Source organism: Lampetra fluviatilis, chromosome 9 (genome assembly GCF_964198595.1).
Source record: "Lampetra fluviatilis chromosome 9, kcLamFluv1.1, whole genome shotgun sequence".
NCBI classification, from domain to species: Eukaryota; Metazoa; Chordata; class Hyperoartia; order Petromyzontiformes; family Petromyzontidae; genus Lampetra; species Lampetra fluviatilis.
In genome coordinates, this window is record NC_136283.1 from 12,273,623 (window position 1) to 12,390,234 (window position 116,612).

Genomic DNA, 116,612 nt, shown 5'->3' on the forward strand with positions numbered 1-116,612 from the left:
AAGTTTGCCTTTGCAAATAATTTAACCGGACCAATGACTCTTAGGTTTTTTTTCGGTAAAGTCACGTAGGTAAAAATTTTAAATAATAATAGAAATATTATATAAAGTCACGTAGGTAAAAAATAAAAATAATATTTCTATTATTATTTAAAATTTTTACCTACGTGACTTTACCGAAAAAAACCTAAGAGTATGAATCTTTGCAGTCACGAAAGCTTCAAATCTACGGACCAATGACTTCTTGCTTGCAGCAGCCAGCAGCAGCAGCAGCAGCCCCCCGACTCGGTCAATGAAACACACAATGACTGCGTGTGAATATGAAAACCAGTTCGTACGGTGTTGTACAGCAACCAGTACAACAACTTCCTCCTAGTACCCGTGACTTTGCCGAGTCGAGCTCCACGACCGAGTGTCCCACACTCAAGATGCGCGCAGACGCTGGCGACGTGCGGCACGAGGTAAACAAACGCACGTGGGGGCGGGTCGCGCGCGTGTGGGCGTGTCCAAAAATGCTAATGAGGACGAGGGGCGTGCGCTCAGGATGCTAATTAGACGGGTGGGCGTATCCACCACGCCCACCCACAAGAACACGCTCGGGGCGCGTCCTAATACATTTAAATGATATGTTAATTTACGCGGGCGGGGCAGCGGCCGCAGCGAATAGGGTGTGGGCGTGGCGCTGCATGCTAATGAGGCCGGTGGGTGTGGCCGAGGGAGGGTAGCCGGTCAAGTGCCCCGCGAAGTGACCGCTCGCGAACGAGAAGAAGAAGACTCGGTGTGCGGTGCTGCCGCCACAGGCTGGCAGGCAATGCGTGAGCCGTAGGGGCTTGCAGCGCTGTCGGCGAAGCGTTGCGACCGGACGGGGGGTCATGTCCCCTGTGCAATACCAGCTGACGATGGCCGCTCAGCAAAGTCAGCAGCAGCAGCCGGAGCTTGACAGTTCTTCACCCCCTCCGCTTGCCATGCCGGTCCGTCCGGAGCAGCAGCAGCAACAGCAGCAGCAGCAGCAACTTCTGCAGCAGCAACTTCAACAGCAGCAGCTTCAGCAACTCCAGCAGTTCCAGCAGCAGCAGCATAACCACGTGTACGGCGAGCGATGTTGCGATTCCCCTGCGAGCCCCCCCGAGAGCGAGGCGGCCGAGGGCGCTTGCAGCCCCGAGCCCGACTCAGACCCGGCCATCCTCGACCCCGACGCGGCCGAGGAACGATTTCGCGTGGATCGAAAGAAACTGGAGGCCATGCTGCAAGGTGGGCAAGGGTTTGCAAGGGTTTGAATGGTTGTAGTCCGGCGGGTTGTGATGGGTATGGTGGGTTTGTATGGTGGACAGGCAGTGTGTGGTTAGGGTTAGCGGGCACAAAGTGGCAGAGGTTGGCACCGTGGGTTTGATTGACACCATTGTGTGTCAATCAACATCGGAGCGTTTGATGGACATTGTGGGCATCCTTGGAAAGGTGAGAAATATTGGCTTAAAGTTGGGCAAAGTTGGCTAGGTGGATTTGATTCACAAGGTTGGTAAGAATTGGCTGATTTGGACAGAGTGAGCTCGATGCACAATGATGACTGCATGTGTAATTCGGCACATGGTCTAGTGTGTGCGTCTTGTTTTAAGTTGCCAAGCAAGCTCTATGATACGCACTGCAATGTGTGTGTGTGTTTGCCGGTGTGTAGGTGCCGCTGTTAGTGTTTGTTGATGAGTGCGTCACTGTTGTGTGTCTGGAGGTGCCAACCTTTAAGCGTGAGTGTGCGTGCGGTTGCGCAATCGGGAACAGCTGATCGTAAGTTCAAACTCATGGTATGGCAAAGACGAACTTCACGGACGTAAGTCGTGGGCTTCAGTTGACCTGCAAGTACGCGTGCCTTACACGAATGCACGGGGAGATCTCGCGGTTGTCATTGGTTGTTGCAGACGATCCAGAGGGAGCCGGTCCTTTCTCCCGGCGAAGTAGTTGAAACAAATTAGAAAGTGTATTAAATACCCCCCCCCTCCCGCCGCCGCCGGCTTCTGTATCCACATAGGGGGCCATCCATCGAGGAGGAACGCAACAATCTGTCAAAACTTGACCTCTTCCCTGTAGACACGCTGACTTTTTACCCGCACCCCCGAATCCTATAGAACGCAGAAACAATCAAGGATTACTAATATTAACGTGTCTAAGCAAACAGATAGTCCACCGCCGGACTATCTAACTCATTTGAAGGCCAATGTAGACAAATTATTATCGAGGCTTCACCCCCCTCCCCGTTTCCTATGCGCACATTGTCAATAGACCCCCCCCATACACAAGCGAACACATTTGGGTTAACCCCCCCTCCCCCTTCCATGCGTACGCACTAAATGTATGGCCCCTAGCAGTACAAATGGGTACATCACAGTTAATCGATCAGTAGGTATGGATGAAGTGTTGGGGTTACTCCCACCTCGTTTCAAGACGTCTTGGAAAGGAGGTGGGAGTAATTTTCAATTGGAGGGCCTTTGTAGAACTGCCTCCAGTGGGACGCCTTTCCACCAGCAAGTTGCGTAAAAAGCAAGCTATTTCAGGGGCTGCACCTTTACCTGGCCATTTAACACACCGTCAGCAGCGTGTGTGACTGCGTGTGTGCGTCAACGTATTTGAATAGCAACAATAGTCAACGCCACACAGGGTCTGGTTGTCCTGTGTTGGTTACTTCACAAACTGGAAGAGATCGTAGAGATGTAAGATATACGGATGGCGTTAGAACTTGCAGATTATAATCAAAGCTGGTTTCTAACGCGTTGGCATGCGTATTAAGGTTAGGGAATTGGAATTTTAAAAATATACAATTGACGATGTTTTACCAATTCACGATCACCGCCGGTTTGTTTATGTAATGCGGTATATATTTAAGAGCTTAGCACTGATTCATTGTACTGTACCTCGACGACACCCAACTTACTTAGGGCGTATGTGTATTCCGCATTCTTTAAATGCTACAGCAGAGATAATTCACCGAAACGTGTCATTACATACAGTGGTGCTATTATTGTTAGAGAGTGGATGGAGCGGTGGCGCAGTGATTAGCGCGCGCGCCGAACTCTAAAATCGACCACCTGAGTTTGGATCATGATTCACGGCTAGCATCAGTGGCGAGTAATATCCGAACCGGTTCTAGAATTCTTGACTTCACCAACCCCGCACTGACCAGCGTGGAGAAGTTTGCTCAAACAACTCCCACGAGCAACTCGGCGTTGGGGAAACTTTTATCCAGCAGTGGATTGACAAATGTCTTGAGTATTATTAGTGCCGTATAGATATACTCTACATCAACGTTATGTTGTTGTAGCCTAACTTTCTTGAGTTATTAGCATGTGTATGAGTAATTTTGTCACTCGAGTTTTTGTTCATAAACACTTGCAAAAAAGTTTACTTTAACTTCATGTGCAGACTTTTGTCAATCTAATGTTGGATAAAGGCCTCCTGTAATCTTTATCGATCCAATTGTATTATTTAATGGATACACTCTATAAAACTGACACATGTAATTTCATTTTATGTCCAATTTGTGTATTCTTCACGTATATGTAGTTTTTAATAGTGTAATAACTGGTCCATTTAAATAATCGCAAACAACAGTTATTTAAGTAAAATGGGGTCAAGCGCTCGCCGAAATTAGATCTCATTATATATCGTCTCACTTTAGACACCTACACGAATACACACTCATACAAAGACAAAGATCCCTTGTATAGCCATCACAGACTGTTGGAGCAAATGATGGTAACGAGCACCTATGAAGGCCAGCACGGTACGCATGGGGGTGGGTGGCGAGCACCACTCCCGACCGCCTTTGTCTCCCCAGTGGCCATGTTTACACACCGTAGCGGGTACTTATTTGAGACTGAGTCGACCTAGGGGAGGTCCAAGACCAGTTAAGATATTTGTCACCGATGTTGACCGTGAGCGGGAATCAAACTCGGGTCGCCGGGTTTCTTAGCGCAGCGCGCTAACTGCGACACTACCAATCCTCACACACTCATACACACCAGTACATACATGCACACCAATTCACACACTCATACACACCAATTAACACCAATAAATATTTCTATAAGTACCGAATACACACTCCCACTTGTACGCACCAAAAATACACTTGCACACTCATCCACATTTTTAATAAATGGTGTCTGTTTCTTCGTAAAATACGTTAAATTACTAAACACTACGATGACTACATAATACCATATACACTCGAATATAAAAGCTACATGAACATGATCCGACTATTTCATTTAATTCATATAAAAATTGCTGAAAAATTACATGAAATTTTTTAGTTTTCTCATAATAAGTTTGTGACTATAATCACAAACCAACATGATATGGGGAAGCAGGGATTGGTATTGACAAAGGGCTTAAACAGACACTTTACAGATAGCAATATTGTTTTGGCTCCGTAGCTTCTTTTGTAAAGCATTAATAAAATGCTGAGCTTCACACCCCCTTTTTCAATCTCGTGGAACAAAGCTTCCCAGGGATAAGAGTGCCAATCACTCCTAACTTGACACATGAAGCCTCCACTCCAGAAGCAGCCAACCACTGCACTCCGCTGGCATGCATTACTGGTGGTCAGTCGGTCGGTGAGTCAGTGAGTGTAAGGTTTTGTGTTTTGAAGTTTAGAAGGCAATTCAGCCCATTGGTTAAGGTGAAGATAAAAATGCGGTCAGCAGGGTATTGTTGCAATGTACCATTGAATGGTAAAAGCGTTCATTCGTTTAATGCATTTGCCTCAGTTTTTTTTTTAATATAGCCAACTGTCATTCTTGTCAAAAGTCTCCCACTAATTCACTTAAGGGAATTGAAAAATAACATACTTCTAGAAAAGTGAATGTAGTATATTATTATTACTTTACAGGGTTAACATGAAACAAGCTCGAGACGCAGTCTCTTGATGATTGGATTGGTTTCGACCCCACAAAAGCAACATGTTCGCGCAAACACGAGACGTGCATAAAAATGGACGCAAACATTAAGCCGAAACCCACGCAGACACACGAACAAAGACATACGCTCGTTGTGCTGATGCTCAGAATGTGGTTAATAATAATTTTAAATATACATTTTTGTCAGTATCTTATTGCCAAAGTTGCTCTAAAACTAAACAGTTCTAGACAAAGGTAAGCTGTGGGGTAAATTTGGTAGTGATTGGTCTAGGTTTTTGGATGTTGTAGTTTTCATTAGAACGTGGGACGTGTCCTGGGTCGGTGTGTGGACAGACGTATGGACAGACACATTTTCTGGACATAGTAATAGGGAACATTTTGGTTTACTTAAAAATTCGGGGATTGCAATGGCAGTATCAAAGAAGGGCCATTGCACAAATATAATTTCACATTTCTTCATTGTTTATTTATATTCATTGGAGGCGAGCTATGAACCTATAGTCTGAGTACAGAATTACTTACAAAATTTTAGAAATTGTGCAAGCTAAGACTTGTGCGAATTCCAAGTCCCTTAGGGACTTACGTGAAAGATGTCACGTAAGTTCCGAGAGAACTTAGTTGTGATCCAGACCACCCTTAAGTCCACCATGACTCATGTCCACACGTGTGCTCTCACTAACAAAGACAAAGATCACCCGTATAGACTTTAACACACTGTAGGAGTAAGTGCTGTTCGTGAGCACCAATGAAAGCCGGCACGGTACACGAAATGAGTGGCCAAGATCTCGCCCGGCCGCCTTTGTCTCCAGAGTGACGTTATACACTGTGCCAGGTACTCATTTAAGGCTGAGGCGACCTAGGGGAGGCCTAGGTCCAGTTCAGATAATCGTCACTGGTGTTGGCCGTGAGCGGGAATCGAACTTGGGTCGGTGGGGAAGTAGTGCAGCGTACCACTACGCTACTGTTCCCAAAAACAAGACACACAAGCACACAGCCACATAATCTCACAAACACACACACATCCAAACATAGAAACAAATGTGCACAATCACGTACAATTTCTCTCCCTATACAGACATGCACCGTCATAAATAGACAAAGATCCTTCACATAGCTTTTGAACAGACTGTTAGTAAGCACTTAATAAGGCCGTCATCGCACATGGTAGATACATAGATACACACAGACATAATAGTAGACACAATTTATAACGCATGCATATTTCACAAATCAGACACACTGTTCGATTGATAACTCAGAGGCACTGAGCCAGAGCTCAAAGTCCCTCATATGCCAGCCTGGACAGGTGAGAGTGTGAACAGGTTAGAGCCTGGACAGGTAAGAGACTTGAGCTGCTGCTTGAAAGTGGATGGTACTTTGATGCTACGCATGTGCAGTGGGAGTAAGTTCCAGATGGCTGGTGCAGCTACGGCGAAACGCTGGTCCATGAAACAGTTCCTCGCAACCACTGCGGATTTTACACGCATTTTCTGTGCTGTGACCCCTGGGTGATCTGAGAATCCCAGCCATGACTAGCATCAGCAGCAAGTGATATCTGAAACAGTCCTGCCTGCCACCATACACTAAACCAGCATGATTAATCCTCTTGACCCGACACAGAGTGGGGAGGCCTTGATCCCACAGTTGATTGACAAATGGCAGTAGATAATCAATTAATTTTATTTGCCTTTGGAACAAGTGACATAGACACATCTTGCATGATCTATGATCGTCATGAAATACTCTACAGTACAATAAAAATAGTTGCACAGCAAAATTGAGTTTTGCAAATACAACAGGGTGTAGTACAACGATTTAAGATAAAACTCAATTCATACGATATGATATGAAACAAGTGTCTCTCCGAAACGTCAATGGACACACTTTTTCTTTCCACTGAGAAGGAAGCTTCAAGTTTAGACGTCAAGCTTCTAAAATAATCATCGTCTAAGACACACAGCCAGGCGTTCTGTTTCAGTGCCCCAGAAATTGTGTGTAAGAATGAGCATGGTTATAGATGGCCTAAAACAATCACTCAGCACTCTGAAACCATCTATAGAAACCTGAATTTTGCTTTGTTGGATTAAGGCAGGTCATGTAATGTGCAAATGAACCGATGTCACACTTGTAAAAAAAAACAACTGCAGTGTTTTGTGTCACTATCACATTTTTTTTTATGTCAGGTCGGTGTTTGAGATCCTTTTCTCAAAAAAATGAATAATTAAAATGTATGACACTTTTTTGTCTGCCACAAAATATTGCAAAATGTATTTTAGTTTTTTGTAAATGTATCCTCATGGCATAGTGGAGCGGTGGCCTGGTGGATTCGTGAACCGTACTATGAATCCATTTGCCTGAGTTTGATTCCTGGCCATGACTAACATCAGTGGCGAGTGATAGTTGAACTGGTCATGGGCCACCCCACATTCACCATCTCGCACTAACTAGCTCAGTAAAGTATCTTCAAAACAATCCCCTGAGACTCGCCTAACATGGACAGGCCTTTATCCAGCAGTTGATTGATAAAGGGGCTGGGAAGTATCCTAACGTGAGCGAAACATTTGAAATATTTTTTTCAGTTTGAGGAGCACGAGACTTTCCAGTCATCTGTAATGAACCAGCTCTCAGCAGGGGGCCAACCTTGAGGCTCTCAAGTGGAAAGTGAAAAACAAATTTTCACTGTATTCGTGTGGCCCTTTCGAGTGTGTAAGGGAGAAAGCAAACACTTGGTTCACTACCCGCTCAGATGCATGCACACAAACACATAGGCACGTACAAAAAAAACGAAGACAAAGATCCCCTAGTATAGCCATAGCAGACTGTTGGGGCAAGTGTTGTTAGCGAGGACCAAAGAAGGCCGGCATGATACACGAGGGGGTGGGTGGCCAGCACCGCGCCCGGCCGCGTTTGTCTCCCTCGTGGCGATGTTTACACACAGGTCCTCATTTGAGGCTGAGTTAACCGAGGGGAGGCCCAGGACCCGTTCAGATAATCGTCACCGGTGTGGGCCATGAGCGGGAATCGAACCCTGGTCGCCAGGTTCACAGCACAGCACGCTAATCGCTCCACTACCACTCCCCACATACATTCACATGACACGAAGCATCCACCACCAACACCTAAAAGGGAGTACAAGTATGTGTACATGACGGCACATGCGGGTGTACTGGGTTTGTAATTGTGCATTGGTGTGAATGTGTGTACACGTGCATGTGAACATGCTGCTGAATCGCGTACAGTAGGCATAGGCGTTGGGGTTGTTCTCAATTTTTGTATGAATTAAAAAAAAATCTGACAATCGGGCCTAGATACGAAATTTTGGATGATCTGAATATTTGTTTTGTTTTGGATTGATCTGTAAATGTGATGTCACATTTACAGATCAATCACCTTTGTGCTTTTCCCTTTAAAAGTGCTGTCACGTGACCTTACTTTCGCCTAAATTCTTAAAATATGAAAAAAATTAGATGAAAATTAGTGTTATGCTGATGTTCCTAAATAAACTAACTCAACTGATTACAGTTTCAAATTATGTAACAAATTCAATGTAGTGCAGAAATTAGGAAATACAAAATAAAGTATGAAATTGGGTATAAACATTTGAAAATCTGATATCTGCAAAAAAAAAGAAATCTGAATAGCATCCCTAACAGGAGTGAGTGTACGTGTGGACATACACCCACAAGCACGGGTGTTCCTTTGTGTTGACGGCAGCAGTCACGACCGACGATGACCTTTCAGTCGCTCCTGCCCATTAGGTGTGATCACGTGGTGCACATGTCACCATGGCAGCCAGCAGATATTTATCATCATTTCTCCGAGACGAGAGGACAATTGCACCGCTGCATCTAAGTTAAATGTACAGCGTCGTATTCAGTTACAGAGAATTGACAACATTAGGCGCAGCCAATTAGAAACTATGGGAAATTGATCAAATTTACCACTTTACATATTACGTGAAGATATATATTCAACGTATCTCTGCAAAATATGAATGACTTTCGAAATTTGCTGATATATTTATGTCCGTGATTTCCATTACAGACATGCACCAGTGACCCTTAGCTCAGCAGCTGTCAGAAATGGGGGGTCAATTAAAGTTGCACAAAATGGCATGTATGTGGTAAAAAAAAAACTGTGACCTTTGGATCTTCTTCTTCTTTTCTATCACCAAATCCATTGATTCACTTCGGCTCCACAGTTTTTCAAATTCCCATTCGAAAAGAGCAATGTCACATCTTATTAAATTCAAGTTAATGTCTCAGTTTTTTTTCTTGGCAAAAAGGTTTCAGAAATAAAGCCATCCATTTTAATTAGCGTAATTTAGGTTATTATAATAATTTCACTTTTTAATATATAAAAATACATACTAAAACAATGTATTTCTAAATTACACTAAAAAAAAACAACTGTATTAAGCACACAAATATGCAGATCAAGGTCTCCATACACCGCGTCTGCCAAGGAGGTTGTTTGACCATACGATGCTGATCAGTGCAGGCTGGTGAAGGGCAGAGGCCTCAGGAGCGGTTCAGGTATCACTTGCCACTGATGGTAGCCATGGCTGGGAATTTTACTCAAGTGGAACTCCTATAAAGGAGATTAAAAACACGAGTCAGTTCTCTTCACTTTAGGGAGTTATCAGGCCTCGTAAGCGGCAATCGGGCACCAGGGGGCCACCATGAACACCTGTGTCAAAACCACACGGCTCCATCCACGATGTTACCCAGCAAGTTTTTACCACAACACTGAGCCGTGCGATGTCTCAACCAGTGGAGTAGCTATCAAGTTTGCAAGTGGTGCAATTGCACCAAGGCCCATGGGCTGGAAGGGCCCAGGTGTTGAGATAGAAATATAACTTAGACAGGGGCTGATTTAAATCATTGCACCAGGGCCCATGCTAACCACGCTCCACCAATAGTCTTTATCCTAGCACGATTATACCTCTTGATTTGAAGCTTTCGTGAATGCAGGAATCCATACTCTTTGGTTCTTTCGGGAAAGTCACGTAGGTAGAAAAAAAATAAAACAAAAAAATATATATGACGACGTTTCGATCGCAACACAAGCGGTCGTCCCCAGGCGGAAAAAAATTATCCAGCAGTTCCACGGCTGGATTATTTTTTCCGCCTGCCATCGAAACGTCGCGATATATGATTTTTTTTTTTCTTTTCTTTTTCTACCTACATGACTTTACCGAAAGAACCAAAGAGTACGATTATACCTGTTCCTGCCGCCAGCTTCTGCCCTAAGCATTTCCCCCCACCTCTACATTAGCAATTTCCATGAGTAATCACGATTTAAGCTCATGATTTGATTTAAGATTCAGTCCTTTTTTGGCTTGTTGGGACTGTCTTGTGGGTATCGCCTTTCCCTTACCAGCATAACAGTGCATTAACATATACAGTATTGCAATATAATTTGTGTACATTTGTAAATTATTGATTCTTATGTGGACGGTTTTATGTGCATATCTTAAGCGGGAAAATCATTTTAAAGGAACAAATCATGTTAAGCATGCATACATGCCACAGTCTTATCTCAGATCTATCTGATATCTCTTGATTTTTGCTTACATGTTCATTTTTAAGTAGAAGTAAAGTAGCAAAGATGAATGACAAAGCGCTATTGTCTGTCGGCTGAAATTGACAAGATGGTTTCGCGAAGTGTGCGGTTGTGTTTCCAACAGTAACTTAAACCCCGAAGTTGTGACATAACCTGTATAACATGACCTGAGAGGACATCCATCTTCATAGACTGTCTCTGACTTTCCTTCAAGGGTTCAAAATCATGGGACACTAAGTAAAGGCCGATTGTGCACCATCAATAGACAAGAGGGCTCAGGTTTTAAAAACCGCAGAACATGGTCAACTTACGATTGTTGCTATGAAGATCAAACTTTTGTTTACCAAATAAATGTAACTTTTTTTTTGTTCACACCGTACTGGAAAAAAACAAACACTTTATTGGCTATCGGCGGACACGTCCGCATTTACATTTTCATTGGAAAAGCATCCGTGAAGGAATAGTGAAATAAAATATAACAGTTGTGGGATATAAAGAAGCCAACAACAACAAAAATAACGTATTCAGTAACCCATTAACCCAAAAAGGCGCCTCTTGCCTGGCTATGAGGACAGTTGCCATGGCACTCTCTGAGCCCCCACACAGCATGGAATTTCTGCACGACCCCCCTACTCCGCTCCACAATGTGCAGAGCACAACACGCAAACCGCCCGGCGCTACCAAAATTAGCAAGCTGAAGAACACGGCTCGCCACCGCTGTTCTCACGAGCGGGCGACCCTGCCAAAGCGTCGCCCGCGTGTCGGCTGGGCCACCCACCCCCTCGTGCGCCGGGCCGGGTCTCTTCATAGGGTGCTCGATAACAGCAAAAGTCTGTTAAGGCTGGAACGGGGGATCCTTGTTTTTGTCATCCTCAGCGGGGCAAGGTTGGCTTTCCTGAGGCTCCTGTCAAAGAGCCAGTCCTGGCAGTCACGTTAATAATTGTCACTAATTTCATGGCAGCTTGGCATGTTTATATGTCTTCCGCCACCCATATATTTAATAGGATTTCAGCAGATATTGCTTTTATGTGTTTGGAGTTGCTGTGTCAGGCGGATGAAAGGCGTCTGGCCGAGACAGCATCACCAAACAATGTTTAATTCTGTTCGTGTTAAATATTTGAAAGGTCAGTAATATAATAAGAACGACAGCTATAGCGGCTCTGTGACTTTTGTCACGCTTGCTCTGCACACGTTATAACTATTCCGTACACTTATATGAATACATGGAAAAGTCCCACGGTCAGTGGTAGCACATTTCCTATAATAAAAAAATGGGGCCCTGGTTGTAAGAATTTACTGCTATTATTGTTTATTTTCAAGCGATCAAGAATATGATCCAGCTCATGAACACTGCTCACAAATCTGACCTCTGTTTAGGCCTCGCCAACCTGTTGCCTTCCAACCGTAAAAAAACAAAACACAGGGCACTTCATACAGGGCTCGCTTTCTTACTTTTTTTTCTGAGGTAAGAATTTTTACGTGACCACTGAGGCAGGACCCAGACTGAGTCACAGGCAATAGAAACACGTCGTGTGTGACGGTGACCTTGGAATGAAAACAGCGCGACCGCTGCCTACTTTCTTAATTATCTCCAGCGAACGTTACATCATCAAAGTGTCATTTCAGTCGACCGTTGCATCAATTCGCTCTTTGGTGCGACCGATGAAATGTTTTTTGCTCGTAAGCTTTTTGTTGGTACTTATCGTCTATGCTGTATGCTAATGAAGAGACTCTTAGCCAAGTGAAATGAGTCACCACCAGTCATCATTACACCCAGGGAAGCTACTGAAGGAAGACCAGGCAGGGTCAATGGTATGAAACAAAAGAATCAGACAAGAACAGGTTGGGGTGCGTTTTGGGAAACTTAACGTAATAATCAAAAGCAACATACCAATGTGTCTGAAGAAAAGAGTAATATATGTAATTTTGCACTCTAAAGGAGCGGTGGTTCAATGGTTAGCACAATATGCTATAAACCCAGAAATCTGCGTTTAGTTCCTTGGTTAATAACCTTTGCAAGTGATATCTAAACATGTCTTTCCCACCACTCGTGGTCACTTTCACCAACCCACACTGGCCGGCATGGTAAAGCATGGTATAAAAAAACAACCCTATGGTATTAGAAGGCCTTCATTCAGCGGTGTATTGATAATTGCTTGTGAATTTTACGTCATTTTTATATACAATTCAAAAACTCCATCTCTGTGAATCGCTAAACATGCACTTGAAGCGAGTTAAGGCAAAAAATCATAACCACTTTCCTGTACTGTAGCAAGCAGCCTGTGTTTGTGTTCACAAGATAAGGTAACATTTCGACTCTTAGTCATCCTTATCATCATAAGCCATGGTCTATTCATTGCCGGATCGAGTCCTCCCCCAAGGCGTCGCCATCATCATGGTCTTGCAATGCAATTATTCATCTGGCTCAAAGCACACGGGCTGATTTCATCACTCCGTCTCCACGGTGTATGTAATCTCAAGGCTCGTTTCCGACCTTTGGCTGTAACTCCATCATTCATCTCGACCACCGGCCAGTGACATGTCCTATCCGCACCCACATACTTTTTATTTTATAATTAAAAAATTACGTTTATTAATTGCACATGTACCCTAATCCATGTGTTTCTCTGTTTGTCTCTCGATGTAATTCCAAGCAAGCACCCTCCCCGTACTTATTTGCGTACTTTTCAACATTTGTTCCACAATTAGCATCCCCAGAAAACGTGAATTAAGCAATGGCCCGCTCAAGGTAGTTTTGCAGTAGAGCATTCTTCACAATCTACTACAGCATGTTTTACAATCCAATAAAGCAAAACCGAATGTAAATTTTGTTGAAAACCACAATGCCATTGAGGCCATAAACAATTCTCATAACCTGAATCGTGTGCCCTGGACTTTACGCGAAGGCAGAGTGAAACCAAGCTGATGAGTTTGTCAAGGAGCATAAACCATCACGCGAACTCCGCTCATCCTCGCAGCGGCTTTTGGATAGCCATCGAACAAAAACGGTCACTGTATTGTGCGCTTTCAGATGCGCTTCTGCAGCCCTCTGGAACACTCTTACTTCCGACATTAGTAAGCCGCTGTAGTTACGCATTTTAAAATCTAGACTGAAAACTATTTTCCTGAGAACTGTTTTTTGTCTTTCATTTGTTGTCCTTCCCCCGCACCTCTGATTAGCACACGGTTGGCTACGTACGATGCGAAAGAAGTTCAACATACATACATACGTACATACATGAGAATACAGCGATTCGCCAGCCTTCTTGAGGGATACACCGCTGCGATATCTTCACACAAAGGATGATGATCCCGCAATAGGGTGTGGGTGTGTAACGTGAGGCTATTGTTGCATGAAACAATCCTCATGACTTCTTCATAGCTTCGTGGACACGTTGGAAAACCGCTGAAGAGGGCGGACGCGGTGTAGTAGTTGTCGTGTGAGTTTTAAGACCGAGTCGCATGGCACCGATGCACTCGGACAAAACCCTAGGAGTGGAACCAGCATAGTGTGGTGGAAATTGGCATTAAGTATGTACGTATGTTGAACTTCTTTTGCACCGTATGTAGCCAACCGTGCTCATCGGAGGTGCGGAAATAGGTGTCTGTAGGCATGGAAAGTAACTCCGGGCAGTGCTGTTGTAACTCCCGGGTCTGCCCGTAGCATCGAGGGGTGGCACGGTGCTGGTAAGCGTTCAAATTGCACAGAATTCCTCTCAGGTTTTTATATCTTGTCAAACCTTGGGGTAAGGAATTCACAACTTTGTAATGCTTTGGCATAACAGCTGAAAAAGTAGGTTTTTATAGGTGGTTTTGTCGGCTTACAGGATATTGTGAATTTAACACGGAGTTTCTGTGTGTTTATACTTAGTGTGTATTACTTATAAGGAGTGGAGCGGCGATGCAGTGGTCCACGCACTGCACTTTGACCTCGGTGACTTGAGTTTGATTCCTAGCCAAGGCTAACACGGTGATGAAAGATATCCGAACCGGTCCTGGGCACCCACCTTACTAACCCGCACTGACTAGTGTGGTGAAGTATGATCAAACAACCCAATTACTGATACAGCATGGGGGAGCCTAAATCCAGTGTTGGATTGAAAAAGGGTTGAACATTATCACTCAGAACTGCATCACTCTGTTGTGGATTTGCATCGTAATTGCTTCAACAGCATTCATTTTTAACATCCTCTTGTGTCAATTTTTTTCTTATTGCACACTCTAGGCTGTGGTCCCATCTGATCATTCCGATTGTTGCCACGTAAACAACCTCTGAAGCACCGACAACAGCAGTAACCTTGGTGGCAAGGAGGCTCACAGTTTGGTGACGAGGCCTGTGATCAGAAAGTGAGAAAAACCCGGCGTGTTTCGGTAGTCACAGTTACAGCCCTTAAGCTCGCCAGGGTTCATGGAAAGAGTCTGGATGAAGGAGAAGAAAGAGGAGCAGTGGCCGGTGTGTTTTTATTCCACACAAAATGCTATCACAACACCAGGCTTGCCCTGTGTAAACTAGCCCCCCTGCCGCCCGTCAATTTATCTCAAAAGATAACTTGCGAGGGGATTTTCTCGTCGTCCCGCTGGCATATTTATTTTGCACACGTCTTGTGTAAAACGAAGAAAGATAAATATCACGCCGAAACTAATACCTTCTAAAACTAAACACGTTGGACGAATGGGACGGAGCTTACTGTTTCTAATTTAAAGATTTAAAGGTGCAAAGTCACGTTAAACGAAGCAATAATGCCAACATCTTGCGTGACCTGCCCTCCCCTTTATTTGTTTTCGGCAATAACAACACAACGTACACAGGAAAAAACAGAACCAAGGCGACCGCGATAAACACGTGAATCTATAGGTGCTCCTAGCCATACGCTATACGAGGATGAGAATAGAAAAACAGGAGGAAAGAAAAAGTAGGAAGAGGACGAGAGAGGGAAGAGAATAGAAAAGAAAAGTGACTGGCTGTAAATACACACGGGGTGAATGGATCAAATCCGCAACAATTTAACAAAAGGAGACCAACTCTTCATCTCGACCAATAGCGAACCCTGTGACAACCTGACCCCGTGATGCAGGACAAAACAGCATGCGCTGTACGGCGAACTGGACACAGGTTCTCCTGACGCTGTCTAAATCCCTATGTCCACGGGTTTATTTATTTAGCAGTTGCAAACATATGATCGGGCGATGCGGGCCCGGCATTCCCCTGCCTTTGGAAAGATCACAAACTGTGGCTCTTTGGACTTGAACCCCGATGCTTTGCCCTCTTGGTGACCAGCATTAGCTCATTTAGGCTCGTGTCACAACAGAAGATAAACGCTTTCAGTATGAAAATGTTATACGTTTTTAATATTAAAGGTGCAGCCACCATCCTGTCTCTCCCACCATCATTGTAACCGGCAAACAGGCCATGTTTGAAAGCATTCGGGGCTTATTGATATTAAGTTGTGTTGTGTTCTGCTCCCCCTTTGGTATGACACGGCTGGTTGAGATGACTGGGCAACTTCACTAAGCGGGGACACGAGTGGGTCATGTGACGCACACTTTATTCAGAAGTTCTCTTCTGGGAAGCATTTGCATCCCTGAAACAGCATTTGTGTCTCTGCAAAGAAAATTGCAGACAACATTGGCAGCAGAAGAGGTGTGTCTTAGTACAGAGTGAAGGTTGACGTTGGGGAAAGGTAGGCTTGATAGATGGCCTTGGTTCCATGAGCATAGTGTGAAATGAAAGCAGGTAGGTGGGAGCGAATTGATGGGGCGGTGGGGGGGGGGTCTCGAAGATGGTGAACAATTTAAAATCTTAGGGAAAAATGAGATGAACAATGCCCTATTTCCCCAGATGATCGTTAGTGTCCACTTGACAATATTGCAGGGCAGCATTGGTTTCTGCACAATTCGACCGGGTCCTCTGGGTATATCACAGCCAATAACTCACACTGTCCTGTTTCTATTTAATACAGTGTACGTGGTACGTACACTGTATTTTGTCACTTAAGGTCACAGTAAATCATGAGAAGTGCATAGAAAGCTCATGCACCTACTCCAGTGAGGGTGTTATTGGGTATTCATCATCACAAGCCATGATTAATCCACTGCTGGATGAAGATCTCCCGAAGCTGCCATCACGTCCCACGATCCTGCAATGTAGCAATCCATCTATTCTCTGCACATGAGCTGATTTCATCTCTCCATCCCTGCCATGGATGTTTCTTCTCTGTGGGTGGTTGCATCTTTTTCTCTGGCTGCCACTTTGATGTTAGTCTCGATGACCGACCATAAACCCTTCAAGGGACGTGTTCTTGCCGATTACATTAGGTGAAATGTTTTAGAAATATAATAAAAGGTGATGGAAGAAATAAATGTCAGTCTTTCATTGCGCTGCGGCTTCAGATGTGACGTGTCATGCATCAGCAGTTGACTCACAAGTGAAGTGTACTATGCTGCAGTGTATATCTTAGGGTGCCACGGTAACGAGATGTTAACTATCTCGCCTAGTGTACAGGAGGTCGGGGGTTCGATCTCGACCCTGCCGCCTGTATATTTGGAGTTTGCATGTCTCTCTCCCCGTGGTCACGTGGATTTTTCTCCTGGTCTTCCGGTTTTTCCCTCCACATTTAGAAACATGTGTTCAGAGTATTTGGCTGCTATAAATTTCCACATAAGCCACTTGGTTGAGCTATCATTTGTGGCCAGGTTGCTTTTTAAAAAGAGCTATACAGCTCAGTGGGCCTTATCTGGTAAAATAAAAAAAATTGTTTAGTTTATAGTTTTGGGATGCCGTGACGGTGTAATGGTTAGCACACTGGATGTTGCCAGTTAAAATTCGATCTCCCAGCGTGGCAGTTGAAACAATGGGAAAGTTTGTAGTAAACAATGGGTGGGGTAAAGTGTTGGTACATCCACCTCTTCCAAGATATCTAGCCAGCATGGAAGGGTAGATAAAATAGTGTCTAGAGGGGCTCTTCTTAGTAGTGGCCCTTCCACCAATTACAGGGCCGTACCTTTACCTTATTTTCACAACACATATAAACATTCGAATGGTTTTTATTTTAAAAAATGCGTTTTATGATTGGGACTGTTTCTTTTTGTAGAATGATGCACAACCGTGGCATTTTTTGCCTAATCTAAGAATGCTTAAGGGGCGCTGCCATGTTCCTTATTTTAAAAATATGTTAAATGAGGATCACCCTAAATGCACAGTATATCTCTGATTTGCTCACCCTAGGCCACAGCAGCTCTGGAACATCGGCTGCGTGCGCTGTCGCCGTGGTTCCCCGGAGCAAAACCTCCCGTGACTTTTGCTCCTTTTATGCCGTGTTTGCTCTTTTTTCCCCATCAAGGTGTCCTTAATATTAACGCTTTATTGTGGCACTGCTCATAGGTGTCTCTTTGCCAGTCCTGAGCAAACCGCAGTAGTAGTAGTAGTAATAATAATGGAACAAGGGTGACCTAAACAATGGCTCAATGGGATAGGTAAATATTCGTGTGGTACGTTTCACGGGAGGTGCCGATGCCTCATTGTGTTAACTATTTTTTTTTGGGAGGATGGGGGGGAGACAGTCGTGGCGTAGTTAGGCCCACATGATGATCTCTGATGAACAAACACACACGCAGACCACCACGTCCCTAAGAGCCCCCTCTGCAGCTTATTGCCAGGCAACCGAAAACATAAAAGCTTAACACATTTTGATCGCAGAAAGCACAAAAGGGGCACAGAAGGACATCTTCCCCGCGAGCGCTATTTATCAAAAGTAAACCTGTTTTTACACCTTGGAAAAACACCAAGCACTTATGGAGCAATGTTCTGCCTTGGCAGCTAATCAGGAGGCAAAGTGCTGTACAAATAATCCACGGTAATACACTATTTCCGCACGCTCAAACGCATGTTGTTTTGTTTGCATGAATGTGATGCGTCTACATCGGAAATGGGAGAAAAAAACGAGTTGGTGAGCACATCCATTCACAAGAGGCGTGCCTTAGTCTTAACTCTGGGATACAGTAATACCCCGATTTACGTCGGGGGATGCGTTCCTGAAAGGCGCGACGACGAATATCGAAACGACGTCAATCAAAGCGATTTTTCCATGAGAGCTAAACAAAGACAACGAAGGGTACGTTGACGCTGTGTGCTAATGCGCGCATCTTCATCCGAGACGTACCCACAACGTTACTTTAAATTTCTAAAAAAAAAGTACTCAGCACTATTGTACAGAAGTAAACTTCAACACAAATTATATAGGGTACAATAAGATACGGTACACTATAAAACAAACCACCAAAATACTGCACGTAAATAATATATTGTAGAGTACAGTACATTTCTTTATGCGCGACGCAAAGTAGTTCGTGTGCGGGTTAGGTGGAGGTGGAGGCGGATACGAGAAAGGATGGATCATGCTGCCAGCGACTTAAGTGTGGGTTGAAGCGACGCAAATCAGGGAGTGGTGTTAATAAAGTTGATGACATATTTGCCAAACGACGTTAAAGGGGGAGACGTATATCGGGGTATTACTGCGTGTTTGTTGAACTTTTTTCGCACCGTACGTAGCCAACCGTGCTAACCAGAGTCGCGGAGGAAGGACAACAAACTAAACACAAAAAGCCAAATATTTCTAATGATGATTAAATTTGAATCTACAGCGCATGGTCAGACTGACTTTCATGGTTTCCATCGTTCATGGTTATTTTAGTTTTTCTACCAAGGAGACCCAAAGGGAGAAATGTTAGAAGGAAAGGTGAAAGCCATTGCCCAGCAGTGGGACGTGACAAGCTGAGAACAGCAGCAGCAGGAACCGGTAGTCCACTTCTGGATGAAGGCTTCTACACAACTTGTTGCTCATGGAGGTTGACCATACTTAACCATGCTGGCCAGTACCGGTTCAGATATTCACCACTGATGTTAGTTGTTGCCAGGATTCCAGCTTGGCTCGGAGGGGTTCATCGTGTGGTGTCACAACCCACTGCATCTCCGCTCCCCCGCTTCTAATACAAGTGAAGCCAATCCAGTGGTGAGATTATTGTGAAAAAACGGATCTCGGATTATTCTTTTTAATTCGGGAAATGGAATGAGGCCACTTGCCATGTATCTGATCACCTCTAGCTGTGTTCCGTGCGTGATTGCTCCATAAAAGCGGAAGAGGGGACAATAAAAGGAGGCAATCACCCTGTGCTTGCACTCCGCCGTGCGGTAAATCGGCTTATCAGCCAGCGCATGCGTCTAGCGACTTACTAAACACAACCATGTGCATAAACATGCGCATCTAATCAAAGAGCAAGTGCTGTTCGCGAGCATCTAATATGTTGCGACAGCACATTGGCAAGGGCACTGCACAACGAACTCGGCGACCCTGAGTTTGATTCTCAACGATGGTTAACATCAGGTGGGGAGTAATATCACAAGTTGTGCGTCTCCCCTCGGTCCACTTAGACTTAAATGAGTACCTGGTTTGGTAAACGTCAGTATTGGGGATAAAAAAGTGTGGTGCTGGCCACACTATGCCCTCTTGTGCCATTCTGGTCTTGATCGGCACTCACTAATAAACCACACGCACACAAAGATCCCCCAAATATCGATGCAGGCTGTTGAGGCAAGTGCTGTTAGTGTGCACCTATGAAGGACAGCATGGCGCAAGTTTACTGTTAATCAGGCAATCGAAACATGGTGCAAAGACCTTGGCACTCCTATCTGCATTTTACTGGCGTTTCGGCACCAAATTGTTATTGAATTTGGGAAACTGTGGATGAGCATCTGCTAAGTGTGATGTAGATGAGACAATGGTTGCCAGGGCGTAAAATTTTAGGTTTAAAACAGCATTTGGTTGAACGAGATGACAGTGTCAAGCACTGGCAGGGAAAGCGAAAAGCATCTGATATTCATGCCTTTCCAACAAAAAACACAATAAAAAATGTGGAAACATTAGTGAGCAATGCACAGACCAATCTCAAAATAAAACAAGCCGGCAAACCTGTCCAATAAGTGAGCCACTCCACAGTTGTGGCATGCAAACAAATGTGCAATTGGAAACACGCAAACGCGTGTGCACACACTTTAGGTACACGTGCTTACACCCGTGTTGTGCTGTCCAGCATATCAATCAATTTTTTTATGTGTTTTTTATTGGGAATATAATCCCCCCCCCCCCCCAAAAAAAATACTGCTTTTGGCAACTGTATAGGTTCTTAAGAATCCACACTCGTTTGAATGCAGGCCCAGGAATCACCATTGAAATGAATGGGGAGTATTTTGGGAAAATTAGCAAGCTCTGAAAAATGCCGATTACGGCTTCTCCATTCAAACCAATCTGATTCTAGCTGGATGAATATTTCCACGCCAGAATCTCTGATAGAATATCATTCAATGAATGGAAAAGTTTACCTTGGGAATGACTCGCAAAACAATTTTGATTTCAGCAAGATACTGTTTTGCTGTGGAATCAGTGCAGAATCACCCAGTACTCATAGCAATATGAAGACTCCCTTAAAAAATAACTTCCTTAATAATTACAGCATCACTATTTCTAGAGCAGGACAATACGAATACATTATAACGTCGCACTCATTACACACAAAGTGCTTTCCACAAATAAGCCACAATACCTTGCTGATCTCGTCAAGAAGCATAAACCATCACGCGAACTCCGGTCATCCTCGCAGCGGCTTTTGGCTAACCATTGAACAATATTACGAAGCCACTGGAGCTGTGAACTTTTCTATCTAGATAGAAAACTCATTTAAATTACTACTTTTTGTATATAGTTTGTTGTCCTCCTGCACCTCCGATTCGCACGGTTGGCTACGTACGGTGCGAAAGAAGTTCAGCATACAGACATATTAGCAGGGCTGTTGCGTGGTGGTGGAGACTAACAAAGGAATGGCAGCCAAAGAAAAGAACACAACTAAGAGGACATCTATCGCGGTGATGGAGGAGATGAACTTTGCTAGCATGCAGGAGCTCAGATGCAGAGATGTAAATGGCTTTGGCGAAGCATTCCTCCAGCAGTTGCTGCTGCTGCTGATGATGATAATGGCTCTTCTGCACTACACGTGCCATGCTTCTAAAGATCTTCCGAAACCCACGGATGTAAAAAAACACATTTTTGGTTTGGAATAACGTCAGCTGTTTCTTCCAGTTACAATATAGCAGAGGTCTGCCCTGACCTTGCCGCCCTGAGAGCGCAAGACTAATAATAATTCCAAGGTATTTCTGCACATTTCTGTTTAAATATTTGAACTGCCTGCTACTGTGATAAATCTCGGGCGAGTTTACACAGAGAACTCATTATTAATGTTTTACGTGCCTGGGGGAGGGGGTGAGGATCTGATTAGAATAGAAAATGTAAAAAGGACCAAAGAGAGAGAACACCTGCCTTGTATCACGGAGGAAATCCCTTTGTAAAGAAAAAATGATTGAGCACGCCACTAACAACTGAACAAGCCCTCCGCTCTCGGTGAAAAGCCGTGGCAGCGAACGTCACACAGTGTGCCCGCGTTTTACGTTGGGTCACTTGCTCAATGCTGACAATCGTGGCTATCTCTACCCTTAGGTCGACTCAGCCTTAAATGAGTGCCTGCTACAGTGTGTAAACATGAGCACTCACTCGGGAGGAAAAAGCGGGAGGGTTTGGTGTTGGTTATGCCAACGCCTCAAGTATTAGCGTTAATAGATGCTCACTAACAGAACTGGCCCAAACAGCCTATTTACAAGGCAAAATAAATATCTTTGTCTTTGTGTGTGTGTGAAGAATGGCAGTGTAGTGGGTTCGTTCGCACAGTCCGCTATACACCCAGCAACCTGGGTTCAATTCCCAGCGTGGACAATATGAGTTGGCAAGCGGTAACTGAACTTGACATGAACCTCCCAAAGGTCAGCTGAACTATATATGTGTGTGTTTGTTACAATGTGTAAACAGCACTGGGGGAGACAAATGTGGTCAGGCGTGATGCTGGCCACACGGCCTTCTTCTGTTCCATGTGAGCATTAATAGATTCTCACTAACAGTGAAAGGCTATATGGGCAATATGCCTTTATCTTTGACTTTGGCTGTGTTCGTCTGTGCGTTTGTTTGTGCTTGTAGCCAAATGTATTCAGGTGCACGTGTGTATGTTTATTGTTCGTCTGTGTATGCATGCGATTGTGTGTGTTCGCAATTGTACCTAGATTCGCTGAGGTGCATGCGTGTTTGTGCTTTAGCTCGGTATATTCAGGCGCATGTGTGTGTCTTTTTTTTAAGTCTATGTATGTGTGTATGTGTTCGGTCGTGTAGTGCTTAGTGCACTACGCTGAAAATTCGGCAACCTGAGTTGGATTTCCACTCACAGCCAACATTGGTGAAGAATATCTGACTTGGTCCTGCTGGGCCTCCCCTAGGTCGACTCAACCTTAAATGAGTACCTCATGTGGTGTGTACACATCAACAGTGGGGAGAGCCACACGGCCAGTCGTGATGCACCAACCCCGACTTGACCCGCATTATTAGGTGCTCGCTAACAGCACTTGCCCCAGAAGTCTGTTAAAGATTGTATGCGGGACCTTTGTCTTTATATGTATGTGCATATGTGTCTATGTGCATGGCAGCTTGCGTGTGAGTATTTTTTCTCCCATCTGCTTGCCACCTGAAAGGGCTCATTAGCAAGAAGCTTAGTTCTCAAAGTGGATGTGGATTTAACAGATTATTGGTTAGATTTAAATGCGGTTTCCCACCCCTTATATTATTTATCAACATACAACCCCAGGCATTAAGTAAACGCTTAATTAACACTTCACCAGAGTGAGGTCGCATTAATACACTAATACTCCCACGTTCTTTGATTATGCATTTAATTTCTGAGAAAACTTAACTTTTTAAGACCTGTTGGAGGACATGACTTGTTACATGGGGCCTTAAAGTTACCCTTTTAAAAAAAAAATGCCAGCAAGAGTGATGTCATTTTAGAAATATCGGTGTAATCATTATTGCTTAAATCATTTATAAACTTGCTCGGTATTTCAAAAATGTATCGGATTTGGGTGCTGGGTTATAAAGAGTTAAATTATGCAACGACTGGGACTCTTAGATCTCCTCAGAGACCGCCCGAGCGCCAAACCCGTAGTGCCGTGTGGTGTCTGCAAGTTGTGGCCATGGGTCATGCGGTGTGTGTGGTTTGAGCACGTAAGCAGTGTCAGATCCTGGGCTCTTGCACTTGTGACAATAACAAAAAACAAGAGATCATATCCAGGTAAATTAAGTACAACTCGATCATCGAGTTAAAGTTCGTCGATTAAAACAAAACTATTTTAATGCGTCCAGGATGGAGTGGTGGTGTGATGGGTAGTCCATTGCGCTTGGAACCCACCCAGGCTGAGTTTGATTCCTAGCTATGGTTATACATCAGTGGGGAGTCATATCTTAAACGTTCCTAGGCTCAACTTATCACCAACTCACAATGACCACCGTGGTGAAGCATGGTCAAACGTGTCAATCGTGGATTGTGGATTGACACGTCATCGAATTGTCGGTGGGGGTGAATAGTTATACCTCGAGTGTTCATGCACATTGGTGTAGCATTGCTGCAATGGGCAGTGGTGTAAGGAATGAAATGGAGCCACCTGTCCAATTCCATTTTATACATAACCCGGCCAGTCGGCCCCAGTGCAGTTGCACGGCCTGCAAACTCGATAGCTGCACGACCGCAAATGCACACACGTGCATGGGAAGCATCGTGCGTGCTGGGGCAATGAGGCTGTGTTTATTATGCAGCAGGAACCAACCGAGAGCCCACGCGGGTACCTGCCAACGGGCAACATAGCACTGGCCTGAGAAGGCATACGGATCAAGAGGCTAAGAATTCGCCAATCAATATCAAGGTTGAATATTAACACCGGCTCACCACTCAGTGAAGCATGTCAAGGTTGCATATTAACTTGGCAAGCACCCTGCTGAGTGGGCCACTTGGGCCTTTCACTTGTTAAACTTCACGGCGCTGAAACGCCTGGTGCGCTTCTCATCTCATCTTCTCATCCATCATCTCAGGCACCCGGGTTGCACTTCAGTGTGTGCTAAAACATACAGAGCTCTGAGTCGGCCAAATACTCGGCTCAGACAGACCGGGGTGACTTGGCAATGTAGTGAGCAGTGGAAATTAGTGTGGTTCTTCTGCTCGTTTGTATGGACATTGAGTAGTAGTGATGATTTTACATCCAAATTTTTAATCCAGTAGGCCGCTCGCATATCCTGGAAATTCTTATACAGGGCAGGAGTTCACGTAGTGTTTGATTGCTTGGTGTGGCGTTCCGCCGTGAAAATTTTAATTATCTATTTGTGGAAAAATATATTTTATTTTCCATTCCTGAAATAGATGTTCAACCTCCTGTGGCCAGTTAAATTATGATTTACTCAGGAGTTTTTGTGCGGGAAAGGAAGGAAAATCAAAGTTAGGAACAGTGGCGGTTTCCCAGATATATTTAAAGGGTGTGGCGAGGAAGCATTTTAAATGAACCGCATTTGTACCATATCTCCACATGAAAATGAAATATATATTTTTGGTTGATATGCCTATTGGTTTTTTAGAATTATGTCGACGAACATCAGTTGGTTAACATCAGCTGGTCAACATTGAAGCCTTTCAGATCAGTTTTGACCTTCTCTGTCTCATCATCAGAATCTGAAGGCCAACAGCCTGAAAAAAATACGTTTTATCTTCATGTGAAATGCGAAATGGAGGTTGATTTATTGCTTTCATTTATTACACATCCATACCGATTAATGCCACAGTGATGATGCTCACGTTGATTATTAACCCATCATGATTTTTCAGACACAGCTGGAGGTTATAGGGTTATTCATTGCTAACTTTTCTGGTCGGTGAAAGGCAATGCTGTGTCTGGCCGTGGCTTGTAGCCGCGAGTCCAGGTTCACTTTGACCATCTGTGGAAGACGACACTCCTGTTAATTTTACTGTAACACTTTTAAGTTGCCTGTTTGTGCCCTGTGGTTATGCTGGCCCATTGGGGGGGCTCTAAACCCCGTCCAATTTCAAATAATTTTAAAATCTCAGAACACAGTTTAATTCTGCGCAGTGTTTCAAGACTGAGCTTGTGTAGAAGCTGGATGACACAGATGTGCAGTGACAGAGGGGTTAAGGGGTTAATGTTGTACCACACCCTGTGTTTCCCCACCCCTCCCCACCTCAAACGCTGTGGAGTCAATTAATGAGTGATTTAGTGGATCGTTTGTCCCAGCGTGTGTTAAATGAGGAGGTGTGGGAGAAATAACAAGGCCAACTCCGTGGGTGAGCCACATTTATTTGGAGGCTTGACACCACTCTAATAGGGCCTAATAGTGTGTGAACAGTGTTCTCAAATTTCACAGCCAAAAGCATCAAGCAATATATTTCAAGCCCTTGTGTGCCGAGTAACGCACCTCCTTTGCCGCCCATGCCCGGATGAAGTTACTTGAAAGTCTCAACAATGTGTAATTGAGTCAAGTTCTTTAAAAAAAAATCCATGTTTGTCATTAAAGCAGATGCCTTCCAGCTTGTAAAACACATTATCGAATTCCTTCGGCTGGGGGTTAATGAAAGGTGCGCTGCAGAGCGCGTTCCGCACGTGGAAATCAACGCCGCGGCTCGCTGGAACGCATGCGCCTGTGCCAAAGTCGATCTTAACCTGAAAGATATCTGCTCGGGCTGGAATGCAGGGACGGGGTACCTGGACCATGAAGTCCTGTTTCATTGTTCCCAGCGTTGGAAAAGGCAAAACAATAACTTTGTTCAGAGTTTTTTTTAAAAAATAATAACGATAAAGCTTGCGCACTGATTAAAAACGTTTGTCTATAAGTGCATTGGTATGTTGCCGTGTTATATGAACGTATCAAAAACGTGAACATTGTTTAAGGAAATGGAGCAAAGCGTTGATAAATGCATGCAGAAACATTAAGAGGTGCATGCTTGGAATTTCACCGGAAGATAGGAACACATCGTTTCGAGAACAAAACTCGAGTTCGAGACATCATGTTGGCTGTTAAAACATTCAACATGACGTGCTGTTAGAAGGAATGACGGCGAGTGGTCAAGGCTAATGATGGAGTGACAAACAAAGGCAGCAACATGCCTGAGAGGATGTCCACCGTGGACAGACGAGGCGATTTAATCAGCTGGCGTGCAGTAGCCATATGAAAGTTTGCATCGTAAGATTGAGAGGTGGCAACGGCTGGGAGAAGCCTTCATCCGGCAGTGGATAGTTCACGATGACGACGATGACACCTTGCACATAGCTGATCAAACAGCACCAAAGCAGAGTCGTCATTTGTGCGATGCGAGTGAAAATGTACGAAGTGACTCAACATCCTCGTCTACACAGCACCTCCATAAGCCCTCTTTTCATTTTGGGAAAATGGGCTGCCCTGGATTATTTTTAAACAATATATTTTTTTACCTGCTGTTAAAAGCACAAGTATAGTGCATAAGAAGTCTCATAATCTGATTCCCAGTGGCCCTCAATGAACATTCAGACCACACCGTCCGGCTCAAGAAGGGGGCGCATCAGCTCACCGCATGTGCCGCAGTGGGCCTCCCATGACCTTGCTTTTTTTCGTAAACCAAAACAGCGCCTTTTTAGCAGCTTAAATATCTGCGTCAAATACATGTGCACTGTGCGCATTAAAAGGGTTTTTTTCCCTCTTCCTCCTACTGCTGCTGCTCACAACTTGATCTAATGGATTTCAAGTGCCGACAGTGAGAGCCCAGGATATTAGCGTTCACGAAGAAGCCTGTTTATTTTTAAGGATTATGGCTCTTTTGGCGGAAGTGTTAAAGCGTTAAACATAGGCGCAGCGCTGCGCGGAATTGAAGAACCAAATGCGAAGTCTTGGAGTGAGCGTCGCGCGGTTGTTGTGTCGTGCAGGTGAGCGCGCACTTTCTGCTATAATTTTCTGAAAATGCGGTCACTCATTTGTCTTTGCGTCTACCCCCCCACCAACCCCCACCCCTGCCCCCAAAATTTGTCTCTTCAGCTGCTGTGGAAGGGAAAGGAGAAAGCGGAGAGGAATTCTTCCAAAAGGTACATTATGGACATGTAATGTAATATGTAGTCTTATAAAAGAGTAAATCTTGCTCTAAATGGCAGAGTGAGGTCAGACATTGTCTATGGATTACTTTAAAGTTTCTGGCAGCCTCTCCTGCTCTCTCATAATCCTCATTGTGATAAATAACTTGGAATTGCTTAAAAATCTTAATAATTTCAAATTGTAATGCACTGCTTTAAAATACAGTTTTCAATCTATATTCAAAAGTGCATAGCTCCAGTGGCTTCCTAATATCAGAAGGAAGAGCGCTCCAGACGGCCGCAGAAGCGCATCTGAAAGCGCGTGATGCGGTGACCTGGCACCAAATTCCCTCCCGAGCTCTGCGATCTTCTATATATTAAGGTGGTATCACCCAATTCATGAGTGTGGGAGGAAACCGGAGCACCCGGAGAAATCCCACGCGTGCCAAACAGGTGGGATCCACATTTGCTGTACCGCTGTCTCCTGGTAAGCCAGGGTATGGGACCTCGATGCCCATAGGAAGGCAGTTTCCCAACCTTTGTGTGATCCACCAACCCTCGCCGCCAGAGTGCTGGATTACAGGCATGCGTCACCACCGCCCGGCTAAAATGTGTAATAGTAGGTATGGATTGTTTCATGTATATGTGTCACATGTATACGCGCGCTAATTTTGAAGGTATTTTTTTACAAGAATATACATATGTATGCGAATATAATGTGTATTCCAATAAATACATTTTATTTAATCATGTAAGAGCATTAAGAGATTAATTTTTCTTTTGTAAGAAAGACTAGGATTATTGTAGTTACACAGGAACAATTTGATGTTGCTTTCTCACAATTTAGTTATGGGCGAACGTAAATGTGTGTAATTGAGATATTGGCAGTGCGACACAGTTTCTCGTTCTAATAAGCAAATTAAGTGCAGCTACTATAAATTTTACAGCTGTCGTCACACTTTAGTAAAAAACGCTCTGCTAACCGTGCAATCCGGCTGAGTGTCAGGAGTGATTGCAGCTGAGCCACCCAGCTGTTTTAATATACCAGCCTCAAAGACTCTGCTGTCCAGCCACTGTGATTCATATTCGTTGTGGATTTGTTCATAATAAGTAGGAGTGGAAAGATTCCCCCCACCCTGCTGCTATGAATTGTCACGATTCAGGGCTGAGATTGCATTAACAGAATAGATGCTTTATTTAAAACTAGCTAATATACCCGGCGTTGCCCAGGCCAAAAAAATATTTCAAAAGTATTCTTAAAATTCTAACAGCAGTGCGTACTAAGTGTGGTGGTACCTGCTATGATTACAGCAGTGCATACCGACTGTGGTGGTACCTGCTATCACTACAGTAGTACATGCTGACTCTATAGCAGTATTTATCGACTCAACAGCACAAAGTACTCACCTGACAGAGTGGCGTGGTGAGGCCTAGTCCCGTGCAGAGCGTCCGGCCTCGCCTAGATTATCCAGCCAGCCGAGGTGGTACCTTGGCAGGCTGGGACTGGGCTGCTATCCCTGACCCCCCCCCCCAGCCACGATCTCCCCGGCAGCTCGGCAGTAATATCTACGGCCTATAGTGGTAGCATCTAGCGACTGTATATAGTAGTAACTGCACGCATCGGGGTGGGGGGGACATGACACAATGAAGAATTTACCTGAGCGTTTAGTGTATTTTTATAGCATTTTTAACGTGAAAGAAAATGTCCCCATCACTCCCACCAAAGGCGTGTGACTTGGCAAAGGCCGTCCCCCCCACCAAAGGCGCGTGAGTTGGTATGGTCGCGCACGTGTCATAAATAAATAAATAAAAATCGAGCGCACAATAAATCGCACTAAATCGATAATTAAACAAATTTTAAGTTGAGGGATGTGAAAAAGCGCTTGCTCACGGCGGGGCTTACGGCGTAGTACCTGGCTATTTTTATTTTACGTAAACACCGTTGGAGAGCCAAATCCTTCGCAAGCGCGCGAACACACAAACAAACCCACAAACCCCGCCACAAACCCACAGACAAATTTTTTCTTTTATATATAGATAGAAGATAGATTGCGGTGAATGGTAGCGCCTCAAGTGGCTGGCACTCTGACGTGAACCCATTAGATACAACAAATACTCATTCTGAAAACAAGTCGAATCTCACGCACGCGATATCATTATATGAATACATCAATCCCTTATTTCACCCCAAATATAAAGTAATATTAAGTTTTACGTTGTTGATGCTCATTGTGATCTTACACAATAACAGGTAAAGTAAGTACGAAACGTAATTTGTATCCGTTGCTTAGAGGTAAAGGGTTTGCATTAACTGTCAATGTGTAAGGGATATGCGAGCCACCCTCACACACCACGCAAACATGAAATCTCCGTACTCAGTATAACACGCACCAATCACACGCACGGGAATACACTAGACGGGGGTCAAGGGTTAAAGGGCACTGATGTCACCCGGACCAGGCGTGCAGGACGAGGATGTGTATTGGGAACGAGGGCGGAGATGGAGGGTTTAAAAGGGGCTGCTAGACGCGTGTTTGGGGTTGGTTTTGGAACGAGTGTGGCTGTGGGTTGAAGAATAAACCAGTGCGTAAACCAGTCTCCGACTCCTCTTCAAATGTATTAACATCAACAACAAAAACCCCACTTATCATCAGCTTTATCTATAATATATCCACTGCTGGATGAACGCCTCTCCCATGCCATTGCCATCTGTTATGACCTCGCGATCGTGCACCTCCTTCGCCGTTAACGATGCGAAGCATCCGAGAGGACGTCCACCGAGCAGTTGGAGCGATGAAATTGGCCCGTGCGTGGGTTGCCAGGTAGATTCTAGCAACGCAGGACCGTAAGAGATGGCTACGACTTGGGGAGACCGTAATCCTGCATCGGATTGCCCATGGCTGATGTTGACAATGATGGCAGGTCAACAAGTGAAGCGACGTAATTAAAAAAAGTTCAGGGAACCGTTTTTCACTTGGGAAAATGCAATGGCTCAAAATGCCATGACTGCTGGCAAATGCAAACACCGGAAAGTGCCCCAACACCGACACCGCCGCCGGTGGTGGTGGTGAAGTTCGCCGTGGCCCTCGTTGACGTGGCTGTTTGAGAAGATATTGAAAATTGCTGCCCCAAGGTTAGGTACACTTTTAAACATTCCTGTGATAGCAGTGGCTCTCCCTGTGCCAACATACACACAGCAAAAAAAATCCCACTCTGCGTGCCCCACATAACAAAGGGATGCTTCAGGTCTCCGCAGCAGCTGCGTATTTTTTGCACGGCACGGAGTGAACGCGTTCTATCCTCTCGCTACACAAAGCGCGGCGGCTTGCCATGATTATAACTCGTTTACTAACTAAGGTTAATGCACTGTGATCATACCATCATTGTCAATATTGATCAACCATGGTCATTCCACTAATGGATACAGGCCTGCCCATGCCGTTGCCACCTCTAACAATCAGGCGATGTAATAATCCACTGAGCACCCGCACATAATGAAGATTTCATCAATCCGTCTCCTCGGATTAGCGGACGTCTTGTCGGATGCATCCCGCTTGTTGGCTGCCTTGGATGCCATTATTCCTGATCATCATCCATCAATCCCTTCTAGTGATGTGTCCGATCATACGTAATGCAGTTTAACACGTAGGCTTTCGTGACCAATATCATCCATAACAGATGTTTTTTGGGTTAGATCGCGTAAATATATAAATGTGTCGTTAAAACCCGCCATCACCCGACACAGCCAACTAGTAAGGGTTGTCACGTAAACAGAACGTGGCCAATTCATCACTAGTACAGCACACCGGTGTGTTGGAGAGCCAAGCCACAACATTTACAATCTGAGTACGACGTTTCGCCAGTAATTACAACTAAATCTTGACTTAAAGCTTTCGTGACTGCAGGAATTCATATTCTTTGGGTTTTTCGGTAAAGTCACGTAGATAGGTTCAAGGAAAATAACAAAAAACTACGACGTTTCGATCGCAACACAAGTGGTAGTCATCAGGAAAAGGGGGCTGATCATTGTTTTAATGCGGTGGGCTCATACGAAATTGATTTCTCAAAGACGAAGGCACTTTGCAAACCCACTGGCTATCAACAAAGATTTGTTCATGAAGCCATCCATATTTATAGACACAGACACAATTTCAACCGAGAAGATGGGTACAAACTGAGCAATCATTGGAAGGACGTTATTACCCAGTTTAAGTCATAACTGGCTGTGATGTTACCAGCCTTACCACCTTCCGATGTTAGTTGTTATTTTCGACTCTCTGATTTTTTACATTAACAGATTAAATTTCTCACTAACACAGCGACCTCGCGCGCCATCCTCAAGGCTGCTGCTTCACGATCTTCCATTAACATGCTAATATCTTACATTAACATGCTCATCTCTCACATTAACATGCTAATCTCTTACATTAACATGCTCATCTCTCACATTAACATGCTCATCTCTCACATTAACATCGCCACCTCGGCATGCTCGCCGTGGAGGATGCTCGGCGATCTTGCATTGACATGCTAATTTTTGCCTGGCAGCCCTTTGATTGGTGGAAAGCCCACCACCGCCGCGGTCGCGGCCCACCACTTGCATTGGCATTGGCTGCTGACATTTGGGCTACGCCCATTTCAAACGTTTATAAGCAGTTATCTTTAGAAGCTAACCCCCTCTTCCTGATGATTGCTTGTGTTGCGATCAAAACCTCGTAGTTTTTTGTTATTTTGTTATTTTCTTTGAACCTATCTACGTGACTTTAACGAAAGACCGAAAGCACACAATTACAACTAGCTTCATCAGGCGACAGCCAGATTTGTGGAGAAGTCTTACTGTTTCGTTCCTTATACAGAGGCATAGATGTGTTGACCACGCAGCTGTGCTCTTGCACAATGTGGGGGGGGGGGGGGATTGAGGCAATGTACATTATGCATGTGCATTATGCGAGCCATTTGAACTTGTCCTTCCTGTATATTGTTTATTAAAATAGCCCTACCAACGGTAATCCCTATTGAAGTACGCTGCCCTTTGTAGGCATGCATTTAAATAATGTATTATTCGATGATTCGCTTCCACGCAGCATTATCCGAACAGTTAAAGTTATTTTGATTTCTTTCAATTTAGATAGATTATCTAATTAGTCTTGGCTAGTAGTAGCTAGTTTTGCACAAAACTTCAACATTATCAAAATCAATTAAGTGTCCTTGTTGGCACGCGTGTTTTGCTACTGCTGACAGTTGTATTTTGGATAATTTAATATTTCTCTGATGTTCTATTAGTCTCGTGCTGATCATTTGTCCTATTTGCCCAACATAACATTTACCACACGTGCAGTTAATCTTGTACACACCTTCTGTTGATAGCTTCGGTAATACATCTTTTGTACCAGATATTAATTTCTGTATTTTATGTACCGTGCCAAATCTGACTCGGATGTTTGGTTTTTCCAAACATCTGGCTTGTTTATCAGTTACTCCCGCAATGTACGATATTTTGATCGTTTTAATTACTTGGGCAGTTTCAATGCTCTTGTTATTTGATTTGTTTTTGGTATTCAATGCCCTGTTGATTTGTGCATCATTGTAACCCTTCATTTGCAGCACTTCTTTAACATGTTGAATTTCACTTCTCAGACTGTCACCATCTGACACTTTCTTAGCTCGATGAATGAGCATCTTGATAAGAGCAGATTTCTGTGCGGGTTGATGGTGTGACTCTGCATTCAGATAGGCGTCAGTATGCGTTTTCTTTCGGTAAACACGGTGTAATTTTACCATTTATACGTCGTCCGAGCAGAATATCCAGAAATGGTAACCTTATGTCAGCTTCCACTTCCATGGTGAACTGGATGGATGGGTTTTTGCGAGTTGAGATGATTTAGAAATGCGTTCAGTGTATCTTTGCCGTGTGGCCAGACCACCAATGTGTCATCAACATATCTAAACCAAGCAGATGGTTTTAGTGTGCTTGAAGCTATTGCTTTTATTTCAAAATCTTCCACGTACAAATTAGCGATCACAGGAGACAAAGGAGAGCCCATTGCTGCTCCTTCCTTTTGTTGATCGAAGTTACCTTGCCACGAGAAGTAGGTGTTCTTTAGACAGTGTTCAGCTCGTCTTGGGATATATTTGGCTAAGCCTTGGTTCGTTGCCAGAGTGTCGAGTAATTTAATTGACTCGTTGACCAGAACCCTCGTGAACAGAGAGGTGACATAAAAACTTACGAGAATATCATTAGGGTTAAGCTTAATATCTTTAATTATATTTACGAGATGTTCAGAGTTTTTGATGAACGAAGGGGTCCTACCGATGTAGGGCTGTATTTGTTTCGTTACGTATTGTGCTAATTTGTACGTGGCAGAGCCTATTGTACTAACTATGGGTCTTAATGGGACATCAGGTTTGTGAGTTTTTGGTAGCCCATAAAGTCTTGGTGGTTTTGATGCCCTTGGTTTGATCAGGTATTGCTCTCCCTTGGGAATTGATGACTTGGCAATGATTGCTGTTGTTTTACGTTCCAAGGTGCTGGTTGGGTCTCGTTTAATTTTAAGGTAGGGACCTTCATCGAGTAAATCTCTGATTTTATTATCATCGTCCTCACGGAACATCACAACAGTTGATCGGCCCTTATCAGCAGCAAGAATTTTGATATCTTTATTTGCTCTCAATTCTCTTAAGGCTTTTGCTTCACTGAAGTTAATATTTGTTTTTGGCAATTTGCTGTTCTCAATAATTTTGGCAACCTCGTGCCTAGTCATCTCAGCTTGAATATGGGGGAGATGTCTAACTGCTGATTCCACTTCAGGAATGTACGTGGGACAACAGCAAAGTTAAGACCTTTAGACAGGACTGAAACCATATCGCTGGATAATTCAATGTTAGTCATGTTGATAACCGTTTTGTTTATAAAATGTTAATTTTTAGTTGAGAGTTGTTTGTTAGTTGTCAATACATCTACGCCTGTATATAAGGAACGAAACAGGTGGACTTCTCGACAAATCTGGCTGTCGCCTAATGAAGCTAGTTGTAATTACTGGCGAAACGTCGTACTCAGTTGTTAAATTGTTGTGGCTTGGCTCTCCAACACAGCGGTGTGCTGTACTAGTGATGAATTGGCATGTTCTGTTTACGTGACAACCCTTACTAGTTGGCTGTGTTGGGTGGTGGCGGGTTTTAACGATACATTTATATATTTACGGGATCTAACCCAAAAACCTCTATTATGGATGATACATTATGCACTTGAAATATTTAATTGGGAAATCTGTTTGTGCAAAGGGAATCAAACATCGCAGGAGTAAAAAACGGTAAATCAATCACTTTTTGTTTACATTGGCATTGCACCCGTAGAGCCCTGTGTGATGATATGGTTCACATTGTTGCAGAATGAATTATTTTACTATATAAACTGTGGAGATGACACTCACATGCTGGTTAAGCTGGCACCATACCGAGGCAGGAGTGCCCAACGGGAATGTTGGGAGGATTCGTGTCGGGGGTGTACATGCTTTCTAAAAAAAAAAGCCTGGCAAAATTATTTTTCGAGAATTTAATCTGTGTAAAAATACATGTACGTTATTCATTCACCTTTCAGTGTGATTAATGCCAATGCTGGGTGGAGCGGTGGTGCAGCGACCTGAATTCGAATCCGGGGCACGGCTAGCATGAGCAGTGAGTGATTTCTTGAATCCCCCTTCACCAACCAGCACTGTCTCACGGGAATTGGAAGGCAGTGAATCGACAGAGGGATGTAAATCATCATTATTGTTGTTGGTGTCTGCTCGTCTGAATGGCAATATTTACTCGAGCCTGCTAAGTAAATTTACTCTCGTGCGTCAAATAGTATAACATACGATTGGACTGCATGGCTCAAACAACAAGGCCTACAAGAGTACACAAGTGGGTCGCTTCTGTAACGATATTCCCCGCTTTAATATTTACGGGCCCGCAGTAAACTTCCAGTCCCTGGGGATGCGGCAAGCACGCTCGCCCGCCGCTGGTTCGTATGGGGCCGTAACCGTGCGTGCGGCTCAACGGAGCTTTTGTTTCCCGTGAATGAACCTGTTGTGAGCGCATCCCGCAGGTGTAACGCGAGCGGTCGTGCCCTCCGCAGAATGGGAGACCGGGCGAGGTGGGGGGAGAGCAGCAGAAGAAGGGTTTGTCAGCTTCACGATGTGAGATCGCAATCATACGGTCCATTTGAGGTCCATTTGATTCCCCCCCCTCTCCTCGCCAAAAAAAAATCACTGCCCAACGGATTGATTGAGAGGACGCCGTTAGCCGCAGACATTTCCAAGTGGTGTTTAACCTTCGGGAAACCTAAGCGCACGTGCGCTTTAACGGTAATAAAACTGAGGTTTAAAGGGGATTGTTTTCTCTTCCTTCACTCCCGTTGGTCTACCTGTGAAGTGTAACCGCGTTTTAAATGGCAGGTTAAACAAAAAGGCCATATATACTGTTATGTAGTTAATGACAAATAAGTGGTCAAAACAGCTGGGGATAGATAAATGTTTATACAGAGGACGTGTGTGCCATGTATGATGCATGTCATGTACGTATGTCACACAGAAGGTGTGTATGGGTAATATGATTACGAGATAAGACAACATTGGTCATCTGAAGGATAGACTGTGGTCATCCGATGGAAAGACTGGTCCTCACCATTAGATTAGGATTATCCACCGATGGCTCAGGGCTGAAAATGGAGAGGAACAATGTCCAATTCTTAAAAAGCCATCAAAAGTCAATCTCACGTGAAGAAAAAATATTATTTAACTCAATATATTAATTGTTGTTATGTTACACTTGATCATCCACAATGGTGCATAAAAGTTTTTAAGTTTGTTGTTTTGTGTTGGTCAGGCTCTATAACTCGATAGCATATAGCAACACAGGAACATTTGTTTAACAAATGAGACTCAGAAAGTCGAAACTAATGAATTTCCATAGGGTAATGGTCAAAATGTAGTATTGTTACGTGGGTAGTCTGAATTTTGGTCCTCATTATGACAGTACAGTGGTACCCCGGAAATCGAACTTAATTCGTTCCAGAAGGCCGTTCGAACACCGAATTAATTTTCCCCATAAGAATTAATGTAAATGACATAAATTGGTTCCAGACACAAGAAATATCTCATTATAAAGCATTTTTACATGAAGTTTACAGTGATTACATGAATAAAATCATACAAAAAAAGAAAAAAACACAATAAATAAATGGAATAAATGAATAAATATATGGAATAAATGAACATTGAACTTCACTTTACCTGTAGTAAGGAGAGTTGATGGTTTGAGTGGAAGGTGGTGAGGAGGAGGTGGTGGTGGTGGTGTTATTGTTTGGAAGGGAAGTCCCCTTCCATAATAATGTCGGGTAACCGCCCTTCTGGGGTTCTTTCTCTTTTGTGCCTCTTTTCTGCCATTAACTGTGCGTCACTTGAGCTCTTTCTGACTAAAAACGTATCTAAAGAGGTTTGTTTCTGCCTCTCACACGGTAAAACCTTTGTCTGGGCAAGCGTCATGCACGCTGGCCATACGCGTCTCAGCCGTACAGGTTCTTTCAAGTCGCGATTGCCCCGTTCGACTTCCGAATTTCGTTCGGTTTCCGGGGCAAAAAATGTTCGGAAATATCGTTCGAACACCAATTTGTTCGAGTTCTGGTGCGTTCGATCTCCGAGGTTCTACTGTATAAGAATAATATTTAGTTTTATATACCATCGCCGTTCATGCAAATTACACCTCACAATCACTGAGGAACCACAGACAAGCTGCAAGGTAGCCAGGTGTTAGGATGGCACCAACAATTTACAAAGCTCTGCTGTTCCCTGTAGATTAAAATATTTCTGCCAATTATGATACATAATGATTAGAATCATAATTATTCCAATGAATGAGTGTTTATACATGTTACACATTCGAACACTTCGACACATTCGACCATTATTGAGCCGTGACATCGCCAACACGTTGGCGTGTAGCATCGTATCGACAAGGCTCGTTATTGCAACTCATTTCTCTATGGGTCGTCTGGCAAAAACATTACCAAGCTGCAGTATGTACAAAATTATTTGGCACGTGTCGTAACGGGTACTGCAAGATCTGACCAAGTCCATCCAGTGCTCGCCGAGCTACGTTGGCTCCCAGTTGTCAAAATAATATATAAGGTCACACTCATTACACAAAAGTGTTTGCCACAAATGAACCACAATACCGTCAAGAGGTATAAACCACCACGCAAACTACGGTCATCCTCGTAGCGGCTTTTGACTAGCCATTTAACAAAAACGGTCACTGCATTGTGCACTTTCAGATGCCCCTCTGCAGACGTCTGGAACACTCTTCCAATATTAGGAAGCCACTGGAGCTTTGCGATTTTAAATCTAGATTGAAAACTCATTTCTTCAGAACTGCTTTCTGTGTTTAGTTTGTTGTCCTTCCCCCACACATCCAAAACGTGGTTGGCTACGTACGGTGTGAAAGAAGTTCAACATATATATGAGAGGAAACCAGAGTTCTCGGGGAAAACTGAAGCCTGCATGGGGGCGACACTCTATCTCATACAGAAGGGACAGATGATATTCGTCTGCACTTTTCCGTACCGCATTCTTCTGGCACTCCGACGCTCATGGGGAGGAAGTTTCACAACGTTTGCGCGATCCACCAACCCTCACCTCCACATTGCTGGATTTTCGGCATGTGCCACAACCTCATGCCTGCTGGAAGGCAGTGCAGCAAAATCGAGAATTATTGTACTTCCCTCACCTCCGACCAGCACCAACCCACACAGACCAACGTGATGAAGGACTGTTTGGACAAATGACCCTCACTGCCTGCAGTGCATGGGAAGGCCCTCACCCAGCAGTGGATTGACACATGGGCTGTACAAGCACGTGGCATGTGCTTGCCCGTAAAGAAAATCAATTTTCTGTTTCAGTTAATTAGTGCATTATCAGTGGGTGTGTCATAATGCACGCGATCTCAAGGTGAACTCTGATTGGGATTCCGTTGTCTCCCGTGAGGTCGTGTCGAACCAGCATTGGTCCAGCGAGGATGTGAGTGGTGGAGCAGATAGCCTCTGGCTCGCTGTGACTTGATCAGACAGGATGAGGATGGCAGGATGTGCATACTGACAACTGGCATAGGGATCACTGTGATGCGAAATTAATTTTTTTCCGTTGAGAGGCGGTGAACTGTAAACTATAAATTATATAACAACTTGTCCATCCTGAGTCAAGGCTTTAATTATCCAAAATGTCCGAGCCGTGTGATGGTGGCTCAAGGCTTAAACATTTACAAACTGGTTTTCCAAGAACAAGCGTTGACGAAATGGGTGTGCACAGTGGACGTCTATGGTGATATTTTCCGCGTCACACAAATGGCACACAAGCCATCTATGTTTGTGTTTGTCACATGCGTGCTGGGTTGTCCCCTCTCCTGTTTGTACTACGTTGTTGTGCTGGTGATTTTAACAGTCCACTCACTTGAGCCGTACACTTGTATAAGTCCAACGTCGCATATACATTTTTCTCTCCAACCGCAATTCCTTTTCAATGCATTTTGGATTTAGCATTTTTATTTGCACATTTTTTTGCACACCGATAAATGCCTTTGGGGTGGCTAATGTGCGTCACGCCGTCTTCTCTCTGCATTTCCACAATAGCGCTCCCCGTCTGTGCGGTGACGCAGGAACCCCGCGCAATCTCACATGAAAAGGAGGCATTTCGGTAACTTTCCAAAGAATGATCCGATTCACAAAATGGGAATAGATTTTTTTTGCAAACCTCTTCATAAGTCAAGATGTGCACCTTAAACAGCTGTCATAATTGAAGCAACCCATCCACTCCTTTGTTGCTAATTTTAATCCCAAAACGTAACCCTCCGCCGTTGAAGATGCCTTGTTGCATAAGTCTCGCATTGCTTCGCTTGAGCCAAACATTTAACACAAGCATTTGAAACGCTTCTCTGAAACAACGCAGATGCTCAGACCAATGAGCAGCCGTACTCTTGGGTATTTTTCCGGTCATCAATAAGCCCAGCTGACATGTCGAGACAAAAAACAAAGTGGGTGAGGCATAGACTCCCCGTTCTAATATTTATTGCAGTGTTGAAAGTAACACGAGTGGCATGAGTTACACTCTGTGTAACAACTTACACAAGAATATACGCTTTGCTGACAGTGTATATATCTATACATGGTGGGGTGGATGGTTGGTGTGGGATGCAGGCAATGGTTAGTGCACTGTATGACGGTCAAAGCTAAAATCAGTGGCGAGTGATATCTAATCCTATCCTTGGGTTCCCTTCTTCCCCAGTCTGCAATGACCAGCAAGTGTGGTCAAACAACCACCACGTAAGGTATGGGGAAGTCTTCATCTTGGAGTATAGGTACAGCATATAACGTATCATACATGAGTGATGTCCATTTTATATATGTATGTATGCGTAACTTCTTTCGCACCATATGTAACCAACCATGCTAATCGGAGGTGCGTGGGAAGGACAACAAACTAAACACAAAAAACTGTTCTAAAGTTACGAGTTTTCAATCTAGATTTAAAAGTGCATAGCTCCAGTGGCTTCCTAATATCAGAAGGAAGAACATTCCAGACGGCCGCTGAAGTGCACAGTCACTATTAGAAGCCCACTTCCTTTGGACGTGACCATCCATCCGTCCGTCCATCCCTCCTTCCCTCCTACCTCTCCCTTCAGCCAGCTAGCCAGAGATCAACACTTGTTTTTCTAATATAGTATGATAGCACTGCCCACGTATTTGAGTGGGATCAATGGCTGAGTTGGAGGATGGGTAGGGGTAAAGGTCTGACGTGAGCACGACGCACTAACCCAGCTCAATGATGTGGGATGCAGGCGACGCAGACGTGCGTGGTGATTCCACCACCACGCATGCAAACTTGCCTACATGCTAGGAATCCAGCCAGGCAGGCAGGCATCTAGCCAGGCAGATATTTAATCCAGCCGGCAAAACTTTTTTCGATGTATGGTACAATAGTGCAGATTTAACCCTCATTGGACTGTATCATGAACTCAGTGAAAATAATTAAATTCATGTTCTCTGTCCGTACGTATAGGATTTTGTCGTGAATTGTGAATTATTAATAAAACTCTTAATGGTTATGATGGTAATGAGTAAATAATATCTGAGAGTTTGCATTAAAATTATTAAGCTTATGTCTGACATTCACACTTACGTGTGAAGTGTATGGATATATTACACTCAGAATTTATGCACAGTTTTTTTATTTTCATGGGTGTTTTTCCAAGAAATAATATATAAGAAGACATGGCTATTTTTAGAAATTGGTTAAAATCCAACTGGGATGTCCCTGTTGGGCCAATGAGTGTGTTGCACATTGAGAAGCGGGTTACACTAGGCTACCTTGCTAGGGAAAGTATGCAAAACCAGTTTTGCCAAATTCGCAGCAGCATTTTTGCATTGATGCGCAAACGCTTAAAGGCTGAGATGGATAACCGAAGGTGCGTATGGGTTTTTTTCCTTCTGCTCCAGGAAGTCGTTTGGGTTTTTTTCTTGTCAAACACACAGGACACAGCTATAGCCATGCACAGTTGCTTTCCTTTGTTAAGTGCAAATGATGCTTCCCACCACTGTGCTTGCAACCAAAAGGCAAAGGCAACAAGCGCCACGTGATAGGGATATTTTTTTATTCTTTATATATTTTTATGACACCAGAGCCCAATACAGAACGCGCACATCAGGGAGGAACATAACCAGGCCACTTACGAGCAACAAACTGGGGATAGGGCCGGCAAAATGTGACTGGGCTCGCTGCCCTACTCTCGTATGGGGCTGACGATTGGGAACATGGTGTTTTTAAGGGAGGGGTAGATGAGGAGAGGACGGGTGAAGAATGTAGTGATAGTGATATTTTATCACTGCCCCTCTTCAGTGGGCGCCAGCGGTGGTCTTGTGGCTCCAAGTTGAGGAAAAGTTAAGTCCCGCCATGGGTGTTCGAATCTCAGGTGATAACGCGTGCGGGTGGATTCACTGAGAAGCTGGAATGCGTTGTCATTGGCTTCATCATCAACAATGCTCTCTCACATAGAGATCCACAGACTCGTACAGAGACCCATAGACTCACATATAGACCCATTGAGAAACTGGAATGCTCTGGCAGTGGCTTTCGGGGCTTTATCATTACGGCTGTCTCCCACAGATTGGGCACACACAGCCCACGCAGCTTCCCAGGTGAACTGGTCTGGTGGGAGCCCAGCACTGATGCAGCAGCAGCATCATCATCATGTTGCCTTAGTGTTCCTATTATTAATTAGACCACCTGCACACATTGTCACCTGAGACTGGAAATTCCAAAGCAGACTTGTTGCCCCCTCAACAAGGATCCACCACTATGACTAGGGAGTGCATCTCATGGATCATGCATTGTCGACCACTGCTCTAGTGCTTGCTCGGTCGGCAGCATTTTAACCTGGGTCGAACACACATTTTTTGGCATTGCATTTCCTTTGAAAAGAGACGTGAAGGGAATGTGTATTGTTGACATACGATAGCTCATTATGACAATCTGTAGCCAATGACATAGTTTCACTATACTTTTAGAGTCCAATTTTCTACCAGTGTAGCATTGGTGTGGGAGTGTAGTAATGCCGCCGTGACTTTTTGCATTATACAAAACCATCACCAGTTCCTGAATAAGTGCATTGAGGTAATCTTGTCTTCGGTCACCATCAACCACAATGCAGGACCCACAATGCACCGCTTCAGGAACAGCCGATGGTGTTTGTACAAGGCACAAAGGCTGAGTGCATTTTGCACAGTTTTGCAATATTGTTTAAAACTTGTGGTTTTCCGGCATGCATTGTTTTTCATGAGAGTTAGAGTACTTACGTGACTTGCAGAATTCCCAATCATGATGTACATTCGTCTTCATAATGAGATACACACACACTGGTTGCATAATACAAACGTGAGTTATGCACAATTAATGTGCATGCAGTGAAAATATAAATACTGGAGTTACGTTTAACAAAATTCACAGTATCACTATGCATATCATTCACATCACTGTGCCTTACACCAATCGTGAGTGCCAGATGTTTGTGTCAAGGCCGATTTTAACTGTTTTTCACCAATATGGTCATTGTTAAGCAACTCTGGTGAGTGTTAACTCTATAAACGGTCAGCTATTAAACAGTAATAGTTACTCGGTATCCAACTCTGTAACCGTTGTAACTGTTGCTCTGTATCATGTAACACATGATCACATACTTGCACAAATAGACGAAAGAGCCCTGTGGTTAGAGTTCAAATATCCCTTAAAAAGCATTGGTTCACGGTTGCTTAGGTACACAAACACTCCGAGTGTCCACGCTCCATCGCCTTTATATTTGGCTTTTGTCTCTCAAAGCGAGGACACGGTGCAAGGGAATGGCAGAACCGTAATGGCAGCTAGCTGTCAATGGCGTGCCCAGCAAGCATGCGTGCCGTGCCAACCAGGACCCTCTGGTTAAAGCCGCGTGTGCTGCCTCCTTCTTAGGCACATTGAGGAATCAATCATTCATCTATTTAGGCATTCATTTATTACCACTATGCAAGGGGAAAAAATGTCTCTTGGAAATTTTGAACGTGGTCTTTGTTGTGAGGTTTAGTGGGGTGGAGGGGGGTGGCGGTTTCCTAGCTCTTAAGTACCTTTTTGGTTTTATTTATCCAAATGATATTCCATATGTGCTCTTGGCATGATTCAATGGCGCATACATTCTCATTTGAGAAGCTGGCGGTGAGCAGTGTCACCATGCCTTTACATGTCAGAGAACGGCCCTATAAGATGACATCATCTCCTTCTAAAGTCACTGCAAGAGGCCACTTTATCCCCTTCAGGAGCGCACACACACTTTCTATATTCCCCGAAGTAATTGCATGTCAAGTTAATTACATGTCAATCATATCAACATTTTCAATTCTCAGAGCTGGAATATGCTAAATCAAATGACAACTGATGTTTGACGTGATGGGTTAATTGACCGGGCTGATGCCATCGAGTCACTCGCCGCACGAGAGAGAGCCGTGTTTGATCGTCGTGGGCTGCTGAAATCCAGATTCAAACTCGGGTTCTCAGTGGTGGCAGCTCAGTGCTGTCTGATACGATGCCAGCCGCCTTAAGCCACATGGACACCTTGATCCTAGTTAGCGAAAAAACTGTGCCAGTCACGTTTAACAAATAATTTAGCATTATTGTATTAATCTCTCTGTGGGAAGCTCACAGCTAGTATAAGATTTTCTCCGTTCTCATGCACGAAACTTTAGTTTTAATTGTCTCAATGAATGCTGATGTCTTTCGTTCACTCGTGTGTATTTAATTTAATTTGGACACAAATTGCTGTCATGTTTTTTTTACAGATAATGGGAGAAACTAACACTCACATCACGTGGCCCTCAAAGTTGAAAATCGGAGCCAAGTCAAAAAAAGGTACGAGTGTTTTTTTCCCTTCTGCTTCATCATAAAGTGTATCGAATCATCGTGCCCACTCCGATAGCTTTGCAAGACATTACATATAATTAATGATAATTGTTTTTATTTAATTTAATTCGACCCACCATGACTGTTGTCCCATTGTCCGGTAATGTGCGTCTCTGGATACATTTCCATTAAAAGTGTGGTGGCAACAAGTATTGTCAATGCGAGGCCATTAGTGAAGATGATTTTGCATTATTTTTTGGGCCCTTGTCGAAGTGTTTGATATCTGCTAGGGGCATGTGACAAATGCATACCTGACGGCTTTTAAAGAGCTACACAGAGGCCCATTTTTAACTCAGTCCCCCTGACAGCAATTATCACTTTATTGAAGCACGGTGCTTCTGGGGCCCTACCTTCCCTGGTGGGACTCGGGGGGCCGTGAGAGGAAGCGGCCACCAGACACATAATTGCATGATCATTTGTGGCCTCACTTCCAGCCCACTCTGGCTGCCACTGACAAGGCCTCCATTGTATTACAATGGGTCAGCCAGCCACCGGTCGGAATGTGCCTCAGCTCACACACACATATACGCGCACACGTCCACACAAAGACACAACTCCCCCCCCCTGCCACCCACCTCCCCGTTTCGCCTGCATAGACTGTTAGGGCAAGGGTTGTTAGCGAGCACCTATTAAGGCTGGCATGGCGCCTAAGGGGATCGTGATGTCAGCATGATGCCCAGTTACCATTGTCTGCCCACTGATCTTTACATACTGCACCGGGTACTCATTTAAGGATGAGTACCAGGATAGTTTCAAATAAGCAATCTCCAATGATGTAAGCCATTAGTAGCTGCGATCGTAGCGGCGTGCTTAAACAACTGTGCTCCCACTCTATGCTCACACATGCATGCACGTGCGCACAAACACGTCTAATTACATTGTAAACATTGATTTCACACATGAAAACTTAATGAGGACAGGCTGTCAGAGTATGCATTGATTTCTCATCTATTTATTCAGGCTGTGTTTTCCACAGCGATTTTAATGATTCACGCATACATTCGGTGGCGCTCGGAACCCGGTGAGCTGAGTTAAGTTTCCGGCCACGGCTAACGTGAGCGGTCAATGATTATATTTATCTGAACTGGTGCTGTACCTCCCCTTTAACAAACTAATTCTGTCTATCGTGGTGAAATATTATTAACAATTCATTTGTCTGAAACGTCTCGGAAAGGCTTCATCCAACAACGGATTGATTAAGAGTCATAGATTGAAATAATTAAATGCTGACTTAAAACTGCACATAGAAAAACTACAGCCATGTTCGCAAACGCAGACATGCTCCCACACCAAAGGTAACCTGCTGACGCACACGCACTCATGAATACTTACGCACACCTGCATGCGCGCCTGTGTAAATATAGTGTGCGGGCTTTACTGTGGCATGGCCGATGGAATTCCCCAGCTACGCAGGTAGATTACGCATCTACTCTCTCACACACATGCCTGCATTATGGGCCGACTGCATGGCTATGACAGGGTGTGGTGCGGACCACAATGTACAGAATCTGTGCCTTTGTCTGGTGATTGGCAGAAGCCACCAAACTTGACATTGTCGAAGCCGTGCCGACACCTCCGGTGTTCCACTCAGCTGGAAGAGCTGCGTTATTTAACCCTCGCTTAGAACACTCGCCTCCATTTATGCCTTACGATCGACAGGTGAGAATAAAACACTGAGTAACTAAACCTTGTCCGCGTGGGATTAGGAGGCGCTGCGAGGTCTCTGTAGCGCCGCGCGCACACACACACACGTGTCTGCGAGATCCTTGCCAGGACTTGGAAGGAGTGCCGCCCTCATCGTGTAACCGAGACGCGCACTTCTCGATGGGGCTGAATGCCGATGCGAGCGATCCTTCGCTCGTCTTTCAATCGCGCGGGGAAGCAGCTGCTAACCCGAAAAATTTGGCACGCATTTGGATGAACCGATAATAACCCCCGATTATATATATATTTCACATGTTTCTGATTATTTTGCTGAGTGATGACCTTTATACAAAACAGGTGATGGCTAATTGAAATACTTCACCACACTGCTCAGTGTGGGTTGGTGAAGGGTGGGTTGGGGGGGAGGGGTTGAGGGGGATAGGCCCATTTAGATATGATTCTCCATTGATGTTTGCCATGGCTGGGAATCTTAGATGGCCTGGTTCATAGAACACTGCACTAACCACTGCGCCACCACTCCATTACTTTTTAAGCCACCATAAAATCGCTTTTCGTTCACGATTTTAATGTGAATTCAACAAATGAAAATATCTTAATTACTGCATTCACTCCACTAATTCGCATATTTATGGCCTATCAGCACGCATTCGCTTTGCGTTAATACCCACAATTCTATTGTAAATCCAGTTTCGCTGAGCTCATTGTACAAGGAATAAAAATACAATTATGTTCCGGTCTCATTCGGTAAATATATTGTGTAGGCAGTAGCCATGCTGAGCCTTCCCTGTGTAGGGTGGTGCTCATATTGAGCAGAGACCCCTGTGCATGACAACCATGAAAGGGGTGTAAGCCAGGGCTTATTTTCAGCAGGGTCAGTCAGGGATCAGTGACCCGGCACACCGCATCCAGTAGACCTCTCACTATAGCTATGGTTACTAATCACGTGGCACCTACTCCAGTCAACTAGCAACCTGGAAAATATTTCTGCACCCAGTACATCACATCAAGTGTACCTCTCACTATAGATGTGGCTACGAGTCAAATGGCACCTATTCAATTCAAGCAGCGACCTAGAAATATGTTTTCACCCGGCACACCACATCTAGTATACTTATTGCTATAACTTTGGCTACTAATCACACGGCACCTACTCTGGTATACCATCGAGCCATTGAATATGAATTGAAAAAGTAAGCCCTGTGCATCATCGAACGGCCGTATTTAACTCACGGGCTACTCACTCACGCTGTCAACTGTGGCGCTTCGATGAGAGAAAAGGGGGGGGGGGGGTGGATTAGAGCGATCGTCCGACACACAGCGTGCTCCCAGAACTAATACACAGCCGTGTTTCGCAAGGCAAAGAATTCCTCCTGCCTCTCGGGCCGTAGGAGGGAATGCATTCCTTCGGTGATTTCTTCTGAGCCACTTATGTGGCCAGACAGGAGAGACAAATTATGACTATTGTCACACAAAAAAAATGCGCTCCCATTTAGGCTTTGCAGTCTGTACGTGTTTGTGCATTACTACTATAATGAGCCAAGAATGTCTGTTTGTGTGTCTCGCGCGTGACGTCACTCCACATGCCGCACCCCCCCCCCCTCATTAATATTCATGAGCGGGTGGATTTTTACATTCATGCAGAAGAAAGAAGGTCGAGCGGAAATATTTATTTTCGCAAATTCGCTTTAAGTTTGACGTTTCTTTATTGAAAGTGAATCTAATAATTAATTATATGCAGCGACAAAGTGGATTTGGTGTCTTCATTTCTTCAGCACTTCAGACAATTCACAAAAGGTAAGTCTAATTTATGCTTCTATATTATGGTATAATAGACATTTCTCGGCGATTTTCCAGATATTGTATCGATTTCCAATTTATTTCAACCCCAGCGACCGAAAGCAGAAGAGAATAAAGTATCAGAGCAGTGAATTTGAACAAATTGAAGGTCAGTTATATACAGTGCTACAGTGACATGAAGTGAGGTGTTTTATGACGTAATTTTGTGCAAGATTCACTGCCATTAAATTTACACAAGATACAATTATACTCTGCAAACATTTTTCGTAAATATTACAGCTTCCGTCCTTTGACGGGCAAACAAGCTAGTAGATAATTATAAGAAAGAACACGAATTATTGAAAAAGCAGTTTGCCGTGTTCAAAATCTATTTAATCAGTTCAAATTAATGTATATGAACTGTCTTTGGAAACGTTACCTGTTCAATATACAGGGTGTCCATGAAGGTAAAATATCTGAGATCATTATGATGAGACAGTACTCTTAGCCACATTGATACTTCACAGTCCACAGACACACAAACTTGAACTAATTATTATCAATGCACAAACACATACAGACTAAATGGGAGCGCATTTTTCTCATAACAATATTCATCACCATGACATTTGTAACGTCCATCGTCACTAGATTTGTCTCCGGTGTGCACCAACATCTCGAAAGGGATGATATTGAATGCTTCTGATGTTATGTTGCTCTTGTAGATTACTCAAGATTTTTATTTGTTTAAGAATGGGTTATACCTTTATGAACGCCCTGCCCTTGCAATACACACTATATTAATACACCGCAGACCTTGGATAACTGTTCATCGCCTGGCTGCCATCCCACATGTGGTTCCTTGTGCCTCCGAGTCGCTCTCTCTTCGAGAGCGAGCGATCACAAGTCAAATCCATGATTATCATTACTAGAAGCACAGCAAATACCCACCATAGTACCCATTTGCACGAACCGTGTTTGTAGCTGTCAAGGTAAAAACACGCACGCACGCAGTTCTCGCCCACGCACACTAAAGTGTAAATGTATGCGTTAGCACCGCGCCAATTCACGCGTTACAATAGCGGACTGAATGGCTGTCTGGAAGAAGAGGAGCAGTGTGGAGACTCAGCCTAAGCTGGCTATAGCAGGGTTCACTGCGCACAGTAAGCTGATGCGCACGCACGCGCACACGCACGCTGTACATACACGACGACGGTGACGACGGGGTGACGATGAGGAGGAGAGGAAGGATCTGCATGCCAAGCATAGCTGCTGCTGCTGCCGCCGCAGAGAGGGCATCGGTGACACGGCAAGGGGCAACGCCGGGTGACAGATTCACGCAGAACCATGTGCCCTCTGTAAACGTCATTTGGCGATAGCCCGGCAGCCAAGCCTCCTGCGTTTGGCCCAACATGTGTGTCCGTGGGTTATTGGTTAGGTGGCTCATTCGACTCACAATGGAAAGGTTTACGAGTTAAAAACCCAGTTGCGGGTTGACTCGGCTCATCATCACCCTCCGCCGGGATAGATAAAATGAAGACCATTTTGTATTTTGTGATGGGGAAGCAGTGGCAGAGTGGTTAGCGCACTGCACTATATATAGAAACCTGGTTGCATGGATGGTGAACATTTTCTTCATTCAAGTTTACGGATTTCCATCTCGAATCCAGTTTACATGAATGCCTTCTGCTGTAATTTATTTTATAGCTGTGAATTACTGAAAAGTAATGTTTATTTGCCCGACTCCCCTTGAAATGTATTAGGGGAGTCGGATAGAAATGATACTACATTTTCACTGATGGATAGAACGATTACAAATGAGCCATAACAAATGAGAATCAATTCATTTTAGATCATAGAGAATCGTTTCTCACGTGTAATTGTGACCGAATCATGACAGTTGATACAATTGTGGAAAGAGGGGGGCAATCATTACATGTGTAATACATACAGTATCAAGAGTGTACAGCGTCACGTGTAAATGGTTATGGATCTCACAGCTATACACTTACATCATACTGCAATATTTTATTTATTTAATCTTTTACTAAACGAGGGAAGATCCCAGGTAGTCAGACTCTACCCATCTCTGTTATCCCACCTTTTCGCATGCTCCCAAACACGCACACACGCATACACAACGTTCACTGTGCGGTGTTATATTACATATACAAGAGCACACCGGCTGAGTCAGCAGAGCCTCGCTGTTTAGAATGCAGCTTAACAAAAAAAAAGACAGAATTTACAAATGAAGGCGCTGTTTGGAGCCTGTCCTCCACGTGAAAACCCCCTTGTTCAACCCCTGCCGTCGTCATTGCATTTGGCCCCGTTGAGTTGCCCCCCACCCCCCAATTTTTGTTTTGCTCTTTGTCTTCGGTGCACAGGCCTGGGTCCGTTCGTCAGACCTGTGTTTTATCTGGTCAGCGCCACTAAAAAATATGCCCCCGTTCTTTTTTGTTGTTGTTGTTGTTGCAAATGAGAAGGGCAGTGACGGACGCGACCGTCGCAAGGTGGCCACCGTTGGGTTTGGACAGGGCCACCTACCTGCCCGACAAGTGTGTTTCATTTGAGGGGCTCATCAGAGAGGCAACGCAAGCATATGTGGCCAAAAGCACTGGAATTTATATTGCCTGCTACACAAATAGCCGCGAGGTTGTTGTCTTTAAAGGCAGTTTATATTCCGCATTTAATGAAAGTGCCTTTCTCCGCATCGTTGTAACCACTGGCTGTAGGAACCGCCAAGCAAACGTGGCTCTTGCTTCATGCCATTTGTCTGCTTCAGGCAATTAATCTTCCTCTTTGTATATTATGAATGTACATCGTGCATTTTATAAATGTTTTCTCTCTCTCTCTGGAGGATAACGACAACATCTGTTTTACGTCTTCGTTCATTTCTGCCCCCTCCTAGTTCGTGTGTGTGGGCACCCACCTAAGGCAGGACCTTGCAGGTTCAGTGACTTTCTCCCCTTGTTCCGTATTTCTTTTTAATTTCAAGAGCTTTTTATGTGTGCAAACATGTTGCCAATGACGACAGTTGCCAGGATACGGCCAAGGGCCCAGCCACTATTCTACAGGCAGTGGCTGACCTGGTGGGATGGCCTGCAAGGCATCAGTGCTTCAAGCACTCGACAATATTATATCCTCCTCGCAAACCTTACCAAAACAGAAACATTGAGGTTAAATTCTTAAAATACACATATCTACATAATCATTACATTCATGGGGCAGCATCAAAATCGCGCAGGGCATTACCTTGATTTATGTAAAGTGGGTTGTTTGCTGATTGCAAAAAAAAATTCTGTCGACGTAAATGGAAGCTCATAAAACATATGCATGTTTATTTTAATATGATACACGCCGTGCCGAATATCGGCACAAAGCAGCCATCAAAAACATGATTTAAAGTGGAGCCAGCTGTGTACACAGTGGGCGTAATGGTTGCGTTTGGAGGCACGGGCTTATATTAATGCTGGATTCGCTGGAGCAGAGGCTGAACTGCTACCTCAGGAATTCTTATCTGAGAAAGGACGAGCTGAAGAGATCAGATTGGTGGGAGGAGGCTTGGCATGGGAGAGAGAGGGTGGCTTTTTTTGGAGCCTGGAGTGGTGGTTGGGCATGGGTGCAGGGTGAGTGGCTTGTACTCTAAAGCAACTTTGTGTTAAAAAACAAAAAAAAATCACCAGACACAAAAGCACGAGGGGTGCTGCGTTCCTACGGAAAATCTCCCAGGGAACGCAAACGCTCCCCAGTGGAATTCCTTTGACACAAGCTGACGGCAACATTACCAGCGACAGGAGACAAATGTGGTAACCTTTAATTCTGCCAAGAACGGGGATTGAGAAGACACCAGGGTGCAGTAATGAAGAGCAGGGGAGGCCATGCGGGAGTGTATACGGCACCCACGACCCGCGCACATATATCCGTGGTTGTGCACCAGCCCGGCCATGTCGATCGGAGATATTTGAGCCGCGTGCCAACTTCACCCTCCTTAGGATTGCACTTGGGAACCACCGTGCACAGTTGTGTCCAACAGGCTATCGTGTGTGATGGGAAAGCATGCCATGCCCTGGCTTTGTCAAGATAAGAATATTTTATGCATTTTTTTTATCATTTGGCAGTATATATAAATACATGTTTTTTTTGTAGATATTATTTATATCATATTATAATTTTCAGCCACTTTGTCAATTCATCTCTGGATGCACGCACTCCCCACGATGTGTTGGTCTTGGGGGTCATTTGCCAGGACAGGTTCAGATAGCACTCACCACTCATGTGTTCCATAGCCGGGAGTGAAACTCAGGTGACCGGATTTGTAGGGCAGCGCGCTAAACCACTGCGTACTGCTCCACCCCCAACGTACTGCTGATTCATAGTTTTTCACCCAAACAAACATCTTAATACACTTCGTATTCTCAGCCGTGAACTGCTCCACTGCGTATAATATATGCAAAGTCAATATGTAAAGAAATCCAGCGCATGCTGCCCTAAGATTTTTTTTATCTTACCCTTTAGTTTTAAACAAACATATAGATGTCAGATACCTAGAGATTTCACACAAACATTCTTTATCAGTCACTATTGCTCCGATTGTAAACCGACAACGCTGTGCCAAGCCAGAGCTGCCGTAAAATTGCGCGCTGCAGGGGTCTGCGGCAGGCATTCAACTGCCGGCTCCGTTCGGTGTTTCCAGGGACGAGCAGAAACTTAAAACGGTTTGGATAAACCTCCGTTATAGTCACTCAAAACTCGTTCGTTGCCCCATGGGCTTGGTCAGTAACACACATCTGTATCGAGCAGGACAACAGCAATGAAACTTTTAATTAGCCTCTGATAAAAGTGTGCACTGAGTGTGCCAACCATAAGACAAACCGGGCAGCTGGGACGCTTAAGCTGCGTGTAGCGTGGCAATATTAAAAATCTCGGTGTGTTCTTTGGCACGGGAATAAACTTATGCGACCTGTCCTTTTTTTTTTTACAAAAGTCTGGAATGTGTCTGATCATATTTCTGTTTCACAAACGAGGGAGTGTCAAACTGTTGTATGGAGAAAAAACAAGCGATAACTCCGAGAGCTGGCTTCACCCAGATTTTAAGCAGAAACATTCTTCCCTCGGTGTGTCATTCTTTACAAAACATTAACCAAACATATTAACCCAACGCATTGGTGCTTATGGCATCAGGAAGGCGAAATCGGCAGCCACAGTCAATGATCCAGCTAAAAGCAAGGGGGAATTTTATCAGGGCAATTTTGAAAATTCCTTCAACCGATTAGAATTTTACTCTACATGTAATTTTCAGTGTGCAGCAAGTAGTGCGGTGTAATGTTCAAGATCTGTCAACTGCACATTGTACACAGGACTTTAACTTGGCATTCTCTCGGATCAATTTTGGTGTTCACGTAAGATCTGAAATGTATACTCACTGTCATAATGTGCCAAAAGAAAAAAAGGTTTTCAATCAGTGCACATTACCTGTTATGATATATGGATCAGAAACATAGACACTGGCAATGAAAATGGAAATGCTTGGAAATATTCTGAGAGCCAGAATAAGAAACACATGAATCAGAGGGTAAACACATGTTACAAGTGTCATCTTGAAGTCTGAAGGTTTGGGCAAGACATTCTTAGAAGGGATGATGGCCAGTGGTTGAGACTAACACTAAGAGTGGCAACCACAGGAGGGAACAGGCCTGAGAGGCACGTCCACCGCAGTGGTAAAGTAATGAGATCAGCTCTTGCCCAGGGGCTAGATGGAGTGTTACATCACAAAACTGTGAGAGATGGTGATGGGTTGGTGAGGCCTTCATCCGTCGGTGGATAGATCATGGCCGATGCCGACGATTTGGCCTGACATTTGCAGTCAATTCGAATTGGATTAATAAGCCACGTGCTGAACAGGCTTTCTTGCTATCGCATGCTGCATTCCGAGTAACATGATTGCAGCCGTGTGTTTGTGTTGGCGGCCACTTTCAACCTAGCGTTATAAGGTGCCAGGCAACCCTGGTATAGTAAAAGGTGTCATGGCTGTCCAAGCACACCCAACCAGATGCAGCTGGATGTTGTCATTTACTTTGTTTTGCTTTCTTTGGTTTCTAGAAGCCTTGTGTCACCCACTGCCCTTCACGCCTTCACACATAGCACATACGTGGACACACACACATGCACTCTGAGCAAGTTCTCTACCGTGTTTTAGAATTACAACACCACAAACTCTCTACCCGTCTGTGCGTGTTTCTATGATTGTAAACAATTTATTTTATATTACCAGGTATGTATGTAAGTTGCAAGAATCAAGCCTTGTTGATACTATGCTACACGCCACCCTGTTGGCTATGTCATGACTCAATAGTGGTCGGATGTGTCGTAGAGCCCTGATATGAAAATTGCAGGACCTGATCATATTTTTGCATGTGGTGATCCAACGGCATATTCTGGTAGAGTATGGTTCTGAGGCTCTTTAGATGAGTAGAACACCGAATCCTGGAGTCGACGCGACTGCCACCTCTCACGGTCTTACGATGCAACAATAAATCCAGCACCTGCACACGATCTGATTTAATTGCTCCAATACAACGGTAGAGACGTCTTGTGGGGCATGTTACCTCTTTTACATACACCATTTCATTTGATGTGCTTTGTTTCTGACCGTTAAATACCTCATTCGTTGTGCAACATTCCTTAAGGACCCTGCTCTATTCCTTCTCTGCAATGTCGATGTGTTTTTTATCTTTTGTTTTTGTTGCCGCTGCTGATGTGCTCCCACAGCACCGTGCATCTCCCATGTAAAATAGCCGGGCAACTGGCTGAACGGTGCCATCCTCCATGTAACAAATAAAATTAACTCAAATTCTATGGCTACCACTGTGATTAGTCTCAACTACTAGCCATCGTCCCTTGCATCGACCTGTTCTGCCCAAACCCACTTCCTTTAGAACAAATGTTGAGAGGTGCGCAAAAGGAGCTTGCTTGGAATTGCCCTGAGGAAGAGGAACACGTGGATTTGTGAAACATACAGAAGTTAGAGACATCCTAATGGCCGCTAACAGAGAGATTTTTTAAGCACACATTTGATTTACGAGCGGTAGTGACAGTGGATTGTGTTGTAATATAGCTAATCCCGCAACCCTTCTGTGCAGATCCTCACATCAAAGTCTGCGGCAAGAGAGACAACATCAGGGACGCCAAGGAGAAGATAATGGCAGTGCTCGACACCAAGGTATGCCCCTGGCTCCACAACATCACCCTCTCTTAATTTTGGAGCTTTCGTGACTGCAGGAATTATTCTTTGGTTCTTTCGGTAAAGTCACGTATAAAGATAAAATAATAAATTAAATAATAGCATACTACGACGTTTCGATATACTACGACGTTTCGATTGCAATCGAAACGTCGTAGTATGCTATTATTTAATTTATTACTTTATCTTTATACGTGACTTTACCGAAAGAACCAAAGAATATCACCCTCTCTCCGTGCAGTCGTACGGCAGGAATAGACGTGACGTGACATTTTGTCTCCCGACGTCTCATCACAACACCGAGAGAGCGCACAAATTATTCACGAGCACCTTCGTGGTAGGACCTCTGCTCTGCAGGAGTGGATGTTCTCATAGCGAGAAATGTTATGAAAAGTTTGAAGCAAATATTCTTATACGTTCAAAATAATTCCCCCAAAACCACTCATATACCTACAATATTGCTGCAAGAATACAAGAATGTGTGGAGAGCCTTACAATAACAATCCCTACCCGCCTTCATGTGCTCAGCATTATTCGGAAAAAACGGTTCCTATAAATTTACTCTGACAACGTAAAAGTGTAAGGAGCGTCGAGGTTAGTCGATTGCTTGAATGTGGGTGTTTGGACCTACAATGCCACGACTTCACCCCTTCAGCCTGTGGTAGGAGCAGGCCTTGGCACAATCTAGGAGAGAGGTCCCTCCACCTCTAAGATAATAATAATGATGATAACTCACATTTTAACTTTAATCGAAAAGCCACCCGAAGGCACGTTTAGTGAAACACACAAATACTTTATGCCTCACCCAGGCACTGCATTCGATGAGCACACACGCTTCACATGCTCACACTGAGTTTGAAGACTGACTTTAAAATTGACAGTGAATTCAAAAGCAGACATTCGAATGGAAGATGGTTCTATATAATGTTAGATAAAATTTGACAAATGCTCTGTCTCCAACACTGACCAAATGCATTGGCAGGACTGCCAGGCGATAAGAGTTCTCAGATTGCTTTTTCCCAAGATGGCTTGCACGGTGTGAAGAGATAAACATTTTAACGCTTGGCACCCACATAATCCCGTAATATGGCCAGGTGGCTCAGTCGTAGAGCGAGTGGTTCGCAATTGGATGGATGCGAGTTCAAATCCAGGTTTGTCGGTTTGCAGCCCATCATCCCTCGAGGGTGGATAAAATGAGTACCATTCTGTACGGAAGTCTACAGTGGTTGGTCCTATGGATGGACTCACCCCTAATAGATGTTTATTTGGGTTAGATTGCGTAAATATAAATGTGTCGTTAAACCCACCACCACCTGACACAGCCAATTAGTAATGTTTGTCACGTAAAAAAAAACATGCCAGTTCGTTACTAGTACAGCACGCCGGTGTGTTGGAGAGTAAAGCCATAACATTTACCATTTGAGTACAACGTTTTGCCAGTAATTACAACTAGCATCATCAGGAGACAGACAGGTTCGTGGAGAAATCCTCCTGTTTTGTCCTTAAATAGAGGGATAAGTGTTATGTGAGCCAAAAAAAATCTCTATTATGGATAATATTGGTCGCGAAAGCCTGTGTGTTAAACAGACAACCCTGCTAGAAGAATGTAGAATTGCCACCACTGGCTCAGGGCTGTAAACTCGAGAAGAGGAGCCACGCCTCAATTGTCAATGTTCATCTAAGCAGAAAAATTACACGTAGGCTTTCGCGACCAATATTATTCATATTAAAGGTTTTTGGGTTAGATCGCGTTATTTATAAATGCGTCGTAACCCTCCACCACCCGACACGGCCAAACAGTAAAAAATGTGTCATGCAGGAGGAGAGCCTCACCATTCTGGAAAATGGCCTGATGAAGCTGGATGTAATTACCAGCGAAACGTCGTACTCAAATTTTAAATGATGTTGATTCACTCTTCAACACACCGGTAAGCTAAAGCAGTGAATTATTTGTTCTTTGTAAATGTGACACATTTTTTTACTGTTTGGCCGTGTCGGGTGGTGGAGGGTTACGACACTTTTATAAATAACGCGATCTAACCCAAAAACTTTTATTATGCAGACAAATCACGTTGACATTTTCACCCTGACAGAGCAACCGGGTGACTCTGAAGATGGACGTGTCCCACACGGAGCACTCGCACGTCATCGGCAAAGGTGGCGCCAACATTCAGCGCGTCATGGCCAACACGGGCTGCCACATCCACTTTCCTGACTCCAACCGCGGCAGCCAGGCCGAGAAGAGCAACCAGGTCGGCCCCCGTGACTCAGCCTTGCTTACACGCTTAATTGTTTAGCGATGCTGCTGCGTTGGCAGTGGTGCACGAGCGCACGCACAACAAGCAAAAACACTCGATGCATCCATCAACAACACTGGTGTGGCCTTATAAGGAAAAATGCATAAACGTTTGTTCAGCGCTGAACAGGGTGACTAATGATACGATGCGCTTTTGTCTGTCGTGCATTCTGCTTCAGCTCTCACCTCCTATGTATGTTACAAAAGGCTGAAGGAAAACCTGCCATTGGACTTTGGACTGATTTATGTAAATTAGTCCCCTCTCCTGTGGTTGGGAAGTTGGGATTGTGGTCTGGGATGTATAGTACACCTCATGGACTCATTGCCTTGTTGTGATCACTTTTTTTGCTGATTTGTGCTTTTTGTTTTTGTGACCTTTCCGGATTTTATTTTATTTTTTTATTTTGCTTGGTAGTAGGATTTTCATTTGCTTGGTAGTGGCTGTGTATGACATATGGTCCTTTTGTATAATTAATGTACAGCGTTATGGGATGCTGTTAGTATGAATGGTGCAATATAAAATGAAAGTGTTGTTATTATTATTACTGGTGTAAAATATTTAACCAACATTTGTAGGACTATAGGAATTTAGAAGGGGGAGTTGAGCCTACAGCAGGTGGCGGTGGTTCAGCCCCCTACAGCCCCCTACAGCCCCATACAACCCCCGACAGCCCGCCACCCCCAATGCTAGGGGGTCTGAACCAGGTGCACGAGAGTGGGGTGGAAAGGAGAGGACATGGCCCGGAGGGGCAGGAGTCCAAATGGCACAGGACAAAAAGGTTCTAAGACATTTACAATCACATTTTTCTAAATGTTATAATTTACTACGAATGTCTGGCAGTGTCTAGAGTAGCGGACGGTGAGTATTCGCTGATGTTCTGAACAGCTTGGCACCCTCCTTCCAAAGAGATTATCCATTCTCAAGGCTGCAACGCACCGTTAAGTGTGTTTCCAAGTCATTTTATTTTAATGGGAATATTCTTGACAGATGCCCTTGCACTGGTATACGTAGTGTTTTCAAGTATAAGCGGGGAAGACTTAGGGGTTGGGAAGTGACCTTACGATGCCTGTGGCGAGCCACATATTAATGCACACCTTAGTGTTACCCAGTAATAAGGCAAATAATAATCAGGGCTCACCTCTGCAGACTTGAGATGCCAGATAGAAAATATTCTACTCTAGTAACCGATTAGTGTGACCAATGTACTTGCAATACATATTGTTTGCGGCACATTTCAAAGTGGTGTAGGCCTCACGTTGCCGTGGGCTAGATGAAATCAAGTCACGGGCTACGTCCGACTCGTGAGCCAAAGCTTTCCCACCCCCAGGCGGTAATGGGTAAATGGTCGAGGGGCAGCCCTGGATCTGCCTGATCATGGTGCTACTGGTGGAAGAGGTATCCTGTACCACTCTACAGGCTATTTTATCTTACCCTTGCATGCTGACCAGATGCTTTGAGAAAGGGCAAGTGGGTTAATTAATTAAAAAAAACATTCTAATTGGTTAAAAAACCAGCCAGCCTATGCTTAAAACCGGCTAAATAAATGAAATTGTAAAAAATACTGGGGCCTAGTTTTCAAATCGTCTCTACGCAGCTCGGCCGCATTAGCAATTGGAGGGCCTCCTTTCACAGAGAGCACGGAGGTGAATTACGGCACGGCAAACACATGCTAGCATGGGCTTTACAGCGATGCTCTGCGGCTCTCGAGAAGCCGTCCCAGCATCCGAGTTCCCAGGCGGAGTTAAGCCACGGGCGAGCCGCGCGGGCAAACTCATTCTACTTTAATGGGTGCGACGAATACCATTATACCTGTGTGAATGGGCGGCCTTTTAATAGCGCCCTAAGCCAGGAGCCCGGCCGCCAGCCAGCACAGCCCATAGCAACACTTATGCCAGCAACGCTTTCAGCGCACCACGAGAGCACTGCCCGCTCGTACGTTATGTCACAGCGTGCTCCCAACACAGATTACGCACACTCACAGACACGCACGCATGCACACACAAAGGAAAAATAAAACATCATCCGTATAGCCTTTAACAGACTACTGGGGTAAGTAATGTTTGCGAGCACCTATTAAGGCTAGCACGGCCTACGAAAGGGCGGTGTGTCCGAAACCATGCCCGGTCATCTTTGTATCCCTAGTGCTGATGTTTACACAATGCATCAGGTACTCATTTAAAGCAGAGTTGATCTAGGGGAGGCCCAGGAACATTTCTGATATCACTAAGGTCTCCTAATTGGTAGCAGTGCGTACTTACCACTACGCCAACACTCCCCACATGCAGGCACAGACACCCGCACAAATACGCGCTATGCAAGTGTGAGGGCATGTGTGCCCTTCACTAGAGCAGAGATCTGTCGCAGCATTTTATTGTGCCGTTCTTTTATTGCGCCCAATTTTGTTTGCACGTGCAGTAAAATGGATTTCAACACATCGTGTGATATAAATGGTAGACCTGGGATTGATGTGTTGTCATTTCTGTTTTGACGAACATATTTACGTGCCAATCATAAAACGTGCCATCGTTGTTCTTACGCATATTTTCATGAGCAGTGAACAATGCTCAGATGAGGCATTCTGAAAAATGCATGTGAAGATGATACATTCCATTCCCATATCAACTTGCATTTAAAGAATCTGTGCAGAGATTATGGAACTTACACCCCTTTCATGTTTCATGTTAAAAGAAAAACATTCCTCATCCTGTCACAATAACACGAACACCAACAACATATTTACGCAAGGATTTAAAGTCAGAGACCATCATCTGAATGAATCCTCAAAAAAACTTCGGTCCTGCATGTTCAGCAGATGCTGTCTTTATTTGAGGCTGCATCAACTCACATTTATTTTGCCAGACACTGATGGGCAGCGCATGAAAGCCTGGCCGTACGCTCATCGCGCCCATGTGCCTGGTGCGCTGGAGATAAGACACACACACACAAGCTGGTGCTGCCAGCGATTTCCCAGCAAAAATGTCCCGTATATTTCCCGAGCGAATCACTCAGGGATGTGTAAAGCAGATGACCAGCATGGAAGAGTGAACACCAACGAACTGGACTCATCTAACGTGTTGGAACATGTGTGTGTGTGTGTGTGCGAGTGTGTGTGCGCGTGTGGTGTGGGAGCAGTAGTGCAGCGGTTAGCACGCTGCACTACGAACCTAGTGACCTGAGTTCGATTCCCGCTCATGGCCAACACCATTGACGAATATCTGAACCGGTCCCGGGCCTCCCCTCGTGTTATGTGCTGACTTTCATCAGTGCTCGCTAACAGCACTCGCTACCACAGTCTGTTAAGGTTGTACGGGGTATCTTTGTCTTCGGTGTGGCTGGCAGGTTTCCATTGCGGGGTTGCCTGGAGGAGTGGAGGAGGCGCGCGCCTTTATCCGGGTGAGGCCATCACCTTGGCCATAACAGCACGCAATGACACATCACTCACAGACATGCACGCATTGAGCTATATTATTATTATTCACTAACCTGCTATATATTATTGTATTGTATATAATTACTCACACTGCTCTCGCACCAGTTGTAGGCACATCTATGACTCCCTCTCACTGTCATCACACACACGCCGCTTCCTCCTCCTACTCGTTCTCATCTACCCCGCACCGCACCTACTTTCTCCTATCTCACCGCTGCCCCCTGCTCTCACCCACGCTGCCCCGTACCCACTCACCCGTCTGTCCCGGGCGGGGGGTTCAACCAACACCCGCCCGGCGACGGCGTGAGGGGCGAGGTCCCGTTGACGGCCCAAGCGGCAGCGGCGAGACGTCTCCTCTCTTGGACCCCGAACACCTCCCATTACTCACCCACACTCCTGATTATATACCCCTCCTCATTTCGAGTCCTTACGTGCCCCCAATTGCACCTTCTCAACTGCGCTTCTCCCCTTAATTGCTGCCGCCTCCGCGGCGTCTACTCCGTGCCCCAACGCGCACACCTGAGTTTTCAATCTAAATTTTAAAATGCATAGCGCCAGTGGCTTCCTAATATCGGAAGGAAGAGCATTCCAGACGGCCACAGAAGCGCATCTGAAAGCTCGCGATGCAGTACCCGTCTTTGTTCGATGGTTATCAAAAAGCCGCTGCGAGGATGACCAGAGTTCACGTGATGGTGTATAGAGTGGTGTCATAAGCCGCATAGACATTAATATCAACCTCCCTTCGCATTGACTCTCTATGTCAGGGATACACCCTGAAAGATGATACGACTGAACTGCTTTCAGTATTTCCATTGTGTCCTTCTAGCACTTGACAACACCCCTCAACCATTGCAGGAATTTTGGTACTTGTAGGTGGAGCATGCTAAATTAAGTGGAAACAAAAAAGCATTTTCATCATAGATTTTGTCTTTTGTGGAGTAAAATTCTGACTCAGCTGGGACTCAGCTGGGACTCAGCTGGGACTTAATAATCTATCTCAAAGTTGGATGCAAAGCCAGGATTCACCGCAGTAAGACGATCAGTAGGTCGCATGGCAAAGTAGGGTTGCCCCCGTCTCTTCCAAGAAGTCTGTCCAGCATGGAAGAGTAGGCCAAATACCCTCTCGAGGAGCTCTCCAGAGCTCTTTATTGCAGAGGCCATTCGACCAGCAGTGGCACGAGCAGGCGACTGCAGGGCTGCACCTTTACCTTTTTACACGCTTTTATTTAACTCACTCCGTCTGTTGTCGTATCCTCAAAAAATATTGTAACTCAATTTTTACCCACTTCCCAATGTGCTATCGACTGCAAACTTGGTATACTTATGTCATACTGATGACAAGACTATATTCTATCATTAAAAATCATTTTTTTTTAAAAATATTTTACACGCTTTTATCTAAATACAACTCATCCGTGCGCCCATCCACCCACCCACCCACCCACAGGAGCTGCTGCCACTGGCGCTGATGTTCGAGGTGCCTATGACAGGGTTCCTGCAGCCCGTGTCGGAGGCCAGCTCGCCTGCCGTCGCTCACATCGCGCAGCGCCACGGCCTCAACGTGGCCTTCAAGCAGCGCGCGCGCCTCTACGGCACTGTGTGCGTGGCGCGCGGGTCCAACGTCAGCACCACCAAGGTACAGCCGCTGACCAAGGTTGTGTGGCCTTTGGGTGTGCAGGTGGTGCAACTGCACAGGGGCCCAAGGGCTGGGGAGTGAGCGGCCCAGTGTTAATATTCAACCTTGATATTGATTGCCAAATTCTTAGCCTCTTGATCCTTCTCAGGCCAGTACCGTGTTGCCCACTGGCAGGTACCCGCGTCGGCTCTTGCTTTGCTCCTGCTGCACTATAAACACAGGCTCAGTGCATCAGCACGCACGATGCTTCCCATGCAACATGTGTGCATTAGCGGTCGTGTAGCTATCGAGTGTGCAGGCAGTGCAACTGCACCGGAGACCCAGAAGGCATTTAATAATGTTTCTGCAAATGTGTATAATGATGGTCCTACTGCTGCTGATAATGATGAGTATGTTTGATGCTAATAATAATGATGTTGATGAAGCTGTTATTTCTACCTTTTTCCAGTTACTGTTTCTCATCAGCATGTTTCTCATGCTGCTGTGCTGCTGAGGATGACGATGGGTTGTTTTAATGCCGCAGGAGGGTGTGGCAATGCTTATCGAGCACCTCACTGGCAGCCCTGGAGCCACTTTCCCTGTGAGCTCCCAGCTGGACGTCGCCCCGCAGCACCACCAGTTCATGATGGGACGTAATGGCCTCAACGTCAAGCGCATCGTGCACCGGACTGGTGCGCAGATCCAGTTCCCGGAGCCCGGTGGCCCACACAAGGCCATACACATCCACGGCAACATGGAGGCCGTGTGCCTGGCCCGAACGTGCCTCCTGGTGAGTGTGCACCAGCAGCTGGGGCATTCATACACCCCCGATTAGCATGGTTGGCTATGTACGGTGAGAAAGAAGTTCAACATACACACCGCGCCACCGCAACGCATCCCTCATCGCTGGCCCAACAGGGCATCCCATCGCGAGTCCAACACCGTCACATTTAAAGGAAGATACGGTCCAGGAAGCACACCAAAAATTTTTAATCAGTGTAATATGACCTGCTTTGTCAATTTTAAAGAGGCAAGGAGAGAACGTTTGAGTGCTTTTGGGGAATTTAATTTGAGAATGAAAGCAATGGGATGAGTGTGAATAATGGAGCAGAGTTTTCAATAAATGCACCTGCTGTGACATGGATCGGACACACGGACACTGACGATGACAATGGAACAAAAGTTGAAGAGTGCGCAAAGAACCAACATGAGGTGCATGCTTGGAATGGCACTAAGATATAGAGAGAGGAACACATGGATTAGAGAACATATATAATTGTAAAGACACGATATTGACAATTAAGGAACGTAAGTGGGCTTGGGAAGGCCACCTTGCGATAAGGGATGATGCTTGGGGATTGAGGCTAATGACGGAGTAGAAGCCAAAGTGGGAAACATGCAGAGTGAGAGCTTGACTAGCAAGGAGATCGTCTCAAGTGCAGGAGCTACGTGAATTGCTGCATCACAAAGCTGTGAGAGATGGTAATGGTGCATAAATCATGAATGAAGATGTTGATTTTGACTTAAAACTTTCGTGACTGCAGGAATTCATATTCTTGTTTTTTTCGGTAAAGTCATGTTGATAGAAAATAAAAATAATAAATTTGAATTAAAAATAAATTGAAAATAATAAGAACGTGGGTTTTTAGTTTTTGTAGTTTTTATTTATTTTTTATTTAAATTTTAATTTTATATCTACGTGACTTTACTGAAAGAACCAAGAATATGAAGATGTTAATGATGATGATAACCCAAGAAAACTAACATCTCTTATCTTGTAGATACATGCCTAGGCAAGTGGTCATATTGTCAGCACTCTCTGAATCCCAAGTAAAGTTGTGAATTGTAATTTTTTCATCCTGCGCTGATTGACACAAATTTGAAGCTTCTTTAGTAAAATACTTTCAATCAAATCACGGTCTGGTGCAATCCAGGGATGTCGCTGTTGCATCAGTCCTGGGTTTTTGTTTGCATGCAGCATTACTGCAATTATACCACTTAATGAAGCTTCAAACTTACGTTGGAAAGCCCATGGTACACACCTTCCACTAGTTTGTATCTTCAATAAAAGAGATGAGTTGCCTCTCAAGTTAAAAATCAATGATAGATGTGCACTCGCACAGCATGTCTGGAACAAATTCAGGGTGACTTTGTGCTGTCTCGCTTAGTGTCTAAAACCAGAGGTCCTGGGCTGTCAATCACAGCATATCTCCCAGTAGAGAGAAAGGAGGAATGACATCAGAAACAATATAAAAAGCACACACTGCTCAATCTACGTTTAATAATAACATTATGACAACCTGTAACACGCACAGCTTCTCAAATGGACTAAAAGTTTGAGCGTGACTTGGAGGCGAGGAGACCAACTCAGTTTAATTTAGAAGGCTCATGGGGACACGTGCATCTTAGTTGTTTTTTGAAGGTGGAAGCCGACTCAATGCTGTGTATATGATGGGGAATAAAATTCCAGGTGGTATTTGAATAGGGGTGGGAATATGAATATGGGTGGACAGGATTTTTCAGAAATAGTACAAAGAATCTGGCGAGTGCATAAAATAATTTCTTAAATACAAACATGGCAATCAACTCACCTGAGGGGGGTGGAAGTAGGAATTGTTACCTGCCTGATAAACAAAAAATGATGTAGGAAGAGGCTTAATTACAACAAAATGCACTTATACCATTTGTAGTTATATAGCATCTAAATGCGACCATAGCACAAGATGCTATTAAAATGAAGTGTACAAAAATAAAATCTATACATTTTTTCAATAATATTGCCACGCAAAGAACATATCTATATCATAAGCATTATCCAAATGGTCCACGGCTGAAGGACCATTGCCCAAAACCGAATCTACTTCCACAAAACCCCCCCCCCATGATTAATTGACAGCTGATTTATATCCAACACTATTATATATACATATCTTCAAATAGAGGCAATTGGCTGAAATTTCCAGCTGTGGCAGGATGGTGAATTTAGCTGTCTCATTACTTTTCTCCATGCCGCTATGTCATCTGCCTCCCTCTTAAGAGGGCGGTTCATTCTGTTCTGCAAAGTCATGCCCTGCTCAAGACACCTAGGCTTGTTTTTCAGCAATGACAGGCAGTGCTACAGCAGCAAGTGCCGCGTGTGCAGGTGGCTGTCACCCAAAATCCCAACAAAATCAATGCCACTTCCTCCCTTCTCCAAGGAGACGTTCACCAACAATGGTGAGACCTGAGTTTATATCCATGGATGTACTTGGTCATTTCTCGCAGCGAAAGATTTTCCTTGTCTGAATGTGTTGGTGTAGCTGCCATTATAATTTTTTTACGAAACTCATCAGAATCAGCACACGTCCGTTATATTTTGAGAAACATTTCACGACGATAAATTCCACCCGTAGTTTTTTTTTTGTGAGTCGTGCTGCACGGATGAATTCAGGTCCAGAAGAAGCTTCTCAGAACGTGGAGCGAAAAGTTGGACATCATGACGAGCAATGCACAGTACAATCTGAAAACACATCAGAGAGCTGAACTAAATTCCACTCACAGACTGAATTTCACAGTGGTAAGTTGAGCCATCAGTTTGTCTTGCAGGCAGCTCTCATCTTCCCACTGGTTTATGTCAGAGTAAACCAGCTGAATGAAATTGACGCATAAGCCCTGTGGCTGGTTGCATAACTCTCCTTGAAGTGTGATTTACCATTGTTTGCCAGTTAAAACAATCAAGGGCAACCACCCCTGTATGCAATCAGCCACTGGCCTTTAGGTACTGAGGTGGGAAGCCACTGGCATATTGATTTAGATTTACAGGCAACCCTCAATATCCGGAACAGATGCGTTTCTGAAAAACTGTCCGTAAAGCGGGATTCTGTATATCAAACCCTATTTTCAATTGACTTCTGTTTTACTATTATTATTGGAGATGCATTCCTAGGGAAACCCCAAGATGTAATAATATCACAATTAGAATGCAGAAAATATTTTCTCAGCACATTTAATAGAAAATCTATACTTTTAGGATAAAATGCTCAAAATAAGTTGCAAAATAAATTACTGTTCAGTACTTACCAAAAACGGTGGTGAAATGCATGCTCAGACTGTAAATTGTTCGATTTTCTAAAAAAAAAAAAGGATAATTTTGAGTTTCAAAGTTCTGTAAATGCAAATTTAACATAACATATATCTAATTCCTTCCCGAATTCATAAGTTAGATTTTAACGAAATTACGTATATTGAAATTATATACAATATTTTAACTCAAAGAGCACCAATTAGTCAAGTAATTAGCCTGGAATATCTGTCTTCTGGTAATCAGGCAAATGGAAAAAGCTCCCGTAAATGTGGATAAAATGTATCGCAGCCACTGATAGCATAGTGCGGCAACTTCACAAAATGCATAATGCCCTGATGAGATATTAAATAGTTCCTGCCTCGGGATGTTATTTTTGAAGAAAAAAAAATTGAGAGCTCTGGTCAAGTCCATGGGCCATTTCATGGCCTGGTAAGCATCAAATGTAATATTTATCGTCACTAAATTACATCGTGAACCTTGGGCTCACGGGCGAACAGGGCAATAACGACGACCATTTTGGGAATATATTCGATTGGCTTGGTCCACTGGCCATCAGCCAGAGTTAACCCCTTGCTCTCTACTGTAACTGCCGCTTGAAAAATTGCTCCCACAAACCCAAACAGAAAATTAAAACAAAACACCAAGGTGCACTCACAATTGGTAGGAAGGTACAAACTCGCATCATGCCTCACATGTATGTCACGTGACCACCATATTGCATTTACAATTCTCTCAACCTTGTTAAAAAAAACTAGTCGAAACCATTAAAAGGAACTCGGATTATTGAGAGAGAAAAAGGCAGCAGATGGGGTGTGCAAGAAATGTATGTTGGTACTTGGCCCGAATAATCCAATCAAAGGGACATCACATGCAATGATTCCGTAGGGACAAAAACATCACCTCCGATATCGAGTGAAAATGCTGTGAACAAAAAAAATTGATGCGGGTGCCAGAAGAAGTGAATGTTTTTTGTGTGCCTGCAGATAAGGTCCTGTTTAATCTATCTTGAATCTATAACAGTGTGCCACGTAGCCCCGTGCCATCACCCAGTTCATGATCCAGAGCGTTCTACCACAGTGGTGTATTCCATCAGAGACTCCAAGATGCCTGGATAAACGCAACACTTTAATTCTGACGAGTGCATAAAAAGCAGAAACGCACATTCATTGCCATGGACGTCACTCAGCCAGGCAGCATGGGCTCAAAGATGCCATTTTCACAGCCACATGCTGTAGGCATTTACTAAAGTACATCATCCACTCAAAAACGACATTAAAGACAATGCAGCACATGCAAGTAAAGACTATCTCATGCCCCAGTGGTTCATGTTGGCAAATGTATAAATTTCCTATAATGCTGAAGCATCCGTTCACCCTTCACCTGCGGGATCGAGAATCCTTTTCATAGATATGTAACATCTCATCGTCTCTGTCGAGTTCTCTTGAAAGGCAATAAAGATGCTCAGAATATAATAGACAGAGGAACGAACATCCAAACAAATGAGAGAGCGAGTTAAGCAAAGAATGTGGCTGTGCCCAGGGCTTAACATCTGCTGCGTCTATCCGGGTTGGCAACCAAGAACATACGGGCACAGCACACCCAGGAAACCTCTCGCCATGGCTGTGACTGTTCGTCACGTGCTGCCAATTCCAGTCTACGAGTGACTCAGAAAGAGATTCGGTGAGAAATTAAGTCCCGGCTGTGCCCTCCTCTGTTGTCGCGACGGCGCAGGGCTGCCTGCCGCTGGTCCTCATGTTCGACATGAAGGAGGACGCGGAGATCTCGCCGCACAACATGGCGCAGCTGATGGAGCACCTTGACGTCTTCATCAGCATCAAACCCAAGCCCAAGCAACCGAGCAAGGCGAGTGTCACGCGGCGCGCAGCATCGTCACGGACACTTAACAGCGCGAGCAACGTTGCGCAAGCGCGGTACAAAAACGCACCTCACCTGCTTCGCCATTAGCACTGCCTTACAACGGAGAATAAATACAGTGGCCCGGCGCTGTAGGCAATGGCTGAAGAGCTGTGTTAGGTGTTCATGGTAAAATGGCTGAGTATTGCATATTTCAAAATGTTCATTTGGCTCAGGGTTCTGTCTCGAGATATCTGGGCAGCCATTTGATCACTTTGGCCGGTTCTTATGAGGATAAGTTTCAAATGGCAGCAGAACTTTATACTACAAGTTGACTCATATCACATCTTTTTTTCTGGAGATAGTTATAGTGCCCCCCCCCCCGGGTTACAGATGGACAGATGGACAGGGCTATTACAAAAACCCTTTTTAAACCCGAATTGGGGAGCATTAAAAATAAATGTGCGGTGTGTGGCCTCAGTCGGTGATTGTGAAGAGCATGGAACGGAATGCGGGCAACGTCTACGAGGCCCGACGTCTGCTGCTAGGCCTGGAGAACAGCGGCATCCCTATCCCGGCCAATGGCCTTCTCAACCCCAAGATGAGCTGCCCGGTCTCCCTGGCAACGAATGCAACGTACCCAATGCAGGCCTCAGGCCTGGACATCCTCGCCTCAGCTGGACTGGGGCTGTCCACGATTGGTAGGTCAAATGCTAATATGTATTAATATTGTTTTATTATTACCGTTGCCGAGCACAGGCCCAGAGGTCCACAACATCAAGCAGCCATCTTCTTGGTTCTTTCGGTAAAGTCACGTAGAAGGGAAATAATAAAATAATAAAAATAAACCATAAAAAAAATACAATTCTCACGACGTTTCGGCCACAACGCAAGCAGCTGTCCTCAGGTAAAGAACAGGCTGTCGGAAAGACAGCCTGTCGGAAAGACAGCCCTGTTCTTCACCTGAGGACGGCTGCTTGCGTTGTGGCCGAAACGTCGTGAGAATTGTATTTTTTTATGGTTTATTTTTATTATTTTATTATTTCCCTTCTACGTGACTTTACCGAAAGAACCAAGAAGACGAATCCCTGCAGTCACGAAAGCTTTAAATCGAAATCAAGCAGCCAGTCAAAAATGTGCACTTCTAATTGTAATAGATGGCAATTAATGTGTTTTTTTAACTGATAGAAGTAACGAGGGAAGGTAATTGCAAAGTTAAGCAGTGTTAGGAAAGAAGTATGAAGACCTCTAGTATCGTATGCCTTCACACGATACGGTTGGCACCTGGTTTTCCCAGGATAGTCCTCTTTTTGAGGAAGCTGTCTGAGGGAATCTGTAAGTCTCTCCTGACCATTAAAGAGTCCCGTTATTTATCAGTTAATAATAATACACCAATCAAAACAATCAATGTGTAGTTCTCCCCTCTTTCAGTATTGTGAGATATTATACTTCCCACAATTTGTCCTAGTCTTTGTTCTTTCTACTTCAGAGGTGGAAACCCAGCTTAACAAAGATTCATCGTATAGCCTTTAACAGACTGTTGGGGCAAGTGGTGTTAGCGAGTAGCACCTATGATGGCCGGCACGACACGTGAGGGGGTGGGTGGCCAGCACCACTCTCAGCTGCCCTTGTTTCCCCAGTACTCATGTTTAAACACCACACCTAGGAACTCATTTAAGGCTGGGTTAACCTTGGGGAGGTCCAGAACTCAAATATTCGCCATTGTTATTGGTTGTGAGCGGGGTGTGTTGTGCAGTGTGCTAACCACTAAACTACCAGTCCCACCACACATACAGCTGTTTTACATTTGATCTAGATTTTAAAAACACGTTTGTTTATACCTAAAAGTGCAATTATTCAGCAATATTTTTAATATGCAGACATGTTCCTACCCTAAGTTGGCATATTTTAGCCTTCATTGACCGACATTAAATACCACTGTTTTAGCCGAAATGAATGCAGTATGAAAAACTCAGACATGCATGGCTGATTTGCTGACGGTGTTATAAAGTACACAACTTAAATCTGCTAGATCATTATTTGAAGACGTGCCAACACTAATTAAGCATAACACATAAGCCATGCCATTCAATAGCTCAGTGATATTGCTTGCTAAGTGTAAATGAATAGTTCACCATAAAACCCATAATCGATTCGTCCTTGGAACATGTTGATTCTTGGTCTCAAATTAATGATACAGTCTCAATACATGATTAATGACAGCGGTGGTTACTTATCTCAGATAATGAGGGAAAGTGAATTGGTAATTGATTAATGTACGTCAAGCAGGCTAGCTGTTTCCGTGGTCAGTTCGCTTGGCTTGCAATAACAAGGTTCGGAGTTAAAATCCTAATTCGGGGATCAACGCAGCCTATCGTCCATTTTAGGCCAATAAAAGACGTACAGTGGAACCTCGGTATACGACCTCTTTGGAATACGTCGAATTTGGTATACGTCATTTTCGGTATAAGTCCTACCTTCTGGAAGGAATTAACGACGTATACCGAGGTTCGACTGTATTGCATTGTTGGCCGTCAACTGTTGCTACTTCCTAGAAAGACTGGCACCCACAAATGGAGACTGGGGATTTCCCACCACCGGCTCAGGGTCACCAATGGAAATTGTGCTACGCGATTGCACATTTAAATAAAAAGACACTGATTTATGATTTTGAAAGCAGGCGAACTCTACAGGTCTGACGTTTCACTGGACGCGCCGAGAGCTTCTTCGGGAACTGAATGGAGCATCTCACGTTCCCCCCTCGATTATGTAAAGTTACCAGTTGCTGCTGCCGTTTGATGTAGGCCAGCCGATATTATGAATTAGCCAAACACATCAAGATGGCAAAAAACAGTACAACTGTGAAAACCTCCATAAGTAGCACCTCCAATTAGCATGGTTGGCTACGTACGGTGCGAAAGATGTTCAACATATATACATACATACATAAGGCAAACTGCTAACCTCATTCTTGAGGGGCACGTTTACCAGCATTAACCCCTTACTTACCCCATCCTTGTCCCATCTGCATGTGTCCCAGAGAGCTGGCTATGCGCAAGCACCACGGCCGCCTGCACGCAGCAGCCTCCTGTTCTCAAGAGCTGTGCCGAAGCTGCCCGTAAGTACAGAGAGCTTCCTGCTTCCGCAGCCAGCGGGCTCTCAGCAATGGCGAGCCTTCCATCGTTGAGGACGTAGTATTTCTCCCACATCATCCCACGTGCTCATTTTTTCGCAGCGTGTTTTAAAAATGTTCATGATCAACGTTTTTGGGTTTAGATCGCGTTATTTATAAATGTGTCGTAACCCTCCACCACCCGACACGGTCAATCAGTAAAAAAGTGTCACGTTGACAAAAGACAAATTGTTCAATGCTTTAGCCCACCGGTGTGTTGAAGCGTGAAACCACAACATTTACAATTTTTGAGTACGACATTTCGCTGGTAATTGCATCCAGCATCATCGGGCAATTCGCCAATGTTTAAAAATTTTATTTGCGAAGGTTGTATTAACACCTCTACTTATGCTGCAAGATATTTTATTTCGTCCTTATAGCATTAATAACACCTTTGAAATTGAATAACATTTCTCATGCTTAAAATGTGTTCACTTGAAAGAACATGTTTCCCACTCTTTGGTTTTTTTTCGGTAAAGCCACGTAGGTAAAAAATAAAATAAAATAAATGAAAACAACTAAATTAAATCACGACGTTTCGGGCTCAACACAAGCATCCTTCTTCAGGTGGGGACAATGTAGCAAAAGCGCAACCGCTCAAGTGTGTCTTAGAGATGGCCGTGTCGTGATTTAATTTAGTTGTTTTCACTAATTTTATTAGATTTTTTACCTACGTGACTTTACCGAAAAAACCAAAGAGTATGAATCCTTGCAGTCACGAAAGCTTCAAATCTAGAACATGCTTCCCCTTTCAGCAACGTTGGATTCGTGTCAAAGTGGGTATATTAAGTCTTGAGTATAACACAAGAACACAACACAAACATCAGAGAGGGGAGCGCATGTCGTGAGCACGTAACAGACCCGGAGCCAGACGACTCTCGAATAGGGACTGACTGGAGACCCTTGGGCTCACTGCCCTCCTACCATATGGACAACGATCGGGAGTACAATATTTGCTGGGGGGGGGGGAAGAGGAGGAAAGAGTGGGAGGGGGAAGCACAACACATTTCTAATGGGTTCATCGCGGCAATTTCAGATACGAAATCACCAACGCTCGCGGTGAAAGGGTGAAAATTGGCTGCAACCTCCCGCATTGGCGCTGTGCACTCTGTGGCACTGTGTGGAACGCATGAAAAATCATTCAGCCCGGATCGCTTCTGTTCTGATGCAGCCATGCTGAGCCCTGGGGCCCTGAGTGTGGCCACCAACAGCGCCCTGCTGAACATTCTCAACGCCCAGCTGAGCCCAGTGGTGACCCAGGGGTCCGGCCCCCCGCAGAGCACCCCCATGTGGACTGTGTCACCCCCAGGTACTGCAACAGATGGATACACGTCAGTGTAGGCTACTATGCGTGCACATTTAGAGGAATTCGTTAGCGTATAACGATTCACCGATCGTGCGTCTACTCGCGCATGTACAGATCCATTATTTCCAATCAAATAATATAATCAGCCGTGAACAATGTGCTCCTGGAAGACGGCTTTCCCAAGGTGTCACCACCATCTCTCATGATCCTGTGATGTCGTAATGCACCGAGCGCCTGAACACGAGCTGATTTCAGAGTAATGTATGCAAATTGTGCATGTCAGTTTTAAGCTAATGGAACAAATGAGACAGAATGTACGCGACAGGTGGCAAGAATGAGAGATTACAATTGAGATGAAACATAATTGATTCTTCATCATGGGACCTCCTTTGCCAGTAGCAAAATATGAGAATAGGTTTTTCCCCTTTTTTTCTGGAAACAAAACAGGTGTTAAGTTGTTAAAACACCAAACTTAAACCTTTTACAAGGAATCATGCCTGTATTAACCACAATACTTGTGGTCAGAATGCAGATAAAAAACATGATCTGATAATATATGCATTGTCTTTGAAACTGATTGGTCCACACCAGAGACAGCTTTCTTTTGAGCCTCGTCTCAAACGGTGTTAGACCAGAGGACGCCAGAAGACGACCAGAGTATGTTTTTTGTTTGCATTCTGACCACAAGTATTGTGGTTAATGCAGACATGATTCCTTGTAAAAGGTTTCAGTTTGGTGTTTTAACAACTTAACACCTGTTTTGTTGCCAGAAAAAAGGGGGAAAACCTATTCTTATAATTGATTTTTCAATGTGATTGTGACCCTGAATTGAGGGAATAGAATCGTGGATAGGCTGAATCATTATTTGGCCAGTAAAAAATTAACCCGTAAAAACAAAGTTTTTCACTATAAATCCTTGATATGCGTGGCGGCTAGAGTCCTCTTGTCCTCTGGCTTGAGATGGCTGCCACCTATGGGTCAGATAATTGCCTGCCACCATTAAGCAATTGGTAATTAAATATAATTTTTATTTTCCTAAAAAGTGTAAAATTTAGGAAAAACTTTTTCACGAAAATAAATTGTCATGCACAACGAGTCTGTGTGCAAAATGTCAGCTCGATTGGATCACGGGAAGTGGGTTAAAAACGACCGAAAGATTTGCACGGTCGCAAGCGTGCAAGCAAGCAAGTGAACTTAATATAAAGGATTTAAAAAAGAGCTTTATCGGTTATCAGATTCCTCCAATATAAATACATATTTTGATTCTGATTCAAAGACAAAGCCTTAACAGACTGTTGAGGCAATTGCTGTTACAGAACATCTATGAAGGCCGATACGGCACCTGAGGGGGTGGGTGGCCAGAATCACGCCTGGCCGCCTTTGTCTCCCTAGTGGCAATGTTAACACACTGCACCAGGCACTCATTTGAGGCTGAGTCGACCTAGGGGAGGCCCAGAACCAGTTCAGATATTTGTCACCGAAGTTGGCCGTGAGCGAGAATCGAACTCGGGCCGCCGGGTTTGTAGCGCAGCGCGCTAACCGCTACACTACCGCTCCCCATACAGTCTCACCCACACAGAGCAACAAGGAACAGAAAATATTAAGCAAATTATTTGGTGATGCTGCTGCTTCGTTGGCAGTCGTGTACGAGCACAAATAACAACAAAAACTCACCTTCATCAATAACATTGTGATCTTATAAGGCCATGTATCTGGGAATGGCCCTTCTTCACCACAACACATGAATAAGATTGGCCAGAGAGATAGAGTGGATAATAAGAGTTGGAGACTGCACTTGTTTACACCATGGGGCCTGATAAGAAATACATTTTTAAAATGCTTCCGAATGACCAGAATTTTAATTGTGAGCAGCAGAATGTGTCTTTGTGTCTCAATTGACCACATCCTTTGGCACACGTCTCCCTTGAAACAGAAACCTGTGTGTTTAGAGGGAGACCGAGGGGAAAGAAAAGGTGGAGGATGTAGCACAAGAAAACTTGCTTCGTGACCACCTTCTGTACCTCTACATCCCGGCGTGCGTCTGCCGTCCCTGCACCCACAGGGTTTCCCGCACTGCCCCCCGTGGTGCTGTCGCCAGCCACGCAGGCGGCGCTCACCGGCATGCTGCTGGGGGGCGGCATGACCAGCTACGGGACACCGTCGCATCGCATGCCCTCTCCGCCTCCGGGCCTGAGCCCCCCGACGCCGCACGCTCTCCACCATCACCACCACCACCACCAGGCAGCGCTGGCTTCCGTGCAGGCGGCTGCCAGTGGCTCGGCAGCCACGCGTGGCGCCGGCGAACTCGTGGGCTTTAACTCGCCGTCCGGGGCAGCGTCGTCGCAGGGCATGCCCGCAACGCAGCAAGGCGTCGCAGGCGCGCGGACGTTCAGGGCAGTGGCGGAACAAGGGGGGGCGGCGACGAGCCTCAGTCTCTCCACTCGGCCGTCTCAGTCCATGGCCGTGGGCCTGGCTCACGGGGAAAGCGGCGGCGTGACAAACTGCAGGATGGCTCACGCGAAATCGCACGGGGACACGGGAGACGGCGGCGGGCAGGGGCCCGCGAAGCTCACGCCGAACACCTCTCTCAATGGCCACGTTAAGGTACCCAAGTGTTACGGCACTTTCAAACGCTGTTGGCGAGCGCATAATGAATGAAAATGATGAAAGTGGTTTGCAGCCGTTTTGTCAATCTGTTGCCTCCCCAATGGTCGTGTGGGTCATGGGGGTTATTTGATCAAATCTATCTACATTTGTCAAGGGTGGGTTGGAAGGATGGAGGGGGCTATGACCGGTTAAGATATCATTGCTCACTGCTGATTGTTTTATGCTAGCTGTGGCCAGGAATTGAGTTCAGATTTGCCTGGTTGCCTCGAACTTAGTGTAGAGCAATAACCGCTGCACCACGACTCCACCAAAGTTTTCCCATTGATCTATCCTGTTCTTACAAAAAACCTCAATACATTTTGCTATTTTTAACTGCGAACTGTGATATTAATTCGCTAGTGTAGCGTTGATCCTTGCTCTTGTGATGCAACAAATGTGTATGTGTGCATTTGTTCAATGTCCGTGTATGTTTGTGAACGTATATGCATGTGGCACAATGTTAGATTCCTGGCCACGGTTAATATCAGTGAGGAGTGGTATCTAAAACCGGTGCTACACTTCCCTAGGTCAACTCAGTCTTAAATTAGTACATACCAGGTGCGGTGTGGAAACACCAGCGGCGGGAAGACAAAGGCGACCGGGCGTGGTGTCGGCCACCCCACCCTCTCTTACACCGTTCCGGACTGATGAGGTGGTCGCTCGCAGCACTTGCCCCAACAGTCGGTTGAAGGCTACACGGCCAACGATGGCTTTCGTCTCTCTGTGCGTTCACGTGCAGCAGCCGTCCGAGAGAGCGGCGGGCTGTCAGAAGCGGGAGTGTGTCGTGCTGTCTGGCTCACGTGGCCAGCTGTCTCCCAAATCCAACACCCGACGAGGTGGGTGGCTCCTTACGCTTCCAATCCCCTCCGCTTATCCACTCATCATCACCTGAGTCGTCCGTGATCTATCTACTGCCGGATAAATGTCTCACAAAGCTGTCGCCAATTCTTCACGATCTCACGGTGCAACAATCCATCTGGTTCCTGTACATGGACGGATTTTGTCGCTCCACCGCCACGGAGCCACGAAGGACGTGGCCCCTTTGGCTGCCACTCCATTGTTAGTCTCGAACATCGGCCATCAGCCCTTCGAGAGACAAGTGTCCTGCACAAGCCCACTTACTTTTCTTGGCAGTCAATAGGATGTCTTTAACTTTGCCGTGTTCTCTTTTTCCATGCGTCCCTCTTCGTGCCTTTCAAGTGTAATTCCAAGCGTGCTCCCTCTTCGTGCTTTTTTTCAGCTTGTTAAAATTGTCTTCGTCCATATTTTCAGTCGATGTTATCGCAGGAAATATGCACCGATTAAGCCAGAGAATGTCACTGCTTGTCGATCCCCTTAATTCCCAACTGATTTGGTCTTGGTATTTTTGGAGCATCATTTTCGTAAATAACAAACTGAAGCCTGATATTCATCAATAATACTGCGGCCTGATAAAAAAACAAGTATATAGCATGTGACGTTTCAGGCACAGCACAGAGGGGCCAGAGAGGTAGAGTGGCCCCTCAATGTGTGGTGATTAAGGGTCATTGCCAGAAACATCGCCTAATATATGCCTCTTCTTTTCAAGGCTGCCATCTTATTGACGAATTTGTTGAGTTTGTTATTGTTTGTGCTCGTGCACCACTGCCAATGCAGCAGCGTCACCAACTACTTTGTTTCTTTTTCATAATCGGTGGCTCTCGCCTGTAATGTGGTGTTTTTGAGGCAGGGTTTATTGAATCACATACACATTTCAGAAATTTCAAACCCTCCTGATTGGGAAATGGCCATCAAACGGCAGTAGAGCAAGTGTGTTTGTATGGACTATTGAGTGATTTCCCCTCATAGGCATTGGCTTTCTATGGTTATTCTGGTTTCCTCCCACATTCAAAATACTCCTTCAAATAGAACTGGCCAAACATTCCAACGTGAAAACCTTCTTGAAACATATCTTGAATCTTGTTGGTCCTTTTCTTAAATAAATAGGTGACATCGTTATAATCATTAAAAGATAATCCAGCAGAGGTGTCAACTCACTCTTCTGTCTCGTAAAAAAAATAATGAATGTTTAACCCGGTCTCCAAGCAAAGCCCTGGCTGATTCATCGTCATTGTTGAAATGGAGAGCTGTCATAAAAAAAAATACATAGAAATGTCCTCTCAGCAAGTTGGCGGGCTAAATGTCACTACCACTTAGTGCATCGCTGAGATTCCAATTGCTTGACGGTAACTCCGTGCCACTGTACAACAACTGAATGGCGTTGAGTTCATGGGCGTGCAAATGGTTAAATGTGTACGAGAGTTCCCGAAGGGAAACTCCACGACTATTTGTCGTTCAGAGGTTTCCCCTTGGGGTTCTTTTGCTTATAATTCCCCAGAGTGGAAGTGGTATACATGGTAATAGTTGCTTGAGATTCAGTGCAGTAGTGAAAGCAGTCTTTCCAAACCAGGGCAAACCCTAGGAGCAGAGAGCAGCGAGATGGGAGGGCACGGAAGGGTACTACACCCCCTCGGTTAACAGAAATTCAAGCTCAAGTGTCCATGTGCAAGGTTAAGTGATGCTTACTGCATATATGTTTTCCCTGCATTTACTCTAATGTGTACCATGAAGGGGAGCATGGGTACTTATTACCCTCCACTCCCCGTTTCTTTAATCACTGATTTGGTGTAAGTATTAGGATCCTTGTAGGCTGCCCTGTTCACTTGATGATTACAGCAATCACCGAGGACTGTACTAGGGGACATTAATGACCCCTAGGCCAGGGTGGCCTTCGGTAACACAAACACGGCAACACCATCAGATGAACAGACGTCAGCACTTACGTCTGCCTCTTACACGTCGAGGTAGACACTGGCCCAGGTCCACAGGTCCCAGCCTGGCACGTGGTTCACATCGCGAGCTGTTACGCCACGCTGCCCTGCTTTTCACGAGAATACTGCGCATGTGACTTGATGCTCCGCAGAGCCGGAGGAGGCGTACGTGGAGGTGGGGATGCCGCGCAGTCCGTCCCACTCGGCCAGCAGCCACGAGCTGCAGCAGAGCCTCTCCCGGGCTCGTGTGCTGCACCAGCAGCAGCATCAGCAGCAGCAGCAGCAACAACAGCACATGCAAGCACATGCGCAGTACGTCGGGGTGAACAGCACACACACACACAAAGCTACTACATTTCTGGGAGGCTCAACGAGGAAACGTGGTGAGATGGCAGCCTCTCCCTTTGTCAGCCCGGACCATGTGTTTTTCAACAGCCATGTCCACTATATTGATAGCCCCGCCCACACAGAGAGCAGTCTCTTCGGCTCTATTAATTGACTCTGCTACTACTCATAGGGCTTGCCCACTCCTCTGCAGACTCCGCCTACTACTCAGCAAGCCCCAACCTTTGCCCGTATCACGAGTCGGGCATGAAGCCAACAAATGTGAAATCAGGCCAAAATCTCAATTTGCTTTCTTAAACCGGGACTGTCTCAACCAAGCCAGGATATCATCATCATGGGATCTCCTATGCCAGTACCAAAATATGATAGTAGGTTTTCCCCATTTTTTCTGCCAACAAAACAGGTGTTAAGATGTTAAAACACTAAACTGGAACCTTTTACAAGGAATCATGTCTGCATTAACCACAATGCTTGTGGTCAGAATGCAAAAAAAACATACTTTGATAATATATGCATTGTCCTTTAAACTGATTGGTCCACACCAGAGACAGCTTTCTTTTGAGCCTTTTGGCATCCTCTGGTCTAACACCGTTTTGTTGCCAGAAAAAAGGGGAAAAACCTACTTACAAGCCAGCATAGTTGGGTAGCTTTTTACATCACCTACAGCAATGGAGTAGCGTGTAAAATCTAAGCCGTGGCATAAACACCTTGGATTCTATCTAGATTAAATTTTTAATTTATTTTATTTTACGTGACTTTACCAAAAGAACCAAAGAGTATGGAACCTTGGATTCTAACCATGGCATGCTGGGAAGTGACTACAATGCATTAAGGCCATTCGCTAGTATTGTTATTAAATACAATTGAAGGGACAGCGCTTTGGTAGTGGTGTTCACGCACAAGTGAATAAAATAATATAAACTCCCCCATCATTAGCACACCTGTTGACAAATATCCTTGTTTGGTTATATTCATAAAATCATAAATCTAGGTCTGTTTAATGTCTCTGGAGCTTAGTTTTGTAATTTTTTCCATGACGAACCTGGAAGTAATCTGCCCGACTTAATCTGCACCACATATAAATTAATATTTAGCTTTTATTCAACACTAATTTACATATTACATATTCCCCAATTCCTCGTGTGATTCAGTGTTATTGTTACAACTTTTGAGCTGATTGCTGTTTGCTACATTACCGTACTTTGTTATGTTTTCGTTGTTTTGGTGACCCAGGTCTCTCTTGCAAATGAGACTCATCCTGGTCCTTGAGTTCTCACCTGATCACACTAAATAAACTTGAAACTTAAATATACGCAGGAGTGCAGCAGCTATGCAGAAGTTCTCACGCGGCGCTATCAACCCAGTGAACAGAGTTCTATTCCTGCCCACATTTAATATCAGCGCGTGAGTTATATTTGAACTGGTCCTGGGTTCCCCCTACAACTCGCACTGACCAGCATGGTAAAGTATGGTTAAACAACCCCAGTGCCCGAAATAATGTGGCGCGTGGCCTTACCATACATCCTCTTTAAAAACACACTTTTAGTCTCAATGGGTGCTCACCAGATTATAAATAAAAGACATTGTCCATGACAAAGGAGAGGTCTCACAGCATTAGCCAAGCAAGATGCTATCTGTTACCAACGAAACTGGACAGCTCTGAAGGAAATAGGCTGTGCATGCCCATCACAGGTAGGTGCCATCAAACCTCATCTCTTCAGCACCAGCAACACTAGGGGGCTCTTTCCTGTGCTCCCCGGACGCAGGGCTCAAGAGCGGCGACTGTCCGGCACAGAGGGCGATCACAGGGATCTGCACACGGACAAGAGAGCGCCGGGCAGCGAATGGGCGGCGGAGAGATCATGCGCCGACGGCTTCAGGCTGGCTCCGCACTCCCCCTACACGTCTGCTGTTGAGGCGAGTCACCATGTCGGTTACTGCGTAGGTTTTCGCGGTCGTGCTGTACTGTACGGCTCTCCGGTGTGTGTTTTTTTTCCGGCTGGGTACCGCGCTCTTGTTCGGGAATGATGTCCCTATGTTTGTGTAAGTCAATCGCTGCTTCACTGCTTTGATTGTGATGTGCCGAAGGGTAAAGTTGGAATCTAGGCGCTTGGTGGCTACAGTCAACATCACTTCATGAGGGACATGAGGATTGTAAGCGGCGTTCAAGTCGCCAATGACATGCGGATAATATTAAGGATTCAAAAGTTAATTAAACCCACTGTGATAATGGAAAATTGCACATTTTCACTAAAAGCACTTCGGATTAATTTTAGAAACCTCATGTGGCCACAAACAATTTCACTCCCTGGGCAGCGCGTGTCTTCCATGCTGTCATGGGCATGTGGAATAAATGCTCTTGTGTCTCCTTCCAAAGAATCCGAGTTTTATTCCAGCATGAGGTCAAACTTTCAAAGGCTGCATGACTAATTCACGGTAAAAGTGAGATCTTAGCAAGTTGCTAAGCAAGGTTGAGCCTACGCTGGCATTTGGAGAGGTAACTGCCTGGGAATACCAGGTGTTGTGGGCTTGGTACTCTGAGGTGACTAGGAGATTACAGTGCTTGCTAAGTGTCGCCCTCTCATAAACGTGGTGGCCTTTCTCCGGGTTCTCCAGATTCTGACCACACGAAGCCAAACACTCATTAATTGAATTGGCCAAACACCACAATGCAGGACCTTCCATTAGACATTCTTAATTGCTCATTGAGGATTTTCTGGATAAAGGATAGCATTATCATTATTATTGCGGAACCTTACCCAGTCAGGTCGATATGACCTGGCATTTACACCCATTGGATGCTTACATCTCTGGGGCAGGCCAAGCGTGGAAAGTGCATCAGCATGCCAACTTGCAAAACAACTTTTCGTCAATAACACTTATCCACACATCATCACGCCCCAAAATCCTCACACATTTTACACTTGTCGAAATCATAAACAGCCCTTTGTCAATCCATTGTCAGATGAAGGCCTCCTCACACCGTGTTTGATCATCCTGCACTAAAAAGCTGGTCAGTGCAGGGTTGAAGGGTGTCAGGGACAGGACCGGATCAGATATCACTGGCCACTGATGTTAGCCGTGGTTGGGAATCAAACTCGGGGTCGCCGGGTTCGTAGAGAAATGCGCTAACAACTGCATCACCGCTGTCCCATAATACAGCTTGTTCACCAGAGATAGATTTTTAAGAGGCAAAACAACTACACAATGGTACCCAATGCCACAAGCACATATGTAAGTAGGTGTATCCAGACAATGGATGCGTATTCATGGGTGCATGCAAATACTTGGCAGTTGCAATCCACACACCCTTCCAGAGGCACATGATTGGCACTCAGAGCTTACTAAATGTGCAATTTTCTACCTGGGGAGCAATCAGCAATTTCCAAAGATTTGCGGAAATATCGGGACCCTTGACATTCCCTTGAAAGGAAAGTCAGAGATTCATATTCTTAGGTTTATTTTTCGGTAAAGTCACGTAATTAATAAAAATAAAATAAAATAAAAATCACGACGTTTCGGAGGCAACACAAGTCTCCGTCATCAGGTGGGACCGTCACAGCCGGATTAGCTGCATCAAGTGTGCAGCTAATCCGGCTGTGACGGTCCCACCTGATGAAGGCGACTTGTGTTGCCTCCGAAACGTCGTGATTTTTATTTTATTTTATTTTTATTAATTTTGATGTTTTACCTACGTGACTTTACCGAAAAAAAAAAAAAACCTAAGAATATTAATCCTTGCAGTCACGAAAGCTTCAAATCTAGAATTAAAGTCAGAGATGACCATTTAACCCCCCCCCCCATCCCCCCATCCCCGGTTAGTTCAGGTACTGTATTGGTTGGTACCAAGTGGAATACTACACACTTCCACGCACGTGAACACACTCACGAGTTCAATTAAAACGAGACAGTTTCAGTGTTGCGTGCAGGGTGCGACATCCCATTATCACCGTCGCAACCACCACCTCCGGGAGAAATTATGTTTATTGCATCTGTAATGGAATTGCACAAATTCGGCACTTCTCTGGCTGCAGGTGTGACGCTTACTCAAATGCGTGAGCCCTCCCAACTGCTCCTGTAGCGCTGGGTTATTTCTGTCGTTCAAATACAAATCTGTGCAATGAACATGTATTAAATAAATGGAAGTGTGCAGCAATATAAAAAACCAATATGAATCTTTAGCTCTTTGTCAATATATTGCTGGATGAAGGCCTCCCCAAGCTGTGTGGGTCAAAAGGGTTTGTCTGACCATAGTTCGCCATGCTGGTCAGTGCATGGTGATGAAGAAGAGGTGGTGAGGACTGCGTCAGATATCACTCTTCTGATGTTAACTGGGAATTGACCGCTGATTTCTTGGTTTTGAGTGCAGTGGTTTCCACTCCAATGCCAATTTCACCATCATCATTATCATCGGCATCATTGTCATCAGCACTGATCTATCCATTGCTGGACGAGGGCCTCCCAACACCAATGCCAAGGCAATATGATATACACATACTGTATAAACTTGTAAATAAACATGGTGGGTGTGTCTGAGTGCAACCATACATTAGCCAAACCCATTGTTGTCCATGCACACATAATTTTTCGATTTAAAGCTTTCGTGACTGCAGGGATTTATCTTCTTGGTTCTTTTGGTAAAGTCACGTAGAAGGGAAATAATAAAATAATAAAAATAAAACATAATAAAATACAATTCTCACGACGTTTCGGCCACAACGCAAGCAGCATTCAGACGCTGTCTTTCTGACAGACCTGTTCTTCACCTGAGGACGGCTGCTTGCGTTGTGGCCGAAACGTCGTGAGAATTGTATTTTATTATGTTTTATTTTTATTATTTTATTATTTCCCTTCTACGTGACTTTACCGAAAGAACCAAGAACATGCACACATAGTTTATATAGTTGAGTCAAATTAAATACAGCACGTACACGCAACTACATACGCTATACCAACATGCACCTGGCATGTGGCGATGCATTAATTCATCGATTAAATCGCTTTACAAGCTCATGGTGACGTTTCACATTGTGCGTGTCACAAACCCATTATGTACAAAATCGAATCACAGCTCAATTTAAAGAATTGCTGCAGGGCACGGTAAAGGGTGAAGAATGAATTGCTTGCCCAACCCGCGAGCACGCATACTGATCTGTCTCCGTGTCGTGCGTCACCTTGCAGGCCGCTGACTACGAGCAGAAAAAGCTAATGGCGACAAAAGGTACGGCGGAGCTTCTTTGAGCTTGGCAAATGCTGCGGCCATCGCAGATCACTCTGAATTAGAGCGATAGTAATACCTTCACTGCAATGCATCACTGCGATTGCCCGTGGAGGGATCATCCATCACCACGCTTTGCTCTGTACTCGGAAAAGTTGGCCTCAGAGATTCCTGGGGCTGCGTTTCTCAATTCTTGTCCATGCGATTCCCCCCCCCCTCCTACCGGGATAAAGGTTTTCGTGATTAACAACCATTCGGTGAATGAAGTGTGTGCAGTGGCTTCATGTTCACACGAATAAAAAAAGAGTGGTGATGACGAGATGACAGACCCGTTTGGGACCCCAGGGGCCTGTAGGCAGCCAAAAAGAAACCACATTCTCAATAGAAAACCCAGCAAAGGGGTTGGTTAACATAGGTCGGTTGTTGGAAGGTCAAGTTAAACAATCACACTGCAGCTAAACGGGCTTGGCGAAAATAAATCCGAAGCTAGTGCACATTGTTACATTTTCGGGTGCCTGTCCACTGAATGATATCGTTAAGCCGGTTTTGAGCGACCAGTATACAGTCTTAAGGTCATGGAATCCGGTTGAACACGTTTTACTCATTATCATATCTCACACACGCAGCGCTCCCCCCATCTCCTACGCCCCATCCATCCCACGCATCCCCCAACCGTCCCACGCCCCTACCCTACCCGCACTTCACACTGAGCTTCAAGAAGCAGCATTTTTCCAAAGTCCAAAGAAAGGGTGACGTCTACGAGAGAACAATCTGATTAGGAGTGAAGACATTCCAGCTGCGCCGCCGACTTTCCTCATTCCTGCGTCATCCACACACCCCGGCCCGACGGCTGTCTCCAGCCGGCACAGCTACCGTGACACGAGCGGGTCACGGCATCAAAGCATAACCAACGGCATTCCCCACGCAGATAATTGTTTTGGGTTCGAGTTTCGTGGCCGTGTGCCAGACAACACCGAGATCTCTTTATTTTCTTAGCGCAAGGCTGACTCGGATTTGTTTTGAGTTGCAGTTGGTATTTTTAGTTCATCAGCAGCCCTCAGGGTGGAGCGAAAAATTCAATTATAATAAATACCGGTGTGTTCATGTGAGCGTGTGTGGTGCAGGGGTTTAGCTGCACTGCGTTACGAACCCGGCGACCCGAGTTCGATTCCCGCACATGGCCACGGACAGTGGTGAATATTTGAACTGGTCCTGGGCATGCCTCAGGTCGACTCAGCATTAAATTATTACCTGGTGCGTTGTGTAAAGCTCAGCACTTGGGGAGAGAAAGGCAGCCAGGCATGGTGCTTGACCTCCCACCCCGTCGTGTGCCGTGTCGGCCTTCATAGTTGTTCGCTAAAAGCACTTGCTCCAACAGTCTGTTAAGACTATAGGTGGGGATCTTTGTGTATGTGCACAAGTGAATGCACATGTGCAGTATTTGCTTGCATGTCTCTGTGTCTTATATCTATGTCCACACTTTCAAAGTCGACACCCTGAGCAAGGAAACCATCCTCAGGCATTCCGATGACTCGCATGTCTTCACAATAATCCTTTTCAGACTCTAACGACTACCTCACTCCCGAAATAAGTTTCTTGCAACTTTCCACCCGAGCGACTGCCCCTTCTTTACAGAACCCCCATTGTGGGGGTTAAGCCGCTGGGCCGTGGCGCGTTAAATTTGCCCCGTGTTGTCGAACAGGCATCACCTCCGCATTGTCTCGCTCCAGGAAGAATTTGCGGCGGCGCGATTCCATTTTTAACGGCCCACGCACAAATTCCAATCTAGATGCCGCAATGGTGGCGGTTGCGTTCGTCAGCGCCGCCACCGCCTCCGAGGTGAGGTCACCTTTCCCGCGCTCGCGCGTAGCCATGATGGCGCAGGGTGCTCGTTTGGCGTTGCGGTTCCGAAACAATGCGTTCTGTCGCGTGACATTTTTCCGGCTCGTCTCCCGTCCAGGCCGTGACGGGTGCGTCTGCCTACCTCTGCAACTGTATCTTTCAAAGCGCCCTCAAAGGATGCATCACGTTGCATTGAAACGGATCACGTGCGCCGAGATTTTCGGATTAATTTGACGTGAGAAGTTGAACGAAAATCGATCCCCGTGGCTCAGTGAAGCGAGGCATTTAGTTGGAGTGGTGCCCATATTCAAAAGTTCAACATTATTTCGTCAATTATTTAATTCGAAAAACATTCGTGCTCGCACATATTGTTCCCTTGCAACCAATACACTTCGCCAAAAATCAAAGGCCAAGAATAGCTTTACCATCGCATCAAGAAATTGATGGCCTGCGTTTGTGTGGCAACCTGATTGCCTCTGGAGAGCATTCTCCTTGATTACAGTTGAAAGGGGGCATGAGATTATCAGCTAAAATCAGACCAGAATTTTGAGAACAAAGTGACTCACCGGTTGGGTTTAACTTTGATATGTGTTAAGCAGAAAACCTGGCATGCACCAATTTGAAATTTTCATTGGTACATTTTTACTGCAAATCCGTGGCAAAAATCTGGCTATTTTTAAGGTGGGGAAAGAAAATTTCGGCAGTTGTAACTTTAATATGGCTCTTATTTATGGTTTTGCTGATGACATACACTTAAAGACACAATTGCAGCTTAAAGTAAGGCATGCTCAGCCAACTCATCTAATCCTGCGAATGTAAAATATCAATGGAATGCACCTTGTAGCCTTAGAATCACGTACAGTCATACCATGATTTACGTCTCCCCCCATTTATGTCATTTCCCAAATACGTCGTAACTTTTTTAACATCGCTACCTGATTTTGCGTCGCCTCAACCCACACTTACGTCACTGACAGCATCATCCGTTTTTTCTAATATCCATCGCCTCAACCTTCACCTCCAGCTACCTTGTAAATCTCTTTGACTTTCATAATTTAGATATTTGTCGCACCGGGGTATTACTGTACTGGGCGAAGTTTCGCCTTGGTCAGACTGACCTTTGACATTCTAAAAGAAGCTAGTGTTTGCACTGTTCTCATAATATTTGTAGTTATTTACTGCTCTAGAGTTGATTAATACTTTTACATCTTTCCCGGTGAGCGTCGGCGTAATTATTTTGCTCTGCAGCTAAAGAAGTAAACTCAGAATGTACAGCCCGCCCCGCCCTCCGGAGTTCAAGTTTAGAGCTTATTTTGTTTAACCAGATAAGAACTCAAGAGGCCAGGTTAACCTTTTTTTTGCAAGAGTTCATCACAAATCCCCTCTCATCTCACTCTACTCCCCTCTGCGCGCGCGCTGCACTCCAGCAACCAAAGCATTTTCGTCATATCCCCTTCGTCAACCTTTCACTCAGTGAGAGATCGATCATTCTCCGATGCTGCCCCCGTAGTTTGCAAGGCCTTCTATTTTCCATCTGCCTATGATGGAAAATAAAAATGGCTGCCATTCCTGTATGACGTCTTGGGACGCGGTCGCATGTCGAGACGCAATATGTAATCCACGTAAATTGTGGACGGGTTCCACCCCATTCATTTGGGCGTGGAGACATCTTGGTTGCGATTCACAGGCTGGAGGAGGGCCATGGAAACTGTTTCGATGAAAGTAACTGGAAAATTGCATCGACAGAAAGCTCCGTCAGATTTATATTGCCACCAGCCAAACTCGTTACTCTTTGGCTTGGTTTTACCTGCCGAGTACAGCACGTGGTGTGCACTTCTGGAGCACCCCTAACCTAGCCATCTGTACTGTTGACTCCCTGCCATCGTACTACTCCTCTGCCTGTGACCGACTGCTTGTCCATCTAAATAACATAAATGTACCCCCATTGTTTCTGTACAGCATCATGATGTGCAATTGAATGCTATATAAATCCAAACTCTCTTGTATTGTGAAATGTATTCAGGAATTGAATGTCCTTTTCTGCAAAGCGATGTTAATGACAAAGGTGGTGAGTTTTCATTTCTACTTGTGCACCGCTACCAATGCAATCTCATCAGCTTTCACCAGGATCTGCGTACACTCTGAAGGGCAACAGAGCTGCGGAAGGAGTGAGCGAGCGAGCAATTACTTAATTCGCTCTGCCATTCCTAACACACCACATTGTCCCCCGTCCCCGTTTGCAACCCTCACCCTGGCACGCGGGCGACGTAGCCATGCAGAAGAAGCCGGTGGTGACGGAGGTGCGGACGCCCACGAGCCAGTGGAGTGGCCTCGGCTTCTCCAAGTCCATGCCAGCCGAGACCATCAAGGAGCTGCGACGGCCGAACCACGGGTCCTTCAAGCCGAGCATGCCCACCACCTTCGAGGTGCCCATCTCTCCCTCATCATCATTAGACTTGATCTAGCCACTGATAAATGATTGACTCCCCCCCACCCCACTGAGCAGATGCCATATCTCTCAATCTCGCAATATAACAATTTGAGTTGTCCTCATTGATTGCTGAAAATACTTTATTAGTTATCATTAATAAACACTGTGTGTACACCATTGGAACCTCATTTGCCAGTAGAAAAATATGATAATTGGTTTTTTACCCTTTTATCTGGCAACAAAACTGACACCTTTTTTTTTACCAATTATGATATTTTTCTACTGGCAAATGAGGTTCCAATGGTGTAAATGCTTACCCCGAGCTCTCATGCTCTGATGGTGCATTGTCTTTGAGTTGTGCGCCTTTGGCGTCATCTGGTCCAACCCCATGTGAGACTAGGCTCTAAGGAAAGCTTCTCGGGTGTGGACCAATCAAATCAAGGACAGTGCATACATTATCAGAGTTTTGTTTTTTGTTCGCATTATGACTGCAGGTATTGTGGTCTATGCAAACATGACTCCTTGTAGAAAAGGTGTCAGTTTTGTTGCCAGATTTAAAGGGTAAAAAAACAATTGTCAAACACTGTGTGATCGAGGGAAAATATATATGAAATACATTTTTGCTAAAACATTGTTCTTAGCATTAATAGCATCATAGAAAGCATTCGTGTTATTTTCTCTACTCTGGATAATGGCCATTGCTCAAAACCTTGGCTTATAGTGCAACATTCACTAATGATGACAAAATAAAATCGGGTTCAGTCTGTGCTGCTACACCATTGCCGGAAATCTTATTTGTATTCAGTAATATTCCTCTGTGCCCTCTCTCACACCATTCCAAGGTCAGGATCTATTTTTTCATAATGTTTTGGCTCCTAATGAGAATGGTATAGCAAGAACCATTTTCCCGCTGAAACGCCGTCTAGTTCATATGTATGTAGAACTTTTTTCGCACACTACATAGCCAATTATACTAATCAGAGGTGCGGACAAACAAACCTGTGGACTTGTTTGTATGCTTGCATCATGGGAACACGCTACAGCTATGAGCTGTGGCTTATGCAAAGCATTTATTATTCAGGGAGATGCGTTGTCGGAGTCCGGGAGCGAATCGGAGAACTGGCGGGAGCGGAACGGCCACGACTCCTCATCAGGGACGGAGTTCCCCACGAGTGGCAACAGCCCTAAGCGCAAGGCTAGCGTCAAGTCGTGTACGCACACTCGCACGCACACGCACGATGTCGTACAGCGCTCGTCCACACGAGTGAACGCACGCTCACACGCAATGCTGCACAGTGCTTGCGCACACAAGCAAATGCACACTCACGCGATACTGAATTGCACACGCCAGCACATGGCACGATGACTGGTAGGCTTTGGTCATATCGCATACACCCTCGCACGATGCAGCACCACACACACAACATGACCACATGACCTGAAGACTTTTAGCATTGAGTAATTACGTGTATACACACACATATAAATATCACACTGCACACACTTGCTGTACATATATTTTATATTTGTGTGTCTATTGCATAATTCAAGTAACCATTCAATTTGAGGGTTCCTTGGAAAAAGCTTATAACCCACATTTTAATTGTTCATGAAGTAGACCCTGTTTAGAATAGCCTCATTCAGTGGGAGAAAGGGTGAATTATTGTGCGGTCATCTGCGGGGAGATGATTAAAGCTATCAGAAGAGGATTGGAAAGTCTTCCAATGAAGGTAACACGTGTTATCGAGTAATTGAGTTTTGCCAGGACACCCTTCATTTGTACCAACATCGCAGAATGTTCTGACACTGGGAGTTTGCACATCGTGTTTTTGTTATCGTAGAATTCCGCATCTCCCATCCAACTCCTCTGTCAGTCATTGTTAAATATCAAAATCTGGCAAAATTTCAACGTAACCCTGACGTTGCAGCCTCTTGTTATACCAGGCTTTCCCTGGACACCGGTGCGCGCGTTGCCCGCTGATGGCTGTTTGTTGGATGCCTTGCAGATGAGCACTACCTGAGCAGCAGTGGCTACATGGAGAGCATGCCGCGAACTCCCGCGGGCATAGCTGGCGCTGGCTGCTCCCTGGGTTCGGCCATCAAGGGGAGCGGCGGCGGCAGCAGCAGCAGCAGCAGCTCCGACCTCCCCGAGCTCTTTAGCAAACTGGGCCTGGGCAAGTACACCGACATATTCCAGCAGCAGGAGGTGAGGCCTGGCACCCGTGAATCTTCTCCTCCCAGATGTAAATGTTTCCTTACGTGGAAATAGATGCGTTGCAGAAAAATGGCGCGCAAAGCAAAACCGCACAAGAAAGCTGCCTGCTGAGTTCCACATCCGACCACATAGCCGCGTACGAGTGAATTCAAACCGCATAGAGAAAACTTTGGGTAGAAATAGGTTAGCCGCATGAATGTAAAAATCGCACAAACCCACATAGAGCGAGGGAAACCTGTACAGAAAACTCCTGGACATATTTTGAGAAGAAGAATATCTCAGAATAGTGGAAAAGGGGGGGGAACTAAATGTACATGCATTGTCTTGAGTGGTACATTATTATTACACAATGGACTAACACCAGGACAGATTTCCCAGTACAGCTGCCTCATCAAGAGGACTTCCTGGGAAAACCAGGACAGGTGGCAACCATAGCTGTATCTTTGTCCCCACTTCTAACAGTATCTGGACTTGGGTCCAGGGGATCTCAGAAACACACTGGGTTTAAATAAAAAAAAGCAGGAGAAATATCTCACCTTATTGGAAGCAGAACTGTCCTGTTTTTATTTATATAAGTTAATGATAAGGATTTGCATTTCTCCAATACCTGAACTACTGACTTTCACGTCTGGCTTCATGTGCTATGTTGGTGTTGTATGTTTATATATATACAGTAACCTCCAGACAAGAGCTGTCTGTAATCGGTTAGACGTATGTAGACATAGACGTTTGATTTAAGCTGCAAGAACCCGATGGGCTATGAAGCGATGTGTCACAGGTGTCCAGCCCAAAGCCAGGGTCAAACAATTGATGGAATGTATCACATGTCACTTATGTATCCTTCACGCATATTTACTATTTCTATGAAATGCACGTATTCCCAAAACATATTCACGATATAAATTACAAGGATGGATATCAGTGGGATGGATAAAAAGAAAAAAAAGCATACCATACCCCCGATTTTCATAAATTCTCACTTGATTAAACGGCACATTCAAACAAAATAAGTGATGTTTGCCTCCTCTCCCCGATCCCTCAAGACCACGATGCTATCTGCGTGGGCTCGGTTTGCCCTTGATTCTGTACTATTACATTGCTGTGGCTGTTTTCCCAGCATAGACTCACCGAGTCTCATGACTTTTTTCAGGAGGGTCCTGACAGCCTTTCTCAGTAGGGGGGCAATAATTGCTATGCATTATCTAAATTGAGTAATTAGTAGTGTTAATTCGTTTCTTTGGCAAATTTGGACCATGACGCCAGCACACAGTGGCCTACTCACGGGATGTTTGTCATCCACTGCCAAGCAGATGGCGCGTAGTATTTTTGGTTAATGCACCCGCAATATTAAAACAGGGCAGCCGCTCGGTTAGAGCCATAAACCTCCATAACAAGCGGTGAATGCGCTCCTGCAAGGCCATTGCATGTATGCACCCTGGAGGTGCAGACGGGCATTTGTCTGCCACCGATGTGGTGAGGTCCACTGTAGACCACATCTGCCTCATCTCTCTCCACTTGCCCGCCACTCTGGAGAGAAGGGGAAGTGAGTGGAGCGACGTGCAAGTGCGGCAGGCGGTGCTCAATCGTCCATTCGTCTCCAAGACGCAACATTTTCCAAACCAGCTGCTCATCGCCGCAGGATGTTTTTAAGACAAGATAAGGAGCTGGAGAAATGCAGAGATAACACCGATGACAACATTCCACCACTATATTACATCAACCTCCGCCGTGTCAAAGCGATGGTTCCAAATATCGTGCATCATAGTTGCGGTGTCACCTGTGCCACTTTGTGGGAGATTGAGCAAACTGGCAGCTCCTCAGAGTCTCATGTCACTCCTTTGCGAAGAGAATTGGCGAGCGAGTGTTAAATGCCGTCTGTGAGACGTAATGTATGCGTATGCTCCAAGCCACAACATTTACAACCTTGGCTCTCCAACACACCGGTGTGCTGTACTAGTGACGAATTGGCATGTTCTGTTTACGTGACAATCCTTACTCGTTGGCTGTGTCGGGTGGTGGCGGGTTTTAATGACACATTTATATATTTACGCGATCAAACCCAAAAAAACCTCTATTATGGATGATATTAGTCACGAAAGCCTACGTGTATGCATATACGTTGTGGCGTTGAGATGAAGCGGCTGCTTTGCACGAAATTCGCCCCTGCATTAGCGGAGGCGGATGTGGGTGCGTGTGTGTGTGTGGGGTGCAAGACTTTTCAGCCTTGCATGGCTTTGTGAGCAATTCCTATACATTGTGTAATAGCACCCGCGATGTGAACACGACATGTTATAGCCTATCTTGTTTGACAAGCTGCAAGCTAAGGCTTCTGTGGCTTGGAACATCTCTCCAGCTGTGGTCAAATCAATCCCTTTTGTGTGGTCTAATCCTATAGCATGCACAATTCAGACAAAAGTCTGAATATAAATGGACAGCACAGCACCATTATATTATTTATCTGTTTTGCCTTTTTACACTTTTAGCTGTCATGCTATGACAAATTCATTTCCATTCATAGAACAGTGCATCACCCCATATTAGAGAATGGCCTGTTAAAGGCGATATCGCAGAACTCCTTTGGAGACATTCTCAGTTGCCTATTGTCCACACCCTGTGGCACATGTACTCACATGCCCTGCTATATAGGTGCTCATCACATGACAATGAAACCAAACATTGTTTTAATAATCTGAGCTGGAAGTATGCCAGATTAATTAAAAACTAAATGTAATCCACGAGTTATATTTTTTTAGTCAGTGGTAACTGGGCTGAGACTATCAACTCACGACACTCGAGAACTCAGCTTAATCATCGCCAGCTGAAAACTGGATTTGAATCCAGGTTCTCAGCGGTGCCGGGTCAGTGCTCTGACCTGGTATGAGCCATCTGATCTATTCAGCTACCTCATCGCTCTTTTTCCCTGGATTTTGCAGATCGACCTGCAGACATTCCTGTCGCTGACCGACCAGGACCTCAAGGAGTTGGGCATCAGCACGTTCGGCGCTCGACGCAAGATGCTCCTCGCCATTTCCGGTGAACTTAGCTGGCATGGCATGCAGGACCACTCCCCTATGTCCAACCTGCATACTCACCGGAAATCATTAACTTCCACCGAAAAACACACGTTTCATTTTTTGTAATTTCCGAATTTTTTTTGTTATCCTGTGTTATTCACGCAAATAAAAATTGTGTAGAATTTGTAACGCGGCCAGTTTCCGCACGGAGGCGTGGGGAAGAACCTACAGACAAACGAGAAGGCAGCCAGAACCGGCACCATCAATTGCCCAATATCGGTGGTCCTTTATTGTGATCTTTGGCCAACTCTATTCATGAGTTTAACATGTGGGCTTTCGCGACCAATATTATCCACCTGCCACAGTCAATTAGTCATTGGCTGTGTGGGGAGGTGGCGGGTTTAACGACACATTTATATTTATGCAATCAAAACCAAAAAAACATTATTATCCATTAATGAGTGTGCACACCTGCGGGAGGAGACTGGAGTACCTGGAGGAAACCCACGTATTCGAGGGGGACAACACTCAATCTCAGTACAGAGGAAAATGAATTCACTTGCTGCCATACCCTGGCAAGCCAGGAGATGGCAACCTAAATGCCCATGCATAGGGAGTTCCACCAAATATATTACATGTTATGAAAATATTTAATTGGGAAGAAGAGCAGTGCACTATAATCCCAGTGTCCTGAGTTCAATTATCGGCTAAGGCTCACATCAGTGGGGCGACCGGTCCTGGTCACGCCTACCTTTGCCAACCTGGATGGACCAGCGTGGTGATGTATGATAGATCAAACCCCCATAATGGACATGGAGGCCATCATCCAGCAGCGTACTTTACAAAGAGTTGTAAATAATAATTATACATCTCATTGTTATGTGTTACTACCTCTACGTACTCAAGTGAGTTTTGCCGCAGTACTCAACTCTGTTGGAACCCGTCCGTGGATATTCCACACTCCCATGGTTGAGCCTATAGATTCATAGAATGAGCAAAGTTGAAGTGACAATGTGGTAGAAAAAAAACGGGCTGCTTGTTATGAGAATTAGAGCGAGTATCTTACGGACACGCTGTGTATTTGAAGTCTGAGTGTTCTTCCCTTGTTTGCATTGTCTCCTGACATTCCACTTCCCTCTCACGCTCAATAATTGACGAAGCAAAGCAAACGAGAGATTGGCAGCCGATTTGTGTTAGTGTCTTTGTTCAAGGCGGAATTTTCTCGAAATGTATTTTTAAAGGCCCAATTTAAAATAAGCTGGTTATAGCTAAACGAACATACCCTCTATCTTAGAAGCCAGGTGACCCGTGTCAAGTGTGTCAAATTGATGTTAAATCATTAGACCAGGGAGGTGCAGGGAGCATGCCCCAACCGCAAGTGGTTTACACCCTCAGTGTATGGACGTTGGGATAGGAGGAGAAGGTGGATCAGGAGCAATACTTTTATATATATAAAACCAGCTTTCATCTGGCCTAGACCAATTTGATAAAGGTGAACCAGGTGCTGCAATTCGCTGAAGCGGTCCCTTATTTCCGTGGAACATTTCATTAACGCCCAGTCCGAGACCACCTGACACTTACTGTGGCTTGATCCGTTGCCAAAGTAATTTTCAAACGTGAATGACAGCTGCTGCTTTCGTGGCGTGCAGATGGTTTTGCTCTGGTTGAGGAGTGCCCCATTCAAAGTGCCCAAATTGCGGTGCATTTACATCGCGTACAAATCGTTCAGTACATTTCATGCGCACATCTCCGCGCAAAGCAGCGTGGATGAGAATGTACGCTTGCAGTTATGTTGAGAGAAACCAAAGAGGAAAACGTGGATTTTTTGAAAATATGCGGGCTAAAGAGACATCATTCTGACTGTTAAGAAATGTAAGTTTGGGTTGCGCAGGACATGTCACTGGAAGGGCTAATTGCTGGTGCTTGTGAATAAATGATGGGGTGCCAGTCAAGGGAGGAAACCCCACGCAAGTTTTCGTCCGCTAGGGAGACGGAGTGATGAAATCAGCTCATGTGTAGGTGGATTGCTACATCGCAGTACTGCGAGCAGGCCTGCATCTAGCAATGCATCGTGACTGATGATAATAACGATGACACTTCAAAAGCTGCTAACGCCATGGGGAGCTCACTTTACTAATTTAAAAACATTCTTCACAAAACGCGATTGGCATCGATTCCCTCTGGAAAAGGCCTGGCTGCTGTTGTCACATTCAAGGTCAGCAAAAACCCGCCGCCCTCATCCTGTCACATTAAGTTATTATTTTGCAGCTGTCCAGAGCCTGTAAGCCCAGCCATGAGGTGCTGACTGCCAAACTCTGCCAGTCCTCAGTATTGACGCTGATCGATGGGATAATTTCGTATTGATAACACAATGGCCTATGAATCCGGTAACGTATGTTTGATTTCCGGTCGCCGTTAGTAGTGAGTGATATTTGCACACACCCCCCCCCCCATACACCCTCACCCCCCAACCCACCACAACTTTAGCAACTTGCACAGACCAGCATGGTGAAGTATGGTCAATAAACCTCCATTAGGAGAGTCTGCCATTTCAGAGTGGATGGATACATTGCTATGATTGTTTTATAGATATTCTATTGGAGCCTGCAGCCAAGTTTACAATGGGAGCTAATTATTTTCTCGGCTCTTACTATTTTTACGATTACTGTTTTCATTTTACAGGTTAGGCCCACTGAGCTATGTAACTCTTTTTCAAAAGCAACTTGGCCACAAATTGTCCACAAATTTTATTGGCTTATCATGTGGAAATTTATAATAGCAAAATGCATTAAATGCACGTTTATAAATCTTGAGAGAAAAACTGGATGACCCGGAGTAAAATCTACATGACCACGGGAAGAACATGCAAACTCCAAATATACAGGCGTCAGGGTCGGGATTAAACCAACGACCTCCTGCATACCAGGCGAAGTAGTTCACAACTCGCTACTGTGGCACCCAGCTTATTGGATATCCACCCAACCTCTCTTGGAATGGAATTCCCTCCTATCGTCTCTTTTGCAAATTCCTCATTACAGTGCTCAATTAAAACATATATCAACTCTTATCTATTACACCTTCAATGATGCCGTTTGTTTCCAATCGTTTGGCATTTTGGCCTTTTCGACAATGTGCTCAGCAACCCAGATGAAGAAAAAGACAGTAGTAAATATCAGAGCTGTAGGATTACAATACAAACGTTTATTTTTGTCCACCCCTACGAAGGCATATTGTGGACTACCCGTTTGTTATGTCACCGTCAGTGAGAAGTCTGCGCTGTGCTTACGCTCGTGGGGGTTTTAACTGCAAAGGAAACTAATCCACTCCGCGTTACAGCCGCGAGAGATGCGTTGTGTGTGACGTAGAGGGATTTTGAGGTTTTCTTGTTGAATTCTCTCATTGCATACCAGACTGGCCATGCTGGCATTAACCAGTCTGTCACCATATCGCTTTGTCACACCTCCAACAACAATGCACAAGCACACACACACACGCGCGCGCGGATATATATACACACACACGCTGACACACCGACTTGTCAACACTCACCGATTCACGCACACTTGTCATCTATGCATCAATGCACATTTACACACACAGACAATAGCAACGACCCACCATATAGCCTGCACAGACCATTGGGGCAAGTGCTGTTAGTGGGCACAGACAGGCACCTATTAAGCCCCGTACAGCAAACTAGAGGGTTGTTGCCAGGACTCCGCCTTTGTCTCCCCAGTGCTGATGCTTCCACACCAGGTACTCGTGGTAACGCATCACGCAAACCGCTGCACCACCGCTCCTCACACACGCAAACACGTGTATGTGTGGCGCAGTGGGGGGAGTGGTGGCACAGTGGTTAGTGTGCTGCTCTACGAACCCGGTTACCCGAATTCCGTTCCCAATCACGGCCACCAAGAGCTGTGATGATTATCTGAACGAGCCCTGGACCTCCCTCGTTCGACTCAGTCTCAAATGAGTACCTGGTGCGGCCTGTAAACATCGCCACGGGGGAGACAAAAGCAGCCAGGCGTGGTGCTAACCATCCATCCCATCATGTATCATTCCGGGCTTCATTGGTGCTCACTAACAGCACTTGCCCTAACGGTCTGTTGAAGGCTATACGGGGGATATTTGTCAGTGTGTGGCACAGTGATCTGGTGACTGAGTTCAATTCCCATTTGTGACCACTAACTGTGGTGAATTTTGGAACTGGTAATGGTGGGCTTTCCCCTGGGTGGACTAAATGAGTACCTGGTGCAGTGTGTAAACATCATCACTAGGGAGACAAAGGCGGCCGGACATGATGCTGGCGACCCACCCCCTCGTGTGCCGTGCCAGCCTTCATGGGTGCTCGCTAACATCACTTGTCCCAACAGTCTGTTGTGAAGGCTATACAGGGGATCTTTGTGTTCGCATGCAGACCTGAACAAGAGCCGCAGGAAGCTCTTTGACTCCCCGCTTCGCTCCGCCTTCCTGGAGGGTGGTGCCAGCGGACGGTTACCACGACACCACGGAGAGATGGCCAGTCAGAGTGGTCGGTGGTGACGAGAGCATTACTGCGGTCACTCTGCAAACCAGCACCGTTGTTACTGGGAGATCAACGAAGCTTAACCTGGGCAAGATTTATTTAACGCTGTTAATGACCAACAAAGGACAAGGGGAAAGTCACACACTGAATGTTAAGATATTTTAGCTCACGCCTGGCTGTGTTTTGGTGCGCGCACGCGCGCGCGTGTGTGTGTGTGTAAAAAATACTGCGTAACCCACGGTGTTACGATAATACAATTAGTCTGAAAAAAATGTAAGTATCGCAACAGTGTTTTGGATAGGTTGTGACAGATATATATGTGTGAAGATGTTTAATACGGCTGGTGATGTTTTAGCATAAATGTATCTAATGTCTTGTTTTCTTTATCCGTCGAAAGGTTAAGCTGCGTTAGGTACTACGAGTGAATGTCTATGCACAAGGGATTAAACGGAGTGCCTTGTTTTGTTTCATCAACACTGTATGAGGACCAAAGTTAAAGACCAACATTGTCAAGCAAAGGGGTAGATTAGTGCTAAATCGTTGTAAAATAATGAACACGCACTATGTCCAGTCACTGGAATGTTTTTATGAGATTTTTTTACACTAAAATGTGTGAAGTTAAAACATACCGTTATTTTGTGTTGTTCTTGTAAATTACATCAGAGTACAACCAATCCAAAGGGGTTAATTTTCCCCATAACTAAGGAATGCTGCTCTTTGGACAAATACCATATTATCCAGGGCCACACATCACTCCTCCCCCACTCCCCATCCACCATCTGCCAATGGCAATGCAAATTACCGGTTAGTAGAGACAAAGGCAGAATTCTCTGACTACAATTCATTGCTGAAGGGCCTCTGCCACATATTTTCTGGACATGACCTTGTGGTTTCTTGGGTACATTCCTTGTGATAAGCTCATGCCAGCTGGGTTCTGGACCAAAAACGTGACCTCACAATTTCTTTGAGAACCACTCATCACGGGCTGCAGTCTTAACTAAGGCTGACATTTTCACGCGAATCGGCAAGCACTTTAACAGAGTAGAGACTGCCAAATACATTGCTACGGCCGCCTCTAATCTTAACATCAGAGGAGATTGTTGGACAGCTGGTTGTCTCCTTTGACCTGCTTGGTTGAATTGTTTTTGTGCAATTTTTAAGTGGGGATTTTTTTTTTATGGAATTGGATGATGATAATAACAATAATAAGCCCATCAATGAAGGGATCACGCTAGAAAGTAAAATATATATGCACGTTTACAAGCAGCAAACCAATGTTGTTCAAAGAGCACCTGAAAGCATAGTTAATATACGATACAATACCGGGCAGCATTTCCCATATATGTGTAATCCCATTTTCACGATCATGTGTCAGTGTGCAGGAATGTTAATGTGCTAGTAAAGCAGATGCTTTATTTCTCATTGGAGGAATTAGCTTAACATGATATGTAACGACGTGACATTATCACTAACGGGACCAGCGTGCCAATTGGAATGTTAATATATAATCAACGCAATTCAGCGGGGCATTCATAAAAAAAAGTATGAGACGGTAATTAATTATTCATTTTAAGAGAACAATTTACCCACCAACACCAGCCATTAAAAAAAAACCGTAGTTCACAATTTTGGCTGACTGGCTATCATCTGTGATGTTGTGCGAGATGTACGGCATGGGTTGCGCATGAAGGGAGGGTGTTCGCGGCCTTGGCAAGTGCTTGCAAGGTCACTCAAACCCTGTCCGTGCGGTGACCGTTAACCGGAGCGTCTGTCGGTGAAACACTGGCACGTGACAGCTTTAGGGTTCACATGTATTGTTTTCTTATTATTATTGCTACTACGCTTGTCTACCCAGGAAAGCCTCACTGAATCTGAAAACTTTTAACCAAGCAATAGTAGCCACAAGGAGAAGTGTCATGCACACCACACACACGCACACACGAATGTATGCAGCAGCTGATGCTGTTCGCCAAGTGGCGGTAACCATTATGTTGGTGCCAGGCTAGGTATCCTTTTAGGCCACGATAATATAGGCACGAATGCGAGAGCACACACACAATTTATTTCCAGAAGAAGGCCCATTGAAATCTCCATGGCTTCTCTACGAACTGTTATTGGGTCTTCTCCCTTGCTTAACGTCATCGAAGCAGCATGTTAATGCTATATATTAACACGCATTCACTGTAACCAGTCGAAGACCCCCCCTCCCCTGCCCCCTGCTTAGCCTTATTGTCTATAGGGGGAACGTGTTGTTAACAAGTACCTCTTAATGCTAGCACAGCACACAAGAGGATTGTGTGGACAGCACCACGCCAGACTGCCTCTTCCTCCCCGATGCTGACACGCCGCACCATACATGAAGCTGAATCGGTGCAGGGGAGGCCCCAGACAGGTTCAGACACCATGTGTCACCGATGTTAGCTTTGGTCTGGAATCGAATCAAGTTTTCTGGAATTGTAGCCCAGTGCACGACACTACTACATCACAGATCCCCACGTGACGTCACTTCGGTGCTTGTGCCAGGCTACGTGCCGTAAGAGACCATGTGATGTATCACATATCAATTCACCAGACCATTACATTGTGAAACATCATGACTGTCAGGCCAATAAATTGTGATGCCACACACTGCTCAAACATCCAATTTGCAGACCGCTCCACAGAGGGTTAGGCAGTGTGTGTGGCCTCACTGCAACGTGGACTTGCAAGCATTGAGCAGCACGACTCTCAACGAGCACTGCATTAATGCAATTGCACTTTTAGCTTGCGTTAAATACGGCAGGATGTTACTGCGGAGGCTTTCGTGGTCGTGCTCCTGTTTAGCTCCCCGTTGCTCCACGTGTTGGGAACGATGTCCGACGTCTCGCTCCCGCGTGCTGGGAGCATCTTTCAGGAAACTGAATGGGGTGGCTCACTTTCATCAGCTCACTTTCTCGGTCGATTACGACAGCGCTCATATAATCACAGGGAGAATGTGAGCCACTCCGTTCGGTTGCTGAAGATGCTCCCAGAACGTGGAGCGAAACATCGGACATCGTGCCATAACAACACGGGGTACAATACGAGCATGCATCAGAGAGCTACGCCACAATTATATTTACGATCCGCAAACACAATACTCGTTCATTTATACAAGTGTTTATTAGGTAGGGCTTTCTCCCAGTGGGGAGCGGTACGTGTAGCGGTTAGCATGCTGCGCTACAAACCCGATAATCTGAACCAGTCCTGGGCCTCCCCTAGGTCGACTCAGCCTCAAATTAGTACCTATTGGGTTGTGTAAACATCACGACTGGGGAGACAAAGGCGGCCGGGCGTGGTGCTGGCCACCCACCCCCTCCTGTGCCTTCATATGTGCTCACTAACGTAACTTGCCCCAACAGTCTGTTAAGGCTACACGGGGGATCTTTTCCTCCCAGTAAGCATAGAACATTGGACCAAAGTTGGTTCAACGGTTCCCAACACATGCATGTTTACTGGGATTACAGTGTGAGTGGAGCTTGCTTCGTCAAAAGAAATAACGTGTAATGGGATAATAAATGAATGTTTTTTTTTAATGATGCAGTTTTAAATAGGCTTTTTAAATAGGTTGTTTATAAATCAGTACATTTTTTCCCCCTCAAACAACCACAGATGTATTTATACGATTTTAAGAGCATTTCATTTTTCTTATAACCAACTCTATACTCTTCACCCATATTTTAGTGGTATTACTAAAAACAACTGTTATGAGATTTGTTTAGACGACTAACACACGGAGCTCACGTTCTCTCCAACGGCGTGCAGTACAGTGGCACACGTCCCACGAGTTTCATGGCATAAGGCTGGATACCCGTCACGGTTGAATGTTCTCATTCAACAGCTCTGAAAGAAGATAGCAAGCCCCGAGCGTCATCAGCCAGTGGCTTGATCGTTCCCTATCCGGCAGCTTTCCAGTACGCACACACGCGTGAAGTAGAACACTGCTGGAGCATGTTACCTATGAAGGTGTGTAGGTTGGTGTGTCTGCGGGACATGACAACGTCGCGGTGGGCTTTGTGTTAATCGACGCACGTTCCTGACTGTGCACACGATAATGCAAATCAATATTGGCTTTCAACAATATTCGTTCCACCTCAGACAGTAGCAAATATTCATAATAGGTTTTTGGGTCAGATCGCGTTATTTATAAATGTGTCGTAACCCTCCACCACCCGACACGGCCAAACAGTAAAAAATGTGTCACGTTTTCAAAGGACAAATTAATTGACTTCTTTAGCCCACCGGTGTGCTGAAGAGAGAATCAACACCCTGATGCTGCTCTATTTAAGACCGGAAGCAACAGGAGAGCTTCACCATTCTTGCCCGATGAAGCTGATTGTAATTATCAGCGAAACGTCGTACTACTCAAATTTAAAAAAATGCTGTTGATTCTCTCTTCAGCACACCGGTGGGCTAAAGAAGTCAATTAATTTGTCCTTTGAAAACGTGACACATTTTTTACTGTTTGGCCGTGCCGGGTGGTGGAGGGTTACGACACATTTATAAATAACGCGATCTGACCCAAAAACCTATTATGAATAATATTGGTCGCGAAAGCCTACGTGTTAAATTGAGTAGCAAATATTTTGGCCAAAATTGCTTCCTACCAATTGAACATTTGTTCGTGCTAGCTTTAGGATTTGTAACAACAAAAATATAGACGAATACAAATATTCAAAATGGGAAACGGTTCCTGAATATTCCTTCCCTCGGGGAAACCCATGTATTCGTCCCTGGAGGAACAAATATCCAGAGGAAACATTCATTTAGTGACAGCTCAATCTCAGCATCACCTCCCTTTGGGCTATATATGTATGTTGAACTTATTTCGCACCGTACGTAGCCAACCGTGCTAATATACACAACAGCTCACACCTGCTCCGTCACGCCCATAACATCGCTCATAAACATCGTCAATCCTCAGAACTCTACTAATCAAATTGCCCGCTATTTTGTGTCCGAGGCTCATTCGTTGGGGTTTAATAATGCCCTGCTACGCCACTTTGCTGTGGAAGCTCATTCGTTATTTTCCCGCCACTTTTTAAAGTAAATAATTTATTTCACGTTATGTTGAATAGTACTAACAATATCGTTTCCTTATATATATAAAAAAAAATATCCGACACTGGTTCTTACAAGTTTGCCTTTTGATGATAAAACTGCGCTAATTATTTTAGATAATGAGTCTGATGTTCATTGTGAAGTCACGGAGTACGATGCCAACCATCAATGAGGGCCGATTTAAATTACTTCCTACAATGTAAATAATGTTGTAATTAAATCATGGGCTTGGGCATAATGAAAAGATCGTCTTTATATACGAATGAAAGATATTTCTGTTCTTAACAATGCTCATTAATGCTTTATGAATGGAACGTTTATAACGCGTTATGCATTGTGTACATTGAAGAGAAATTTAATCTACTGTCACCCATTGTTTTCTAATCGTCGACTTTAAGGTATTCATTGGAAAGCGTTTGTATGCCGAGCAAAATGTCACTGTAACTTCCGAACACAAAGAGCTGTCTGTCGGTGCTTTTGCTGAAATCTTTCGTAAGATTTTTTTTATTGTGAAATAAGGGACATTTATTACATTTACACTTGAAACGATGCATTTAACTGGAGATGAGATTGAAATGCTTGTGCTATTTTCACTTCACAGTCTTAAAATAAAAAAAGGAAAGAGAACATGCCGGTGTGTTCAAAGCAATCGCCGTGTTCGCCATTATTGCTACGTACGTGTAAGCGGTTGTATTTTTTAATTACAATGCGCGCACTCCAAACTGCAGCGCTGTCCAAGTAAAATGTGTAATAAAGGACAACGTGATGTACGATGACACACCATATGGCCGTATGGCAGTAGCCAAATATTCCACAGCCGTGAGCCATATGCCCATCGCATCGTGTTAGTGTGGGGCAGGGCAGTACAAATGCGTCGGTGCCATTTCTACTTTGGATTAAACGTTCCCGCTGGATTTGATGCTTGCAGGTAGCATCGGCCTTTTACAAATGAGCCCTGCCAAGAGTGTCCGTGAGTGTTTTGGAGATGTCCTTTGAGTTTATTGCGCGGATTCGCACGTTCACTTTGGTATCTGTTTAATGTGCTCCATTAAATGAAAGCTAAAATATAGATACAACAAAAACATTGTCGGGAGCAGTAGACATAACGTTTTATCTCGGCAGAACCGCGCGACATCTTTTATGTAAAATCGGGATTGATGTTCAAATGGTTTGTTTAAATGAACACAGTTGGGTTTTTATTTAGTTCAGAGGAACCAACACAATCGATGACCAATGCGTAACCGAAACGCCTCTCGTGTGTTTACGACTTGCCACGACGTTTGAGAGTGAAATGCGCCAGAGGCATTTTCTTGTGGCGGCACCAGTTGTGATTCGTGGCTCCACATTGAGGAACAAACAAAGTCTGCCACGGGGTTTCCAGCTTCGGGTGATAAATTGTGCGTGTGGATTGACTGAGAAACTGGAATGCGCTGGCAGGATTTCACACATGGAGACCATAGACTCACACAGAGACCCACAGACTCATACAGAGACCCTGACTCACGGAGATACCCGTAGACTCTCTCAGACACCCATAGACTAATACAGACATCCACTAAAAAGCTGAAATTATCTGGCAGTGGCTTCACCGTCTACACTTTTTCCACCAGACGGGCGCTCGCAGTCCATGCAGCTCCCAAGGAGAACTGGTCTGGTGGGAGCTCAGCATTGCTGTAGCTTCATCATCATCACTGCACATTGCCTTTGTGTTCCAATGATAAATTAGTCCACCTGCGTGTGTCACCATCTGAGAACGAAAAATACTGAGGCGGAATCTGTTGCCTCATCAACCTGAAGCCACGAACATCCCACCCGGGCAGCACGGATGGCGCATTACGCGACGACGTCTGAATGACGCTGATCCCAAAGACCAAAATTCACGACGAAGCCGGGTGCAGAGCGAACAAAACACCGCAGAGAATGCATCGCAGGTAAGCCAAGGAAGAGGCTGCCGTGCACACAGACCGCGCATGGCACAGACGGGGGTGGGGGGGGGTAATGAAGCGGAAGAGATGAATTACTTAAAATAGCGCGATCCCACGGCACGTTTGCAGTGCGCGGAGCTTGCATCACGCAGCAGCAGCAGCACCTCCGTCGCCGCAACCTTCATGTCGTTAACCAAGCGACGATAAGGCCCGAGTGTCACGTGGCGTCGCGCTACAATCTCACCGGAGCTCGTGATGCGAAATAACTCGGCATAGTCCGACGTCAACAAGGCAAGACGCAAAAGACAGCGCTCTTGGTTATTTTTCTATAAAAGGTGAAGTTTTCGGGCAATGACCCTTCATTTAACATGCTGTATTGACACGAGTTGAGTTTTTTTTTAATCTGAGCTTGTGCACCACTGCCATGTTTTTAACATTGACGATATTGTTGCGCAGTCTCTAAACTATTTCATATGTTACCAGGTAATGCCCACTGAGCTATATAGCTCTTTTTTTTAAAGCTCAACGAAGTGGCTTATAACGTGGAAATGTATAGCAGACACATATGCTAGACGCATGTTGATTCTAAATGTGGAGGGAAAAACCGGAGGACCCACAGAAAAATCCAAGCGACCAAGGGGAGAGAGAGACATGCAAACTCGAAATTTATAGGCGTCAGGGTCAGGATCGAACCCACGACCTCCTCCATAGTTAACATCTCGGCACTGTTGACCTCTTAAGCCACCTGGCACCCTTCACACATCATCATTTCAACATGCTCACCGAATGCCTCATCACTTGTCCCTTCACGTTTCTGATTTGACGATTTGTTTATTTCTATACAATATTGGCACAGCCTTAGACAAATACCGACAATTCACAATCATCTATTTTTCCCCAAGTGCCTGTAATCTTGCTTAATTCAACAAACGATTTAACTCTTATCTATTATACTCTCAACCGTGCCGTTTGTTGCTGACCACTTGGTGTTTCTGGCCTCTGGGCATGTGCGCAGTAACTGCAGATTTAAAAAAAAAAGAACCCGAAGGTTGCGCAACAATATCTGGCTCGATTTCTCTCACGGGACTCGCTCCTCTCACACGCAGAGAGGTCCGCAAACCACGCTCGCTCCGCGGCTTATTTCCAGCAGACAAGTGGGCACGCCACAAAGTCGATAAAAAAAGCCCTCCCCCCACATCCGATAGCGGAAGCCAACAACAATCTGCGCAGCCTCAATTGAGTCTTGACAACAAAGAGGCGTTTGTGCAGCTCTGCATCCAGTACCCCGCCGCAATGTATTTGTCAGCCAAACAGAAGGGGGAGAGTGATAAATACATGTCCAGATCTTCAAATTGATAATATAATTAATAACAGGACCCTGCGGGGTGGGCTGGTAGGAACGAATAACCAAAGAATATAAACATAATGTATTATTACACTTGTTAAGCCAGGAAAGCCCCACTGAGTCAAAAGGTTTTTGTAGGGTCCTGCCAAGTGTTTGCAGTAGGGGGCGATGTTGATACACGGACGGACGGACGGACGATATAATCTATTGGTGGTCTGGTCCACTTCGTTCCTACCAGTAAAACCACCTTCCATCAATGTCGCAATCCACCAATGGTTAAATACTTCTCCATGTTATGTCGGTTAGGGGAAGGGGGGGGGGCAGTTTACCATATTTTACCTTTGCAGGTCATTGGAGGCTGGTGAAGTGGGGGGGGGGCTGGGAAAGAGCCGGAGCATTTCTGGTAACAAATTGAACTCATATTAGCTGTGGCTGGAAATCGAACCCGGACAACCATGCTCACCGTGGAGCGTGCTAACCACTGCACCGTTTGCTTCACCTTCCAGTACTTGATATCGGAAGCGCATTTAAACCTGCAGTTGCTGTTTTTCCGTACACATTTCACAGCTCACATTAATGAACGAATGCCTCAAAAACTGACAATGAAAACTAAACTAGGCGATTCAATAGATCTAACCGTGCTCAAATGGATTCCCAAACTCCTGCCGAAAATGGCTCCAATCGGTTTTAATCCAATATCAAATAGGCCAACGGATTGTAATATAATACAAATTGCCCAAAAAACTCCAATCTTACAAAAAATCTCACCAAATTGCAGTACAATTTGAAATCGACCTGTTTGGAAGCCATCCCATGTTCCTTTTAATACTTTCAGAGGTTGTACATACGTCATCTAGGCCAATGGGATTCCATTATGCCATGTAATATTGTCATTGTGCATTCTTGACCAGGTAAAACTTATGAGACCTCCTTTACCAGTGGCAAAATATAGTAGTAGGTTTTTACCCTTTAAACTGGTACAAAACTGACACCTTTATATAAAAGTGTCAGTTTAAAGGGTAAAACCCTACTACTACAGGTCAAACTTGTAATGGTTTATTTGTTTCTCGTGGATTTTGCCTGGTAAAATACTTCAGCTATGGAGCACTGGCACGGGGATTCATGCTGTGCCATGAATCTGCTGTGCCCTGAGTTAAATCCTGGCCACTGCGAACATAATTGGTGATATTTGAACTGACCATAGGCTTTCTCCCTGCTTCACCAACCAACACTCACCAGCATGGTGAAGGATCGTCAAAAAAACCCCACGACCAAAAGGCATGGCGAGGATTTCCCTCTGTATGTTAAAATTTAAAATGCTTTATAATGAATACTTGAGGAGCCCATGTCTAAATCAGAAAATGTAGCCATTTCATAAAATGTCCAAAACCAAAGGAAGCACATGGCCGTTTTTTCCAAATTCTGATAACATAAATATATTCCCACCCATAACCTCAGTACTATCATGTCATTCAGTAGAAAATGTTATCATAAGATAACATTTCTGTCAATAGCTCTACTGTTTGAACATTTCACACCTAGAAAATTGCATTTAGGATTTCTCACAAACGATTTGTCTGCCATGGACCTCATCGTCTCCCACACACCTCGCAACACCAAGCTGGGCAGGCTCGACAAGCAGATGACACCAGGCGTCGATTTGTACCAGTGGACCCTTCCGAGAGCCAGGTGAAAATGCCTCCAAAAATCACACAGAATGTTGATGAATCATATTTCAACGTGTATGTTTATGCCTTCATTTCGCCAATCCAACTTTCAGAAAACATTTTGAAGCAGCTCTGAAAATGTGTCTCTTTGCATGCCAGGCTCCTCTTCTAATATGTGAATTGCTTTCTAATTTGACATATGGATAAAAAAAACGTGGACGTTTACGAAGGAAAACGGAACAAACCCCGCCAAGTGAGGCAAAGAAACATTGAGAGGAGGCTTGCCTGCAATTACACTGAGAGAGAACAAGTAACGCATGGATCAGACAACACGTGCAAGTCAGATACCACATCATTGGCTCAAGAAAATTAGTTGGGCTATGGCAGGACACGTTGCTATATAAGGGATGGTGGCACGTGGTTGAGACCAATTACGGAGTAGCAGCCAAAGAAGGGATCACCCTGGAGATGGAGCGATGAAACCAGCTCGTATGCAGGAGTTACATGGAATTTTTGCATCGCGAGATTCTAGCTGATAATGACGTTGACAATTTTGACATAGGCAACTATCAATGTTATAATGTAACGATGCCTATCAAGTGATACTAATGCCACGGCCCGGTGCTCCATTGCTACTGTGCCACGGGTTGTGAGGTTGGAGTCTGAGAGAAGCCGACCCCCACATCAGGGTGCAATTACATCCCAAGCCAATATTGATGGTTAGGACTCAGTTATGTACTCCAAGAAGTCGAACCCTCTGATGCTCCATCCACCCTGCGTGCGTGCACGTCCCATGGTCTCAAACCAGTGGCGGACGATGGGCGCACGCTTCATGCATAGCGTGAGAGGCCAAGTGCGATGCTTCTTGTGTTTAGGTTCGGAATTTCAGAATAAATTAGGACCTAACTTGAAGAAGTCTCCACCGCCATCGTTGTGTGCATTCAGACACCCAGCTCCACTGGCATACTCTCTTTAAAACAATTAAATGTGGAGCGACCGGACTGGACATAAACTCTACATTCTAGATTTGAAACTTTCGTGACTGCAAGGATTCATATTCTTGGGTTTTTTCGGTAACGTCACGTAGGTTATTATTATGGTAAGGTTGGTGCGGCTGAAGCTACGGCTAGTCTACGTAACAAAGGACTGAGCCTTTGTTATGTAGACTGGCTGAGAGGGGGGGGGGGGTGCCAGAGTTGTTAAAGTGTGGCTGCTGCTAATGGGACCAAGCCCCTGCCATGTAGATGGTAAAAGCAAAAAAGCAGGTCAGGAAGAAACAGCCTCCTGCTACGTTGTTTTAAGTTTTACCCACCAAGCAACGTAGCAGGAGGCTGTTTCTTCCTGACCTGCTTTTTTGCTTTTACCATCTACATGGCAGGGGCTCGGTCCCATTAGCAGCAGCCACACTTTAACAACTCTGGCACCCCCCCCCCCCCTCTCAGCCAGTCTACATAACAAAGGCTCAGTCCTTTGTTATGTAGACTAGCCGTAGCTTCAGCCGCACCAACCTTACCATAATAATAAAAAAAAACTCCTATCCAGGGGCCTGCCCTGGCTCCTCCACCCTCAACCAGTATATATACGGGGTCGGATCTCTTGGAATTTCTCATTTACTTGATAGAGCGAGCGTGCTGTGACGGTTCCACCTGAAGACGGAGGCTTGTGTTGCCTCCGAAACGTCGTGATTTTTATTTTACTTTTATTAATTTAAAAATTTTACCTACGTGACTTTACCGAAAAAACCCAAGAATATAAACTCTACAGTTCAGAAGTTCTACACTATGACTTACCATTTACATACAGCATGTCACACGTTCTTGCTTTACTAAGAGCCTTTATTGTGGACACCAACACTATTCTTTAAGCCCGGACTTTGATTCCTCAGATACAACCTTCGTCTTCTCTCTGAGCGTCCCTTCCCCTTGTACTATCCCCTTTTATATTGCTCGAGCCCCCTTTCTCGAAGGTTCGCTCACCCATTTCCTTCAGCCAATCCGCGTCCTCCTTCTCCAACGGTTGTCAACCGTTCCCCCAACAGGCAACTCTCGTATCCAGCTTTTCTCCTCCAATCCGTTTAATTCTCTGGCCCTAACCAAATCCTCTTTGAGGCCTCCCTGTACCAATCAGAGGCCTTGACATATTTCCCGACTGTCCGTTTGCATGCGCACCATGTCAGGTTAGCGGTCTGTTGTTTTCGGTCTTTACTTAAGTATGCAATTATGGAGCTTTAAAATCAGCCTGAGAGCACTTACAAATGTTCAACATTTGTGTAACGGTTTGTTCAAAATCAGGGTCAGTAAAAACGTTTCAGAGGATGAGGCACTCGACTAAAATCCTTAGAAAATATTCTGTAGAAGCAAGTACGAGTTTAAAATGGAAGTGGTTCAATGGGTTAATACTTACACACCTGAAATCACGTTCTCTCTTTATTTAAACAAAAACACGATAATGATTAATTCGTTTATTTTGGATTGACAGAGCCAATCAAATGAAGTTATCACTTAGGCTAATATGCAAATTGCTTTGTTTTTTCAGCCAACCGGGGGAATCTTGAAAATCATATTTGCACACATGCCAATTTTATTTGATTGGCTCTGCCATGTGGTTGGAGGGTTTTAGTTAATAGACAATGACACAAATACACGATCTAGCCTAACAGAAACCAATTACAAATCATATTGGTCATGAAAGGCCACGGATACAATTAAAATGTAATTCCTTAATCAGGCAGCTATTCAACAACAAGGCACTGGGATGGGAGCCTGTGTTGCAATTATAAAAGCTTTTGTCACTGCTCTCCATGTGAGCACCCCGTAAGTAGGAGCAGGGAACGGCAGTGCGTCGAAGCGCCTGCTATTAATGTACTTACATTACCTGTGGTGGCAGGTTTAACGACACATATTCATGCGATCTAACTGAAAAAAAACTCTATTATGTGTAAAGGAGAGCCGACACAAGGTTGCAGGGGGTTCGTCTTTTAATCCTTTTCTCCCATCCACACCTGTCCCCAGCCGTCTCAATCTCGTTCCCGCCAAAGCTTCCCCTTCTTCCCGCCCGTTCTCCCCTTGTATCTCCTCGCTTACTCCTCCCCCTTCTCCTGTCACCGTACCACTAACCCTCCTATTGGTGGGAATCCTTCCTATGACACCCCTACATATGGATAGTACCTAGTCTGCCTTGCTTCGATAGTTATTATTTATTTAATATTTTATAATACTTGTAATTTTATTCCTTCATAATTACTTGTAATGTATTCCCACATTTTTATTAAAAATAAAAACCCCTTACTGCTGCCACCGCTCCATCATCGCCAAGCTGCTCCATCGCCGGCCAGCTCCGTCACGGAGAAGCTCCATCACCGGTCAACTCTGTCGTCATCATCGCCACCGCTTGGCAGCTCCATTGCTGGGCAGCTTCATCATTGTTGCCGGGCAGCGCCATCACGGTTGCCTAACAACGCTATAGCCCGGTAGCTCAATCACCAGACGGCGCCATCACCTTCACCTGGCTGCGCCATCGTCAGGCAGCTTCATCGCCAGACCGCTCTATCGGCATTGTCAAGTGGTGCCATCGCAGTCACCAGTTCACATCTCTATAGCATGCCAAACAGTAGTTCCACTTTTTGTAATGGTTGTTTATTCTCAATGTGTACTATTGAGTTTGCGATGTATTACGCGTTCTCGTGATGTACCGTTGTCTAGCCTTTGTCGTTACTATGTCCATCATGGGGTGGGTTGTCGCAGGATTATATTGCAAGCTATGAACAAGACCCGTATCTCGGGTTCATCCGGTCCTAGCTTTCCTGTTTCTGATGCCACTAGTGGACCGTTGCCCCTCAGAATCTACCCATATATCTACTTTAAAGGCACCCACAGCCAAGTCAAGTTTATTAGCATGCCTCAATGTGCGTTCCCTTTCCAGCAGTAAATTAACACCACAATCAACATCTTGACTACGTGTGTTTGACTGAAATCTGGCATAGGCCTCTTGACTTTCTCATTGAATGAGGTGACCCCATCAGGTTTCTCTTCTTGTGAAAGTCCCAGTTGGCTGGTGGGGTGGTTTGGAATTAATCCACGCTCAATCAGGAATCCTTTGTCCTTTACATCTACAAACATTTAATCAATTGAGCATCTGGCATTGGACTGGGGACCTCGTTGTGCCCAGCCCATACTGTTAATATCGTTGTACCACCCTCCCAAGTTGAACCCCACGTGCCTTTTTGAATGTTCTGTTTTCCTATCAGTGGTGTGTACTCGTTCAGTATGAATTTTGACATTTAGTGAATTCAATATACATGTCAATGCCACCTCTAAAAATATAAATCCGGATTCTTTGGCCATCCTAAACTATTTTGGCTTCACCCAGCATGTTCAAATGCTCAATCACTTTGGTGGGCACATTTTAAATTTGGTGTGTTCTCTTGGGATCTCAATAACTGACCCAACTGCCATGGACCCAGGAATTATTGATCATTCATTGGTTCTCTTTGATGTCCTTATGCCCCCTCCTAGTCTGCCCACTAAACACAGAATTTAATTCTGCAAAATAACATCCATTACTGTAACATCTCTTATAGAGGCCCTCTCCCATTCTTTCTTCGCTCAGGAATGCCACCTCCCCGTTGAGGCTGCTCAATTATATAATTCTGTTCTGTCAAATATCCTTGATCGTCTGGCTCCCCTACGAACACGCTGGATCTCTTCTCACCACTCTTCTCCATGGTACACTACTGGTCTGACGGCACAACAATCATCCGCTGTCCACAGAGTTGAACGTGCATGGAGGAAGTCTGGTCTCGCCATCCATCACCAGCTTTTTAAAGAACATTTTCATTCCTATTTCAAAAACATCTCACAAGCTAAATCATCCTATATTGCTGGTCGCATTGTGATAAGCAAGAATAATCCCAGGACTTTATTCCCTATAATCAGCTGCCTTCTGATTACTGCACAATTCAGCAGTTTTTTTGGGATAAAAATCCACTATCTGTTCCCAATTCATATCTGCACCCCCAGATTCCCCCTCAAATTGATCTGCCCCCCTCCGACGATACTGTAGGTTAAATTCCCCGCTATCAAAACTTCGGAACTCATGTCTTTGAGTGTTGATTCCCGAACTACGGGATAACTTTTCTTCATTGGGGCCATTTGCTGTTGGCCTCTTCAACAACTATTATAAAGATGGCTGCAGTCACTCCTCTCTTTCAAAAGCCAGGTCTTTATCATAAGCTTCGCAACAACTTGCATCAAATCTCCAACCTTCCTTACTTATCCAAGATCTTGGAACGTGCTGTGGCTCCTCCTTTCCGATAATAAAATATCCAATCCGTTTCAATCAAGTTTCAGGGCCGTGCACAGCACAGAAACAGCTCTAGTGAGTGTGATCAACGGTTCATTGCTGTTAGCGGATGAAGGGCCAAGCTAGTGTCCTTGTCCTGTTTGGTCTTAGTGCCGCGTTTGACACTAATTGACCACGGGGGGTCCTTCTTGAGCGATTAGAACATTCAAGGGGATTGTTGGTGCTACCTTACAGTGATTTCGCTATTATTTAATTGCGATGTCCTGCAAGTATGTTTCTGTACTTGGTCCCTCGCTATTCAATGCCTACATGGCACCATTGGGAACTCTGTTATATGTATACTCTCTGGTTATTTCGGTAAAGTCACGTAGACAGAAAAAATTATAAAAGAAAACACGACGTTTCGGTCGCAACACAAGCGTCCGTCTTCAGGTGAGAAAAAAACGATCTGCTGTTGTGGCTTTATATAGGCACGGGGGGGGGGGAAGGAGTTTTGTCGAGTCGTGGCTGTCGGAGTTCACGGGGGAGAAGGTGGGAGGGTTTATGGCGTACAGGGACGGGTGGGGGCTGGAGAAACTAGCAAGTAAATGAAGTTGAATTAGTAATCGGACACCAAGACACACGGGTGTTATATTTGGGCTGAGATCTTCGGATGACCTTCTTCTAAGTACTCCAAGGTCAAGGCAAATCTACTATAGTGATCGGGCTTTTGCCAGTACATCTCCCAGGCTTTGGAACGCATTGCCTTTGCTAATCAGACAATCAAGAGTCGTTAGATATAGTTATCTAACTTGAAAACTCACCTCTTTGAATTGGCCTATACCCCCTAGTTTTGACCATTTATGCTGGTTCTGTGCGTTTGGATTTATGGACGAAATGCGCCTTACAAATGTAAATAATTTTTAAAAAAAAATTCTGCCTTTTGTAATTTCGCGTTAAAAAGCCAAGGCCAAAGCAACGTTTTTAATTCCGCATATTATATCCATTACCATATTCAAATATTAATAAAGATTGCTATATGCTCATGCAATTACCGGTAAATCGAAATTACAATTATATTGTTATAAACTCAACTTTGGTGACAGATATCTAAAAGGCAATGTCATACTTGCAATCAAACCACATACAGAAATAAGAGTCGTGGTCCTCGCTTCAATCAGAAAAACTTTTGGATAAGTTGTGAATTAGTTTGATATTCTTTTGTGTGATATTTTCTTATCTTTGTTAAACAGTAGTTTATTGTGCAGCATGTCCTGTTATGAAGAGCAGCGAGCTAATAGTGTTCTTCTAAAGAGATGCCAATCTATGTTGCTGGAAAAGTAGTGGTTGAATGGCATTCAGATTGAGGCACATTTAATCAAGGCACAATCCGCCCAGACTCCATGAAATGTCTCGATTCATCAAACCAATGCTAACTTTCCTGTCAATGATGAGTAACTCAACAGACAGACAAGTCCTTGCAAGGCTGGAAACAAACCCATATAACACGCAAGAGGTGATTTCCAGATGACACAAATAACAAAAATTATGACCATGTCACATGGTCATAATATAAAAAGTGCTTGAAAAAATGTTAACACTTACATAGGACTATCGTTTTTAATTGAAAAAGAACGGATAATACACTGTGACATGAAAACAAATGTATGTTAATAGCTTCAAAAAGTCAGAGTCTCCACTTGCTCGCCATCATTGTCAACACGTGCCTGGAATCTTCTCCAGATGGTCTCTAGTGCTCGGAGGCACATTTCTTGTGGTATTGTTGCAAATTCTCAGACGCATTAAACATTTTTTTTAACACCCTGTATAATACACAACACCCTTGTTTTAGACCACCGAGATTCAAAAACCAGTTCTGTACAAGCAGGATGGTGATGTCATGCAATGGTCACAATAGCTCTTTTTACTGTCTGGAAATTACTCTTTGTGTGTATTAATACTATTCTAGATTAATTGTTTTAACAGTATGATTACAAGTGTTTTTCTTTTTTACAAAAACATATTCTGAATGCTAGCATCCATCTTTTAGCTTGTCCTAGCATGACTCTCAGCCTTTATAAGCAATCCGCTGCTGAATGAAACGAATATCGTGTCAGTTATGGGAATTTTTTGCATCATATTTCACCACACTGGGTCAGTATGGGTTGGTGAAAGTGGTCGCTGATGCCGTAGTAGTACTGAGCACACTGCCCTCTCGTGTGCCATGCAGGCCTCTAATAGGCGCTCGCTCACAACACCGGCAGTCTGTATAGGCTACACAGGAGATTTCTGTAGATAGAGCGATGACATCAGATCATGGTGCAATGTATAGGTTCCCATTAAGCAGCGGATTGAGCCCAGCTGGTAATGAGAAGAATATAACATTTCCAACAGCTTATAGAATATAATAGCGATGGAGCAGTGTGCACCCTCTATTTTATTTACCAGGTAAAGCCCACTGAGCTATCAGCTCTTTTTCAGAGGCGACCTGACCACGCGTGATCGCCCATTGAAGTGATGTGTCATCATCTCTGTGGGAATTTATATTCGCAGCCAAATACTCTCAACACATGTTTCTACATTTGGAGGGCAACACCGGAGAAGCCGGAGAACAATCTACGCGACCACAGGGGGAACATGCAAACTCCAAATATAGACGTCAGAGTTGGGATAAACCCACGACCTCCTGCTTAGCAGGCGAGGGAGAGAGAATTTTATGTTTGCGATTGATGCAATACGCAAAGCGGATGGTGCAGCGTGCCCTGCCGCAGCGCTTTGCATTGACACGTGTAGTATTTCTCACCTGAAAACAAAGCCTCGTCTTTGGCCCTCTTCCCATCAATTAAACCTCTGTGGGCTCTGAGGAAGGCGTCACGTTGATTCAAGCCCCTGTCACCACTGCACTCCCATCCTTGGGAGATGAACGCGCCAATAAATCGCGCTCCGCTACCCAGATTAATGTAATTTAATGGCGACGCGAGCATTTCCCCCATTTCCACCCCACGAGCCCAACTCGGAATCACCGCGTGTTGGTCCCAGCAGAGGAGTCATCTCGCGCCGTACCTGCAAACAGAGAGGAGGGTGGTGGGGGTAGCGCCAGTGGTGGTGCGGTCACTGTCAATGAGGGCCTCTCACTGAAATTCCTGCGACATTCTTGCTTTTAACAAGGATGCTGCCGGCAATGCGTAGCACACTTCATTTGCAATCCAAAGGTCGGTAGTTTAAATTGAAGCGTTTCTGTATGCACCGCAGTTAGTCGATTGGTAGGGTTGTGTGCGGTGAGGTGGGGGGCTGCCATCTCTTCCAAAAGCGTGGAAGAGTAGGCAGAATACCGTCAAGAGCGGCTCTCTACAGCTCCTTCTAATGGAGACCCTCCTGCTAGAAGTGACGTAACCAAGCAACACCACTTATCTTGTATTACGCATTTAAAACCCCTTAGAGCCACACTTTGCTGCTGATACACAATAGCCACACAAATCAATGTGGCTTGATTGTTTTGCCTTTGTAACTACATCCACGACGCTGCTGGTAGCATATCACCTTTCACGGCAGTGTGCAAGGCAGTGCTGTGAGGATTCAATGTCAACATTAGGTCCAAGAGCATTCCTCCACATCTCAGATTAGATACCCGGTGCTGCCTGGTTAATGAATGTTAAGGGGAGCTATGTGCAAACGAACATTAAACACATTGCACTGAGGTGGCCAGGTGGCACAGCGATCTCATAGCATGCCAAAGACAATAAGCTAGCAATGCCGAGGCCTGTGTTATACTCCAGACAAATGGGCGCTCAGTGCAGTGAGATGATAGTACTCACTCAGCCCAGTGATCAATAACTGCACAAAAAAATCAGGTGGGACAACCACAGCAAG

General features: G+C 44.8%; 1 protein-coding gene across 1 annotated transcript; it reads left to right on the top strand.

Annotated features, from left to right (window-relative positions):
* The first annotated feature begins 659 nt into the window (after positions 1-659).
* On the top strand, positions 660-103,119 carry BICC1 (BicC family RNA binding protein 1). The gene is made up of 22 exons (XM_078859815.1): positions 660-1,248; positions 27,458-27,504; positions 43,880-43,949; positions 54,581-54,660; positions 56,775-56,933; positions 60,318-60,371; positions 61,856-62,044; positions 62,568-62,813; positions 67,818-67,949; positions 68,422-68,641; positions 70,981-71,058; positions 72,284-72,421; positions 74,481-75,022; positions 75,804-75,900; positions 78,006-78,165; positions 79,965-80,115; positions 83,380-83,419; positions 87,530-87,684; positions 88,771-88,900; positions 89,696-89,895; positions 92,838-92,937; positions 97,339-103,119. The coding sequence occupies exons 1-22, from the start codon at positions 870-872 to the stop codon at positions 97,461-97,463; spliced, it is 3,492 nt and encodes a 1,163-aa protein (XP_078715941.1). The 5' UTR covers positions 660-869; the 3' UTR covers positions 97,464-103,119.
* Positions 103,120-116,612: the final 13,493 nt, after the last annotated feature.

What these genes read in the sequence shown, in the direction of transcription:
- BICC1 (XM_078859815.1), top strand. Translation starts at nt 870, where the DNA reads ATGTCCCCTGTGCAATACCAGCTGACGATGGCCGCTCAGCAAAGTCAG. An exon ending in CCAACGTCAGCACCACCAAG is followed by an intron (nt 62,045 to 62,567) that starts GTACAGCCGCTG and finishes TTAATGCCGCAG; the next exon opens with GAGGGTGTGGCAATGCTTAT. An exon ending in CACATGCAAGCACATGCGCA is followed by an intron (nt 78,166 to 79,964) that starts GTACGTCGGGGT and finishes CCCCGGACGCAG; the next exon opens with GGCTCAAGAGCGGCGACTGT.